The sequence below is a fragment of the Eublepharis macularius genome, chromosome 9 (genome assembly GCF_028583425.1).
Source record: "Eublepharis macularius isolate TG4126 chromosome 9, MPM_Emac_v1.0, whole genome shotgun sequence".
Lineage (NCBI taxonomy): Eukaryota > Metazoa > Chordata > Lepidosauria > Squamata > Eublepharidae > Eublepharis > Eublepharis macularius.
The window spans coordinates 82,789,445-82,933,623 of NC_072798.1; the positions used below are offsets into that span (position 1 = coordinate 82,789,445).

A 144,179-nucleotide genomic window follows, 5' to 3' on the forward strand; every position below is an offset into this window, starting at 1 on the left:
AGGGTTGATCAAATAACACTAATTTGGGGTTATTACAGCAGCTCTCTGTAAAGGCCAGGAAGTCTCATGCTGTGAAATGTCCAATGTAACTTCCTCATGTTCCAGCTCCTAAGCATCATTTTCAATTGAAGCTTCATGTGATAGGGATGCCAGGTCCCCCTACCCTCCCAGGGAGACTGCAGGGGACCCGGCGGTTACCTTTTCGTGCCCCTGTGTGATGACATCACTTTGTAGAGGTGATGTCATCATGCTAGGGCAGCATTCACCCACCTTTCCTTCCCCGCTGGCTAGGCGAATAGAGGCAGGGGAGTGGAGGGTGAGAGCGGGGGATCCCCCGCCCCAAGCAGAGGAGTGGCATCCTTAGAGATATATCATCTTGTTAAGCACACTCCGGTGCTTTGAGTGTCCCTCTAGCCAATCACAATGAGAAAGACACGCCAGGAGTCCTGTTGATGAAGCAAGATAGATTGTTTAATTAAACAATGGAGGAGCAATTACACAGGAGTAGAAGGCCTCCTTGTGTCCAAAGCTCATCAGAGCTACAATAGCCGTGCAACACAATTAATACTTTTTGGCTAATTATAATATTTGTTATCTTATTGGCTCGCAGAATACAAGGGTTCCCTATTGGCATAGAAAGGGAACCTCCTATCTTGATATAAATGTCTAGGGGTACTTTGATTGGAAGAAGCAACTTAGGTCAGCCGCATAATTGGAGAAATTGCAAGATTGCAATTTCCTATCTGTCCTTGGCATTATCTCCAGGATGAACATCTTCCTCCTTTCTCTCACTCCTCTTATGGGCCTACTCCTGCCCCCTCCTTTTTGCCAATGTTACTTTTAACAGCGGCACCCTGAAGTCACTTCTTTGCAACCGGGGGGCTTTCAAGGAGCTGGGTTCTGTGGGTGGAAAGGAATGTGCCCCCAGTTCTGCAGTTTCTCTCTTTCCCAGCCTTGAGAGAGATGTTGCTAATTCTGGCTGACCTAATTTGCAACATTTTGCATTAACAGAGCTTTTTGTATTAGAATCATACAGAATCATACAGCAGATGTTTGACAGGTGCATCTCTATCATATAGCAAGCATTGTACTGTTAATTCTCAGTTCTCACAGTGATTAACATGTTTAACATACATTTTTATTTGGTCCTTTGTTTCAAGTGTCATTTTCTTGCAAGTTGCGTTACAAATACTACAATAGCTCCTGGGCATAGCAAAAGTGCATATAATACTGAAAGGCACAGAAATGGTATATAAAATCTCTTTCATTAAATCCATATTCCAAAATCTTGCTATCATACTAGTGACTCACAATTTCAGTAAAACCACAAGTCTATTTTAATTCTACAAAATTGTCTCAGACAAACAGGTTTATTAGCATATTTGGGGTTAACTGTAAAGGCAACAGTATTATTAGTAGTAAACATTTCAGGCCATTTCTCCACAAAAGGGCAAAATATATTGGTTTGTAGACATGCTTTTAAAACAATGCTTTGTGAAGGAGCATTGCAACGGGGGAAAAATTTGTTATACAAAACTTGTCATAAAATCCAAAGAACGGCAACAACACTTGCAGAAAAACACCATGTCATGAATTGAGAACGTAAATATTATTTTACAGTGGGAAATGCTAAGCATGAATCTGTTCCAGGCGGTTATAACACACTTTTATCAGTCGCTAAAGGCTTTAAATTGTAAAGCTATATAAAAGTTATTTGTATGTAGATAATAAATAGTATTTGCTTGTGGATAACACTTGGCACCCAGGGAAAAGCAGAAAGAGAGGCTTGCTTCCAGCTTAGAAACCCTTTTAGTGCTAATATGTTTCTGATGTTTTCCTGCAATGTTCAAGATGCTGAACGGAAAAGGTAATTGAGCTTTAAAGAGGGTTTTACAAACAGTTTAGACAGGTGCTCTGACACCGTAGCAGGAAAAATAAATTGCCCTGAAATAAAACATCTATTTACATTTACGGGGCTGTAATGGGAAAGTATCTAACATATTTCACAGGGAGTGTCATTATTCCTATTTCCCCAAGCAACACTGGCCTACAAGAACAGACCGAGTGTCAGACTAGGATCTGGAGGACTCATGCTTGAATCTCCATTCCACTGTGGAAGCTTGCTGGTGACCTTAGGCCAGTCACATATCCTCAGTCTAACCTACCTCACAGGGTTGTTATGGGGATAAAATAGAGAACAATCTAAGCTGCTTTGGGGAGAAAGGCAGCATATAAATGAAATAAATAAAAACTAATGATAAATAGTTCCCTTTAAAAAGTACATTCCTCTCTTCCCTTTGGATCATTCTGATTTATTTGTATGTGCTTAGGGAAGGAAACCAACCCCCCCCCCAAAGCCTTGTAAACCCAAAAAAATTGACCACTTGCTAAAACAAAGGAATATGATTTCAGTATGCAAATTAAGAGAAAAAAATCACACATTTCACAAGGCTACCACAAATCCCAGACACGTCAGGATAAGCCTAGTTCTCTCAGAATAAATCAATCCCATTCAATGTAGTGTTACCTCGGGGCTTAATCAACACTTTCCTTGCATTTGCCCTGGTCTTGGCGGTGTAGAGTTCTGTGCTTGCAACTCAGTTCTCATGCACACGTGTGATGTCTTTGTGTAAGTACCAGTTTTCGCTGGCTGTGCTGTGTTCTTTTCAAAACCTGCTTTACCACAGTCTTTTTGGAAAGATCACAGCAAGCCTTGGTAGTTGCCATGCGATGGAGAGTCCCGTTTTTCGTGGTCTGACACATAGCAGCACAATTTTGCTTGGCTCAGTCTCGGTAGAGTGCATGCCCCTTATGTCAGCAAGGAGGCTTTTCAGGTTTTTTGAAATCAGTAATTGATATAACATTATTTGTTGTATTTCTAATCCACTCTCCCCACGAACGGGCTCAGAGCAAAATACAACATATATAAAATACATAAACATGTTAATTTAAAAACCAGATAAAAACAGTATATTGATATGTCCCCCAGTGGTGCCAGGGGAAGGATGGCTGCCCCCAGGACTGGGATAGGCAAAACATGGGGAAGCACATGAGGTGGAAGTGTCATTGATGCTGCACTGAATTGGCGGTTGCAGCAGCAACAGGGAAAAGCACTGTGAAATGTCTCTGTATGGAAGGCCTCCGTGTTGAAAAATATGCTCCTGTTTGAGTCCTCTGCTGATAAAATAAGACACTGGAGTTCTGCTAACATGAAATTGCAAGATCCTTGCCAGATGCTCCTGCAGTGCAAATGGCAGACACTGAACAGAACCCTGGAAGTAGCATCATCTAAAACAGAAACAAATAGAGCCATATTGGCTGATTCCGCACACGTTGGATAATGCACTTTCAATGCACTTTATCAATTGTTTGAGGTGGATTTTTTGTTCCGCACATGAAAATATCCATTCCAAATGATCTATAAAGAGGATTGGAAGTGCATTATCCAACGTGTGCGGAATCAGCCATTATTCCAAACAGCTGCATGAGCTTCGACCAATCCAGTCTGCAAAGTTGGAGGCCTTCTTAGTTGTTATTTTTAGTACAGAAAATCATTTACCTCTCTGCGCTTTCAAACAATGCTGACAGCTTTACTTACAGGAAGATATCTTCACACCCCAGTGGCTCTTCGTCTCTGTATATGCGGTGCCTCAGTTCCTGAGGATCTCCTACATTACATTTTATTTTGTCCTATGTATGCAGAGACTAGAGCTAAATTTCTTGCTAATTTGTTAGTGGGGCGCAACTTTACCTCTGATATTGACAAACTGTTTTTTTTGTTATCTGATACTGATTCATTTGTCACTAGCAGAGTATCCTTGTTTGCCTTAGCTGCAAAACAAGGCATCTTGTTATAGGCATCTAAGGTGAAGATTGTTTCTTCACCTTAGATGCCTATAATCGTACTGTATTTTAATATTGGTCTGAACAACTGGATCTATTAAGGTTCTATTTTAATTGTATTTTATTTTGCCATTTTAATAACTGTATTTTATGTCTGTATGATAAATTTCTATTTTTACTGTTCTTAACTCTGTATTGTGACGGCCTTTGGCCTCATACAATTAAACTTCTACTACTATTATTTTTAGTATGATAAACTCGATTTTATTTAAAATGCTATATTTAGAAACAAACAACTGTTCGTAAACTGTTATATAAACATATGCCCTATATTTTTATGCAGCATAGCCTCCCAGATTTGCAATGTAGTACACACACAAGACCATTCATGTCATTCCAGTGGAGGGACCACATGCGGAAAAGCTGTCTGCATAGATTGGATCCCTTCCCCGTCATTAACAGGACAGCCCAACTTCCCCTGTCTGGACTACATATCTTTGTGTGTCCTGGAAGGTATTCAAGCCTCTGGAATGGATTTTGTATATATTAGTAATGTTGTATTTACTTGATTTTAGGTGTAATAACTTGCAAATTGTGGAAAGTAGTGATCAATTTTAGACCTTTGTTTGAAAGTTCAGTCTATCACTCATAAGTACACAATTGAAACCACAATAATTCCACAGCTCTCCTCTGAGCTTGTCACAAATTGGGTGTCTGTGCTTTGCTAATGAACTTTTTTCATGGAAGACTCATGTCAGAAATAGAAATTATCTGAAAGTTCTTCAAGATGTGCAATTTAATTGTTCAAAAGGCTTTATTAAAATCCAACGAAGCAGACTTGAATGTATGATCTTTATGAACAAAATATATAGATTATGTCATACAAAAAGAATGTCACAAAAACTAGATGTTATTGGAATAATTGGCTGCGGCACAAAGGGCAATCTAAACTCCCCTCTGTCTGGAGATAAGGGGGCGCGGCCACCGGCCATGTGACCATTTTCTCTGAGGGCTATTTAAACTTTTAAAAACTCCCCCCTTGTTCCAGCTGACCCAAAGTGACATCATTGTGCAGTCCTGAGCTCCACCACTGAGTTCCACCACCGCTTTTCCCAGAAAAAAAGCCCTGAGAATATTTATTATATTAAAGCATCTATACTGATTCTTTCTGCCTTCAAATCAGTTAAAAGGTGCTGATTTTGACTGATGAAGTCTTTAATGGCTTGGGAAGCACATAGAACCCGCCAGAATTCCATTCTCCATAGGGACCTTGTTTTCCTACCCTTTCACATCTTCTCTAATTTCTCTACTTCAGACAAATTTGTTTATAGCTTAGAAACGTGCACCTTGAGATATGCTGGTGATCATAAGTCTTTGACCTTCTCCATGAAGCCTTCCAGTATGTCACCCAAGAACATTTACATTATCCTCAAAAGACCACTTAAGAATTCCATAGCAACTCTACCATTATTGCCTTTGAGGATGAGATCAAGATTATTATTTAGGACCTGCGATCAAGGAGATTATTTTGGTGTTTGCCTGTTTCCTTTCTCAGTAGATGATTAGAGTAGATCTGTAGCTGAGTTATTTCTTGTTCTTATAATTAATTGTATGGGTTTTATAGTGTTACCTGTTTTGGCACTTTGAACATGGGTTGAGAGTAGGATATAAATGTGTTCGCATTAACATGAAAGGAAGCAAGTATTCTTTCTTCTCTAATTGCAGTTGTCTGACTGAGCTGTACCCTTGTGATCCCAACCCTTGTGATGCCAACAGAACTGCAAATTGAATGAGGATCTCTGATGTGCCTATAGGTTTATTATCAAAAACCAGCATTTTATTGCAAAAAAAAGAAATTTAGTACATCAAAATTGGTAATCAGTACTCAGAATCTGCTGAGCACTATTCAGATTAAAAGACTAATAATCAGAAAGTTTTTAAATTAATGGTATTTCAACAGTCAGTTAACTTCAGCTGCTGCTGTATATTCCACTAATGTGTGTAGAAAACCATTAATGCAGTCCAGTTTGTTGTTAATCTAGCCAAGTGCTTAACAACAAATGTCCCCCCCAGCCAAAAATCTTGTAAGAAACAAATGAGAATTCAAAACTGTGCCCAGTTCTCAAAAAAACAAAATCAATCATTTGCCTAAAGGATTTCTTTCCCCAGTGGTTTTTCATCTTTCCTTGAAACCTCTAACTCAGCAAATAAACCTCAGAAACTAGAAAGAACTGCAAGCTATCAGAAAAAAAAGTTAACCATGACTACCCTGGGTATTCATGCTATTTTGACACATCTGTCTGTACCAAGACATACGCTCACTTCATTAAGCAGAAGCAGAGATCCGATTCTTTTTCTTGTACTTTGAGATATGTACTCAGAAATGTGAAAAGAACAAATCAGCTGTAATTTCACTAGCCAAGGAAAGCAGACAAACCCTGACAGTCGTTCTTTCTTATATGATTTATAACCCCTGCTAGACATACCTGGATAGCCCTTCTCTTTGTCAGGTATCAATCCTACCTGCAAAACAAGATTGCTTTCACACACGTTGGATAATGCACTTTCAATGCACGTTAGCAATTGTTTGCAACTGGATTTTCCTGTACAAAACCAGAAATAAGTGCATTATCCAACATGTGTGAAAACAGCCATTGGACAAATGCAAGTTACGAGAGAAAAGTTTTATTCAATGCTCTGGATATCTTATAGAATAAGTGCAGAAATTGCCACCAGTGCACCTTTCTTTGGCTCTGTGATTGCAGGTCAACTTTCTTCTACTTCACCTGGCAAAAAGGCAAGCAGGTTTAGTGGTAATCGCTGCAATGGGAGTCAGTACCTCTTGGATTGTGCTGCCTAGTCAACCTTTATGGTTGGTTGAGGCAACCCTGCAATGTTTGCATGACAACTGACATAGGAACATAAGTTGAGTAATTTTTTTAAAAAATGAGTACCTAGAACAAACCAGGGTAATTTTGCACATATAGCAAAATTCTTTTAGAAAGACAAAGCATCACAGAACAGGGCTACAGGATTTTAGCTTCCCTTTATGACTCACAAACACATTAAGGCCATAATGTCAATAGGGATTTTTTCCTTTTAATTTCTGGAGACTTGATTTATTATTCAGTCTTTTCTTGCACTAGTGCTGAACAAGACAGGTGGATTATTTGTGGAATTAAGGCTAAATGGTAAATTCTCCTGTTGACGAAAACGTCCAAATCCCATTAAAGCCAACTACCTCTAGGTGAAATTATGTGCTGCTATTAAAAGGAAAGAATATGCCCTTTAAGCATTTTCGTAATGCATTTTTTAGGTATCCGGAAGTCCATAAAAATGCCTTGCAGTTTTTCTGGACTTCTCATAAATATCAGATCTGTTTCTGATGCTTAAAGACACCCATTACAGCTCAGCCTCTGAATAACCATTATTGTCCTGGCTTCATTTTAAGAATCGCTCTCTCACTCCTGCTGTTCAGCGTGCCGCTAATACTAGTCTGTCAGATACTTAAGACACCTTGAAACTTGCTACTGCTTTTGCTGGCATGTTGTCGTCTCTGGTTTTGCATTACCACTGAAGAACCAGAACCACAGCAGGGATGAAGCTTCCTGAACAATGGAATATAACCATTTATCATCAGGTGGTGAACTGACTCCGTATTTCCTGGGCCAGATGGGATGCGCCCGAGAGTGCTTGAAGAACTTTCAGAAGAGCATGCAGTCCCTTTGTTGATCATCTTCCAGATCTCTTGGAGGATGCTTATTGTTTTTGCATTCTGTGTGGTTGCTAAAGGATTTTCTGCTATCTGCTTTTGTGCTCTGGACCTGCTCACCTGGATTTGGGGCCAGCCCACTATTTCTGTCTATGGATTTGGAGACTTTGGAACATTGTTTGGACTTTTTGATTTATCCCGAAAGGAAACCTTGAAATGGGAGACTGAGTCTGTTTAAGTGGGTTAGTTATCTAGTGTCGTTTTCCTCTCTGCTTGAATGGCTATATGTCTGTACCTTTCTACACTAATGTTAATCAACTTTTTGAAGTATAACTTGGTGTGTTCTTTGGGAATTTGCAAGCTTCAGTCTAAATCTCATCTAGCTTGGCCTTTACTCACCATAAGCAATCAGGATATTACGAACTTGGGATAAGCAGCAAGAACATAGAAAAGATAGAAATTAAACCCAAGAGTAAAAATAAAAAGTATTTATTTAACAGATATCTTTGTATCATTAAATACTCTATACAGGCTCTACATTGTACCAAACTATCCTGAAAAAATGACAGATCTTGTGTATGAAAATCAGTGCCCTACAAAATTGAACTGAAATTATTGAAATGAGTCTGGTGAACAAAATGTCTAAACTCATTGCCTTATTTACTCTTGATTTCTGAGATTACATAAAGTCATACGCACATATATTTACAATGCAACAAGTGCACAACCAAAAAAGTCTGATTGTTGTGTTAGCATGCTACCTTACATGCTACAGATGTCTGGAAATTAACCTTTCAAAAAAATGCACAAATAGTTAATTGCAGTGCACTAGAACTCTCCTCTGGTGATGCCATTAAATGCGCAACAGCTCAAGCTCCATGCAAACAAGACCTGTCCATTTACTTTGACTTTACTATAACTAAGTAACTCATGGAGATCTCTACACTGGAATAGTTCAATGGTTTTAAAAGAACAAGACACCACTTTGTGGGCATTCGATTGTGTCCCTGGCCAAGCATTAATTGTTTTCATAATTGTTTTTTATCCCATTAAAATAAATAGCATTAAGTTGCAACGGTGTCAAGTGACAGGCATACCAATTTCAAATTTTAATTTTGCACTGATCAGTGTAACACAGCAGGCTGCCTTCAGAATTATTGCCAGTCACATGTGCTTTTGCAAAGCAACAAAGGTCTACTAAATTAGAGAAAGCCATTCTCTTAACTCTGCTGCAGTTGAACTATTTGCAGCTATTTTGCCCTCCGAAAGACATATAGCACTGCAAAGGAAAGCTTCCATTGCTCAGTGCAACTGTTAGGCTACCTAAAATTCAATGATTTTTTAAAGAACAGGCTAGAAGAAGAATTATTCCTATATCCTAGAATCCATATAATCTGCATCAAAACAAATTTTACTGTGAGCACAATGTCAAGTAATTTGGTGAAACTTTATATAGTAGTTTGTTGCAAGTATGAAATGGATTTCATAAAAAGGTTCTTCCTTACTGGATGAAATTTTTTTTGCATTCAAGTCTAGCATGGAATCCAAAAATATTATTGACTTACAGGTTAAAAAACAAAGAAAGCCGAGTAGCTGTTTCATGCTGGGACTCAATCAGTAAAGCAACTTAGTGGCCTTAAAGTCTCAGTCTCAAATTGGCCACCAAATCAGATTACACCAAAGGTAGAGGAGATCAGTAGGAACATAATCCAACCACAAATTTAGTTTCTTAGATCATGTGTAACATGGAATGGTAAGCAAATATGTAACTGGAGTACAACCAGACAGAACACTTGCCTGAAAGGTACTTGAAACTAATTCTATTACTTGGCCACCCCTAATATTAACACTTAAATATTGAGGCCATACAACACATCCACCAAACTGAAATGTCATTGTTCTAGTGTGTACATTTATATGTACGAGGATTATTCTGATAAACAAGGGTCGCAAGCTTAGCTGCTGATACTTTTCCTATCTGTAAGAAAGAAGAGACACAGCAACTCACCATTAGGTCAAGATAAAACATGAGGTGCCAAGGAAAGTAACTGTGCCATTGTATAACCCTGTGGCTGCCTGCATAGATGGCTAATGCACTGCAATAACGGGACCAACGTTCTGTTTCATTATTTAGGGAAAACCTTATTTGGTTAACTTATAAGCTGAACCCAAAGATAGGAATATATAATTCTATCCACTGCACCCCATTTTTGGAACCAGTGTCACTTCTGCAGTCCTCAGTCATAGATACATGGTACATCTGAGAAACTCTATCCCATTCTGCCATCAAAAAAATTCTTGCATGGCAGAGTATCTACCAGGCTCATAATACCAGCATATCAACACACACAATTATCCAAGCCGTTGCATTGTTCTTTGATCCATCAATATCCAAAAGGAATATAATCATTTCTTCAAAGAATTTCTGTTCAACTTTGGAAATGACCACCAGGACGTAATATGTTTACTAGCAAGACTGCGAGTTGTTTGGATACAAAACCTCTGATAATATGCTGCCAAACTACAAAACTTTCAATGAACATACAAGAATCTGCAAGGGGACAAAGTGGACATACCATATTAATTTTGAGACACGTGCAACGTTCCATTTTCACATCTCATATAAAAGCAAACATTGTAATCTAGTGCTCCACAGCACTTACAAATTTAAAGGAAAGCAACAAGCATCACAGGACTTGAATTTTTTAAGTAGTTTGATGTATCAAACATCTTCGGCGATCATGGTGTCAAAAATCTGATAGGAAAGTTGTTCTTCTCTTCCATTCTTGACATAATAAGATTTGATGAAGCATTCCAACCACGGCAAGCCATCTATGGATCAAAATCAATTTTTCAATTTGAATGTGTTTCCATATTATGTAGCTGAAAACTGTAAGCACAAAGACTCACAGAGAACTGTGAACACTAAGCTGAAATCAAATGATCCAACTGGTATGAGGGAAAAAAACCAGGGTTGTACTTGCCTGTAACCATTGTTCATTGAGTTCTTCTGTGTGGGCACACACTGGACTGCGCGCGCACAGGCCAGCCGACTGGAGAAGTTTCTGTAGCTTCTCTAAAGCTCCGTTAGGGGGCTGCTTCTCCCAGTCAAGTAGCAGCTCGTTTTCCTAACTAAAAGGCCATGTGATTTCCCAGGAGAAGCAACCCCAGAGAGCAGCCCCGCTCTCTGTTCCTTGCCCTCAAATAAGGTAGAGAGTGACCAGATATGGCATTTTTCCATGGTGGCATTTTAACAGTGAACCTACCTCTCCATAGAAATTCAGCCAGCTCCTGACTTGCTATCCTTTAGATGCCAGGAGAAAAACATTTTTATTCCTTTCGGCTTCTAAAGCATATTTGAATGACATGTACTGATTTTAAAAACGAAGCATTTTATTGCTGCTGATTTTATTCTACAATGTGCTACTTTGTTTTTGGTTGCCCCTTACTTTAAACTGCTGCTTTTAAAAACTGATGTCCTTTAGTAATTAAGATTTGTCAACTGCTAATCTTCAGCTTAATTTTGTTATTTTATTGTAACTTGCATTAGATATTGCTCATAGAGAAGCGACTGATAAATCATTTGCCTCATTTTTCCCCCCACAGTGAATCTGGCTCTACAGCACCATGAAGGAACACAGAAGTTAACTTTTGCCAGCAAACCCCCAACAGCTTTAATTCAAGGGGAAAAAATTAGACAGTTGCACTTTTGTACAGGCAAAAGCCACTTCAAAGTATTTTGGCAGCAAACTGGACCAATTGCTAATGGTGAAAGCACAGATGTATTCAGGCTTTATAGATCTTTTCATGAGGTTATGGAAAGGTTAGCATTTCTAAGAGATCAGAAAGGACAGCAAGTCATACCATCTGTGACTTTGAAGACAACCTTTTAGAACTCCTAAAATGCCAGGATCTTAGCTAATGCCTCACTCACAGTTCAAAGCAGCTCACTGACGTGATAAAAGTAACTCTCTAAACAAATAATGTTTACAATGCTGATTAATCTACCAGTATGGCTATTTGTATTTGGTAGATTGCACCCCACAGGTCTTAATCTTCCAAGATTAGCTACTGCTTTTAGAAGCTGTTCAGGTACAATAATGAGAATGCAAAAGGGGGCAGTTGTGCACCCCACTTAAGGCACCCCTCAAAGCAGGTACAGTTATTCAAGGCTTCACCTACTATATAGATGCAAGTTTCATGTATAATGGCACTAATCAGCCACTAGTTTTATGGAAAGACCAGGCGGTTGATGAATGATTTCACTGCAAAGAAGACTAACCACTAAGTATTATTGTCACAGTCTTCTACACAGTTCTCTTGCCTCTGGATTAGCACCTAGGAAGGAAGGAGTAATTGATCCTGGGGCCTCCCTTTCTGACTCAAATGCTATACAGGGAAACTGAGTCTTAAGAGGATGCTGGGAGAAGGGGGTAAAGGAAGACAAACTGATAGGCCTCTGAAATAGCTCTTGGAGTTATCGACAAACAGCTGCCCCTTTGTAGACATTTCCACCCCATATATTGTCCCAGACAGATGTCATCTATATGTGGAGGTCTGCTTACCGACCACTCTCTCTTCACCAGTTCTGGAAGACACCTAAAGCTTTACCCTATTTTAACGAATGGGAACAAGTATGGCTGTCATCCTCTCTGGCAAGATCTACACATTAAGCTAAATGAAGAGACAGAATACTGACATGCTAAAATGGATGACAGCACTTTGGAATGCTGGTGACATTTTTGAATGCTTTCCACAACTACCAAATTGGCACAGAGGGCTGGACTATATGCTTTCTTATTAATGTACTGCTTTCTGTTGGCAGTGATTTTTTTTTAACATGGAAGAACATTCAAAAGTTTTATTTCCACCTGTAGACTAATGCAAGATCAATCATCTGTACCAACTCTGCATTCTACGAAATCTTTCTTATAAACCCAGATAGGCTGTTAATGGCCAGAAAATATCTATCAGTGTCAAATTCTCCCATACGCTACAATTAGCTAGTGTAAAAATATGGTCTAAGGATGCATTATCCTTTGTACTAAGTCTTCTTAGATTATTGCTGTGCCCATTAATGTTTTTAAAAACAGAGTTAGAACTCAATGTAAGGTTGAATGGTATAGCTGAGTGTATAAACATTAATTTCCCTTTCCCATCCTTTAGACCTAGGACATGTTATAGTAGTAAAATAGTAAGCATACTGAAAACAGTATCCTATAACATAATTGTGTTAGCGGGTTTCGACAACTCACATGGATTCCACTGAGCAGGCGCAGAAGTGCGCCCCTAGCGGGGATATGGAGGGGAATCGCTCCGTGCTGCAGCAGCCCGATCGGGGTGGCTGCCAGGCGGAGGAGCCTGAAGCTGCCGGCCCCGTGCACCTCCTGCCCACAGCAGCCCAATGGGGTGGCTGCCAGGCAGAGGAGAGTCGCTCCGTGCCGCAACAGCCCGATCGGGGTGGCTGCCGGGCAGAGCACCCTGGAGCCGCCGGCCCCATGCGCCTCCCGCCCACAGCGCCCTGATCTGGGTGGCTGCCGAAGGAAGGAGAGTCGCTCCGTGCCACAGCAGCGATCGGGGTATACCTCACTCACCTCTCCCCCAAGCTACAATGGGGGCGAGGGCAAGGGGCCCGGAGGTGAGCATACCATCCTGCCCTCCTTCCCCTGCCCCAGATCCGGGTGCTGGGGAGGGGGCAATGGTCAGACAGCCCCCCTGCCCTTTCTAGAGCCCGTTGTATTTTTTGCTACAATGGGCTTTGTTTCTAGTAGATATATAAATAATGACATCTATGTATCTGTTTCTAAACTTCTGCACCAAATAAATGCTTCACCTGGATTTCTTCCTGTTGGGCAAAGTTTGTTCATAATCCTCTCCATGTCTTCTTGAAAAATATTACTGGTCAGGACTTCAGATGCAGGAATTTGGAAAAAATTTTCCTGAAGAAAGGAAAAATCAAGGGAATGATTTTTAAATGACCCAACAGGCATCTTCTAAAGATTTTCTTTTTTTTAAAAAACAGAACTTAAAATGCAAAAACTGAGAACTAAGCCATACCTCCCACAAGTTTAATTATTAAAGCAAATTAACTGAGATTTATGGGAGAAACATCTCAGACAAATGGCAGCCAATTTGTAATACAAGCATTAAAGTACGCAAATCTGAATTCTAAGGCAGGTAATTACAATTTGGCACTGTCTTCAAAACTATCTCCACCTTCTCTTTTAGAGAACACAATGTAAATTTAAGCTGCTAGAAAATCAACACCAGCTCAACATTACTAAAATTCGTAGCTCAGATACAAATGCACAACCTTTGCATAGACAAAATCTTGATCAAATTCTGATGCATAACGGGTGTATATACATTACCTCACAAACTGTTTTCTAGCCTAGCATGGCTGCACTATGGGCCGGTCTTAAAATTATCACTTTAGAATTAAAATGTAAGACATTTCTGAGATCAATTAGCACAGTTCATTTTCTGTGTTCTACTGATTTTGTCAAGGAAGGTTTTGATTTTACAGATTTTAGCATTTTATATCACTGTGCACAGTATTAAACAAGAACCAACATGGAGCAAAAAAGTCATTTCTTTGCAAATTTAACTTTAAACAAATGACATCCTAGCTTTCTATAAAATCCTCAAAGTGGCTTATAAAAATAAAGACAAGACCTCCATAAAAACAGAAAACAGTAGAAATAACTAATAACTCAATTTTACTCAAAAGCCTTGAGGAAAAGGTGAGTTTTTATATTTTATATCCTCATTACAGGCCTTCAAATGCCATCAGAGAGGATATCAAATATAATTCTTGAAGAAGGGAGTTTCACCGTTTAGTGGTGGCCACTGAGCAGGCCTCAAATGTACCTCTAAAAGTGGGGGTTCCCCCTGTAGATGACTTCAGAGATTGAGCATGTACATATAGCTGCCATCTTTTAGTAAATTTAAGGCCACAGTTTGTTTTCTATACTAAGTTCTGAACAACAAATGCTGAGAACAAGATAACAGAAATGATAATGTAAGGAAAGCAGCTGATTATGGGTTTCTTATACTTATTTTACTCATCTTTATTACTTAGTTTATAGCCAATAGCCACCCTAAAAATCTGATAGGTGGCTGTTTTAAAGTTTATTCTTCCAACTTCTGCTCAAGTATTACTGCACTGTCTTGTTCTGAGCACTGAACTGAGAAGCAAAAGGAAGGGTAATGTGGTGAGGGAGAGAAGAAGCAAAACAAGAGAGAGAGAGAGAGAGAGAGAAAGAGAGAGAGAGAAAGCCAGTATGGTGTGGGGTTATTTGACAGAATATTCTGTACGTTATGAATGTTAAGCTGCTGCCTCTGGTCCCTTTAGCTTATATACTCTGCCTGGGAGCAACTCTACAAGGTCTTGGGTGCAGAAAGGTCTGAGACTTGAGATTCTTTAACTGGGCATGCCAGAGATTGAACCTGGGAACTTTCTGCATGCAAACATGCTTGACTATTGTGCCGCAGCCTCTACTGACATCCCCTTTAATATATACCTCCTGCAGAAGGATACGTAATGTGTCTTAACTGTTGAGTAAATTAAGTTGGAGTTAGAACATTTTGTTCCAACAGGGAACAATGTTGAAATTCTGGAATTTTCTATCACCCAATTCATACCATACTAGCTTTGCCTTCTGTATTTTTCTTAGAAGTAACAGCCATTTCTACCAGCATCTCCCTGGTAGTTTTGCAAGTCGTTAGTGAATGCATTTTTAATTGACACATAGCACTGATAATTTCTGCATCAATGCAGCTTTCTGTTTGTGGGAAGCAATATCATCATAGTTTGTTCACATTGGAACACAAGCTACACAGTTTTAAGAGTACAACAATTTCATCTCTTACAGCATCAACGAGGTATGCATCTAGTGTTCCTGTTCCATCATCCAGGGTAAACTTCATCACAAAAACATACTGAAGGAGGACAATGCCTAAAGCTAGATGGGAGGAAAACAGACCATGCATTTATAGACTCCTTGATATAAGAGAACAACAAAGCTTCTAAAAAACAAGTCACACATCTCAAGGTATCGCCAATATAAGCACTTTAAACTCAGCCATTTCCTGCAGGTGTAAGAGATTGTCATGTGCTGGTGTGACTCTCCCCTAAAGTGAAAGCAGCAGCCAGCATGTATACAAGCACCATAACCTTTGGAATGCATTCAGTGGACTTTAGACTGGACCACAGGTGTAAAAAAGAAAATAATCTGTATTAATTGAAACACTGTTGGCACACTAAAAATGGAGCTATCAAACTAGAACAATGCTGCTGTGGAAGCTGCTCAAAACCATTTACGTACAGAGCTTATCATTTATTCAAACTATTGACACACTCCCTGACCTACTCAATAAGCTCAACCCAGCTTGCAGCTGTTAGCACACAGGGGCAAGGGCTGAGGCTAGAAGTGGTGGGCCCTCCACTTCAAAGCAGTCCATCCACTTCATTAGGCTTCACCAACTGTAAGCCATCCATGTATCTGGAAACAGACTGGGCTCTGATGGCAGCCTGAAGGAAAATGGGCTAACCATGGAGGTCCAAGTCATGGTGGATGGAATGTTGCCATAAAATGTCTTGCAGTGAGCTTGTGCATTTTGGGGGTTTGGATCCTTGGGGACCTGAGATACAAGCCTCCTTACCATCGGAAAATATGTCTTGACCACCATCACTGATAGAGAGGGCACTCGTATTCATGTTTGGTCATATTCACCCATCTTTCTCTCACAGAACAGAACCCAGCACAGTATTTTTACTTTAGTTCAAGGACTTAAAAGAAACTTCCCAACAGCTAACTTACTAAGCTGTAGAACTCTTACCAGTTTTACTGATAGATGTTTCTGTGCTCAGCTCTAATTCTTACCAAATCACTGGCCAAAACGAAACAAAAAATAGGGTGGTGGCGGCGGAGGTATCCACCTGCAGATTAGCTCTGAGGCACACATCTGAAGCACCTTTTTCAAAAACAATTTATTCTGCACATCTTAAATTCTTTTAAAAAGGCTCAACGCTGATAGAAATGCCTCCAGACAATAGGGATGGATCCAACCAGGTTTTTTTCTTTCTTTTTGGACTGGTGAAAAAGGGGCTACGGCCATCAGAGAAGCCATCCTAGGAACACAGAACCTGCATGAACAGAAGCCATGTGGAATGTAGGATGCAACAAGCAGGGAAATAAGGTGAGACTGAGTAAAAATGCTGGCTGGATTCAAGCAAGTATCGCTTCCTTGTTTAACAGGGCAATCCTAGACAGACTTAGCCCCCTTTAAGACCCACTGATTCAGCATAGGATTGCAATGGAAGGCTCCGCCTTGATTTTGTGAGTTCCAGTGTGAGAAATTCTGAACTGATACCGATACTTTTCCAATTTTCAGGAAATACAAAGGGACATTGTGTGCATGACAGCGTCTCCTGCCTCAGCCCTTCTACAGTGATATCTTAGCTATTGTGCAGGCAACCTTTGGCCAAGATACTTCTGGATCAGGCCTTACCACATCTCCAGAATCAGCCCACCACAACCTTCTGATAATAAAGAAAGGAGACTTTTTCACCAGGATTTCCCAACAGAAGAGATTTCTCCCAAGAAAGCTGTGGCATTACCTATTTGGGTGTGGCTGTTTCTGACTGTGCTCCTAGAAGGGAGGACTGTGCTTCCTCCCTAGAAGGGAGGAAGATGCAAACCACACAGGACACAAAGGGCTATAAAACCAGCACAGGGTGGCAGGGTGTGTATCAGAATCTCCTTCACCACCTGTTGGGATTCTCCAATTCAAATTGTATCAGCTGAATCTAAAGTCTGCCTAGCCATGTATGGAGTAGTGCCTGTGTATGAATGGGATACAATGGGATGCTTTATTTGAATTTCCTTGATGTGAGTTTAACAAACATTACTCCTATATTCAAGAACTTACTAACTTGCTTTCTCTCTGTCTCCCTCCTGCACCTCTGGGGGAAAGTCTTGCTGGGTCAGAGTGGATTTGGCAAAGGTTTGATCACCTTTCTAATTTATTTGCACTGGGACTGTGCTCATTCTTGGCCCTGATTCAAGTTTAGTCCTGATTTCAGTTCTTGCCGTCTGCAGCAAGGACTGGGGTGGGAGACAGAAGAAAAGCGACTGGATCTCTGATTTCCTGAGTCAGGGCAAGACCCATAACAATAAATAAACTCTGTGCATGAACAAAGCAGGACTTTTCTTGCCTTTCAAATGCAGTTCTCTTAAAAGACAGAAACTACTGTAACTAGAATACAGAGATATGCTTCATTCTCTCTTGAAAGTTTCCTTACCTATACACGTACATACACTGAGTACAGAACAAATGTCATACTTCACACACAACCATCGTTCCCATTTAAATGTGTTTGAAGTTTTTGAGGGCAGGAGGAATACTCCTCTATACAACAGCACTATAAAATCTAATTGCTAGATGTTAATATTTCCTAAATGTCTGATGAACCAGAAATATATAAATGATTTATAATTGCATGCTATTTAAACACACACAAAAATTCCCGTTCCTTTCCTTGAAGAAGTAAATGTCTCTGTGCGCAACTGGAAATCACAATCCATATATCTCTGTATGTATGTAAAGTTTCTCCTTACTAACAGAAAGCTTTTGCAGACATGGGGCTTCCAGTACTGGAACAGCACATACTGTGTGTGCCCAACTCCAATTTGATTCTCTGTCAGAAAAGTTGCACGGTATGCTCTGCACAAAACAGCAATGTGTACTGGAGGGCAATAATTAATAAGCCTAGGCCTAGAGCTCGTGGACTGAAAAGAGAAGCTCCAATATTTATACTGCCCTCCAAAATGAAGTTTTGAGTAGCCTCAGCTACACCAGACTTTATTCATACATTTACATGCTACTATGTTTGAGTGTAATTATTGAGTTGGTTAATTTACTACTTGAGACATAGGAGAATAAAACTGCAATGTTACTGCAGGGAAAATTTTATCAGCTGACCTTCTGCTATTGTAGTGGGTTCCCATGATGCATTCTGCTGTACAGCAAGGGCAGACAGACTCGCCACTGCCTTTGGGTCTGAACAACGCTGACACCTGAGGTTTGGAACCAAACAGTACAAAATGAAAGCTGTCAGAGGGAAAGAAGAGAAACCTTTTCCTGCTTTTTTTAAAAAAGACAAGTACTTTTCATTCAGTATGGGAAACAATAACATTTTAGCACCTTTCACGGATTAGTCATCAAGAAAATAAGTCACTGTGGAATTCCAATAGAATAAGAATGGTAGTCCTTTCTGTATTAAAAAATCTGATGTTTGCAAACAGTCCTTTATCATATTAGAAATAATAAGCTGGGGTCCCATGAGACTCGCACAGGAGGGAAATCCTATGCCTCCCATACTGGTTTCCACCTTCTTTTTCTTCCCAGTCTTTTTGCCATTTTATCCCCCCACCCCATCTTCCACTCTCTCCTGCCTTCCTATGCTTTTTTTCTCCGCTTGTTTCCCCACCCTGTTTTTGTCTTCCCATTCCCTCCCCCCCCCCCCTTCTCTCTTTGCATCCAGAGGTTCTCCCAGGTCTGTAGCAAAATCTCCCCTGATTGTACACAGTTTTTTATGTGGATTTTTGTCCCATTTTCAGAATGAATGAATGAATCTGGCACATTACATTAAACCAAAACAAGTTGGCCTGTGACTTCACTGGACCAAGATATACAATGTTGGAGCCAAGAGTGCCTTTCTATGAACAGATGATTCTTCCAGGAATGGAAGAAAATCCATTATCTTAGGAAGAGATTTTAAAAATTATTTTAGTAATGCATCATAGTAACTGTTAAAAATACACCATGGAAAAAATTTCCAAAGCCAGGAAAGCTGTTAACATGAAGTTCTGTTTGTGAATTCTAAAAAAACCCCAAAACCAAACAGAGGTAGTATAGGACTACTCTTATATATGCACATCTAAATGCTAGTATATTATAGTTAAAGACATGAAAAATGATACCTATTTAATTTAAAAATCTAGACTGAGAAAAATGACTCCTTGGGGTTAACTGAGTTTTTTTTCCACACTGCTGAATGTGACTAATATTGGCCTGTATAACTGGTGGTGAAATTGAGACAAACAAGGTTCTGATTCTAGAAACACACTTTCATTAGTTCCATTAATTTACATGATATGCAGTTTAACAGGATCTCACACCTTACCTTAGCAGACTAGATGAAAGCACCACTGGTTTATCTACATAAGCAGAATGCAACACAAAAACAGTGTTGCACTTATCTGTAACTGTTGTTCATCTAGGTCTTCATGCAGGCACACACTGGGACTGCGCATGTGCAGACCAGCTGCAGAGATTTTTCAAGCTCTCAATAAGGGGCGCTCTGCCCTTGCATCATGCAAGCGCGCGGACTTCTTGCCCAAAGCAGGTATTGCTAGGCAGAATGCCCGATTCCTTCAGTTCCCCTAAGCTGCCAGAGGTTAAGTACTCTCACAGCGGGGTAGGAAGGAGGGAATGTGTGCCTGCACGAAGACCTAGATGAACAACAGTTACAGGTATATGCAACACTGTTTTCATGATCATTCTTACGTGCAGTCCCACATTGGGAGTATAACAAGCTACTCACCAATGGAGGAGAGTGTGAGAGTTGAAGAGAGTGGAGTACAGCGTTCCCCACTGATGCATCTCTTCTTGCATGTGTGTCCACAGAGTAATGTTTGATTAAAGTATCTGCTGAGGACCATGTGGCGGCCGGGCAGATGTTGGAGAATGGCATCCCTTGAAGGAAGGTGGCATATGAGGATTGCGCTCTGGTTGATAGCTGTACCTGTTTAAACATTGTTGGTAACCATATGTGCCTTGGTAATGGTACCTGGGTTGCTGGTATTGTTGTTGTCATTGAGGAGCTGTGATGACTCTCTGGCAGTTTGGTGATTTTTCTTCATTTGCTGTAATGCCTTGTTTGTTTTTTCTGAGAATAGTTGGTGATCCTCGCCTGAAGACGATGTAGTCTTCTCTCCAACCGATTCGTCCATAGATGGGTCAGATGCGAAGTCTGATGCTCTATCCAATTAGGATCCATGGTCATCTACTTCATTAGATCTGGAAGAAGATGGTGATCAGTTCCAATGTCTACGATCCAAAGATTCGGTTAGAACTGAATATACTGAAGGTGAAGGATTTTGAGTGGCAAGCGAGGAGGTATTCTGGAGCCATGAGAAAAATTCCTGCCAATTTGGTACCTGTGCAACAGGAGGAGTCTGTTGCCAAGGTGCAGGAGATGATGCAGGCAGACCAGTTGGAATCATAGGCTGGCTCCATGTTGTAGGTTGCCGTTGTGTCTTCTGTGGGATTGAAGGCTGGATGAAAGAGCTCTGGTCCGTTCAGGGGCTGATCGGAACCGATGTTGAGGTCGAGGGCATTGGTTCCTGACTTGTTGGAACCGGTGTGAAGGAAGGTTGAAAAACCTCCGGTGGGCTGAGATCCTTGTCATCCACCTCATGGATGGTCGGTGTGGGTGGTGGAGACAGGGCAGCTGGCATTGTGAGCATCTCTTCTTCTATGACCACAGAAGGAGTGGAAGCAACTGACTGGTGGTGTGGTCGAGATGATGTTGATGCCGGTTTCTTAGGGTGCTTTGATTTAGGTTTTGACTTCTTGGCAGTCGGTTCCAAAAACGTGCGGTCCTCTCTATGCGAGGATTTTTGCTTGCTCAAAGCTCATTTCTGTTTGGGTTGTTTGCTCCTCATGAGAGTGCTTGGGTCGGTCTCCTGAGTCAGAACCGAAGGTCGAGAAGGTGTCTGATCCGGTTTGGAAGTTTTTGGAACCAGTTGGTAGGAAGAGCTCAGAAGCCTGCACAGCTGATAACTTTGCTGCTGGCTTATTAGGGCCTGATAAAACCATCTCCCAGAGTGCTGCTTTTAGACGCGATGTGTGGTCACTATGGGCTTTGGGAGTGAACCGTTGGCAATGCCTACAGGCAGATATGTTGTACGATTCCCCCAGGCATAAGAGGCAGGGGTCATGCTCATCCATATGTGGCATCTTAGTGTTGCATTTTTGGCATTTTTTTAACAGAGCCTTCTGAGATATCTTTAAACTCACGGTGCAAGTCAGTAGATGATCTGAAGTCAATAACGAAGGTGGGGAATGCAGGAAAAGTCCAGAAGACAAGAGAGTAGTCAGTAAAACAAACCTGAGTCAGTACACAATGGAAAGCAAAGCAGATTGGCTAGAACGAGAGGAGAGCAACTAAAGAACCTTCTGCGTAGATGGCGAAAAAGGAACTAAGGGAACCGGGTGTTCTACCTAGCAACACCCATTTTCTACGGGAGGTCCATGTGCATGTGTGTTGCAAGGGCAGGGCACCCCCTTCACTTATTGAGAGCTTGAAAAATCTTTCTCCGTAGCTGGCTTGCGCATGCGCAGTCCCAATGTGGAACTATACGCAAGACCAATGATGAACAATTCTTACAATTTGAATGAGAAAAGACAGCATTAAAAGCAGCAGCGCAGATTAAACACAGCCACTACATTAGTGCATGAGAGTGAATATGTACACACAGAATACACACATGCATAACTGAATGCATCATTTGAAAAGCAAGGAATCACAGGAGAGAGGACAATTTAGAAATCCCATCCCATCATGCACATTTTTCTGCTTCAGAATTCTGAGCTCAGGCTTCAGCCAGCCAATTTCCTCCTCTGAAACTACACCCCCCCCTTACCTGACATTCAGCTGCTCCCAACATCCTGTCCTTTCTGAAGTATATTTGGTCCTCATCAGACCATGTAAAGATTTCCTTTTCTTTTATTAATCTACAGAGCCATATTTTTCTGCATATCTGAGCATATCTCGACTTTCTCTACAGGTGGCCCAGTTTTGTGACTTTTGTCATCTACACAGGGCCAGCCATTGTACTCTTAGATACAGAAACGGAGGGCACACATTGTGTTTTTTATCTTCAAAACAGACTTTCCATTGAAGTTAACGGGTACTCATGAAACATATACCAAGCATTAACAGAGTTCCGGATGGAGACAATATTTCCTTTACGGTAAATCACACTTTCAGCATGCAACTGTTTCAACCAGAACATATTATGTATAGTTTTCATAATACCTGTTCTTTGACTTTTTGTATACAAAAATTGTACAACCATAGAGATGAAAACAATTTAAAGATTTAAAAACCCCTGACATAGAGACACACTATTTCCTTTAGGTGCTATACAGCTAGTTTTTGATTCATATTCAGTCTACAGTCTTATATATACTACTTGCTACACAGGTGGGACATGTACTTCTCATATCAATCAAAGGTTTCAGCATTAGAATATGAGAACCTGAAACATGGTTGCTTAACACATATATATTAATATCCATATATCTTACTTAAAAAAAATTACCCATAGTATTGAATATTCCCTTGCCAAAAAAATGGCACTGAAAGGTCCAGTAAAACAAGGTTATCTTCTACAGATCTTACAGGTATAATTCCTTTAAACTTTTTGGAAAGCCTTAAGATGTCCCTTAGAGTCCCTCCTATTAGAAAAAAAGAAGAAAATGTTATTAGTTTTTTTAATACTTTAATGTCTTAGCTAATACTTTAATGTCTTAGCTCGTCATTCTTACTCATTTTATCCTTTTCCACTGCACTACATGGAAGTAAACAGCCACTGCATATTAGAATATGGGGACAGATATACAAATCTTAAGTGACTTACTTAAGCTTTGTTAAACATCCTTCATGGATGATTTCCAAGAGCAGTAAGTTGCTGATCTAACAGGAGCTTGGCTGCTATTTCTGTTGTGCCTACCTAAAAATACAAGGTATCTGACCCATGAAATACTGGGGCAGATCCAATTGCTCCACTGAGTAAAGTTTGAAACCTTCCTCCAGCCTATGGAAGGACTTAAGAGATTCTTGCTCCAACAGAAGAACTACTTCAGTTGTAGGAAGGCTCCTTGGAAGATCTCTCTTCTTCCTCTGTAACTCAATGCAAAAAACACGTGGCCAAACATTTATGCCAGAGATAAGAGGTTGGAGGACATGCTCTCCGCTTGCCTTGGGCTTTCTGTCCTTTCTTATTTAGACTCCTCGGTTAGCCTAAAGTTATGTAGAACCTTTATGATTCAATTGCCCCTTTTCAATGGTATTGCTGGGTCATCTGTTAAGGATCCCTTTTTCAGATTGGTTATGCCCTTGCCCCCTCCAGACAGTTGACTCTTGTACATATTCTCTTGCAATGTTTTTATGCGTCTCAGTCTAGGTTAAAATGGATTATGCCATGCTTTGATAAATGGACTATGTTTCCTCTAGCAACATTAGAGCAAAAGGTTCAATACCTCTTAGAAGATTCTGATCCTAAAATACTTATTTTGTTGTTCAACTTCTAGAGACTGCAGAGAAGTGTCGAAAGGGTTTTTAGATACTGGTTTTATTTAAGTTTTTCAGTTGCATTGTTCAAGACTTTGGTCTAAGAATAGGGGTATGAAAAGAAATGGAGGATATATTACTATTATTACTATTACTATGTCTAAGAACTGGGGTATGGAAAGAAATGGACAATGTATTACTATTACACCAGTATTACTATTAATGCAGAAGACAATGGACTTTTGCTGGCATGTGGAATGACCCTCCATTGGGGATAACAGTGTCACAGAGGACTGCTAATGAAAGTCTGAATGGTATGGCAGAGGCACAACAATAATTCAATAACATTGGTTGGTGGGGATCTACTGACTTACAGGACATACCTGAACTTTCTTACAGATGGCTGCCAGTGGTTTGTTCAAGGCCTCCAAGGGATCTTTTATGGCTCAGAAGAGTCTGAGAACCTGTTATCTCAGACATTCCAAGCACACTGGTGCAGAATCCAATGAAGTGTAGTGAGCAAAGGATGCATTTTTCGTATATGTTTGTTGTGGTACAAGATACCTTCAACTTCCAATATACCATTCTAATGGACACAAGCCCTTTCAGGCCACTGCTTGGGATCCAGCAACTGAATCTGGTGTTAGCCCAGTGCAGCATTTCCCCCCCATTGAAGTAGCCATAAATTGTCTAAACTTTCAGGGATCAGCAGAGTAAAGCTTGTGACATTTATAGAACTTGGGAGAGCTTTTTTCCAAGCAAAATGAAATACATTTCAAAAATCATGTACTTCACTGCTGCTTCATTGGCCCCAAGGCAATATGTTATTTTCAGGCAATCTTTGTTAGGCAGTCTCTCACATAAGCACTGAGCAGATCCCTACCACGCTTACCTTTAGCAGAGCTGCTCTATCATATGGCCTGTTAACTTTACCCCAGAATGTTCATTTGAACAGAACGGAAACATGGAAGAAACTATTTAAAAAATAACATAACCCAGAAGTAAAGTGACAATGGGTACATCTAGCAGGAGGTTTTCTTTCCTACAAAGTCCTTCAGATAATTGAGAGCTGCACAACTCATTTTCTTGGGAAACTGCTGTTCGATTCAATGAACAAACACGCACATGATATGTGGCTCTAGAGATGAAACGGAGCAAACTGATTCTATCTGTAGCTGGCAAAAAACGTACAACGCATTAATCATTGGTGGTAGACAGTTGAAAGAGCGAGTTTCAAAGTCAGCTATGTTACAAGATCAAATAGACAGAGCCTTATTAATCCTCAGCAGGGAAGGGCTTGTCTACTGCTTTCTTGCAGTGATATTTCTATATATGTGAAAACACTGACATCCAGAGGATGACAAAGTTAAAAGTACATTACCAAGAGTAGAGACACTGTAGGGCTATGTTTAACCCAGCTAAAACTACATTCTTTTTAGAGTATAATATGGACTCCAAATAAAAATCCAATCAAAACTAGATTATACACAGACACAGCTAAAACATAAAATTTCTGACTTAAGACATAGTATTCATTTTTACAACAATTCTTCTCAGATCCTTCCTCCCCCAGCCAATATTTAAATAAAATTATTTCAGAGAATTAATCAAAGATCATCCAAGTCCAAGGAAAGTGTTTTCTAAATCTACCTAATTATTTTGCAGGAGACTGCAAAGCATATGGCCTTACATATATATATACACACAAGGCTTTGAATCATGTCCAAGGGGTCTCTGGGATTTTTCCTTGTTTATATATATATGGCTTTACATGCTTATTATAAAATTCCTTTTTAAAAACAAGGAAAAATCCCAGAGACTCCTTGGACCTGATTCAAAGCCTTGTGTAAGCTTTAGTATGAGTATGCAGCTCCTTGTGTACAATGGCTTCCCAGTTTCTTGCTCTACCATTGTATGCAAGGTGTGTTTCCCCACAATAAAAAAAAAAAAACAGCAGTGGCCTTTGCACTGCACAGTGAACACACATTGGTTACACGGTGAAATAACTTGACACAGCACAATGATTTGAAAATAGGACATTAAGATGCTGCAAGCAATCCCTTTTGTAAACTTGGCTTAATGGAATCAACTGAAGGTAGGTTACTGGCCAACAATGACTTTGGAACTATTAAATATATTATGTATAATTTAATTGGCTAACCTTCTATCATAATCAAACTGTCTTCGGGCTCTTGAAGTAGTTCATAACGTGTTACAAAATGAACAGCTACATATCGACTTCCCTGGCTTTCAATATCCCACACAACAGATTCACAAAAGGGTATATTTTGTGAATCTGGATTTGGACGTGTAGCTGAAGCTTGTAAAAGTGTATCAAACTCGGTCACATCTGGAACTTCTTGCCTGAAAACAATTATAGCATAAAGTAAAAACTATTGGCCAGTTCAAAAATATACAATAGATTTAAATGAACACCTTTATAAATGAGACGACACAATATTTCAGATATAGAAGCTTGCACATATGTAGAGTTACCCATGTGCAAGTTTAACCTTGAGTAACTAGCAAATGCATGCCTCAGCAATTTTAGACCTTCGTGATATAAAATGCCAGAGTATATGGGACACATTACCTCTGAACAATTTACTAGTGATAATCCTAGATTCATTTATATTTGCTAAAAATGATAGAAAAATGCTGCGAAAATTAGTCTTCTTTGCTAGGATTTAATGACACCAATATAGTAATAGTTATTCTGAATCCACCTCCCCTCCCTGAGCTGGCATATGATAGTTGGAGCTAACCTGACAGTAGTTTTTAGCAAATGTTATATTTTGACATGTTTCTAAGCATACTGATGATAAAATACTGTTTCTGCCTCCTGCTCCACACTTGATCCTGACTGGGTGAAGGAGGGGCAGGCATTTTCACCTGCTCCCAGGTTACTGTGGAACTTAAAATACGGCTCATCCGCAATGTCTCCAAAACAGAATGAACACTTATAATGAGATGTATTCTGGCACTTACAACAAGTTGCACTGCGGACAAAGAAGTTTAATAGATTGATGGAGCTTCTTTGGTTCAAATCTTCTCAGCTTAGCTCTGATGCGATACTGTTGAGGAATTCTGCTATTCAAAATAGTATTCACTGCTGTCACATCAAAATGCTGGTGATCAGTTAGCACTGGAAAACACAATGAAATACCAAACAACTGGTACAATATAAACAAGGTAAGGAAAGTGGGTAGGAAAGACCACCACTGTCAATTTAAGAATGATCATTTCTCCAACATTAAAATCTTGGAACAAATAAAGGAGGTAATGTTTTAAATACGTATTTAACGTATATTTTTTCTCCCCCCCTTCTTTTCCCAGCCCCCTGTGTTATGCAAAAAGCTGCTTCTGAAGGCTGAGGGCTCCGTGAGGATGCTCCATAATAAGAAGTAGAAACTGTTCCTCACTCTTACATGGATGAAAAGTATGGATGAATGGAGAGAAGGTAATTTCCACTAATTTACATCACGCTGCACTTTCAGGCGTGGCTTCAGGGAAGGGGGAGAAGACACATAGAAGGCTGGAAGAAGAACAGTAGCAGCTAAGATTCCTTCTTCGAGCTCAGTTTGTTGAGGTCTGGATGTATCTGTGTCTTGCTCCCTGTCGAAAAGGTATATTCACAAGGGATAGGCTACTTCACCTGCCCCATCCCATATTTCTACTGTAGTTGACAGGCAGTGAAGTTAGCAACAAGGAAAATGCCAGCACATATGTTTCAAAGATAGAATTTTTTAAAAAATCGTACAAAAGTAAATCTTTTTATTTAGGATACTTCCATGCCTCCTCTTTAGAGCCATGCTAGAGGTGGCTTACAATTAAAAACATGCTACATATCATTAAAAAGCTGATAAGATAAAACCTTTTAAAAAAATGTAGTTTGGCTTGGCGCCTAAAAGAAAGTAAAGGAACTGCTGGGAGAACTTCAATGGGAAGTCTTTCTGAAGGTGAGGTGCCACGACAGAAAATGTCCTGTTTCTAGATGCCTCCTGCTTCACCTCTGAAGGTAGGAGAACAGAGAGCAGGGCTTGGAGGGCAGAGTACGGGTGGAGACAGTTCTTCAGACAGACATGCTTTTTATGCACACATATCTAGGCAACTCAACACCAAATCTGAGGATCTTACCTGTAACAGATAGCTCCTGGTAAGCCTCTAAACAGGATCCTACTTAGAAGAAAAGAAAAAGGAAATTAATTTCCATCTCATTGGTAAATTTCTATACAAGCAGAAATCCATACAACAAAAAACCAAACCAAACGTAGCATCTTGAGTTTTAAATATTTTGACTTAAAATGAAAAACTGAAATGGATAAACTTGAACAAACCCTGAAAGAAATCGGATGTTTGAAAAGTGTTATCCACGAGCCTTAATTACTGACTCTTTAGATAAAATGATTGATTTTTATTCTTACATGTAAGATAAGAGTCCTCAGGTTCTGCAGAAGGGATTTCTGAACCTGCGTATTTTCTCAAATCCAGAGAGTCCAGGAATCTGATAAGAGAAAAAAAACTTTTTGAAAATAACTTAACACAGAAACTTGAAATAAAGTAGTAAGCTCAGACTTGTGCCCTTGCAGACCATTAAGGAACAGATGTTCTCATTCCCATTTCTGCATCTATGTGATGGGGCAACCTTTACTAGAGACAAATTCTGATCAAGTTGCAGTGCCAATCCCACCCATCAAATTCTATACTATCATAATTTAAAGGTTATCAGGTTTGTATTTCACGCACAGACTTTGGATATCTGGCAATCTGAGACTATATTCTGGATTGCAGCAATGGATGATAATGGCTCACTTTATATCAAGGTTGTATTTTGGAATATTGAGAAAGGACAGTGGATATCAACACAAAATAGCTGCCAATCACAAACTGGTGGAAGTTTCTAAGGCAAGTGTCCTCCTACGATAGAGGCAGCTGGTTCTGAATGGGTGTTCTCTGCCAATGCAAAGGCAATAACTCCTAGATCTTTTGAAGTACTTCCTACTACTAGAAGATAGAGGAAACCTAGGGCCAGCTCTTTACAACAGAAGACACGATTCCCACCAAGAGCTTCCAAAATCACAATTCAGCTTTTCAGTCCCTATGATGCACCAACTGGAACCTTAGCCAATGTCATTCATCTGCGGGAAACGTCATACTTTTTTTTAATAGTGGGGGAACAGGAAGGAGAGGGCTATATTGTAGAGATGGGATCTCAGATGCTTCGCTAATGTTACGGACCATAGACTTCACCACTATGTTGCCTTACATATTATTTGCTGCTTTAAATATGTACTCTTATGTACTACCTGTGCTTTATGTTGTCTAATATCAATCCTAGAAGTGATTATGTTCTGTTCCAGTATTTTCTTCTACTTTGTATTGGATTCTTGCTAACGCTATGTCTTTTAAAACTTGTATCTATTTACTCTATGTCCTTGACACTGTATGGAAATGTACTTGAGATACTGTATAGAAATGTACTTGATACTGATTATACTAAGCTCGTACTATGTAACCACCAATCAATAGGTTTATTTACAGTTAATAACCAATACAGACTACTGTGTAACCCGCCTTGAGTTTCAGTGAGAAAGGCAGATTAAAATGACACAAATAAAATAAAATAAAAAACAGAGACTCCTGGATCAGACCTGGGAATCCCGATCAAGATAGCCAGATTAAACCAGGTTTATTCGGTTTAATCTGGCAAATGCAGTTTAAGCCTGTTGGCCGGCTATTTCCTAGGCTTCCTGGGCTTCTAAGAGTGGAGGATGAATGAGGTGGCGGGGGAGTGAGTGGGCAATCTGTGCAGGAGGCTTCTTTGTCTGACCTTTGGGGATTCTTGGACAGGAGAGCATTTTTTTTAAACTGCTTGCAAGGAGTTAAAAAAACAGGGTTGGCTCAGAGCAGACTCCATTTTGTGCTGCTGTTACCTGCTCTCTGGCTTCTTTTCTTTGCCTTTGGGATTATCCAGTCCACTAGTGGATTTGCCGCTTGCTGCCATTACCGCCACACCTGCCTGGAGAAAGATCTGTGCTGCCTGCCTGGACAACTTCTACATGGTTTGAAACTCATATGGAATTGCTGTTTTGTCTTGCATTTTGGGGGTGGGGGTGGCCTGGTGTTTGGGAGGGATAGAGTGAGGTGGGGGAATGACAAGTTTTGTTCTTACCTTTCAAAAACGGCTTTTGCTCATGTGTCTGGGAGTGCTTTGACTTTTGCTAAATTGTTTGTTTGCAGTTCGTTGCTGTTCATTTATTTGCTGATTGCTCTGGGTTTTTTCTCTCATGTTGTTGTGGCTTGCATGCTGCTTTAATGGCTAGAGACTCGCTGCTGCTGGCCATGTTTTACTGAGAAGCTCGCTGCTCGCGCGTGTGGGGGGGAACACGGCATTTCTTTTCTGGCTTAACTTGCTTTGCCTTCTTCTTCTGGTTTAAAGGCAAGAGCTGCTGTTGGCCATTTGGTGGTGAGATTTCCTGGTTTGTATGGGGAAATTGCATTTCACCAAGAGGTGCGCTGTTCTCCACTGCAGTTCTCATTGTTCTTATTTTTTTTTGCCACTAGTGGACTTTAGGGGTGCTCTCTGGGTTATTCAAACAACTATCTGAACTTTTCAAAAGGTTTTTAAACGTAGGCTAGGTATAGGCCTTGTTAACAAACACAAATTAAATTTTAGCTTATAGAGACCAATAGAGTTTTCCCCTTAAGAGTCTGGTGTTGGAATTAAGAGCAGTTCAAGTGTTCTGTTCTAGTCAAATAGATAAACATTCCCCCCCTACCCCTGGCCTTCGTAAAAACATTAATCAGGCTGCTGCTGCCTTGCTCTGGGGCTCCTGGCTTCAGTGAAGCCAGGCCAGGTGCTTTAGGAAAGAACTGCCTTAGACTGACATGTAGCCTGGGTTTCAGGGAGTTGCACGATTCCTGAAGTGGAAGTAAGCCTCTTGCTAGTGTAGTTAGCTAACAGTACCTACCTAAATAAGTCTTTTTTTTTTAAGTGTTTTTATCATCTCCAGGTTAGAGCCAAAACAGAACAGTAAGCTTTGAGAGTAGGTACTAGTCAGAGTAGCTGTTAAAAAAACGTTGTGAAGCAACAAGCATCAGGCAGGATGAGGCAGAGGGCTGCCGGGTTTACTGCAAGGCCTAGCTCTATGCTGCAGTTCTCAATGAGGTACACATGGCGGCCACATTGCTGCTGCTATCAAGAGGCAATTACTGGAGTGGTTAGACAGGGACATAACCACTGGATATATGGTGACTGATGGCAGCTCAAACATCCAGGCAGCAGCAGAGCAAGGGGGCCTCAATCACATTTACTGCACGGCCCACAAACTTCACCTCATGGTGAGAGATGCTATGGGTCTGGGCTCTTCTGAGGAATTTGGAACAAGCGCTGCAACTCGTGTCTTATCTTGAGATGATGGGTGCATCGTGGGTCACTTTTTGAGCAGCATGAAAGCAGCCCACCAACTGTGCCAGAAGCAGGTCCTGATAGGCATGCCAGAGCACCATCTGACTGGCAATGTTAGCACTTGCTGGAACACCATCAATGCCACACTCAAGCGATTGGTGGAGTAGCAGCCTGCTCCCCATGATGTGGCTCTCTTAAGAGGCACTGGAAAGAGGGAGAGTCAACTCAGCCAAGAGGAGTGGCTGACTGTCTCCCAGATGCCCTTTAAAGACTTCACTGTCACGGTCTCATCTGACATGGTGACCCTGGGTCTGGTCACTCCTCTGATCCAGACACTTCAGACAAGGATGGCCTCCTTCCTGGACCCAAACGCAAGACATACAGACCTTATTCCAGCAGTGCGCGCTTGTGAGAAGGCTGCAATAGGGTAACGTGTCCTGGCTGCATGCAACCTCCCACCAAGAACAAGGTATACATGTTCAGCGACGATGTGCAACCTGTACATCAAGGGCTGCACTGCTAAGTAGGCTGGGAAGCTCACCAGCCTGAAAGACAAGCTTTCTCGGCGGGTGCAGTGTACACAGGCCAGGAAGGGCACCCTGTCAGCTGAGGGGTTGGAGGGGGAGACCAGCTCTCCTGTCTCCTGCACCGCCCCTTCTGGGAAGGGTCCCACCACAACCACTCCTGAGATGTGCCTGGAAACAGTGGCCACCAGGAAGGCCCTCAACCCCTCAGTGAATGTGAGATGCATGAGCAAAGGCAGTAGTCAGGAACTACCTTGCAGAGCACTGTGAGTTGCCTTCCACTTGTCCTCTGAGCTGCTGGGCCAAGAAAGAAGCAGTCTGGCTGGACCTCTCTGTGGAGGCTCAGAGGCTCCTCTCATGTCCTCCGATGAGCACGGAAGTGTGTCTTTTCCCATGCAGGCAACGTTATCAGCCCTCATCACACTCGGCTGATCCTCTGGAGAGTTGAGCAGTTGGCTTTCTTGAAGGTCAACTTGCTGCTCTTCAATTTCTCAGGTCTGGACTTTCAGAGTGAGTAAAGTGAACATACTTGTGCCTGCATCCTCTGCCAGTCTGTGCTGGGGAGTTAGGGGAAAGTGCTCTGCCCAAAATCAAGTAGAAAACCAGCAGGAGGGACACTTGATCCAGCTGGCACACCATAAAATGCACATTCCAAGCTGGAATCCTACGCCTTCCAAAAACCAGACTGGCCAGCACATTCTTGGACTTTGGCACAAATCTGTACAGAAAATTAAGAAAAGCGTGCCAGAAATGTTGTTCTCTTGCCACTGGAACCAGAAGATTCAGAGAGAGAAGCTACGGAAAGTAGAGAAATTGACACACCATATTAAGTGCCACAAACAAGCAGAGGAAAACCCACACAGAAACACTTAAAATGAAGCTAGAGAATGCTGTTGTGTGGTGTGTAATGTTAACTTTCTTCTTTTACAGGATGGCCAGTGATGAAGGGCTGCTGCAGCCTGCAGCTCTGTCTTGAGGTTCCTCTGAGCCAGTGAGAGTAGCAGTGTAGGCTGCGGAGCAGACAGCAGAGACTACAGAGAGGAGAACTTGGGTTTCCCACAATTACCCCTTCCTCTCACTTTCTGAGGCCTTCCTTGGGAGTGGGATTCATCTTATACTGAGTTACAATAATTGCGTTTGCTTGCCGTTGCCTTGTGCTTGGTGATTCTGCTGCTGTAGGACTGATGATGTGGTGGGCACTTGGGTTCTGTTGTGGTGTTCTTCCATTGAGCCTGGGCTCTGCCTGGCTGCTGTTAAGGACATTGGTTCTGTTGTACTTGCAACAGTGTTCCTTGCTTCAGTTTGGTTTGGGTGGAGTTCACTGGTTTGACACGATTCTCTTGCTTGATGTTGGTCCCCTTGCTTCTCTTTGGTTTAATCCCTTGCTTCAGGGTGGTTCTGTTGGGCATTCTCTTGGTTCAACTTGCATTCGGGACAGCGCCTTTAGTCCGTGGCTGCATTGCCACTGTGTTTTTGCCTGAAACAGTGGAGAGTGGCTGGGGGCACCCTGTTCAGGGGACCACAGAATTGGACCCTGGTGTCCAATCTTTTTGAAACTTGGGGAGGGATCTTTATTGGACAGCCAAGAGTACATTTCCTAAAAATTTGAAAAATACTCCTCCAGACCCTCAGATATTTTCCCTATAAAGTATAATAGCCGGATAAATTTGGGATTCTCCAATCTTGCTGAACCAGACTAGAGAATCTGACCTAGATTTCCGGGATAGCAAATTTTTGTGCTATCCCTGATGTCCATATCCAGACTGACCCCACTACCCACACATTCTCTCTTATCAAATGACCACTGTTTTAATTATTTACTCACGCCTTTAGTTTTTTGACATCTGTGTGGTTTTCTGGCAGGACTGTAATCCCACGGCCATAACCAGTGCCCCCATGAAGATGAAACTGTACATATGAAACATCAGGCTTGCCTTCAGGGCTTTGAGTTTTTGCATGCAAACTGTACATTCTGATGAAGTTTCCAACCTTTAAAAAAATTCAGAACAATTAACAAGGAGTTGCATTTTTGTCTAGAAAAATCCCACTCACTCTCGAAAGGCAAATAGTATTAACAGATTTTACACTGGGGAAGTACCTAAACCATGTCACATCATAAGACTATGTTTCAAGCTGCGTAATGACAATTTTAACTTGCCCTTCTAGTTATGGCTACTTACTCTGCTTTAAAACAAAGGGATTACAAAACAAAGTGTATCCTACTGTTTAAAAAAGCATGCTTAGAAATGCAGCCAAAAGGACTGTACCATTTCATTTTAGTATGCAGCCTATATTCATCTGTAAATTAAATGTGCTCCTGGCATATCTAATGTTGTTCTCTGAATACTGGCCTATGTAAATACTCCAGCCAGGATCCAAAGGACTAAGTCAGCAGGTAGAGAATTTCCAGTGCATTTTTAAAATTTTCCCCTTTTAAATGGCAGAATCTTATGTTGTACCATAAACTGCTTTTTGAAACTCCACTCGGTTTCAAAAGAGGGTTGTCATTCAGCATGGGGAGTCCAAAGCTCCCTTGGGGATGTGAAACTAGTTGCATAGTACTCTGGGTCTAGGCCATTCTAAGTTGGCATTGCTTACTTGAACTCATGTTAACTGATTATGCAAATACAGCATGTTCTTTACCTTGGCTTTCTACAGAGCATCAATCCTAAGCATGCTTATTAGGGAGTAAGTTCTACTGAGCTGTCAGAACTGCCGGATTGTACAGTGTGATCACAATCCTTCCCATCATTAGGCTTTTTAAATTGAATTGGAGACCACAGGCTTTAAGCAGACTCTGGGCAGCACTACAGCTAAAATTTAAATGGAGTCACTGCTTAGATTTTCTTACTGTTTGCTTTCTTGTGTCTTATTTCTTCCAATGGCATTTGACACTGATATTTGATACTGCTGTTTTCCTGTCAAATTGATTACTTAGGTTTTTTGCTTTTGTGTTGACTTTAAATTCTTGGTTTGGTGATTTTGGCACTCTTTAGTTAATGAAAAGCCAAGTTACAAGCATTCTAAATCAATTTATGTGAAAAATACACATTAATCTTAAAAGACCCAACTAAATACAGGAAATCTGCAATCTTCAAAATGAAGTTTCATAAAATCAAGGCTGCAATCCTACTGGAGTATGTATCACTAAACTAGTGGGACTTGCTTTTGAGAAACAAGCATAAGTTATAGAAGAATAAGGAAGATTAGAAGGAAACTATTATTGCTATATAGGAAAAAGTTACATTTTTCTTTCTCTGGCCCATGTTGCACAAGTAGTTTTTCCAAGTAGTTTTCTTTTATATCTAAGCAGGTGCAGTAAGATTAAAAAATAGTATTTCCAACAACAACAATATCACAACATAATCAAAATGAGGAGTGCAGTATTAATATTCTCCTTGGGATGGCAGCATTGTACATTGTTTCTGTGCTGTATTATGTCATGAAAATTCTAATCCATTGGTGAAAATGTATATATTTTAAGTGATACTTACAAAGCCATAAAAATTGTAGGTTGGAACTAAGAGAATGAAAATGTAACATATCTCTTACATCAAAGCGTGTGGAAGTGCTGGTAGGCAAGTTCATACTGTGCTTTTACATGTAAAATTGTACAGATGTCATTGACCTGCTTGAAGTTTTTTCTCAAGCAGAATGTATTTTGATTTAGTTTCCATTTTCTTGTGCAACACTGTAGCATAAAGTATCATTTCGGGAATGGGAGTCATGCAGAACGTATTTTCTGGATTCAACATAAATATTCTTCTGGCGTTTTACATCAGTAATAATACAGCATATTTGGGGGGGGGGGGACTCCAGTAAATGCTAGAGATAATATAGTGAATATAGAATATATTTATATACATGGTGATTATGCCCTATAACTCATACACTTAGGTAACATTCCCAGACAAGTAGTGTCTCAGGTAAACATAAAAAGGAACCTCAACTACAGTCCTTCAAATGACGCTGTAAGGCATTTCATGCTAGTAAACAGAGGCACTCGAGGGGCAGAAGAAATTATGCTTCAAAGAATGGCTTGTTCTATACACACAGCAGAATAAAATGGCATATACCCACTTTGGGATACCGATGGGTATCACATTTTTAATGCCCTGTACTTGTAAGATGCTGGGCAAGCAGAAAACTAGCACAGTTGGCTGTGGTTTGGGCTAGAACTCTTACATCATTTTTTTTTTACTTCTTACATGGGAATATGCACAAACTTGACATCCCTAATGTGCTATCTGAAGTGGTGCAGAGTATGTCACAACTAAGCTATTACCTCAGATCAGGTCTCTGATCATCTTCCATCTATCTTCCCCCTTCCCAGAATACTCCAAAGAGTGTAGTGTACTCAGATATCTATGGCCAGAATGTCTCTTATCTCATACTATATAGGGAAAATTATGCCTTGGATAACAGAGTTGTACATACCTGTAACTATTGTTCATTTTGTACAGACACACATTGGGACTGCGCACGCGCAGGTGTGCTGACAAACTTTTTTAGCTTCTCTAGAGCTCCATTAGGGGCCACTCCTCCTAGGTCATGTAGAGCAACGATTTTTCCCGCCTAAATGGTCCCGTGACCACCGGAGGAGCGACCTCCTCTCCCTCAGTTCTCTTGAGCCGCCACAAACTACTACAAGTTACCATTAGAGAGTTCACAGCGGGGCAGGAGGGAGGGATGTGTGTCTGCACAGAAGAACTCAATGAACCACAGTTACAGCTATATACAACTCTGTTTTCATTTTCGTTCTTCTGTGCATCCCCACATTGGGAGATTACCAAGCTATACAGAATAAGGAGGCGGGGCGAATCTCTCCAACTCAATTTTATTAAGTCAACACAATAGCAACATCTCTCAACAAGAGGTGCAGTATCAAAAACATAACCCTGTCAACTATATACAGTAAAGAGTAATGTCATATGTTTTTTTATGACATACCGTCAATAAAGTTGGATGTAATGTACAATACGTCAAAGTATGGGAGTATGTCCATTATGTCTCCAAATAAAGTACCATTATTACCATACACCTTGTGTCTTGTGTTTTTTTTTTACCTTCTCACACAAACAAAGAGTGTAAAACTGCTTTGGCAACTCCTACATCCTGAGATGTATTAACATCCGCTGCATAATGTTTAATAAAGGTATCGGAAGATGATGTTGCAGCCTTGCATATGTGTGCAACAGGAACTCTCTTCCAAAAGGCAGACAAAGAGTCTTGAGACCTCGTTGAATGTGCTTTAACCTGCAAAGGACAAGGCACTTTGGCTTGCTTATATGCTGTCTCAATTGCAGACACAATCCATCTGGCTATCGTTTGAGTGGATGCTCTTTTACCCTTATTGTGCCCTCCAAAGTATATAAATGTCTGTCTTCCCTGAATCCTTTTGTTCTGTCTTTTTACTTAGACAGAAGAGCAAAGCGGACGGCTCTAAGTTCAAGTACATTAATGTGCAGTGATTGTTCTATCTGAGACCACCTATCTTGTCTGGATATAGAACCACAGTAAGCACCCCAACCATAAGTGGAAACATCAGTTGTGACAGTTATGTCCCAATGTTTCGTTCCAAAGGGAATGCTTTTTAACAAATTAGAATCTCCCCCCCCCCCGCCCCGTAAGGATCTAATTACTTGTCTGGGAATGGAAAAGCTCTGATTGGGAGAACATATAATTGGGTTAAAGCGCCTCACAAACCACTTCTGTAAGATACTCATATTCATGCATGCAAAAGGTACCACTGCCATGGTAGCAGCCATATGGCCCAGCAATTTTTGAATCTTTCCCACAGACTGAAATCTGTTTCTGGAAAATAGAGACACCAGCGATTGAATTGATCTTGCTCTGTCAAGTGGCAAAGTGGCCCTGCCTATCGTGGAGTCCAAAACCGCACTAATGTAGTTTAGTCTCTTACAGGGGTCAAGTTTGGATTTTGCCATGTTAATTACCAAAGCCAGGCGTAAGCATACATTAATTACTAAGGAAATATCCCTCAATTTTTCCTCTGATGAAGCCGATATTAGCCAATCATCCAAATACGGGAAAATGGAACAACCCTGAGTTCTTAAGTATGCAACCACTGGTTCTATGCATTTGGTAAATACCCTAGGTACAGTTGATAAACCAAAAAGTAACACAGTGTATTGGTACACTTTGTCATGATACATAAAACAGATATTTCCTGTGGTCCCTTCTAATTCCCACATGGAAATACACATCTTTCAAGTCCAAGACCGCAAACCAGTCCTCTTTAGAAAGGAAGGATAAGACTTCTGAAAGTGTCACCATCTTAAACTTAGATGTTCTGAGGTAATAGTTCAACCCCCTAATCTAAGATGGGTCTTAAGACTTCCATCCTTTTTGGGAACCAGGAAGAACCTTGAAAAGAATCCACAAAAATCAGTAACGTTCAATACTTCGTGAATGGCCCCTTTACTCAGTAGAGATTGAAGTTCAAGTTCAAGTTCTGGCATCACATTCACTGTGGCATCTGAAGAGAAGATGCAATCAGGTATGGTCACAAACTCTAACCCGTAGCCACACTGTACAATAGCTAAGACCCAAGAGTCAGATGTAATTGACTCCCACTGAGAGTAATAAGTGGACGATCTCTCAGTGTAACACGGTTTTGGGTCAGGTGTGTTTGTCAGTGGGGACTATGCCCAAAGATTTTGCTGTCTGACAGTTCTTCCTCTTTGGGGATAGGGTGTCATCGGTTGCAGCAGCAAATAAAGTAGAGCCCTCAAAGTGCATCTCTTTAACTTTGGTTCTAGTTTCTGGTGGTAAGGTGGTCAAACAAAGCCAGGCACGGTGTCTTATTAGGATGGAACTTGCCATTCCCTTTGCCGATGCCTCGACTGTGTGTCTACCAGCATTCATTTGTTGCTTTGCCACAAAAATGGCCTCATTCTACGGAAGGGTGAACATTGCCCTTTTCTCTTCAGGAAGCCCCATGATATAATCAGAAAGCTTTTTCCATAGGTATAATTGATATCCACCCATGATGATCTGGTGGTTGCCAATTCTTAAATTACGTGCTGAGATGCAATATTTGGGCCTCCCATAACCATCCAGCTTTCTGCCCTTTTTGTCAGCTGGGGTAGAGTGTGAACCACAGCGTTACTTTTGGAATTCTTCTGTCACTAAGGATGGCGGAACTAGGTGTTTGAAAAGTAATGGCCAAGTATCTTGCTTCACTTTGTACATCGCTTCTACTCTTTTTGAAGTTGGAAGCATCTCTTCTGGCTTTTCCTAGGCTTTTAAGATTACCTCATCTAGACCTTCCACAATAGGCAAACCTTTAACTGCTGGAGCATCACTATAGAGTCTGTTCAAGAGTTTCCCACCAGCTTTGGGAGCAGAAGAAGAAACATCTAGTTCAAGAGCTTGTGCCATCCTGGACATCTGCTCTGCATAAAAACGCAGGTCTTTGTATGGGGAAATTGAAGAGGGGCAAACGTTTTTGTCGGGTGATGGTTCTGATGTCTCGGATCTGGTCTCATGGGAGTTTGGTGGTAGGTCCTCCTCTTCCTCCTCAGAATTGGGTTGCTGTTGCAGTTATACCAATGACAGAGGAGGCAGCCACGCTCTTCCAGATAATGTTGTTGGCCTCAGTTCCAAAGTCTGGGGAGCACCGGGCGGTAGCAGTGGTATGGGGGCAGAACACAGCAAACCATACGATGTTGGTGTTGAGATGGCTCCCTTGGACCTGACAAATATTGGGATTTGGATCCATAATCGCTGTGTCCGCTTGGAGTTGGGGAACGGTTCCAAGGATTCTGTTTGCGCGTCTTAGGTTTAGGATCCTCTGTTGGTCCGGTCTGCTTGGGTGCAGATTCAAACTCATGCTCTGCTGTCCATACTGCCGGTTCCACTCTAACAGGAGGCTCTATCTCCTGCAACTCTCCCTTGGTGAAGGATCGCTCGGAGGAGTTAAGGTGTGGTGACGGGATCCTCGCTACTGGGAAGGATGCCTTCTCTTTAGGTTGGTCATGTTTTGTTCGACTCTGATCCATCCTGAAACTAGAACGAGAAGAGTACTTGGATTTCTTTGTCTTCTTTGCTGGTGGTTCAGAAGTGGACCTCATTTCAGAGGCAGTATGTGGAGTCAGGGCTTTTACAATAAATGGATCCGATCTTGGAATGGATTGCACTGACATCATGGGTCCGGCTCTGGATCTCCGATTCACAGTGGCTGCGGCCTTCGCAGATTTCAGATTCGACAGTTGCTGACACTTCTTAGAGGCAGAGTTTTTCAATGCCAAGGAGTCAGAGCCCGAGGAAACTTTCTCCTACATGGCGGCCTTCAGTCTTTAGGCTCTCTCATTCCTCACTTAAGGGGTAAACGGTTGACTGATCGAACATGCGTCAACCTTATGCCCCTCATCCAAGCACAGTAGACACAATTCATGTTGATTGGAATGCGTCATTTTTGTCCTGCATTGGGAGCACTTTTTAAAGAGTGTCTTTTGTGACATATCGGAGGTCACTCGCTTAACAGGATTGCTCAACCGGTATGGCTCAAAAGTGGAAGGCTAAAGCACCAAGTTAAAGATGCAAAGCAGAAGTATAGTCAGGAATGGTCCAGTAGTCAAGATTTCGAAGCTCACAATTACCAAGTTGAAGACGCAAGACAATAGAATAGTCAGAAAAAAGTCAGAAAGTCAAGATGTTATGTGAAATCCGTCCAAAGAACAATCTAACACTAAGAATGAATGAGCTCAGAAGCACAGTTCCTCTCTTTGTGGTGGCTAAGAGACGACTGAGAGAGAGGGGGGTCACTCCTCCAGTGGTCACAGGACCATTTAGGCAGAAAAACAGTTGCTCTACATGACCTAGGAGGAGCGGCCCCTAACGGAGCTCTAGAGAAGCGAAAAAAGTTTCTCCGTTGGCAGGCCTGTGCATGCGCAGTTCCAATGTGGAGATGAACAGAAGAATGAAAATGAACCTACCATTTCAGTACTCCCTTATCACATGTTGCAGAGGTGGTCGTCTGCTGTAGAGCATTTTCTTTTGCCATGAGGTGCCCTTTGGCTCATGCAAAGATACTGGTGTTGCATGATTCGAAGTTCAGTGTGCCGGAAGAACATGCTCTGCAGCAGAGGACCACTCCTGAAACTCAAATATGTGTTGGGTAAACAGAGGCAAAGCTTTAACACTGGTAAAGCTGGTAACACTCCTTTACTCCCACAAAGATAATACTGTTACCATACAGAAAAGATAACTCCTGATATCTCAGACCTTTAAAAATCAAGTGAGCTCCCATCATGCATTGAGATAGGCAACAGAAAGTAAGCCCATCTTTGCTGCTGGATTTCAAGCATTTCATCCCACTAGCATTAGCCAAGCATTCATACTGTTCTTTGGAGGATCTGAAGCAGCACCAGTGCACATGGCCAAAATAACTGGAATGAAAACTCTATCACAACTTGTGGTAGTGGGTACGTATTGTCTACATGTATTCATGTCCCCTTACTGAATTCTTAATTAGGATACCAAGGGAACTACTACGTGAGTTCACACTTGCTGGAAGAAGCCAGAACTTGGTGCATCACATAGAATGTAAAAGCAACGATGAGGAGGCAGTTTCACTCAATAACCAACCAATCAGAGATAATATGCAACTAGTTAAGACTTCTTTGGGTGAAATGGAACTTTATTAATCTGGCTTCTAACCTAGCTTTGGTACTGAAACTGCCGTGGTCCCCTTAGTTGATATTTTACGCTGAAAGATGGATGGAGCACTGAGCCCTTGCTGTTTCTTCTGGGCCTCTCAGTGGCTTTTCAATACCATCCACCAAGGTATCCCTCTGGATTGTCTGAACCAGTATCTAAAGGCCCTGATGATCTGTGTGCAGGTGACCACATCAAAGCACAATAAAGACAAGCAAGATTATCAGTGTACCTTAGTTTATCCCTTCCCACAACTCCTCAGAGACCCCTAACCTCTTACTATATTCAACAGTAAAGTGCCCCCCCTTGTGTCATGAAAGCAGAAAAAACAGAATGCCCCAAAACAAAGGACTTTGACATAATTGGGGACTTCTAAAGTATGCAGAAAAACATGACTACAAATGAACTGAAAGGGAGAAAAAAATCCCCAGAGACTGGTCTGATGAAGGCTAAAGAAGATACATAATCATGGAATGCTGAAAGTAGAAGATACACAATCATGGAATGCTGAATGCTGAGAGCCAGTTTGGTGTAGTGTTTAAGAGTGCAGGACTCTAATCTGGAGAACCAGGTTTGATTCCCCACTCCTCTGCTTGAAGCCAGCTGGGTGACCTTGGGTCAGTTGCAGCTCTCTCAGAGCTCTCTCAGCCCCACCCACCTCACAGGGTGTTTTGTTGTGGGGATAATAATGACATACTTTGTAAACCGCTCTGAGTGGGTGTTAAGTCATCCTGAAGGGCGGTATATAAATCGAATGTTGTTGTTGTTATTAGTAGTTGGTTAAGTTAAAAAAAAAGAAGCAGTGGAAAGTTATCTGCTTCAGACCCAAGAACTTAGAGAATCTTGAAGGGGGGAATTTTGAGGGGTGGGATAGGACTTCCAAATATTCTTCTTTTCCTGATTTCTCATGAGCCTCCAAACTTTTAAAAAGACACTATTGGTATGCATTCCAACATGATCCATAAATATGTATCATAGACTTTACTTACAGTTGAACAATGTTAAATACAAAATCCAACACATTCCAATCATGGTTTGAAAGTAAATATAATCATCAATAAACTTTAAGTTACATTTTAGGTTAGCTTTACAGGCTTCAGTTATAGCTACAGTTGTTTTATTTCTGTGGTATGTCTTGACAATTAATTTTTACTAACTAGTAAGTATGGTACTAAAAATCATGGTCCTTTTCATAAAATGTAAATTATAGTGGTTAGCATTCAGTGGAGGAAATACTTTGAGAAAGCACAGCTACATAAAGGATCTCTAAAAGACTGTATGTACAATTGCCACATGAATGCTTCATATTTCTCAAATCTTAAGTTCTCTTAATGCTGTTGTAGGATACAATATGGAACCCTGAGGACAACTCTATAGATGAGAATTTTTTTTTCAGTGGTCTGTTTTTTTTACCAGTGGTCTATTATTATAAAGCCCTAACATTCTATTTACCACTGAATCAAAATGATTTGTCCAATTAATATGACATTTGACATAAAGAACGTATTTTGGAAGGAGAATAACTTGGTCAGAAAAATTTAATAACGTAAGGTTACAAGAGCATTCCCCCCCCCCTCCCCAGTAGAGGCTGAAGTTCCCTTTATGACCTTTTTTTTGTTAACATCCCAAATCAACAACTTCTTTGGATGATTTATATTAATGTTAAGAACATTATTTATAGGACTATTAAATAAATAAAAAATAAATCTGTTATGCTCTTTCTCTAGACCCCTGCTTCAGGCAGCTCCCAAAATACAATATGGTAAAACAACACAACCCATACAACAAGCTAAGGTCTAAAACTAAACTATGTAAGCCATAATTCCCAAGAATATCTTCAAAACAACCTGAAGGTAGAAACAGACCATTAAAAACAGCTTTAAAAACATGGAAATTCTTCCTAGGTAAAAAGAAATGTTTTGACCTGGTGCCTAAAAGAGACTAAAGTTGGTAGCAGGCTAGTCTTGAGGGGACAGCATTGCAGAGGAGTGATGGTACCACTAAAAAAAAAAGCCTTGTGTTTGCTCACTGCACAAGCAGATTTTAAACAGCAGGCCGGACAGTACAAGAGGAGGCAATACTTTAAGTACCTTGGCTGCAAGCCGGTTCTTACCTGAAAGGTAAGAACGAGTATTTTGGATGGTGCCCAGAAACAGATGAGCAGTTGGTGCAGGTATTTCAGGACTGTAGTGATGCAATCCCTGTATCTAGCCCCAACAACAGTCTGGCTGCTGTATTTTGAAACAATTGAACTTTCTAGATAGTTTTCATGCAAGGGTCTCCCCCTTGCTGCTTAAGTGAAAATCCAACCCGCATTCCTGAAGCTATGAAGTTTAAAATTTCCCATTTTAAGCAGGGAGTAATTCTATGGTAAGTTATGAACACATGCCTGATTGACATCAAGTGGGTTTTCAAAAGAAATGTGGCTAATGGTGGACTGAGAGGGCTGCTGTAGACGGGAGATCACCACTGTCTGCTGCAATCAAGTGTTTTCTAGATTTATTCACCGTAGTCATGTGTACTTTTTTGATTATATAAACCTATTTTGTGACCTACATTTAAGTATGATTAGACTCATATTTTGATGTAACCATCTCTGTTTTCAGATATCTGTTATGAATTATTTCAATTTGCAGCATGCACGCGGATACCATAAGTGACACTGTCTCAGCTTTAGTTCTACCAGAAGAAAGAGGGGATAGAAAGAGGGAGTTACACTGCTTCAACCATTGGACATAACAGATAACAAGCACACGGACAATATGGCGATTATAATAAAAATAGTGTACCTAGTGGAGGTGCTGTAACAATTACTAATATATGAGAAGTTTTGTTTAAATAAAATGTTACTGCTCAATACATATCTCTATTATAGAGTTGAAGGGAAGTTAAATTTTCTATGGGGAAGCATGAGTACTTTTACTGTATGAGAGAGAACAACATATGAAGCAGCAGAATGTTTGCAGGCAGTTTATCATTGCTTTCTATTTTGGTAATATGGTTTGCTATCATTTAAGAGAATTTTAGATGTAGTAACCAAGCAGACACACTTCCGTGATGAGTACATATACTATGGAAAGCAGAAAACAGAGCTGAAACAGAAAACATATTTGTCTGACCTACTGCTTCTGCCGATACCAACTAAGCATAAATTTTGCCTGTGCCAACTAAGCATAAAATGAAAAGTAATTACATAACTGAAAAGAGATAATCTAAATGAGAGAATGATGTATTATTCTGATGTTCAACATATGCAGGAGCCAGTACAACTGGGCTATCTGGAATGTAGCTCATGGTTGAAAAAACACATGGGAAGACTTAAAGCAAGGGTCTCCAACCTTGAACCTATGGACCCTTTTGAAATGTTTAGACCACATAGCAGACATCTCCATAAAATGGCTGCCACAGATGTAGAGTCAATCTCAAAATAGCTGGCAAGAAGGTGACCAATCACAAAACATCAGGAGGTTCCAAGCCAAACATCCTCCTATGAGAGCTCCTGTTTCTGAATGAGAACTCCTTGCAGATGCAAAGAAGATGCTTTTCTGGAGCATCTCCTGCTCTCCCTAAGTGCAGGAAAGTCAGGATTGACTTAATGGGTCTGAGAAGAAAGAAAGAAGCACCACAAAGCACACTGGCAGGCAGGCACCACACTGGGGAGCACTGGCTTCTAGTGTAAATAAAGTTAATACTGATTGGGAACGAATGTGGGTTTCTAATTCATTTAATACACAAGTGATCAATCTTTATTTACAATCATACAAAATTATTAATTACTGGTACCTCACACCCTATAAGTTGTCAACAATCTATTCAAAAAGTTCCCCCCTATGTTGGAAACAATGCGGGGAACTAGGTAATTATGTACATTGTTGGTGGAACTGCGAGTACGTAAAAGAATTTTGGAAAAAGATTTTACATCAAGTAGAACTTATAACTTCATATAAGATTCCTCTAAAGCCAGAAATCCTTTTTTTGGATAATTGGGAAGATCTAAATATTCCTTCTGTTAGAAGGGATTTAATAACTATATTATTTCATGCAGCTAAATCCTCACTTGCTTCATTTTGGAAGTCGCAATCAGTTCCTACAATTAATGCCTGGTTCAACAAGATATGGGATTTTCTAATAATGGAAAAAATAACAGAAAAGCTGTACCTACAGAAAAACCCTACTGGTACTTCAAATTTTTATGTTAAGTGGGAGCCTTTCCTCGAATTTCTTTCTAAAAATGATCTACTTTTGACAAAGCTACCTTACCAAGATGTTATTGATATGGAAATGTGGGGTTTGTGGTGACCTTTTGTGCATTGTTATATTATTATTAATATGTCTACTGTTAAGATTGTTCTGTTTGTTATATATTTAAAATAAGTGTTACTGGTTTATTGTATAGATACTGAGAAATTTGTATCGATCTTTGGTTTTTATTTGAGTATATTGTTTTGTTTGATGACAGCTGTTAATGTTAATAAAAATATTTTTTAAAAAAACAGAAAAAAGTGTAAATAAAATCATCAACATTACACAATAGAGGGGATAGATGCTTTTATCAGTATCAAATAAAAGGCAGACATAATTTCACATACTGGTGGTGATAATATCAGTAACATATCCCCAATGTGGTGCCCGTGGGTGCCATGGCACCAATACCTATCATGTGTTTTTAGAAAGTGGGTGGGGAACGTGCCCAGCAGGGTTTCTGCTTGGGTACTGGAGATCTGATTGACTAGGGCCTATTAAAATCACATTGTTTCAGCGGTCACCACAATGTTGGTTTTACACTCTCTCACTCATCTTTCCCAATATATTGTTAAAATTATGCCACTTCTCCCCTGCACTTGGGTTTCCTTTTTATTTGGGGCTCAGTCTCCTGCAGCAGCCATATTGTAGCTGCATGCACCAACTTAAATCAGAATTCCAATGGTGCCCACAGGCTGAAAATGGCCGGAGAACCCTGACATAAGTAATTCAGAAAAATAAAAGTTTTACATTACATTCATTACAATATATGAGACAAACTATTGGTAGGCTAAGTACTGCAGTATTTCACATTTTTAAAAACAATTTATATATCCTACCACTACCCAATGTCCCATACTTTATGCTTCCTTTTTCGCTTCCATATTTTCAAATAAATATCGTTTTAAATGTAAAATTAAACATTCAGTTTACCAGAAAAGTTTGCAACCAACTTCTTGGTATCAAGATAGCACAAAAGTACATTTGTACCTTAAGCCATCAATTCCAATCTCTAGCTATTACTGAAAAATGGAACATGATGATATTCAAAAGGATATCGTAGCATTTGATCAGCAATTTACACGGCAACGCAATCCTGAAGAAGTTTTAAAGGCAGAGAAGAGATTTCTGTGAAAAGTGGAGTACTTGATTGCATCTACATGCTTATTGCTAAAATCACCCCCTTCAGCAGCGGCCCTTGTTCAGGAAGGAAAAAAAAATGTGTATTGAAGTTAAAAAATTCTCTGCAACATTCACTGGAATAATGTGTTAAAACGTTAAGGCATGCTTTTACAGCCTGGGAAGCTACTTGCTGACTGTTTATTCCTTTCCCCCTACCAAGGAAACCTAGATGAAGGAGAGATAAACAATAGCTGGAGAAAGGCAGCTAGCTTCTCTTCTACTGTGTGCGATTTCTATGGTTTTTGGCTTTCTGCTGTTGGGGGAGAATATGGAATTCCTAATGCACAGGTAGAGCTTGCATGTGGTCAGAATGCCATATCTGGGTCAAAGTGATCCCTTAAAAGGAACAAACAGCTTACACATTCATGAGGAAAATTTGTACAGAGGAAGCATTTTCACGGAATACTGTAAGACAAAAACTGACATAGGACAGCAGATGCAAGCAGAAGATCAATAAAAACCTCTGCTATCAACCAGATCTTCAAGGGCTATTGGGAGCTTACCCTTCTTCCAAGGCAGAACACTGCAGGAAGAGAAAAATCAGTCGGGCTGCAGCCAAAGAATGAGCAGATACAGGTCGCTTTCATCCCCTGCTCTACTGTTTCAGGTACTGTCATGGTCTTGTGATTCCAATGCCTACTGCTAGCCAGGCTACTGAAGGTCACTACGGCGTTGCATCCATTCCCACCCAGGAAGGGCACCACAGTAAGGGGGGAAACTACTTTAGCCTCAATCATTGACTAGAGAATGAGCAGCTGCTGCAATCCTGCTCCTCCCCTCCCTACCAAAAAGACTTTTGGTCTAACTTCCAACTGCTCTGAGACGGTGGACACTGCATTATTTTAATCTATTGTAAAACTGCCTCAGGGATTGACTGAAAGACAGTCTCAATCTTTAAAACAGATAAATATAACTATAACGCAATAAACCAGAAGGAAGGAGAGAATCCAAGAGACAGCAATTTGGAATGAGTCAAAATTAACCCTGGTGAGGTCAGGCTTGACAACTTGCAAAATATGATGGTAGGTTTGCAAGGATGCATCAAGCTCTTTGTATATAGCAGACACACTCAGTTAATGGCTAGGGAGCCACATGCGGCTCTTTGAAACGCCTCCTGTGGCATCTGCTAAACATTTCACAAAAGTGAGCAAGGCTTTTTGCCAGGTGAGGCTTGTGATTTGTACTGATGGAGGGGCTGCAGGACAGGTAAGCTGTGAGCCTCATTCCAGGACAAAAGTAAAGGGCCTGTCCTCTCCAACAACCCCCAACCTTCTATGCATCCTCTGTGCTCTCATCATAGCACCATGGTGGTTTAACAGAGGGAAGAAACTATTTTTTAACATCCAGCCTAATAGAGTTCTGAAGAAACCTTGCACACTGTTTTATGTTTTAAGTCTGACTTGCAAGCCTTTCCCCTAACTCCAGATACACAAGGGTAGGCTGACAATGGGGGGGGGGGACAACCTACATGCTCAGAGGCACTCTGGTAATATAAAGGATTATAGTTATATATTTAGTAAGTGGAGACCCCTTCAAGGACTTGAGAGGGTCATCTCATTTCCCACTCCCCAATTATTTCCTCTTTCTCTTCTCTGAAAGCCTTCACAGCCTCTCCCCGTTTCCTGCTTCCTTTCCTCCATTCCACACACCAACCAACTGACCTTTATTTGCCCATCAGCAGCTGTATTATTTATTTACTTAATTTATATCCCTCCACAACGGGGACGTAAAGTAGCTTACATCCTTCTTTGTGCCTCCATCTTAATCCCACAACAACAACCCTGAGAGGTAGGTTAGGCAGAGAATTTGTAACTGGCCCAAAGTCTCTTAGTGAGCTTCCACAGCAGAGTGGGGATTGAACCTTCCAGATCCCATTCTGAAACTGTAACCACTACACAATGCTGGCTTTTGTGGGATGGCTGCTGTTGAAAAGTAACAAGCAGCCGGGCCTGTGGAGTTACGCAAGCTATGTGGTATCAGGATGCCTGGTGGTTACTTCTGGGCCTGGCTTCAATGAGTCCTCCCTCAAAGGCTAAACCAGCCCTGGAAAGGGCCCTTCCCCCCTGTCTTTTACTGGCAGGAACCAAGCCTGAAAGGTGACACTGTTGTTGCCTAGCAAAGGCCACTGAAGGCATTTATTACTTAAAGCTACAGGTACTGCTTCTATTATTTGGGGTTTTTTTTAACCCCCAATGCATTTTTTTTCAAGATTTCAGATTTTTTTGAAACCTTTAGGGCTTTTCTCAGGTTTGTAGAAAGACTTCTCTTGTCTTTTCATGGCTCCAGTCTCAGGATTTAAGTATCCACAGATTTTATCACATTGAAAATTGGATATATTGATATTGTTAAATCTTATATTAATGTATGTGTGTATTTTGCAGGGTGGTGCACAGGGCACACAATAGCCATGTGGCTCTTGGTTGACGGTAATGAAGAATATGGCTGTCTAATAATAATAGTTTAATTTATTCTACTGGGGAAGAACAGACTTATCAAACTGTTATCTTTTGATTCACCAATAAATCTGATTTTACAGTGAACCTTAGCTTTAATATGGCTTAGTGTATGCACATTTAAGAGCTACTGGTCCCTTTTTTCTGATAAAAAAAATCTTTCCTATCTTTTTATATGCTTTATTTGAAAGCAAGATGGCACTATATGGTAAGGATCAAACATTTAGTTATACTGTGCTCTCTCTGCCTATTAGAATCACCAACATTGCAGAGAGAAAGGGTATGGCTTGCACAATGCAGCAGTCACAAAGGGCAGATTTCATAGGCAATAGCCTTCTGCAGAATATAAAATTATTGCTTCTAATGGCGATTACAAATTCAACTGCAGTTTATCCCATTTACAAGAAATAATTTACAATCGCAGAAAACATCTTTTGTTTTGCATATGTTCTCAAGTACATGATAGCACAATTTGGGGAATGAAGCTGTTTAATTAGGGGGACACTTATTCATGGCAAATTAAAGCAATTAGTCTTTTTCATTTGTTTTGTGGAAGGTCTGGCTGCTGTGAGATTTGAGTAGGCTAATCATGGGAAAGCAAATGATTTCAATAATCACAGACCTGAGCTTCTAGCTTTAGAGAGATCACAGATAGACAAAGCGGGCGTGCGCACACACAAACCCGGCAACCCTTGTTAGAATTGCTGAGGTTTTCCATTACCTTCAGTGATTTTGCCAGCTGTACATGGTTATCGTACACTACAACATCCACAGTCAGATTTTTCAGTTGATTGATGAGAACACTATCTCCTTCGAGGTCATCTTCTTTAACAAGCACTTTCCAAGATGGGAAGGGACATTTGGTGCCATCCCATACCTACCAGGAAACAAAGTTAATTATATTTCCATAAAATGGCAATTAAAAAAGAGTACAATTTTAATATTCTAGGTTCAGGCTGTGATCTTAAGCATGTTTTCTTAGAAGCAGATTTGACGGAGGTCAATGGGTCTCATTTGCAAGTAAATGTGCTTAGGATCACAGAGAAAGCTACATTGAAAATAATTTTAAGATAAACATTCTTTAATGAAATTCCTCTATTTGTAAAGATTTTTTAGCACAATTCAATGCTACAAGACATACAAAAGTATGCTAACATAAACTGGCCTTTTCATTAAAGTGCTTTTGTTCACTACTTTTCTGAGAATAGCAGTAATTGTTTATTAAACCAAGACAGATCAGGGTTAGACATCAGACGACTGCTGCTATTTAACTAGAGCTATAATCCCAGAATTCTGGTATAAGACTAGTAACGAAAGATGAATCTAGGAATTGACTTTTTTTTTTTTTTTTACAAAAGAGATTACAACAGTTCGTCTAAATATTTTAAAAAGAATCCTGAGCGAGGTAAACAGTGAAAGGAAAGTCAAATACATTACTTCCCCCACCTTGTTTCAGCCCACTCAACTGTGTGGGTCTTTCTAAGGCGAGTCCTGTGACCTTCAGCATCAGTGGTCAAAAGGGCCTGCTGGTGAAAAGGGGCTACAGGGCTCTGTGCTGGCAGTTGGTAGTACACAACCTATAGATCTAAAGAGCTTCAATTTGTATGTATCAAACTTTTTCAGGGATAACTGCAGACTGTTGTGCTACTCCAGAGAGTCTTCTTTAGGGGCTTTAGATGACTTTGTGGAGCTTGGCTCACCCCAGTAAAGAATGGAAGCAAGTGCACACCCCTTCAGATCCCAGCCTGAATGAAGCCCAACGCAGTGGTAATTAGACCATGGGAAATCTGTTTTTTATACTTCTAACATATTTATCTCTCGGTTCACCATTGATAAGGCCTGCTTTAAATAAGTTGTATTTCAAAGTAAAAGGAAGGTTACCTTCGTACCTGAGCTATACAAAATTTCAATTTACAAGTTCAAACAAAATGCGATAGGAATATCTAGCATTGTGACATAACTGGGCCAGAGAAAATAAGGTTTTAATAAGATTGCTTTCAGCAATTAGGCTTTATTCCCCCCTCCCCCCACACATCTTTATTGCCTCCAAGATACATCCACAGAACTTACTGCAGTTGGTTCTTGTAGATTTAATTTTTTTAAAAATGCTAACAGTTACTGAAGACTTGCAAGCTGCTTGCTCCTCTATTGCTTATGCAATCTCTTTAATGGCCATGTATGTATATCTGAACAGAAAACACCTACTAAATACTAATGGTGTAAAATACAACAGTAATTTAACAGACTGTTACCAATATAGTACTTACTAGGGGTTTTTGTTTTACACAGTGTATCTTTTGATTTTAAAGAGGAGAGTTATGCAACTCTTACATTCATGCTTTATTGACATAACCAAATGTTTTCCCAAGATGAGGAGACAGGAAGAAATCACAAGGGAAAGTCAATAATCATGCACATATCTGATAAATGTCTCCCGAAATGGAAAAGGATGCCACTGAAAGTGGCCAGTCACATAAAGATACCATTCAATAGTCTAATGCCAACATTTCACACATGGATCAAGCGTGCAGATTCTTGGCATCCCACTGTGATTATCAAGTGTCTCTGCATTACGAACATTTGTCGTAACACATACAAAACATTTGGTGCTTACAGTTAATAGTGCATGTACAAGTTTTATTCCCTCAACTCCCCCTAGGTAAAGGTAGCCCCCTGTGCAAGCACTGAGTCATTACTCACCCATGGGGGGGATGTTGCATCACAACGTTTTCTTGGCAGACTTTTTGTTACGGGGTAGTTTGCCATTGCCTTCCCCAGTCATCTACACTTTACCCCAAGGAAACTGGTTACTCATTTTACCGACCTCAGAAAGATGGAAGGCTGAGTCAACCTTGAGCCAGCTACCTGACCCAGCTTCTGCAAGGATCGAACTCAGGTCATGAGCAGCGCTTGGGCTGCAGTACTGCCACTTACCACTCTGTGCCACGGGGCTCTGTAACCCCCTAACTGCACATTATCTGAAAAACCATTAAGCAAGTATGAATTTAAATTCCCACGGCCTCTGTAATCTAGCCTAGTTACTAATAGTTCTTAGATCTTCCATACTTTAAACATAACTAAAAAGATACAGTCTCTCTCTTGTCGTTTGTGTGAAATCCATGAGTGAACTGAGTGTTGTGCAAAACTAGCTCTGGCACGTCTCCCTTCTGTTTTAAGGTCATGTGCAGAAAAGAGGTGGATTGTAGCCACGACTGTTTTCTTCTATTTTCCCTTGGAGGGAAAGTTCACATACATAGGATCATCACTTGATAATTCACCATTGGATTCACTGCTGCCAAGCCACACGCTACACAGCTGGATTGCAGCATTACAGAATGCACTCAAGAGTGTTGTATTACTCAAAGCACTTCCAGATTAAAAGAGTCCCTACACACTGAAAGCCAGCAGATAAGAAATATTTTAGGTTAGCTTTGGGCTGACATGCAAGTTTTCCATGTGCAGACACTTTACAAGTGGGGAACATCTGAATGTCTCCCAATTGAAGTCGTCCAATTACTTTGAGATAATTCTACCTGTCAAATATAACTGATCATGTATTACACCTTGACAGGCTTCCCCATTAACTTTAATAAAACATGACATAACATGAATGTGATACGGGAAATTAGGAGGGGTTGTCACTCAGTGGTACGATCACGTTTTGCAAGGGGAAATTCTTTAGTTCAGTCCCTTGTATATCAAATAGCGGGAAAGACCTTTCTCTGCCTGAAAAACTGGAGAGTCACTGGGTGTGCAATTCAGGTTTCAGATTTGGAATAAATACTCAAATTGGACCTGATTTGTAAAGATTTAGGATTTCCGAATCAGGCCCATCATTGCAGGTCTGATTTGGGAATCCCACATCAAAGCTTTCCAAAGCGATTTGGGTCACTTTGGAAAGCTATGGGCATATTTAAAAACTGTATCCTTGCTCTAGCTGACTGGTGAGCTCTATCAGTCAGCTGAAGCAACGAGGTTTTTTAAACTTTAAAGCGTCCCCCACGCTGTGTGCAAGTGGCACAGGGAGCATTTTAAAGTTTGCACCTTTGCTCCAGCTGACTGGTGGGCTCCGCCAGTCAGCTGAAGCAAGGGCGGGGGGTTAAACTTTAAAGCACTCCTGTACCACTTGCAAGTTTGTGTCTGTCTGGGGCCGGTGGCCCATGCGCCAACCCACACAAAGTCCACACAATTATAGATCCTAGCTTGTTTAGCTGGGAATAATGAAAATGATATTAGTATTATATTCAAATTCACATGGTAATTACTGTCTGCCAGTATACAGTCTCAAGCACCTGTAACAAATCTCTCCCCAGCTTCAAACTGTAAATAAATACATGTCTTTCACTAAACAGAAACATTCTGTTTTTTCTCCTTCCTCCCTCTCTTTTCTCTCTCACACACAAACTAGGATGATCACAGAAATCACTATAGTTTCATTTTCTGGCCTAAATGAAAAAAGTATGTGAACTTCATTAGTGTATTCATGACACAATTCACATGTACAATATCCTAATAATTTATATCTCATAAACTTTTCATGCAATGCCTTGTTATCTTTTTGTTTGTTATGAGGTTTTTGTTTGTTTACCCTTTATTTCCATTTTAGCCAGAACCAGTCCCTCTTAAATAGAATTAAAAAAATAACCTAAACAAGAATCATCACTGTGACTTCAATAAAGTAATCAAGCAACATTTGCTATATATCTATTACAATATGGATAATGATAAATGCTGTGATGCAGAAATACAGAGGTGGAAATTGGTTAAATGTCTGCCACTGTTTTAAAACAGTGAACCTTTGCTCACTAGAAATGACTCTGAAAAATTTGTAGACAAAAATAGTGGCTTGTACATATTTGCTAATCCATGAAAGACATATTCTTTTTTTACCAAACTGATGTTATAAATAACTTTCCAGAAACTGCTACTCTACATTACAAGTCTTTGCATTTTGTTTGTTCACTGGAATACACATTTCCCTAGACATGTATCCATAATTCACAAAAAGCAACCAGAAAACAGCACAGAAACTCTTCTATAGAAAATATTCTAGAAAAAGAATGCCTTCTCCAGGAAAGCAATCCAATGTGACATTAAAAGACAGGTATGTGTACAAGCAGCATGTACCAACAATTGTGACACAAATACACAAGATAACATTTTTAAAACTACATGATCTCTCTTGAACTGAGATTTTAAAAAGACGGACATTTGGAGGCATGGGGAACTTGGACTCATGAGTCCCACAAGCAAACAAATATAAGCATAAGATGTGTGTAAACAGCTAACAGAACAGCAGAAACAAGGCTCATGAGCTGCTAAAAAGAGCTTCTAGTAGAGTCAAAGTTCCATCCCACACAGCTTTTTAGATGTCTCACAGATGTTTCCCACTGAGCCACAAACCCACTCTTACCATTCATGTTTGTCACTGTGTTCCATGCCCAAAAAACTATCATGCTTTGAAGACCTGAGCTTGGAAGTAAAATATGCAAAAGGCAACACACGTATGTATCAAATCTGCAAAATCACATACCTCAAATTTTCACATTAAAAATACAAGATGCCCTATCTGCAGAAAGGAGAATTAAGATTTGCGTTTTTCTCTGCAAAACTGAGTAAGCGGGTAGGTAGACAACTAAAAAAGACATCCTGCCTCAGTACCAATGTGTAAAATATTCATAAAAAACAGGCAAACCTTAAGGAGATAGGAAGCTCCATCTACTTTTGCTTTCCCAACTAGCTGGCAAGTGAGGTCAAAAAACATTTGTGGCTGGATGCTTGACAAGTTTGCTGCTGGCACAGAGTTTGAAGAATTACTTGCCACCCAAATGCGCAAGTCTTCTACTGTTTTCTTGTCTTCTTCTGTAAACGTGAATAATTTGCTAGTGGTTCGTGGAACCACTGGTGCTCCTACTGTGCCATCAAAAGTGAGTGCTGCAAATCCATTACTGGTAACTCCTTGCATCTGTCCATTGAATTCTTGGACCTACACAAAAATACAAGGAATAATATAATATAAAGAAAAGTAAGTTTCCATCTAGAAAAGCTAATGTACACTTTTTGAGAATATGACACACGAAGAACCACCCATTAGAATAAATAACAAAAAGTATACGCCAGCATAGGATACTACTGAGTGCTTGACTGGCATTTGGGAGACCCAGCTTTGAATTTCCATCCTGCCACAGAAGCTTACTGAGTGACCTTTAGCCAGTCATTCTCCTCAGCCTAATACACACCAGAACAATGTTGCTGAGGAGGGGAGAGGAGTCTTCTGTTGCCAAGTAGGCCCCCTCTCCTGCTTTAAGGCCTGCCATGGACTGTGTTAGAGTCTCCTGCATTGCTGCTCTACTGCCACACCAAGATTGCACTGCACGTGTGTGCTCTAATACACGTGTCAGTTTCCTGCCTGCTTGTTAATTACCTTGCTGCTGCAATAAACTGTGTTAGTTTCCTGACACCATGCCTGGATAACTGCACAAAGGACTTTCTTCCTGGGCAACCCTGCTCAGACTTATATCTGGACTTCCCAGTGTGTGTTTGGACTTTATTACAAGTGTGCCCCGTGCCTGCACTGCCATCTGCCACGGACCGTGCCTGTTCCCTGCTATGGACTGTGCTTTACGTGCTGTTCCCCCTGCCTCCATGGAAGCCTGCCTCATCTGGGCCCAAGCCGCTGCTAGCAGCCAGGCGCCTGCCGGGGAGACCTCCAGCGAGCCTGGCTAGGCGTTCCCTGGTCAGTTCCTGTCTGGAGCCTCTTCCCGTCAGAAGAGGACTGAGCAATCTCACAGCTCTCCAAATGTAGACTACTGAAGGCATATGAGCATCAGCTGAACTGAAAAAGTGAGTAGAATATCCAGTATCAACTCCATGAGACTTGCACTGTTGGACAAATTTCCCAATTAAGCATCGCTTGATCCCTGTGATCCCCCTCATGGTCCTCCAACTTGTATTCTTGAAAGAAAGATCTAACCTAAGAGCCCACAACCTTTTTTGAGCCTGCAGGGACATTTGGAATTCTAGTACAGTGGTGGATGCAGCAAGAAAATGGCTGACACAAAACAGCTGCTACAGCTTACCTTCAGTCACACAATGATGATCTTTGTGCTGCAGAAGCAGTTTCTGTCAAAGCAATGTTTTTAAAAATCTGTACAGCCAATCAATATTCCAATAGCCAACCAGAAGCCCTGCCTAGCCACATCCACTTTCTAAAAACACTTGACAGGCACAAGGAAAAGTACTGGCAGGCACAACTGTGCTTAGGGGTACCATGTTGGGTACCCCTGTCCAAACCAGTAAATTTAAATGTCTTGCCATTTACTTAAAAAATAAGAATATATTACTTTGGAGAGCAATTTAAAATTATTTCTTTGCAAACTAAACTCTTCCCAAGTACCAGCACCTGATGTAGTAAGCAAGTGTCTTTAATAGATAACATGAAGGTGAGATAAATGGATAGCCTCTGGTTCTTCAGCTGACTTCAGCAATATATTCTATTACTGTTCAAGAGTATAAACAACACAAGGAGTACAAAAGTCTTGTTTCATCACCTTTATGTATTTATTTGTGACAATACTGTTTCAGATATATATTTCCACATTCAAGGTGGAATTTCAAACCCTTCTTTCCAACAAATGTTTCATTTCTCATTTGTCTAGTCAAGTGTTATAATTACCCAGCTCCTCAGTATTTCAACATCTTGTATATGGAGATACTACTGAAAAAAGCCTTCAGGGATACATAGAAGAGCTGATGTATTCTGTACTTTGATAACAGATTCTGTACCATGAAATACCAGATTGTGGGATGAGTTCAACACTTTAAATAATGGTTTGTGACCCAAAGTGGTTTATTCATCCAAAATCAATTTAGTCCTTTTAACCAAACCCTAATAGTTTATTTTGCAACACGTTAGAGAATGAAGGAAGCAAAATAATTGAGTATTGGCATGTTGTAATGCTATGCAAGCATTACATAGCATTAATATATCACTAAGCAAAGAAACAACTACATGCCCCACTTCTCACATTTCAGAGAAAAGAGATCTTTACAAATTTAACTGCTCTGATTTTGTAGTTAGCTGCTTCTCAATTTACTCAAGAAAGAAAGGAAAAAAGAGGTAGAAGAACGTGAAAGATCGTTATAAAACGTTAGTCACCAGGGGAGATTACTATGGATAAGGGTAGACAATTCATGGAGTTTTTTCATCTAAGTGACTACTGTTGGAACAGAATATTGGATTAGAAGCGTCTTAGACCTGACCCAACAAAGCAATTATTTGATTCTTACACAAGAAAGAAGAGGCACATCCAGGCTACTATTAAGGCTCCAATTTACTCGGTATGGGACACTCTTCTTCCTAGACTACAGCTCCCAGCTGCCCCGGGCCAAGAAAGTGCGGGAAAAATAAGGGGCGGAGCAGCCTTCACAGAAATACCCAGCCAATCCTGAGGAAAAAGGAGTCGCCTTCTTGGTTGAAGGAGAGGCTCCTGCTGCTGGGGGAAAACCCAGTTGCCTAGGCCCTAAATGTGGAGGGCCTGGGAGGCAGCAGAAACTAGGAAAGGGGGAAACTTCCCTGAGACCACCACCCCTTAAGATAGAGTAGGGAACAGTGTGGTAGGGAAAGCAGACGGCGGTTCTCTTCAGTTTAATTTTCTGCTCTATGAGTTCTGAAAAGGGGGGGGGGTCTACCCCTATGTGTTGTGCCTTTACCTGCTTTGTATATAGTGCTCTGTATATAGTTATTAAATTACACTCTGTGAATATAAAGAACCTTGTGGTGCTCTGACTACATAACCTCCCCCACTTGGCATGCTACAAGAAGGGAGGGAGCCCGGGAGAAACTGATCAGGCCAGACCTTGGTGGGTTGCAATTCTCCAGGACCCAACCAAAGATTGGGTAATTCATTTCCCAGTAAGGAAATTCAGCCACTGCCCCTCAGTCAGGCAGTGTACAAATCAGTGAGTGGTGGCAGCGACGGAGAGTGTGAGCCATGCCCACCAGGGAGGCGGATAGCGGGACTAGCAGGCCATTGACAGCAGCTCAGTTGCCTGGACTGAGAGCCAGCACCCGTTCCGCCACATACCTCATCACAGTAATACTTAAAAGAATTTATAAAGTTGACCAACGATTATCACCCCCATATTACAGAGGGGAAATCAAGGATCAGACATACTAGCTTACCTTATTTATGGTTATTTTGTGAGGATAAAGTGGTGGAGAGAAGAATGATGTAAGCAGCTTTGGTTTCCCAATTTTTTAAAAAAATGTTCATAGTGGAATTTACTTTCGCATCATGGTCTCCCTGCTCATATTTTTCACCAACATACCACACCACTTCATAATTCCATGGGTTTTATGAATGTGACACGCTTTAAAGTAGAGGTGCATGTCTGAGTTTAAGAAGTCAGTTATGACAGCTGTTCTCGTTCGTCTTTTAGTACACTAAATCGATTTGATCTCGGTTGAGTTCTGGATAGGAAGGTGTTTGCTGCTGAAAGGGACTGTGAAGATTGAAGCAATCAATCACTGAGGTGTTTTTCCACATGCAAAACACAACCTGAATCTGCTCAAATCAGGGTGAAACTACATGTTAAGTGCAGTTCTGTGATTTTTTTTGGTGACACTTTCTTTATAGAATGCAGTCACATGGGACTACGATTTGAAGAAGAGGCTGGCATGTGTGGATAGCATGCCAATAAAGGTTGCTGTGCTGTGCTGGCTGGATAGCAGGTAAGAAGCCTTTTCTCTTAAGCTGTTTTCATGCCAAAAACCTGTCTTCCCCTGTCTTAACAAGAGCTGGTTTTGATTCTTTTGGGGAGTACTTTTAGGTAGTCATAAGTTTTCCACAGCAGGGCCAAAAGCATTTGGGGGAGAGAGAAGGACTGAGACAATTTTATTAACATTGAAACCAATCTGAAAGAAAAGGATTAAAGTGCCCCTCTACTATCACACCACTCTCTTTCTTCCATTCACCGCCCCAGATGGTTATACTTTGCTAAATTAATAAATAAGAATTAATGAACTACATGTTAACATGAGCTCCACCCTCAGTCAGGTCTATTAAAAAGTCCTGTTTTGGTTACCTATCACACTTCGAAACCAACAAAATCGTCTCAGGTCTGTAAAATGTATAATTGGAATAATACATTTTTTTCTCAAAGATTACTTTTAATGTTATGAAATGTATGACCAAAAAGACTATGAAAGACTACACATAGAAAAATGACTGTGCCTGAATCTAACTTATAACAACTTTTGAACTAGATGAGAGATTTAATAACACATTTTAAAACCAGCATATATAAAACTTCAATTTATGCATCTTCTTTTTGCTGAATATTTAACTCTAACAACATAATATTTTAAGTATTGCACCATGATCATAATAAATTTTTTGGCAATATATTTCTCACATTAGGATAAGATACTAGACAAAGAATTTTGCTTGGGAAGTATATGAATTAATTAAAACAATAGGAAGCATATTCCGCACTGATAAGCAGGAAAATTATAATTTACTTAGGCAGTTTAAAACTATAATGTTTAAGTGGCTTAATTAACTTTTACTATTCTAAATTTGCCTGCCAGTTGAACCCTGACCACAGCTAAATTGGATTTCAAGATAGACCTGAGGTAAAAAGCTGGGAGTTGATACACATCTGTAAGCACAGTAAAGAAGACAAATCCATACTTTTTGAAACACGGTGGCGGGTCAGTAAATATTTCTCTTCTCTCCACACTCTCTCTAGGAAACAAATCAGTACCATTGCAAAGAATATGAGGATTGTCTTAATATGGCAAATATTTTGCTTCTAGCCATTTTGGTATAAATAACCCATACAAGTGAACACATGATGTAACACCTTGGTAAACTATGACACCTTGCATAAATTAAGTTTCAAAACTTTACAAACATTTATCAAAATGAGTTGGTACAAAAGCTGTATGAAGCTTAAGCATTTAAGAATCAAAGAACTAGAAGAAAACCACAATGCGGGAAATTCACATTAGCGCACGCACGCACACACCATGCCCAGAGGAAGGCAAAAAACTTCTAGGATTCCTAGCTGACCTGGCCTCTTGGAAAATCCTGACCCCAAAATTGTGATCAGTATTATCCTGAGCATATAAAAAAGGGCCATGAGAGCGGAGCACCTGCTCATCCCTTCCTGGCCTCCCTCTCACAGTCCGCCTAAGGTCCTCCTGAGTCACAGAATCAGCATTGCTAACAAATAGCCATCCAGCCTCTGCTTAAAAATTTCGAAAGAATGAGAGCCCACCACCTCCCAAAGAAGCCTGTTCTGCTGAGGAACTGCTCTTACCATCAGAAAAAAGCAGAAAAGAAGGAAAAAATCGTCCCTCAAGTCTGTCAAAAGGAGGCTCTTACAAGTCTTGAGTTGGAATCACAGCCTAGTACGCCACATATAGGCTGATGGCAGCACCCTCCACGTGACAGCTCCTGAGCAATGTGAACTGATCATGTCAGTAGTTGCCTTAGAAAAACTCTACCAACCGTGGCCTACCAGAAGACAGTCTGGTTTGTATCTTATCAGCTATAAAGATGCAAAAATATCAATCAGCCTTTGTGCATCATGTGCCAAATGTAAGAAAAACCGTTACAATAAAGCTGTGTCCTATTTTTATTCATCTCTGCATTTGTTTTCTGTCTTCCACCTCAGTTTTCCTGCTGGGCCACAAAAAGAAGTCACAGTTTCTAAAACAGGACACCTAAAAGAGAATGCTGCTCAATCGCTACACTTGGTGAACAGTGCAAATTATATATCTGAGACTGGAAAATTCCAATTTCACAGCAGTTCTTTCAAGGAGAAATAGCATATACCAACAATTTGACTACGGTATACAAGTTAACTGTTTATGGAAAGAATAACTGGTTCATCTCAATATTATTCCTTTTGAGGAGCTGCCTAGTTATTTAAAAATATACAGCATTTGCTTTTAATGTAACATTTATAGGCTTTCAACCCATTAATTAAAGGGGAAAAGTCACTTGGAGCCGCTTTGCATCCAATTATGCAAATTCCACACAATTTTGATAAATGGGATAAACAAAAGCTGGTCCTAAGGAAAACAGGAGTCTACATTATAAGGAGATGTCATAGGTGGAGGTGAGATGGAAAGAAGATAGATTTCTGTTAGGTCAGGAATCCCAAAGAGTCTAAATTCCATTTTGTAAAAACTGTAATCCCTCCCTTAAACTGATGATGAATTTGAGTAATACAAATTCTAAACATATGAAGGGGAAAAATGTATCTCATCACTTGAGGTGGCCACAATGAAAGTACAATATTTTTATGAAGACATATATTTTTAATACTCCAAATGTTATTCTTCTCTGTCGGGAGAACACTCTCAGGCGTCTTCCTTCTGTCCTTTTATCCACCCTCACCATCAGAGTTATTTTTAATGTATGGTTACTGTGCAATGAGATTTCTTTTCACTACCTCATCACACTTTAGCAAAAATACACTCCATCATTTGATTAATAAAATACATTAATTAAACTGGTTATTTAAAAAACCAAATCAACCCACTAGATTTTATATGCATCAGTCACTTTCTAATACATATTATTGTTATTCTTTACCATTAAGTTACAAAATGAATTACCCAAAAATACATAGACACAGCCAATTTATTCTTCCTATAAAGGATTTGTAATTCATATTGTACTGCACAAGGTGATAGTGAGCAAATAAAATATTTTTAATTTAAAGCAGTATTAATAGCATACCGTTCTGTAGTTGCTATAAATTCTGAGTAAAGGAATTTGTATCAGAATCAAAACCTGAGACAGATTATACCAGGATGAAATTATTCTAAATGAGGGTAGTTTTAATCAAGTTTGCTATTATTGAATTAAGTTTTGCATTTCAAATTATGAATAAATATGAAGTCTGCATCTCAGAGAACTTTTGCTCCTATGTGAACTCCAGAGAGTCCATACTTTAAGTACCAACCTATTTAGAGGTCACCACCATCTACAACAGGGCCTTCTAATTTGTCACCCTAGAACTCTGAAATGCACTGACATAGGTTTGGTGCTTGGCTTCTTCCCTACAACTATTCAACTGGCTTTCGTTAAATAGGGCCAAACTACATATTATGATTTCTAACCAGCTACATCTCGGATCCAACTTGCTTTCTCTGCAGGGAAAAACATTCCCGGGGGTGCGTGCGTGTACATCTGCCTCATTCTGGAGCTGCTCTAAAACACAGCATATAATTCTGCCCATGGACTCTTTCAGCTCAGGAAAATGGTGCATCCCCCATTGGTTCCCAGTCCAATCAGGCTCCTGCAGACTTAAAATGCCTTTATTTTCTGCTGCTATAACATATAGTTTGGCTCTTAGCCTTTGCTTTTGGCGTTATTTTCCCCAGATTCCTCACAATTTCAATTTGCTGTGTATTTTAAATTTTTATGCTTTATATTTTTACGTGCCATTTTGAAAGTTCCTTTATTTCATGGTTGATGCCTTGAAAAATTCTTGGCAGCAAAATATAATTTTAGTAAATAAATATCCATGTCCTGAACTATGGCCATGTAGCCATAGTGCAGACTTGTATCTACTTCAAGACAAGATTTCTGCCCAACATCTCCTGCAAGTACGTTAAACAAAGCTACTTATTTGAAACCTAATGCTGCGTTTATATGCATGCATAATTGTTCCCCCTTCTTGTACAATCACCAAATAAACATGCACAACTCAAGTTGAAGTGTTCTTTTTAGTAGCATATGCTGGCAGTTGCTGAGCAAAACAGCCTCTCTCCAGGGTATGGAAAATATTTATTTTAGAATATCCCTATCTTGCATTTCTACTGCTTCTGTGGAGCATAAAGTGGTTATCACAAAAACGATAAAGCGATGAATGAGGAAGCTCCTGGTTCAAATCTCTCTTGCACAATGTACTTACCAGGTGGCCTTGGGTAAGCCATTCTCTTCTATTCCTTGTAATATGGGAATAATATTGACCTGCCCAACATGATAACGCACATAAAATGCTTTAAATACCAGAAAGCCATTATACAAGAAAGCCATTATATAAATAAGATTCGTGTTCACATCAGTCTTTAAGCAGCTATTGACTCCTGTGTCACGAGTGTGGTGTGGTAACAACTATAATGTGCTGTCAAGTCACAATCGGCTTATGGTGATTCTCAAGCGGTCTCAAGGCAAGAGATGAGCAGAGATGGTCTGGTATTGCCTTCCTCTGTGAAGCAACCTGGTCTTCCTTGGTGGTCTCCCATACAAGTACTAATTATATCTGACCCTGTTTAGTTCCCACGCTCTAATGATCTTGGGCTAGTTGGAGCTATTCAGGTTGCTGCTGTGGTGTGGTGGCTACACTGCATGTCATGGATATAAGTAGGAGTCTTGTGGCACCTTAACTAATAAAAGTTTATTCCAGCATAATCTTTTGCAGACTAAAGTCCACTTCTTCAAATGCAGTGAGAGAATTCTCCTACATAAAATATCCACGTAGATGCATTCACAACATCTGAAGTGGTCTCTAGTCCACAAAAGATTATGCTGGAATAAACTTAGAATTAGATTGTTTGTTTAAAAATGATGGACAAACCTGATGGACAAACACTTCAGTGTACTTAAAAGGTACTGGATTTGGAACTGCTGTTAAGGAAGATTCAACCGAGAGCAGCTGGTCTACTAGGAAGATTAGATTTTTACTACTGACCATAGGGAGGAAAAACATCCATTTATTTACCCCTTTCTTAGATAATTAACAATAGGAGCCCTCTATATTTGAGGAACTCTAGATCACTAAATGGTGTCAATGGCCTACTTGGTTGGTTGCACCACAGTGCAGCTCAGCGCATACTCCACAAGCACCAATAACTGTACTGAGTTTACCTTTATTCTATGAAATCGAACGATGTCACCATTTTTGTAGATTTTTGGAAGGGCATCTCTGTTTGCATTGAAAAGTGTGCAAACCAGCTTAGTGTCTGACTGGTCCACAATGGTTACCACTGAACAATAATCTATAAAAGAAAAAAAAAGTGAAACCACACAATTATTTTAGGAATATGGATTGGCGTGCAGTTATTTATTTTGCTTTCCCTGAAGTCCTTATACTGAATATACCAAATTAAGTACAAATCCCATATGCCTTCAGTGGACTAACTTTCCTAAGAAATGCAACTGGTCAGACAGTCTCTGTAGTGCAATCGGTTGCTTCCAAATCAGTGGTAGATCTAAGCTGTATCCAGGACAGAACCCACAGCAGGAGCTAATGTCACCAATTCTACTACATATCCCATCAATGGCTTTAAGCCTCAAAGAAAAAGTCAACATTGAGCACCGACAGGTTCTGCTTTTGGCAAATGGCAGGACACATTTGCACAACTGCGCACTCTGGGGACATTCATTCTAAGCATACAGAAAGGTTAAGTGAATCAGCCTTTGGCTGTTTCAACAACATGTGTATGAGGGCAGTATAAATATGCGCTTTAAGAAACTACAAAGGCATTTATTTAAAGAAGGAAGGAGTACACAAATAAGATAAAATGTTCTAATATCTAAAGGTCTACATTGGTAAATCCAGTTTCAGGTGGGCTGCCATATTAGTTTGTAGTACAGCAAAACAGAACAATAAAAAAATTCCAAGGTATAAGCTTTCATGAGTCAAAACTATGACGAAGTAACTAATGAAAGCTTATAACTTGGAAAATTTTACTGGTAAAACAAATGTATTACACGTTTCTGTCTTGTCTGACTGTGAAAGAGATTTGCCATAGTTAAGGCATGCATGTACCTAAATTCCTAATTTCTTCCCCACTATTCTCTGATATGAAAAACACAGGCAGCAAAGGGTCCATAGTGAAATAAATTCACGAATTTAAAGCAAAGCTAGATTAATTGCCTTTTCTCGCAGCAGTTAGGAAGCCACATCACAAATGAATCATACTACAACAAACATTTGAAGGATCTTTTCCATTTATGCCCTCTTGTGCTAGATGTGATCAAGTGCCTATCACATCAAGACTGACTACATTTGTCCAGAGGCTTCTAGACAATTCAGTGTACCTGGTCAGAAAATATTCTGGTCAAAAATTATATTCTGGAATCCTGATCAAATCTGGGATTCTCAGATAGACTAGTATTGGCTTCATGGTTAATTCCTAATACCTGGGTCCCTTATTCCCTATGGGGGAATCTTTCTGGGAGGCTGGGTGATATTTTTGAGCAAACTACGCTAAAATTGCAGCTGGGCTGACTGTCCTCTCAAGACCCCCCAAGTTTAAATAAGACTGGGTTATGGGGTCTATAGCCCCCTGACCAGGTGCCTTCAGCCATTCTCTATTCTCTCCTAGGAGGAAAATGTAATTCCCTAGATTAGCTTATCCACACTGTAAAACATTTTCAGTATTGTTTAATTCAATGTGATAGAAATCTTAAAGGATAACATAAAAAATGAGGTGTTAAAAGCAATCTTGAGCAATTCACATAAGTTCAACTTAGCAGGATTTGCTAAGTCCAATGGCATCTTAGATCCTGAAATCCATGGCATCAAATCCTGAGTCCAATGGCATCTTAGAGCTAAACCACATGAGACGAATTACATGAGGATACTCAAGTGAAGGGAGACACAATGTTAGCCAGGAACTGTAGTGTGAATTTCATCTCTTCTCAGAGGGTTTGTTAATGTCACCTCTCTACAAAGACAGCAAAAAAGTTCACTTAAGTTGCTCTCATATTTTGTGTGTGTGTCTCTCTCTCTCTCTCTCTCTCTCTCTCCAGTCACCCTTTATTAATGGATTTCGCCCATTTTGGAGAAAACTAAACATCAGAAGTCTCCTGGTATTAACATTAGCAGCTCAACTGAATTTGAACCCCGAAAACAGGCTGATAAACAGGCTATTTCTAAGAGATTAAAATAGTTCTTTAAATACACTCTTCTCACAAGAAAAGTCCTGAGAAATTTACCCTGCTACACATGACACTCCAGGTTTAACTTAGAAAAAATTATCAGTTATCTTCTGCAAACAACATTAAAGTACAGTAAACTTGTCAGAAAGCAGGTATAAAGAAGAGATAGGAAAACAAATTATAGCATCAGTATCTTACAGCTGGTTTAAAGCTTATATATTGCCTATCTCCCTTTAATGAAATAAGGTCAAGCAATCACATATTAGCAAGCTACAAATACAAACTGAAAATTAAATGCTTTTCAAAACTAGGCGAAAACAGTGCTTCCTCAAATTTGCAGCTGTGAAATACTACAAGGTTATTTAGTTCAAACGAGCAAAACAGACACCATACTTTCACTACACACTGACTTCACATTGCTTGAGGGGAAAAAAAATGTTGGTTCAACAAACCAAAACTAAAAGATTACTTGAACCTGCTATTTAAAAATACAAAAACTACCAACAATCTATGGTACCTTGTCCTTTATAGTATGTGGATAGTGAATGGCTTGAATCCACCTTTACGTTTTTGTGGGCATGAGGGCTTGCACCCACAGAAATGTGAATGTGAATCCAACCCTGTATCTCCAAAGTATTAGTTTTTAAAAAGCACAAGGCTTGGGCACATTTCCTAACATTTTAAAAAAGTTAAAACTAAGATTATTATAGTTTCTAGCCCATGGTGTTGAGAGCACATGAAAGCAAATAAAAAGTTCCATGAACCAATCTATACTTTTTTGAAGTCTTAACTGCTGCTTTACAGAATTTGCCTCATGGTTTTGAATAATGGGAGTTAACATTACCTTAGAGTTTGATTACATTTGGTTCATTCCAGTGGTGAAAAGGTCTTTCCCCCTAGAACTGTTATTATAATTGACACAGTAAAGGAAGTTATTTTTATGTCCTATGTGCATTTTATTATGTATCTTGGTATATACAAAATTATTGAAAACTAAGGTAAATTATGCAGAAGCTAGGTCCCACCAATATGGGTCTCCATAGTATCATGAAAGTGTACAAATACGCATGCATTTCACTATAAATGTGTTATGCCAACATGATTTGCACAAACTTTCCATCTAAAAAACTTGTCCAGCCCATCCAAGATGTGCACAACCTGACCTAAACAACAGGATGTGATATGGCATATTAATTCAACATAGGCTGACTTCCAGGCTAGATTCAGAAATACTATTCAATGAAGGCAAGTTTTAAATTAAACTAGAATTCAATGACACTGTTAGTGAAAGCATCAAACTGAATCAATCTGTTACCTTTTGGAATCAGACAGTTACCATATTAGTTGCTCAAACGGAATGAATAAATCAATATAGGGGATGAACGTTTAAATTAAATGTAGATAATATCTATGTTACACAGCTCAGAAAACTAATATATTGACTTCTTACAGAAATATACGTATTGAATACCTGAAGGAGAGCTCTATTGTTACTGTATAACCACACAATTTATTGGCTAATTTACTGGTTTTTTATCAGGTGAAACATAAGAAAATAAATGAATCTGGCATACATTTTAATCTAGACGACTGTAAGTAATGAATTAAATACACCGTTTGGACTACTACGTTTTTCTCTCTCATTCAAGAGTGTGCGCACACACATACAGCAGTATTCACTGCAGAAAAATACTAAACTGGATCAATCTGTTCTTAGTACAAAAATAAAAAGCTTTACTGGCAATAGGGAAAAGCTAAGATATACTGCTTTGACTCTGAGAGAGAGAGAGAGAGAGAGAGAGAGAGAGAGAGAGAGAGAGAGAGAACACAACATGCTTAAGAACATAAGAACATAAGAACATAAGCAAAGCCATGTTGGATCAGGCCAGTGGCCCATCCAGTCCAACATTCTGTCACACACAGTGGCTAGAAATCCAGTGCCATCTAAAGGACTGTCAGTCCTTCATGCTTCTGTAATACTGAGCCTACACTTACCACCCAAGATGCTGAACTGCATGCAAATACTGAAAATTAAGCTAACAACTGAAATAATGAAATTTATGAAACTAAAACAAGCCTGAAGATGTATACAGAGGTTGTCTAAATATTCTTTTTAATCTGGATTGCCACTTCAAAAAGCATCACAAACATTAAGAAACTACCATTAGCATCAGGCTAGACTTATGTGTTAATGTTTGTAGACTGTGCATCAGAAGAAAATCATTTGTTTGCATTATCTATGTTTTTGCTCTGATGTTAATTTCTTAACTACTGGAAGGCTACAAACCAACTAAGCAAGTGACAAGCAGCAAGGAAACAAGAAAATGACAAAATGTTTCCCTAGTAATAGCTGTTCACTATAATTCTTTCTCCTATTATTTGTCCCCAGGCAGAAAAAAAAATTCATTTTATCAGCCTAATGCAATGTTAATACTGTAGCATGAATCTTATATAAGAATTATTCTATTCATTAAATAAAGTGCGTTTTTTCTGGCTGGTTGCTCCATCTACACATTGTAAATAATCACACCAATCACAAAACTTTATTAGATCTGCTACAGCAATTTTAAAACATGTATTCAATTATCAGTTTGTGCAAGCCTTTTTTCCCACTACAGACAGTAATCTATATCCCAAGGACATGCCAATCAATATATATATATATATATATATATATATATATATATATATATATATATATATATATATATATATATATATATATATATATATATATATATATATATATATATATATATATATATATATATATATATATATATATATATATATATATATATATATATATATATATATATATATATATATATATATATATATATATATATATATATATATATATATATACATATACATATACATATACATATATATATATATTGTACATATGTGCATTTCTACCAAATTATGGGTGCAAGCTGTGCTTCTACTCGTATTTAACTTTCTATCTTAACTTTCTGGCTGGTTCACGACATCACTGTTATTTTGGGTTTGAATTTGGGATTCTGAAGAGTTTCAGATTTGGATTTAGGGCAATAAGTCTAAATCTCAACAACTTTTTGATATCTATGCAGTATTTTTTCTTTGCCTTCAATGTAATCATTGTACTAATATTTTTATTTTGTATTGTTTTCCTTTACCATATATATTCAATGATCCATAATACACTTAAACTCACAACTTAATATTTCTTAATATAAGAAAGCTTTAACATTTCACTATTAGTATTATGTCAACCTGACTGATAAGCCTGCAAGCTATAACATCCAGCATTAACCAGATTTTTATTTATTTATTTACCACCTTTTTCACTGAAATCCAAGGGCAGGTTACACAGCGAGAGTGAAAACACAATATAATCAACAGCTAGGGCATTCACTGAGCAAAGTGCAGCAATGAACAACAGTTAAGACAAATTCTTCACCTTGCCCATTTTAAGAAAATTACTGATCAACATCATTTCAATGGGACCAAATCAAATCTGAGTGCAGAACTGCATGCCAAATCTTGCAGATTAGGATTCGGTAATTGGAGGTCCAAATCTGTCCTCCTCAGGAGCATCGATAGATTGCTACAATTGCAAAGCAAGAAGCAAAAGAGGAGGATGGCAGGAGGAACAACTGCTGTGATTACGGGGCAAATATCTCACTTTGGAGAACGGCATCCATGTGAGTGCTGGCACATCACCATTTATCCCCATTTCTAATGAGGTTCTCCACAAAAATTGATTGTTGAGTAGTTGTAGATTTTTCAGAGGATTTAGTGTAGAAATATTAAGCACTTTTTTTAAAAAATGTGCAGCGCAGTGGCTAAGACATTGATCAGGAAGCCTGGTTCAAATGTTACCTCTTCCATTAACTCCCTAGGTGGCCTTAAGCAAGCTATTCAGTCTCAGCCTCAAGCCTCCATCTGCAATATGGAGATGACTAATTTTCAGGCTTGTTGTAAGAATTGTAAGAACACAATGCCACTGAAGTGCTTTGAATACTCAAAAGTGTCGTACAAAAGCCAAACATCTCAACGGAACAAAATCAGAAATCGACAGATCAGTAAGAACCCTCCTACTCTTCTCCTTGGTCTTAGGAATGCCGTTTCAAATGAATTCTAGGTCTGAGAGCTAAAGAGAGGTTGGCAAGACAACATAAAGGGTAGCAATAAAAGCCACTCCAATCAAGATTTCTGAACAGATGAATAAAATTCACTGCATTATCCACAGAGGCATCTAAACCAGGGAACATAAAAATACTGGTTGGATATAATGAAGTAAATAAAAAAATGACGACATACATCAAGCCAGTATGTGAAAGCGGGGGGGGGGGGGGAGGCAAAATTTAATATGAGGAATTATTTATGGAGGAACCAAATACAAGTTCTATGGCAGAACCGCACTTACAATCACTATGTTTCTAGTTGCTGCATCTCAAAAGGGTAGTAACAGAGCTGGAAAAGACGCAGAAAAGGACAACTAAAATGACTGAGGAAAAATTCCATTGACTTAAACAGTTGGGGCTTAGGAGAAAAGATGAGTTAAGAAGAATGATAAAATGATTGATGACAAACGGAGTGAAAAACAATCAAGGGCTCACAAATCCTACTTGGTAGCGGCATTACCAGAAAGAATTTGGGAAAAGACTGATAAGAGAAATGACAAGTCTTAACCATGAACAGCTGCCCAATTCTCATTCCAGATTCTCTAGAAGCAGTTAAGAAATCTACAACCATACAAACACTCTGAGTGAAAATAAGGGCTACATGTTGGTGTGGGGAAATATTTATACTTTGTTCCAGTTTTACAGTGTGATGCTTTGCCATCCCCATCTTTCAGTGTGGGGAAATAGTGAGAATGGCATCTTGTGCTTGGAACAGAACTTCGCTATACTTTCTAATAGCAGTTGAAGCCAAGTCTTTGTATATTCACTATGGGTGTGATTCAAAGGAAAGCACAGTGGGCATACACAATGAAGCTTCTCAAGTTCTCCTTATTCTGAAAATTGCTTCCTGAACCACCAATGGAACACAATGGAACTCAACAGCAGCCACTTATAAATGCAATTCATAAATTAAATGTGCTGCTGAAGGAGAGTGAAGCACTTCCTTTACCAGGAGAATTCAGAGAGAAAATAGATACTGGTGATGGCTCTAAGTATATAAAGGGGATTGGGTTAAGGTACGTTAACTGATCATGCAACAATGCTGAGCGTCTATGACCCTATGAAATAACTGAATCGCACTGCCAGAATATTTCAAAAATCATTAAGCAGGCATAAAAGGAGCAGTAAATTGCGATTTCATCACAAAATTGTTTGACTATCGGAAACGCATATTCACACAGGTTGAAAAAGCCTGCCTGGTTTAACATGACAGACAAATAAAGAAGAAGCAGGAACATCAGGACCCACAGCTACTATTGTGCTATTAGAGAGCCCAGTTTGGGTTACATTTGCCATCATCAGCTGTGAAGTCTGTGTATCTTAATAGCCATAAGCTGCCTGCTGTACATTTCAGTTGGATACATCCAGATGACAAAAACTTTTTCTCCAAGCAATTCATTGTTTTCAACTTTTTTTAGCCATCATCATTCAGCTACAAGGAACAAGGAAGAAGATATCTCCCTCACAAGAAAAATCATTTTAAACCTCAGTAATACACCTACAGCAATATACTGAAGGATAGAAAACGATAATCTTCTTAGCTCTGCACAGCTCTTCCAAGAGAACAAAGATCCCTATTAAAATTAAGGGCTTAAAAATGTAGCAGAGAATGCATTTTTCTCAATTCTACAGCCCCTGCACAGCTCAGCATCAAAGGACCCTAAACCGTAAGAATTTAAATACATTCATCTTAACAAGCTGAATACCATATACTGGTATAAAGACTGTAGGACTATCAATCAATTTTAAAGTAATGTTTCACAATTGTATGCTGTTTCAGATGCATTTATTTATACTGTTTTACCTTTTTATCCAAGTATGACATTCTGTAAACTTTAGAATTCTGTGCTTGTAGAATAGCAGGAATATGGAGATAGGATCTGCCATGTCCTCATATGAAGAAGCTATTCTTTTTAGATTTTTCCATTTCCATTCCTTGCATGTTCCTTAAAAGGATCCAGCTGATTATCCCTGATTGGAATGGCCCAATCTTGTTAGATCTTGGAAGCTAAGCAGGGTCAGCTCTGGTTAGTACTTGGATGGAACACAGACAAGAAAGTCCAGGTTTTCTACACAGAGGAAGGTAATGGCAAACCACCTCTGTTTTGTCTCTTGCTTTGAAAACCCTAAAAGGTAACCATATATCAACTGTGACTTGACAGCACTTTCTACCACCAGCTGATTCTCTAGGATACTTTAAAATTTCAGTTGCATAAACGCTTGACAAAAAAGGACATTACAGTCAAAAGTAAAGTGTAGCTTAAAGTAAATGTCAGACTGATGAAACTATAGACCGAAAAGGAGACCAAGTTGTATAAATTATATATCTCTTTTGACCACACTACTAGAAAAAAATTACAGATATCCAACTCAAGTCGCAGGAGTACATCAATCCTTTGAGTATGTCAATAAGGGCTTGATAAATCATCTGGGTTTCTCCTCTGCAGTCCACAAGCTACAATGCACAACTGGTGCTCTGGGTATGGCTTGGTGGATCTTAAATTGTACAGACAGTAAATCTGAACAGAGTATTGCTTAGCTTTAGAAAGATATTATCTACCTTACTGAATAAGGATGTGCATAATGAAAAAAATGAACTGAAAATACACACAGAAATCACTGGTTCAGCTTATTAAAGCAGCTTCTCCGGGAAACGAGGCTGTCACACACCCCCAGCTGAAAAGTCTGTGTTTCGTTTCAGTTCTTACCACACAAAGGCCATGCGGGCAGGCCAAGCAGTGGGGTGGGCTGTCTGGCACCATCTTGTTTTACTTAACAGCAAGTCCATACTCCTCATGAAACCAACTGGATCCAAAGGGGAGAGACCTTTGCCCTTAGAGACCTGAGCCCTTAGAGTTACTTTTGTTGGTGGAAAGGGGATGTCCATGGCGCACATGAGTGCACTTTTTCTTGAGTGCTTTCTGGGCAATGGCATTGGCACTGAGTGGCTTGTAGGGATCCAATTCCAAAAGGTTTGCTTTGCATCAGGAAGGGGAGCAGCAGACAGCAAGGTGCCACTGGCACCAGCATTGCCATCCATCACCATCCTTTCTGTGTGTTTTTACACATGATGCAAGGAAAAGTCGGCAACATCCATGAGGAAACGCACACGTGGGTTTAAGGAGGGAGAGGTCTCCTTCAGCTGCTGAGCCCCCAGCTGCCGCAAAGGTTCATGTTACGCAGATTAGGGTGAAAATTGGTAGAAAAAGCAATTAAGGAAGAGCTGCAATGAGGAGGTCCCTCCCAGACATGGGAAGCTGGCTGATGCCCATTCAGTGGCCTTCTGCTGCTGCTGTCCTTCGCTGAGGTGCCATGCTGCCAGGGCCACTCACTGTGACTTAAGAAGTCATCCAAAAATAGTGGGTTGAGGAGCAGCAGAATGAAATTCATCTTGCCCAGAAAATTTTGCTGATTAAGACTGTTAACACAGCATTAAATAATAGAGAGGCAGCTGTGTGTATTGCACACTTGCACACACATGCACCCCCATGTCTTTCCAGAGCAGCATTCCATGTGGAGGGACCCATCTGGAGGACTTGTTTCATTCTGCCTGCCACTTTGTCTTCTTCATTCAACTCTGGGTTAACAGTTTTAGTCAGAAAGGGAGACCGGCAGCCAGCAATATGTCCGGTCTCCCACTTTTACTTTTGGTGGAAAAGTCTCCCATTTTTACTTTTGGTGGAAAGAGGGCCAACCTCCTTCTACTCCCCTTCCCATGAAGGAAAAAACAACATTCAGCCCTCTCTTTCTGTGCGCTTTTACACATGGTGCAAGGACAGGCCCATGGGTTTAAACAGGGACTCTTGGGCTGCTGCAAAGCAGATAAGAGTGAGGAGGATTCACCCACCCTTCATTGTGAAAATAAAACCACAAGGCACAGGGAAACATGGCATAAGAGCAGGACTCAAAGCAATAATTTATTGACTTTGTCACTAAACTATTATAAAGAAGCAATGTTTTTTTTTAAAAAAAAATTCCTGCATTGTGCTGGTTGACAATGGAGCTCTTTCTTGCTTGTGCGCCATCAGCATGCCATACCAGCATCGCTTTTCCCAATAAGATTCCTGCCATTGTGTTCACCTGCCAATATTCGCCTTCTTTGGGGTCCACTGTTCTGTGAGTTTTTTTGTGTTTGAGAAGATGCTCATTGGATCAATGGGCTTTTGGACAATGCAGTTTTTGGTCAAGACTGAATAGAGCCTCATCTCCCTATCTTCCTCTCTTGAAAAGAACAGTGTGTGAGTGCGTACACGCTAAGCAGCTACTCAACACTCGCCTTAATATGTGCCTTCCCCAAGAATTCCCCTTCAGGGTCCATAATTTTATTTTATTTTTATTTATTTATTCAATTTATATACCGCCCATCCCCAGGGGCTCCATAATCATGGAACCTCTCTGTTGCATACTCTTAAATTTGGTAGGTCGATGGTTTAGAGGGTGGATTCTGTTCTGTGTGATTTTGGTGCTGCTGCATGCAAAAACAGTTGTCCCAGAGCCTTGCTGACGCACCCCCTGAAAACAACAGCATATGTTTGTGTGGCCAACGCGCCTACAATAGGCCAAAACTCATGAAAATGGATCCGTTTCAAGCTTGTGCCACCCCAGCTGGAACAAACAGTAATGCAACAAAATTATTCCAGAAGCCCCCAGAACAAGAACCAGAACGGAAATTTTCTCAGTGCACACTGAGAAATATTTTAAAATATATTTGCCAATTGTATTATATTTTATTATTTCCTATTTAAATAAGATTCTCACTGTCTGCTAAAGTATTGCTTGATTACTAAGGTATGAATAAATAAAGTTTGCCATTTTACTAATACACTAAAAAAATTTAGCAACAAACATGCATCCAATGTTACAGGGTAAGCATCAGTTCCAGACATCTTTCAGCTTACAAAGATCCTTCTAGTTATTTCCCTAATCTTCAACATTTAATTGGCTGTTTGTCAAATCCACTGCATTCCCACAATCTGAACTCCATGACATAATCCCTTACCTTACCCCACTCCTTTGGTGCTCTTTGTGGCATACTTGCCACAGAAATTTCTTGGTTCTCTTTTGACACTTTTCCTCCTACCGGGACTTGGAAGTCTAAGTAAAATTATGTTTCTGCTTTCTCCAGAACTGCAAATTAAAATAATCCTCTTTCCCATTACAGTCTGCCTGTCACATTATTAGAATGCTATTTTATAGTGTTATTTAAAAGTTGACGTTTTTAATTTTTTGAAAGCATTCATGGAAAAATCTTATTTTCTAACCTATTACTAGAATAAGCTTCCCATGCATGGTCCACGAGGCCAAATTTATTTCCTGCAAAAAAATCAAATGGCCAACAGAAGACTTGTTCCGTTCCAAAGTTTATGCCTGCAATATAGTTTTAGAGTATCAGTGAAAACAAAATGAAGCTAATATTACTTTTCATTTCATTTGAAAGATCAAAATAGAGAAAGCATAGACAGTTACTAGATCTTCATACTACATTTTCAGCACAATCCTGGGGAGGGGGGGAGATTCTCTGATATACCCTGCCAGCATAACCCCTTGTGTCAGTGGGGGAAAGTGTGGGCCAGGGGCATGGCAGGAATCAGTCAGCTCCATAAGTTGCCCGTGTCCAGGACCCGCCCCTGCCCCCGCCCCCCAGAAACGGTGGAAAGTTAAAAGCAAAAATTACAGCATAACTCATGGTGGCCACTGAAGGCAACCCATTTGGCACCAGCCCCTTGCAGCCGTGAATCCCACAGGATATAGATGAGCGCTGTGCCCAGCAACCACTAGTTCTCATCAAAACACCTCAGAGTCAATGGAAGCACCCAGCAGGCAATATAAAGCCCTGGTTGTGCATGGACAGACTATATGCTAAGTTGCACTGCACATGATTGCATGAGTTAGGCCCCCGCCGTGAGTCTTAGTATCTTGCACTACGGTGACAACTCACTTACACTGGGTTAAGGAGAGCACCATTTGGGAGCATTATTCACTGACAGGGAAGATAGGTGGGGGGAGCAGCCACAGAACACAACTCTGTAGATTTGTCCCCCTCCCCCAGAGGATGGTTATTTGCACTGGGCTAAGCCTAGTTGTGTGGTGCTAGCCAGGACAGGCCCACTGGCACAGTGAGGAACCTGCAAGAAATTTCACAGGGCACCTCACTTTTTTCCTCCATACACTATTTCCTCTTCCCCCTTTCCTGGCAGCAGCTGTATCTTCAACTTCTCTCCTTCTCATTCACCAGTCAACCAATCTTTTATCTACATTTAATTCATTTATACCTCATTTCTCCACAACAGGAACCCAAAGTAGCTCCATTATTCTCTTCACCTCCATTTTACCCACACAACAACCCTGTTAGGTAGGTTAGGCTGAGGGCGCGTGACTGACCCAAAGTCATTCAGTGAGCTTCCACGGCAGAATGGGGATTCAAATCTGGATCTCCCACATAATAATCTGAAACTCTAACCACTATACCACACTGGCTTTCATGGGATGCAGGCGCAGATTGGTTTTAAGGTCACCAGGGAACATCCTGGTAGGCCAATGATCTGGGGAGCCACCTCCCCCTGCCAGGGTCATCCTGGCCCATGCAGGACAAGCAAGCTGCAGCGGCTCACCAACCCTGCATGGAGCCAGGGCATCTGGCTCATAAGCAGCAGCAGCTGAAGAGTTAAACTTACAAGTACCCCTCAGCCAAGATTTGTTTAATTTAGAACTCTTTGAAAGAATCCCACGAGTGGATCACAAGTGGATAGCAACACTTCATCTGCCCACACCTATTCTAGGGAATCTTAGCACTTTTGACTCAATCACCTTTAATTTTTTTATATTCAGCAATACCTACCAGTTCCTTTGCTTACGTATGGAGGTTTGAAGAATTTCACAGCACCGTACAAGTTGACAACAGTACCGCCTTTCAGATGATTCAGAGGAGTATATGTATACTTGGGGGCAACAGACTAGCAAGACAACAGAAATTGATTGCATGAGAAAACTATTTTTTATAGAAGCATGAGATTTTAATATTAATTTTGCCTAAACTTTGCCAACCTTTTAGAACAAGATCTGACATCCCCCCCATACATATTTGTGTAATATGTTGGTAGTGACACAAAATACTCTTTCCTGCTAACCCTTGATTCTTATTACCATGCAAGGGATGGTAATGCATTGCTATTTTATCCACTGGTACAACTATTACAGACAGACTGTTTATTTACTTTTGGAACAGGAAATTCTAAAGTTATAATAAAAGTATAACTTGCCTGCATGGATAGAAAGAAAACACACACACTTCTCCAATATAAACAAGGCAAAAGAAAATCCATGCCAACTGATTTCTCAGATACTGGAATTTCAATCTGGGCCTAGTCAGTAAAAGATGTTGCCAAATGCTTGATACATGTCAAAAATTTAGCACCATTGCCCTCTCCTGATACAGCAAATTCATTTTAATAAGGTTTGGGAAAAGCTGTTGGGATATGAACATCTGTACTCTTCCCAACAACGAGCAGAAGGTGCCATAGGCAATGTAATCATTTCTGTCATTACCTTGTTCTGCTGGTTGGCCTAAAAGAAGTCATCTTACTTCCAAGACCACCTCCAGCAATAAATTGCCAGCATCTCTGACAGTTGGGTTTAATTTGATTTGATGTTGCTGCCTAAAGAGGATTTGTTTATCTATGACATAAAAATTTTAAAGCACACGTTGAGAAAATGTCACCGAAAATTTTGGGGTTTCTACTGAAAAGTAAAAGTACATGTGATGGCTTGGATCACTCTGCCCCAGAATTTCTGTGGGCATGTGAGCTGATTTTTGCCTGCTTTCATGAGCGGCTTCTGCTTTCCCGCTACAAGCTATCACCAAGAAGCAGCATTTGAGAGGGGGAGGTATTTGGGGCTTATGCAGGAAGAGAGAATCAGCAAAACTGTCATCTACCTTGCACCCATGAATATTCTGTGTGTGACCCAAGCCAATACGTTTCAATTTGTCCATTAATTTGGGGTGCTTGTTTTCTTCCTTCTTTTGGAATAGCCGTTCTGCTGCAGAAGTTATCCAATGGAGGACTCAGGCTTCAGTACAATGCAAACTAAACTGACAGTAAGAGCATTGGGATTTACGTTTGAGGCAGCAAGCACAAGTTGCACAATAACTATTTCATCAACGTATTCTAAAGATGCTGCTTAGCTTATTTCAGGCCTTGATCCTGGTGTCTCACTTATTTTCAAGTTCCCAAAACACAAACTTACTATGGATACTGTTTCTGAAGCAGCTGCAGTACATGGTGACTTAGGACAAATCTAGGGAGAAAAGCAAAACAGGAAACTATATAAATACAGTATGCCAAAGACTCAAACTTCTTATGCCAAGACATCATTCTCCCTTCCTCCATTTTATTCTCACAATAATGGTTTGACTAAGAGATGGAGACTAGCCCATGGTTACCCAGACCGCTTTGATGGCAGAATAAAGATTTCAATCAGAGTCTCCCAGATCCTAATCAGACACTCTAAACTACTACTAAAAGTTCATATGGCTTTATCCAACGATTTCAGATAAGTTCTGTACAAATCTTTTTTAGTGGAAGCAAACAACATGTGTGTTTTCTTTAGACTGTTTATTGGTTGCATAGCTGGATAATTTATAGAAGGGTATTTCAACATTTTCTGGGATAACAAAAAGCTAAAATTCTAGGGAAGCTTCACCAGTTGAAGTTCTGATCATTTACCTGATAAAGGAACAGAAATGGTTTTTTTTTTAGAAATCGGAGTGGAGTTCTCTTGCCTCTGTAGATGTTTGCTCTCTTCTCTGTTCTCCAAAATAAAGCCATCACTATGTAAACAGATACCTTTTTTACTCAGCTAATTCAGAAAGATCTCTCACATCCCAGGCCAATGTCAATCCAATGCTAACACTATTAAAAATCTGGCAATGCCCTTAGTTTCTTAAAAACCAAAAAGTAAGTGTAATAAATGTTGATTACTACAACTGTAACATAGCATAAACAAGCTATGTTTCCAATAGTAGTTGTGCATTCCACATACTTATGATGTATGTTTTATGATTCAATGGATAAACAAATAAAAGAATCTGTTTCCAAAACTGCACCACAAACCCATTTACAGAGATAGACTTCTGGGTGTTCTATATTAAGAACACTGGCTGTGCAACTTTAAATTACCTACAAGCGCATAATAGTATCTGATGGCCAGGATTAAAACACCTCCATCCTGTGAAATCATGGCATTGAACAGTCTGGTATGACACACTCCACTGTGGTTTTGTACATGACATGGGGGCTTACTGTTGGAAAATAAGAAAAATAAATCCAGATGTCCCTTGGATATACCAAACTAGTTCCTTCTTCTAGTATGCTACTATGCTTCTTTGCATACTAGCTGAAGCATACTAGTATGTGCATACTAGCTGAAGATGCCCCTGCTAATACATAGGAGAGTCAAAAACATCTACGGTTTGATTAAGTCTTGTATTTCAGGTACTACTATCTCTAGCATGGGTGGGGAGAACCTTCATCATACATACATAAATAGTTGACCCAGTCTCATCAGACATTTCCAGCTGGCAGCAATGCCTGCCATCTTCACTAGCGGATTTAGTCAAGCTGAATCCAGCTACCACGAGGGTATCCTACAGGAAAGAAAAATGTATTATTAATTGGCATGCTATCAGTTATGCCATTTCTCTGTATCAACAGTTTCCAATAATTAATCTTTCCTAGGGACAGGAAAAAATGTTTAATGAGGAAACTTGTCAAGAAACATGCGGAACAGTGACAAATCCTCACTCAATAGCCTTGCCTTGACTCCTAAAAAAAATGGAAAGAAAGAGCAACCAAAGTTAAATCTTTTGGATTTGAATGGCAAAGATTTACTTGCATGCTTAACTCATCTACTAAAATAAATCCAGCCTTTAAATAAATGAGTGCTAAGCTTTGGCAACCATAAGCTTTCTCAACCATAAATAATTTAAATCAAGAACATTGCCTTAAAATGGTTGGAAATGGCAGTTTTGAGATTATAAACATCTGCTGGTGTTTCCAAATTTAGGATAAACAGATTTTGATACAATTCTTTGTGCATCACCAATACATAGCATGCTGATCACAGACACAAGCAACCACTACAGCCTTGCACTTGGGGACACCTGACAACGTATTTTTCTAACTGATTTGGTAAGGAAGGACACAGCAGGTTGCCCTTCTTTATATAACACTACCATCTTTACATATTACTAATTTTTTATGTGCAACAACTAACATTCTATGATCAAGAATAAAAGTTTCACATAGATAAAACTTACCCTTCCAAAAATACACAGAAACGCTTCTTTCTAATATATGGTGAGCAAAGTATCATTTTTAGTACTGTGGATTTAGGCAAAATCCCCACACCCAATAACTATTCCTAACAAAATGAAATTAATGAGAAGAAGAGACCCTGACATTGGCAAAACAGTGTGATGGGTTACTGAACAAGACAAGTCATTTACACATGATAATGTTTGGAAAGAAAAGCTGAGATGGCTTTGAACGTCAAATCTAAAAGGTCTGTTCATCAATACACATTTATAAATCAAGAAGAAAAAAAGATTCTGTAACCTGTTTCTTCCCTCACAAATAGGATACTTGCTCAACAGCTAAAATTGGCGTAAAGCCAAAATATGTTATTTTATGGAGACTGGTTTTTGTGACGGCACTTTCCATTATAGGAAATTAAAATAGCTTTTTAAATGTCAGTGATTTGAAAATTACATTGAAGCAATAATGGAGTAATACTTGCATGTAATAGTTCTACTTGAGAAGCTCTGATGTACTTACTACTAACTCGACAGAAGAATAAAAAAGAAACAGGCTAAGAAAAAGAAATTCTGTATCTTGTGAGTTTTTGCAAAAAATGACAGCAGATAAGTGATTTTTTATTGTTTTAACTTGTGCTTTTGAAGCTGATGGAGATGGATGTAATATAGAGAAAGTCAGGCATGTACAAAAATTTTGGAAATTAACGGAACACATATGAACAATAACTGAATAGTAGAGATGGGCAGGGAGCAAAAAAAACCCCGAACCATGTGATTCAAGGTTTTTTTTTTTTTATAAAAATTTTTATTGGATTAGACACATATAAAATTTATTACAATCACATTCCCTTAAATTTTCCAATTCTAACCCCCTCCCTTTCCCCCCCCTTTTGTTGACTTCCAACAGTTTTCCAACCCCTTATCTATTCTCCCTCTACTCATTTCGTTTATAGAAGTATTTGAAGTTATGCATAAAGAGGGACAAATTGTTTGTCCCATTTTGAAGTAATTAGAAAGAGTAAGATAGAGTACAGACTATCAAAATGATTATTATTATTATTATTATTGAAGAAGATAAGTTAAGAGTGTTATACTTTTACCCATTTGGGAAGGGAATTAGAGATAGCACTATGTTACTATAGATAAGCTTAGAAGAGTTTGAAAGTATATTACAATGTGATCCAAGGTTTGTAGCATTCCAAGGAACATCAAACCACGAACTTCTGATCTTTTCCCAGTTCGTGGTTCGTTGTTCCATGGCATTTCAATCGCCCTGCACCGGCTGCTGAAGACGCTGTGGGGCATTTGAAACAGATAGCTCCTTTCTTCTGCTGCCTGGCAGCAGAAGAAAGAAGCTGTCATTTCATAGACCCCACGCTGGAACCGGAGTTTCACAGACCCAGTGCCAGTTTCAGCCCATCAGCTGAACCCAGCACGGGTCTGTGAAACTCTAAACCCAGCCACGGAATGGCTGGAAAAATTTATTCGTTCCGTAAACATACGTTCCCACAGAATGTGTGTTTCGGTGCATACAGACCAGCCATTCTGTACAGAATTTTGTTCCATGGTTCGTTTGGTGCCCATCTTTACTGAATACCCACTGATTTTAATAAGCAAATTTAATTTTCCTATACCCCTGTCCTGAATGAAGAATAACAGCAGGCTAACAAATCTTTTTGTCACTAAAAACAGTTCAAATTGCTTTTGTCTTCCTCTTAACACATTATATTTCTACTTATTTAATACCTGAATTGTTTGCAATGCCATGTTTAATACTTATGCCTTATTTCAGATTTCTGCAATTTTAGTCTGACCACATACTACTAATTGTACTAATTTACATTATGTAATTCACCTTGAGTCTCAGTGATTATATAAAATAAATATTATATAAAATAAATATTTCTCTGATTTCCCAAGCACTCCAAAAACGGGGGGAAACACACACACCCAAAAACTGCAAGGGTAGGAAAACCCAAATAATAAAAGCAACCAACAGCAGTTTTAAGAGCCTAATGCCCACTGAGATCTCACAAGACTACATTCTGAAATCTTGGGGGCCATTTTGGGTGTTGCTAGGCGACCACAACAATATTGCCAAGCCTTGGTTTCTGTCAGTCAAAGACAACAGAAGAGACTGAAAAAGATAAGAGGGAAAGAAGCAAGGAAAGGGGAGAGAAATTGAATGGGAGGGGAGAACAGATAAAGGTGGTCAGGTAGTCCCTTAACCACATTTTAGGGATCAGGACTGTTCCCAGATTAGAGAGCAGGATGCTTTAGAGATCAGAAAGGTCATGTGAACTCCAATAGCCCCGATTCTCCTGTTCCAAAATAGCAAGCTATATGAAGTTTCACAGAAAAATGGATTAGAATCTGGCAGAACAGTGGAGCTCTGTCCCTGCTCACACTTGGAAAACCAAGGCAATCCAAATTCTAGATGTTCTATTGTTCACTATCTATTGTATACTTAACTGATAACAAGTAACTTATAAAGAAACAAAAATTCAGTTCATCATGGGGAGTAAACTAAATTAATACAAACAGGCCATTAAATTAAGATCGAAGCAAACTACTAAATGCTGCCTTGGTGAGATGATGCTGGAAGAAAAGGTAGCACAGCTGATTCCTGGGCTGGGATTTTAATGGCAGCCTCAAAGAAAATAGGATGAAAGGAAAGAAGAACATCTCAGTCCGATGCTAGTTCTAGGTTTTGGAGGGGCCCAGTGCTTTCCTTTCTACAAAGCCACCTATTTCTCTTGTATCTGACTGTGCATCTTTCCCTGGCTCACAGCCACTTGCACCATATTTATGACTTTGGTAGTGCTGCTTAGAGATGGGCACGGAACAGGAAAAAAAGAACCCTGAGTTTCGTGGTTTGTTGTGTTCCACGAAACACAAACTTACATGAAATTGTTCTGTTTTGAGAAATGATTTGTTAGGTTCATGATTCGTCAGATCCCGGGGCCCTGCAATGGCCCCCTTCATACCCAGAGATGCCAAACTGACAAGGAGACTTCAGCAGGCTCTCCTCCAGCCACCCTCCAAGTAGTTCTCTTCAGGCTCTCTTTGCTGACTTTTCCCTCCCGTCTTCCTGGTCTCCTGCTTTCTGCCGCTGCTGGAAGAAAAGTCAAATGAAGCAGATCTGCTTGGGTTATCCTCTCATCTGGTTCTCTTTGCTGACTTTTTCTTCCCGTCCTCTTGCTGCTCTGACAGCCTTCCCCCTGCCTCCGCCTCCAAGTTCTTGAAAGAAAAGCTGAGTAGAGCAGATCCGCTCAGGATCCCCTCCAGGGAGCTTGGGGACAGAGGTGGGGTGGGAGTGGGAAGGCATATCAGAGCAGCAGGAGGACAGGAGACAGAGTCAGGGAAGGGTTCCTGAATCTAGCAAGCAGCAAGCAATGGCAGAAGGAGCTGCTGAGGCTGCCGCCACCGCTGCTACTCCACCATCCTGTTCTTAAAAATGGAAAGGGGGGGGAGGGGAAGGAGACTCTGACTACAGTTCCCAGGTAAACGTGGTAGACCCGCATTGCTCAGCTCTCAGGTTGGCAGGGAGAGCTGTCTATCACAGTTATGTGGGCTAAGATTGGGGTTTCCATGGCAACAAAAGGTCTGCAGACATTCCGGGCCTATGTTACCTAAGGAATCAATGAATCGACGCCAGCCTGTCTGGCATCACTAAGCATTCATGAATTGAACGAATCAGCCCCAAAAGTCGTGGATTTCGTGAAAAACGCAGCCCCACAAAACGTATTTTCATGATACATGAATCGGCCCAATTCATCACGAAATTTGATTCGTATTTCGATTCCTGCCCATGTCTAGTGCTGCAATGATCACCAGGAGTGCCACTGCTGCATACCACCCATAAACAGTTCTCCCTCAATGCTCGGAAGCTGGAAGTATTGGTGGTGGAGTACTTGCAAGTAAATGGGATGGGAAGGGCACATGGATTGGTGGCAGGGGAGGTGCACAGGAGGGCATCAGCAATAGCGGGCCTTGCCAGAAGCCCATGTCCTCACAGCTGCCCCACCTCAGGATATGTTGATATACCAGCCCTGCCCCAGCCCCTCACAAACCAAGCTGAACACTGGGCAAGACATTTCAGTATCTTACCTCCAGCACAAGCATCCCAATTTCAAGCAGTACAGAAGATTATCTAGCAACAGCATTCAATTCTTTTTGCCATCAAGCATCATTGATGTCAGCAATTGTCCAGTAGGAGACAGGTCAAAAAGAAATAAAGCATTTTAAACCAAAGAAAACTGCCCAAATTCCCTGGCATCCATCACGTTGCTAGATTGGAAACTCCCAAGGAAATAAGTAAAGACAATAAAAAAATAAATAAATAACTGAGTTGATAGACTATCTTACTGACAGGCAGGAAAACTAAGCGAGATTGCTGAGAAAATGAAACTGCACACAGGGAATTGCAATGGAAGTTAAAGGCTCCTTTACCTAAGTTAATTCTGGCATTGCTTGAATTTTAAAGCACCACCTCAATTTTGATTGTGCCCTCTAAGTACCTTCAGATGGATGTGTGCTCTTATGGAGAAGCCTTTTACCCTCAAAGCCTCCTCCTTTGCTTTCAATCTTGTACCAACAGCACTCCCATTAGCGTTTACCACTTGCCTTTTTGTTCATGTGTTTATTTGATTACAACAAATAAAGGAGCCTTCTTATTAAAGCCGACAGTTTTTAGCAAAACTCTGCACTATGATTGGCCTTTTTGCTGCTTCAGCAGTCTCTGACAATCCTCTTCTAGCTGATTTAAAATCCCAAACCGTAATGTTTTCGGTGGAAACAAGACTGCTAACTTAAGTGATACAGACAGATTCAATTATTACTAAAAAGTGCAAAAACAAATGAAAACAAGACTTAATAGGCAGAGAAATTACTAGAGCATGATGATAAATTATATTTTGTACTATAAAAGGCAAGGAAATATACGTAGTTACTTCTACCACTGTTCCATCTTACTCAATCCAAAATATGATAAAATAATTGAAAATTGGGTAGATTGATTTTTTTGGAATATGAAATTCAAGAAAACACGGGCTTCGGCTATCGATGGAAAGGGTTCCAACAGTTTCTAAAACGGAACCAAACTCAGCCATAATTTCCCAACCTGAGATGTTTTGCAGAGACTACTATGTACTGTCTCTGTATAACATTGTTTCCAGTACCAAGATGAACAGTGAAATCCTAAGCAGACTTACTCCAGTCTAACCCCACTGATTTCTCTGCTTAGGATTTCACTGTAAATTCATGTTATTACTGGAGGAAAAAGTGAAATAAGCCGGAAACCAAAAGAGCTCTGCTCTAGGATATATTGTTCCTGTTTCAGCATTTTATGAGATTACTAGATGCACAAATGATTCTGGAGCTCAGCTGCTGACTAAGGGTTAGGGAATCATACAGCTGACTGGGCTCTCTTACATTCCCAATTTACTGAGCAGAAATTTCAGTCTTGTTCAGACGGAAGAGAGTTAAAAAGGACAGACAAATAAATTTAAGTTCTACTGTGTACAGTAGCTATACAACTGTTTATTCTGCTGACATATTTATTTTACAAAATTGATGTCCCACCTTTCTACCCAATAAGGATCATCAAGGCAGCTAACAAAAATATAAAACAGAAAGACAGCAATTAAAACATAAAGCAGGAAGGAAAGGTCATTGAAGGAACAGCAGGCAAAACAAGAAAGTATTCACTCACAGGCAGAAGACCGTGCGTGGTATAAGGAAACAGACGAGTATCTCTGTACAGGGATAACGCAAGAGATGTGCAACACAAAACTAACAAGCTGACATTTCCTATGTTATATTTGATAAACATATTACAGTGTGAGATTCCTGAAGGGTGCAGTCCACCGCCTGGGTCCTGGGGGCGCCCCTCCTCCTGGCTGCCTGCCAGCCATGCTACCAAGGGCCATCACCCAGGATGAGCGCTTCTCATGTTTCTTGGCCTCAGAAATGGCAGGAAAGGAGCTGGGGTTGTGCCACCCTAAAGAACTTCGTCCCATCTGAGGGGCTGCCCTTGACAAGCAGGGCATTCTTCTGCTCTTCTCCCAGGCCAGGGGGTTCACCTTCTTTATACTCCCTCCCCATAATGGAGGCCCCACTCCACTCCCCAGGTTCCTGCCTCCAAGGTGAAGCCAAACACCTGGGCCAGGGGATGCCACATGCCCCTGTCTCACTCTTTGCTGAGGACCCTCATTCGGGCCAATGCTCTGGCCAAAGTCCACCCTGTGCCAGGAGCCGCCATGACTGGCATGCTGATGGACCTGGCCCCGCCCCAAGGGTGGGCTCCTGGAAGTGCTGCCGACTGGCCGCAAGCCGCAGTTGTGTCTATCCAGCAAGAGTGGCTGCTCATGCTGTTGGGCATTCCGGCTGCATCCTCACCCCAGTCGTGGGCTTCTGGCACAGTGGTGGTATCTGGGCTCGCCGTCCAGTGCTTATGACTGTGCTGCCCCTCCTCACTGCTCCTGCCACAGCTGCCACCACCCACAACCGCCCTGCATTCCCCAGTGCCATCTGGCCCTCCTGCAAGGTACATCTTGAGCAGGGCCAGGGGATAGGATAGACGCTGGTCACAGCCCTCAGTGTCCAGGGTGGGCTCTGGGGCTAACTCCGGCCATACTGTCTTGAAGGAAATGCCTAGAGTATTGTTTCCATATTATAAAATCAAAACTTGTAACATTGTGTTCCTTTTGGTATTACATTATGAATGGCAACAATCACTTCCAAAATATATATAAATACAATTTTATGCATATGCTGTTTGTGTGTTAGTTTGTCTACAGTTACCAAACCCTCGCTCCCTTGTCTGTTACGTGTTGCAAAGTCACTTCTGACTTGCGTCATCCTAGGAATTAATGACCTCCAAAACATTAACAGCTTTGCTCAGGTCTTGCAAATTGTAAACAGTGGCTTGTTTTATTGAGCATTTTTGCTCTAACTGCACTTTAAAATGGCCAAATCACAAAAACCCAGACTTTTTTTCAGACCTAAAACTGGCCGCCCTCCATCTTATTCACTGTGAACTTCTAAAAACATATAAATACATTTTATAAGTATAACAAAGTCACAGAGGAGGATTGAACACTTTGATATGGGCTCACACTAGCCATTTAAGATCTCTGGACTACAGCTCAAGCTCCTTAGTTCTGATCTCTGTGATCTTTTAACCAAAGCATTAGGATTTGTTTTACACTTCTCTTTTTATCACAAAGGGTACGCATTGCTAATTAAGTTTCAGACACTTTAACAGATGTGGTAGACTTGCCAATTTAGAAACTCAAACACACTGGAGATCCATCTAGGCATAACATCAGCATGCAGACCACAACACTTTTTGGCCATCTCCTGCTGTGCTGGAAAAGAAAGCAGGTATGCCCAGATCTGATGTGCCCCCAAGTGGAATGAAACTCGACATAAGTTCTGAGTGATAAAGCATGTCAGGCTGTGGCAATTAGAGGTAACTGTACAAATGTTTAAACGGAGCTCTAAATCTGAAAGAGGTTCCTAAATACGTTTGTTAAGAAAACATCTAGAAGAACAGTTGAAAAGGAACTTCTGGCAAATAATATAGAGACCATTCTGGTGCTGCATGACACATTCTGTTTTTTATACTTTGTAATTCTCCTTGAGTGTCAGTGGGAATGGTGGGCTATGAATGAACTCAATAAAATAAATAAATACTAACTGAAAAGTTTTTCCAAGTCACTTTAAATAATGAGACAATGCAGAAAATCTGGTCTACCTTCAAGATGTCTGCAAAAGTTAAAAATTTAAATTCATTCTGCTAGGTATCTGTCAGGTATCTAGACTAGAATGAAATAACCATCCATTATTACCAAAGTCAGCTTTCTGTTCTGGAAGAACTCATGATGACTTTTAACAGCATGTGATACCATCCGGCCTGAAGTCCCCCAGTTAAGATCTAGATCAGCTAATATGTTAAGAGAATGGAAATCCTAATTCTCATATATGTTTGCTGCATTGTTCAAGAAACACACAAGCCAAGTTGGGCCTTGACCCATTCTGCTGGATGAGAACCATCTGCAACACATTGCTGTTATTCTCAGAACTTGCATCAACAAATCATGCTTATTTTATTAGAGCAGATCATGCTCTAATAAAATCAGCCTGGGTCTATTTTTACTTTTAACACCTACACCTTGTGAAGATTCTCGACATTCAGAAGATTTTGATTATTTGATGCAATAAAGGATCATTTCATTTATTCCATGACTCAACTTATACTTCTAGCAGAACTAACTATATAGTGCTGGGAGCAACTGTATAATTAAAATGCAATCATTAGCTTCCACAGATCAGTTCTGCTGGCAAGAGGTACCACTGTTCATGGAATCAATTCATTGGATCTAACCCACTGTTTTCCAATGTTCTTCCATTATAATACCTGCACATTCTGTCCATTGTAAAATCAAGATGAACCATCATCCATTTGAAGATTTTTTTTAAAAAAATTTAGATACTACATAGGCATTTTCACATTATACTAAGGTAAATGCCTTACTATACTTTTTTTCAATTCAATGTGCATGCCCACTAATATGCTGCAATAGAAACTAGAAAGCAGAATTTTAAAAAAATCAAATAGTGTTCCACTGGCCAGAATTCTCCTTAATTTTTCTCTCAGTGATGCACCTGACATCCCACATAGGGATGGAGCAATCCACATTATCTCTCACATTTGAAAAGAAGAGTCATTCCAATAAACAATGTTACAAAATATCATGTTGTAAGCTGAGTTGATCTGTAATAGAAGGGCAAGATTCAGGTCCAGCAGCATCTTAAAGACCAACTAGATTTACAGGGTATGAGTTTTCAAGAGTTAAAGCTCCTTTCAGCAGATTCATGTATCTGATGAAGGGACCTTTGACTCTTGAAAGCTCATATCTTGGAAATCTAGCTAGTATTTAAAGTGCTACTGTACCCAAACCTTGCTTTTCCAAAGTATCATTTTTCCAGTCACATAACATAATATCTGAGTAGAGCACCTTCCTATAATGACCATTCATTACTTGAGATGGTATAGAGTTTATCCTAGCTAACATAAATGCTCTTGTCTATCAGGGCACAGTCTACTGCTTAATGTACAGTGAGCAACTTCTAGGGTATGGGAGTCACAAAAATAGGAAAGCAAGCTCTGTCTGCTCTAACAGGAGAGCTTGGAAAGTCCAAATCATGTAGCCGGTCCAAAATTAATGTTCTAGCTTTCTCTAATCTTATCCACTCCAAATTCAAAGTTTGAATTACCAACACAGATAGCCTGGTTTCTATCAGTTGTTCCAAGAACTTAAATAAGAATCCTTTCTTAGCAATAAACGGCAACCATTATTCTCAGAAGTGAATACAGTCTTCAATGACGGTCTAAGGGCAGCCATGCAAGCTCGGGCTTCAAGAGAATGAACATCCATTTCTGATCTCATGGCAACAGATCTAAGGCTTCTAATAAATTCACACAAAAGAATTTATCAGCAGATAATCTGATGTTTCTTGACAAGCTCCTATTCAGAGTGGGGCATAATCGAGTTACTACCTTGGAATTAAATACTGTCACTGCATCAGGAAGATATTGCCTGCTCTTAGTATTAAAAAAACCAAGTAATAGCACTGGAGGTTATCAAGGCCTTTTTCTGGGCATTCCTAAAATGGGTCTTCTATTGCAGGCTCAACTAGAAGCAAATCTCCAAAAAAGCAACACTGATTGGCTTGTTCTAACATTTGCTCACTAGTTCTCCAGATATATTTCTGAGATCACGACCTAAGAATACTTTAGATTTATCATAATTAACCTTGAGGCCTTTTTTATCCAGTGTTCAACAAAAGCCTTTATCAATCAATGTAAACCTAATGGTGTCCTAGCACACAACGCTGTGTCCTCAGCATAAAGTAGAATTAGTACTGTAGATTCAGCCAAGATTGAAGCATGAGACTTTACCTTATTTTAAAAGGCCATAACATCATTTATATATAAATTAAATAACATAGGAACCAAAAGGCATCCTTGTCTAACCCTCTTTTGAAACGGGGAAAAGGAGAAGGATATGTATCTTTCAGAACTACATCTCATTTGTGCTGTTGTGAGTTCTTATAGTTGTCTAATCAACCAGAGCTGCTTAGGGCCCATGGCTAATTTATACCACAGGCGATTACATGGAGTTGAATCAAAAGCCACCTGCAAGTCCGTAAAAACAATGAACAAACCACCCTTAGGAACAGACTATATTTCTTAGCTAGGTAATAAAGAATTACACAATAGTCTATCATACATAGGGTTGCCAGGTCCAGGTTGGGAAATTCCTGGAGATTTGGGGGGCAGAGCCTGAAGAGGGTGAGGTTTGCGGAGGGGAGGGGCCTCAGTGGGGTATAACTCCATAGAGTTCACCCTTCAAAGCAGCCATTTTCTCCAGGGGAGCTGATATCTGTTGCCTGGAGATCAGTTGTAATTCCAGGAGATCTCCAGCTATCACCTGGAGGCTGGCAAGTCTAATCATAGACCTCTCGGTCATGAATCCAGCTTGCTCTGGTCCAATTATTCTATTTCCACAAACCCACTCTTTGAATCTCTAGAGTAGCCAGGATGCATATAATTTGCCTGATGTAGATAAGAGGCTAATAGGTGATGGGTCCATTCTGTTCCTCTTTCTTGTATACTGGAAAAATTATCTCTCTTTTCCAAATTTCAGACATTATGCCTATCTGATTTACAGCAGAAAACACTGACACAAGCAATTTACTCCAGAAACGTGTATCAAAGTGGAAAACCTCAGAAGAGATCATATCAGGTCCCAAGGCCTTACCCAATTTCATTTTTCTTATTAAGCTCTCAACTTCTTCATGCATAACTGCTGACCAAGGTGCAGAATTATCAGAAGCAGTCAAAAGGACCCCATTTGGAGTTGAGGCATCAACACTGTAGTGCAATACCGATCCCAAAGTTGAGGAGAAATACAAAAAGGTAATACTTCCCTGAGAGGTCATTAATTTATAAGGTTGCCATAAGTTGGAAGTGACTTAATGGCACATAACACATACATATGCAATAGTAGCAAAGTTATAATTACATTTTTTTCAGCTGCCTGTTTATAGTAAACACACACACATCTAAAGATACTGATATAGACACTGAATCTATTTTCACCTCACCCATCTTTACTCTCAAACCATATTCAGCATATTTCTTGATTTTTTCTCATGATCAACTGCTTCAGGTCAGCTACTTCTAGCTACTGGAAAAATGTCTGAAATATTTTTGTAGCAGGCAAAACTAACACAGTGCACTTTTAAATTTTTCTTTCCTGTCTGCAAGACAAGCAAAAACTATGCTAAATCAGATCCCAATCCATTTAGGTTAGAGGAAGCTTCCAGAAAACATTCTGATTCAGGATTTTCCAGAAACCCACATCATTACTCTTTCTGCAATAATTCTGGGACAAGTCATCAGTACGATGAGGTCGATATGTCACACACTCTTCCAGTCTGCAACCAAATCACCTGCATCTCATTCTGTCTCAAAAGACAGAAAAATACATAAACAATAACTTTATACTGATGGTCATGTCACAAGCTAAAAGTTACCAGATATACTATCCGTATCTCATAATGCAAGAAATATATATCCTTCTTGACCGAACTTACAAGTTTTACAGCGCAATTCTAAGCAAAGTTACTCCAGTCTAAGCCTGTTGATTTCAATGGGCTTAGACTGGAGTAACTCTGCTTAGGATTGTGCTGTTAGGGAGCTACGACTGCCCCACGTCTCCACAGCATGTATTTACTGACAGTAAAAAAAACGCAGCATTTTCCCTCTCATGTTATAGATACACAGCTGGCAGAAGGTATGTCAACCTAATGATCTATCAAACCCAGAATGTTACACTCCAACTGACAGCAGATAATGATCTCCAAGAAGAGAGGTACAACTAGCAGGAAACAGAACAAAACCAGATTCTAACAACAGTTATACATCTTGTTCCTAAATTCACACGTCTATACACTGAAAAAGTTGAATGATGAGCATGAGGCAATAAATGAGCTTTTCTATTTAAAACATGAAATTTGAAAAGAAAAGAAATCCTATTTCTTGCCTCATGTATAGTTTTCCTCTGTCCAAAATAATACAGCCTTACATAGAATATATATTTAGTACATTAGCTACCTAGCTAACATTTAGTCTTAATAGGCTGACTAGTTGCACACTGATTTGACATGACGACATATATCACACTGACAAGTGCAAACTGATCACATAGATCTTTTGGACCATGAAATCAGCGTTCAGCCAACAGAGGAAGTAAAATGTATATGTTCAATTTCAATTTATTGTATTGTTACCCGTATGAAACAAAATAATTATGGCCTTGTTCAAAACATATTTCGTTTGACAGTTTACATCAATCTAATAAGGACTCAGACATCCACGTTAAAATCAACATATAGTTAAAATTCATCCTCGGCCTCTTGCTAAATATTCATAGCAAAACAACAATGCAGTTGTGCTAAAAGAAGCACAAATATTATATAAATCATAATTTCTTCTATCACCCATGCTCTTCTGGGTGAGAACATGTTTGTCTTCTTCATTAGGCACACAGTGAAAGAGACCACTCCTCGTTTTTATTCCACCCTTCCCTCCAAGGAGCTCAGAGCAGTGTAAACAGTCCTTACGCCCATTTACCCTTACAAGAGCCCTGTGAGGTAGGTTAGGCATACAGACAGTAACTGGCCTCCTTTGGAGGCTTACGGCAATGTGAGGATTTTCAGCATTACTAGTCCAAAGTGTTAACCATTACACCAAACTCAACTACTAAAGTTAAATAGATGGCTACCACCAGTGACCTAAAAACCATTTTTGTGGACCCTGCTCCCACCACACTCTCAAGCACGGCTCTTTTGGATATATCAGACAACTGATGTGTCCTATTCATATGCCCTCCAGTTACTGTTTGTATAAATTCATGGCAATCTAGTACCATGGAGGGAAAAAGTGTATTTATAATATACTTGGAGGGGTGCATAATACCCCTTTCTATACTTCACTCTTGCCCATCCTAGATTATTACATCATACTGTAGTGGGTCGACTGGTTAATTATTAGGGGTAATTAATGATTCTTTGAAGGAGGAAGCAGTTCCAAGAACATTGAAGATACTACGAGGCCCCTCCTGAGGAAACGTTCCCTGAACTCAAATCATGTTAACTGCTGTTGACTGGTTGCTAGTATTACATTGCTGGGTAAGGTGCTTATACAATTGAAGACCAAGCAATCACAGACCATTTGGAACCAAAACAGTCTTGATGGAAACCTTGGCTGGTATGAACAGGTGGAATACAATCCAGTTTCCTCTCCTTTGACCCCACAATCACTTCTGTTATCACTGAAGATAACACTCTTTTTGAACGATAGTCTGAGAAAGAGATCTGGGACACCGCATTAGAGCATCTCCACTCCTATCTAGTGGGCTGGAAGGTGACTCTGGAGGACTACTGCTCCATTCCTTGGTATCTGCGCTACCTGATCAGAGAGGGTTTTGTCTGGTCTTCCATGACACTTAATATCACCATGAAAACGCCGGGAACATCAAGCTGAAGATTTGGACGACAGTGTTTTCAATACACTAATGATGCACAACCCCGTTTTCCCCTTTCATCAGATCAGAGGAGGTAGAAGCCTGAGAGGCTGTAATGGGCTGGATGAAAGCCAACAAACTGAAGACTCGGGTACTACTGATTGATAGTGCAGACATTCAGAAATTGAGGAGTCAGCCTTTTATGACTCCCTCTGAAGAAGCAGACTTGCAGCCAGAGGGTACTATTAGATCCCTGTCTACAGATGGATGCTCGGATACTGCCTGGCAACAGAGTTCTTGAATATTCTAACATTAAGCAAATACATTTTTATTTTCCTATGCATCTAATGAAGGATAGTTTCTAGAAGCAGTGGACTACGACGAACTTGCAGGGGATGAACCCCGCCCCCAGCTGGCCCCTGCTTCCTCCTCCTTTCTCCCCCTCCTGACACCTCTTCTCTGCTACCCCTATCTGCTCACTACCTACTTCCCCCTCTGTCCTTCCCTACTCGCCTTTTATATAAGCTACTATGCTATCTTATGGTGCTTTTACTGTACTTATTACTCAACTAATCTGCTTTGCTTTTCTATTCTTAATTATTACCGAGAAATTACTGTTGATTTTATGATTCTGGTTTAATTTTTAGGCCTTGTATTATTCTTTTATTATATTTGTTGATGGTCATCTTCAGAATGCTGGACTTACGAAAAAAGAAAATGTAAAATAAATAAGAGGTTTCTGCTTGCCTCATACACATAGTAAAATAAACAGCAGGATCTGAGTCCAGTGGCACCTCAGAGACAAGATTTTCAGGATATGATACCTGGCTATCTGAAGAAGGGAACTCTGACTCGCAAAAGTTTATACCCTGAAAATCTTGTTGATCTCTAAGGTACCACTGGACTCAAATTGTGCTGTTAATTTGCTTTTCTTTATAATTTACAATTAATGTATTGCTACTGTTGAAAAAAGCCTTGGTAGTCATTCTATAGTAATACCTTGTGAAGGGAAAGAATCACTGTAACACAGCTTTAAACGAAAGAGGGGAGAAGCGCTCATACATTGTGCTGCATAGAGAAACAGGACTTAACATCCTACCCCAGGACCAAACAACATGGGACACTGGGGGTTCTGTGATCAAGTCTGATCTGCAAAGAGCATCTGATGAAGGCAAGGTGCTGTGGAACTAGGGAAAAGAGGGGCTTAACTTAACAGCTTGAGTATTAACAGGAGCTAGGCGGAGCATGCGCATTACTCCCATTCTGCACTCATTCCACTGTATAACCATCAGTCACCATGTTCGACTCAAGGTGTTAGCTATCACATACAAAGCTCTTCATGGCCTTGGTCCCTCACTTCTACAGGACCACCTCTCTCCCTATGTTCCGCCATGGCAGCTTTGTTCATCTGAACAGGGCCTTCTGCAGGTACCGCCCTGCAAATGGGCAAAATCATCAACTGCCATACACACACATTTTCTGTGTTGTCCCCACACCTTATGGAATGTCCTGCCTGTACAGGTCAGGAAAGCTCCTCCTATTTTCCTGGCTTTCTGCAAACTATGCAGAATTGAAATATCTGGGAGGGCTCTTTTTATACAGGTAACAGGGCTGTGCTGCAAGGAAATAGTTACAGAGATACTTTGGTTAAAGGGATAGTGACTGCAAGATATACTACTGTGTACTGACTACTGCTATAAGTTTGCTCCTCCTGGATAGTTCCATGTTATTTAATATGTCACATCAAATTGCTTAAGTTTTGTTTCAGCTCTGTATCAGAATTCTGCTTGTTTTTAAATTTCTGCAACTCGTTCTCTATTGTATTGTTTACTAAATGTCTTCAGCTTTTTCACATATGGACTTACCCTGTGTAACTCTGCCTTGAGCCTCAGTGAGAAAGGCAGATTATAAATAATGTAAATGAATAAATAAATAAACTTTTCTCCATGCTGTTCTCTGGATCAAAAATGCTTCTTATTTTCAGGCTGTTTTAACCACAGAAGGAGAAAAGCAGTCACAATATAGGTAGATCTCCTTCTCTTACTGGTACTTAATGTAGCCTGGGGAAGAGGGATTGTAAACAAATTTTGACATGGTTTTACCCTGGGAAAAGTGGGAACCTCCCACTTCCAAGAATTAAAGCCCAATTCTGTATCATTCCATCTCTAACAGCTACTCTAACTTACATTCTGGGGAATTCAACCCTATCACATATAATTCAGTGTCCCCTCCCCCCATCAAAAAGCAACAAAATACATTGGTTGATTAGACTGGTAGAACAGATTTCCTTGGCATCATAAAACCCCAGCAAGAACAGGGTAATAATAAAAAATAATTACCCCTTGATGAACCACTTTTTCAGAGTCCTCTGCCAACTTCCCAAACAGTAACATATTGATAGTGTCAGTCCTAGAACTTGAGTTTTCAGATTCTAGAAAAACAAACAAAATCAACTCAGTGTTCCTGTAACAGTTATCTAAGTGCAAGGCAATATTAATTCTAACTCATGGATTTGGGAGTAAGTTCCCGTAAGAAACCTCTTCACATCAGCAAAGAGTGAAACCAACAAACTCTTCATGGGAGGTATATGGATCAAACCACAACACATGCTCCACTTCTTGAGTAGATATAGCAATAATAAGGGGTGCGCACTGAGAAAGTTTCCATTTCAGTTCCAGGGGTTCTGGAATAACCCCGTTTCATTACTGGTTTGTTCCGCCTGGGGCGGTGCCAGCTCGGAACTATTCCATTTGTTTTTTTTCATTTTTACAAGTGTTGGCCCCTTGCAAGATCATTGGCCGTGCATGCACAAACATACACTGTTCAAAAGGGTGTGTGTGGAAAAACAAGGCTCTGGGACAGCTATTTTTGCATGCAAAAGCACTAAAATCGCACAGAACACCATCCTCCCTCTAAACCATCAACCCACTGAATACGAGAGCACTCAACAATGGGGTTCTGTGTCTTTGGAGCCCAAGGAATGTTTGGGCAAGGTGCACATGTGTGCGCACAGTTCTTTTCAAGAGGGGAGGGGAAATAAGGCTCTATCGTGCCATCTGCTGCTTCCCTCCCCAGTGCACAGTAAACATTTTGCAATTTGATCCCTACAATCCTCAGTGCCAATGGTATACCAGTACCCAGGAAGTGCTGAAGAAAAAAATGCACATATGCAAGGTACACAGAATCCCCTTCCCACCAATGGAATTAAGGGCTCAGTTTAGGGATCCACTCCTGTGCAGACAGATTTCTTGCGGTTAAGGGCAAAAAAGATGATGCTGGATGGCCCACTCACTACCTGGCTTGCCTACGCAACTTCTGCACAGTACGTACCGAAATGAAACAAACTTTTCGGGGCAGGGGGGACTTGGTACAGCCCCATTTCCTGGATTTGGTTCAGCATTCTGGAAACTGCTTTAATGAGCTGTATGTAATTTTGGCTCGTTTTCCCCATTATGCACACCCTCAGTAATAACTACAGCTACAGGCAGAGATATTGTGCTGTAAGGCATAAAGGAAGCTTGAAGCAGACAAATGTAGTCTGCTTTTCCAATTCTTTGTCTTGCAGGAGAAAACAATGCATGTACCTGATTTTATTTTGAACATGTTAAATTTGACTGTACAATTATCCGGGTTCAAATTTTCATGTAGTATCTTCAAATATAACTTTTCTGGCATTTCTAGAACAGTGCCATTTCTAGTGCCATAATATTCTTCTATCTTTGCACCAGTTCTTTATTTCCTGTCTTTTACCCATTAATTCTATGCAAAAGGTCTTGCTTCCTCACCTCCATCTTTATGCCTTGAATGAATGACAAGTATAATGAGCAAAACTGAGAACGATATACTTAAATACCTTGAAGTACAATTTTGAAGAATGCTTTTCCATTTTCAAGTCTAGTTAATGGATAGGAAATAACAACCGCTCCCTGAAATGAAAAAAATAAATAAATCTAATTAATGAGTCAGAAACCACTATAATAGAAATCGCCATGAACACAGCTTGACATATTTTCCAGAACATCCATCTGCACTGCGTTGCAATGTACCTGCAACACCAGCATGACATTACTGTTTCGGACAATCTGGTGGCTGAGCAATAATTAAAGGTTTTTCTAAACATACATGTTTGTGATAAAAGCCTAAAATTGCACACTGTCTCTGTTTCTGAAGATAATCTAACATTAAGCCAATTTTGCTCAAGTCTGAGGGAAGCAAAAGTAGAAACAAGTGGCTCATCTATTTTCAGCTTATAACTGTGAAAAGGGAGGAATGTAAGTCAAAAAGAAAACATGTATGTGGTCCTACCAGGTTGTTTGTACACTTGTACATGAAAAATAATATACATGTATGCACTTCAAAAAGGATATGCAGCTAAGTGCATACATGCATGTCTGTATAAGGGAAAAAAACACGCACATTCTCACACATACATATACTTTTACCTTTGAGTCAAATTTCATATATAAAAAAGTAATTCATTTTTTTTTTGATCTAGTACTTAGAATATTCTTTTACCTTTCTCACATTGAGATGAACTGCTTAAATACACAGGAAAATATAAACGTTATGCATGGCAAGAGACCAGTTGGGTGTAGTAATAGCATTGTGTATCAAACAGCCTCAAGTTACAATTCTTCCAGCATTTCTACTGGTACTCCAACGACCCATTTCCCAGTTTTTAATTTAGCCGGTACAGTAACCACCCTTGGACAACAGTGAACATGCAGTGCAATCACTATGAGGATCATAAGATATTGCAAATCTGCTTCCAGATGAAATGGCAGATGTGGATTCTCCAGAGCAGTGCCTGGCACATTAGCAGATGCCCTAAACGTTTCTGTCAAATTAACAAGAGAGAGTATCCTTGTTAGCTATGTTTTTCTGCCAGTTTTTACAGTCAACTGTTATTCTTTTCCTTCCAGGCAGCAGGTTTCAGCTGCGTTAAGTTCTTTCCACACTACACGCAAGTTTCCTCTAAGGAAATCACCTATCACAATCAAATAGAAGATTGAACATGTATTTTACATTGACAAAATAAGACATTAAATGCTCTATTTTTAAATACAGATTATTATAGCAGTAACTTGTACTAGCTTCAACAGCTTTTCTTCCCCCTCTGCCTCCATATTTATTTCATGAGCAGGAATCAGTAGCTGATTAGATTCCTGTATCAAAATGGCTTCAGTAACAGTGAAAGTACCGAGAGCAGTGTAAATCTTTAAAGGAAAGATTGGACCGTGGAAGGGGGGAGGGATATAAACTTCTTTACACTTCCTCTCACTTTCTACAAATATTTTGTCTACTTCGGGGACTATAATTATGCGCCTGGAAGACAGTTATTATTAGACTAACAGAGAAAAGAAAACATGCACATGCTTGTTTCAGCTGCACGCACTGGAAATTGAGAAAATAAAGCCACACAACCTTGGTGAATTTATTCGTCTAGTCATGGGTTACTTTTGCAAACTTCATCCACTAGCCTATCCCAACAAGGGGGGGGGGGAGGTGAATCAAAGACATCTGATTTTGCCAAATCTTTTCTGTATTTAAGATACGCCACCTAAACAATTCACAGATAGAAGCAAGTTCAGAATTGCTTCTCTAGCATATGTGATTCTTGCCCCAAACATGGCTGTCTTCATTATGCCATTTCAAAGCCTGCATGGGGTAGTGGACAGAGAGTCCTCCCTTCTGCTATGGAAGTTACCTGGGAGATCTAGGGTCAGTTATATTCTCTCAGCCTAACCTACTTCACAGGGTTGTTGCTGTGAAAAAATGGAAGAGGGGAGAATGATCTAATAGCTTTGGGTCCCCATTGGAGAGAAATGCAATTGTAATCTACCAAAAACCCTTCAAACCTGGCCAATAAAGTGAGATCTATTACAGCCAGCTTTTAAAAAATGGGCCCAATTAAGTGTTTTTGGTAAGGTTGGATAAAACATCTCTCTCTCTCTCTCTCTCTCTCTCTCACACACACACACACACACACACACACTTTCCCTTTGTTGTTGTTAGTGCACTAATCATCAAGAACACTTACTGAAGCTTAGATGTCCACTCTAATCCAAGATTCATTTCGACATCATATTTGGTTTTATGGTACGCATGCATATTTGAATCATAAGCTCTCCCTACACAGCATGTCTTCACAGAAAAAAAACCCCAATGTAATTCTTAGCTTATATCCTCAAGTGCTGATGATTAAAAAGTTTTAAAATTAAGTTCGTTGACATCAAATAAAAGCAAACATGATGAGAAGATTGGTCTCTTACGTTGAAAGTTTGCACACTGGGGCTAATGTACCACTGGCACTATGTTCATACCTCAAGCAGAGTACACACTTCTTCCTAATCACACATCTGAACCATATGTTTCCACTGTTGTAGCAGATAACAAAAAACTACTGGTAGAAAGGAAATCAATTTTATGTTGAAGAAATAAGAAGAAAAATCTCATTGTGATGTGATGCTTCCTCTTTAAAAATAATAATTTGTTCATAAATCTGGGAAGAGTACTGATTTTTTAAAAAATTCTATGAAGTCATCAGACTGGAAATTTTTATCACAATACTGTTTAAGTTTATAGCTTAAATGAAAGCCTCAACATCCATTAAAAATCTTTCAAATCTTCTGTAGGAGTAAATAATAAAAATAGATGTTAAAAAAATCCTTCAGATATAGTACTAGAGAAGTAAAAGAAGACTGATAAAACTGACTTTACAGTATATTTTTTATTAAGGCTGAACTCTGTCAGATTTGCTTCCAAGTAAGCATATTTAGATTCAAGTGGCAAGTGTGGGAGTATCATCTCTCCATAGAGAAAACCATGACTTTATTTGCAAATAACTTAATCTTATTTAAATTGTAATGACAATCAAGATAATGTGGTTAAAGTCCTCCAAAGCAGCAGCCTCTTTTTAAGGAAAAGGTTTTCTAAGATGTTTAAGTATTTTTCCTCAAATGGAACCACTACTAAAAACAAAGGCAACTGATATGTGTTAGCACTCTCACATTCCTTGGACAACAGATAAAGATGCTACAGTGTAACAGGTTAGAATATCAGACTAGAATCTGTAAAACTTGCATTTAAACCCTCATTCTACCACAGAGTTCACTGTGTGACCTTGGGTCATCATTCTCGCAATTGAGCCTACCTTATAGGGGTTGGTTGTGAGGATGTGATGGAGGATTATAGAACCACCATAGGCCCCTTGGAGGAAGGATGGGATAAACTTATACATAAATGGTAAAAATTACCATGCCTCAGCCCTTCTTGGTGTAGTGGCCTAAGCTTTCCAAAACCAAAAGCCACCTTTTCTTAAGACCAGCTAAAACACAATGTAACATCAAAGCCTTCGACAATATAACATCAACACGTTAAGCATTTGTGTTCTCATGATTTGTTTTAATATTTATATATTATTTTACTGATACAAAATGTCATTTATAGTCCACCTTTCTCACTGAGACTCAAGGTGGATTACACAGTGTGAGATTACTAGTCAATATCAAGGGCATTTCCATAAACAATGCCATAAGGTAAATAAATGCAAGTTTACAAAGAAACAGCATTAGCAAGAATCCAATATAGAGTTGAAGAAATGCTGAAAGAGAGCACAAGCAGTTCTAGGGCTGACAATATGAAGCACAGGTAGCTCATATTTAAAACAACAAATAATACATACGGCAACATAAGGGGTTGCACGCTTTTGGGGATTTTGTGACTGTTTGGGGATTTTGTCCTCTAATCAAATACGGCGATTTGCTTTATTGTTGTCGTTTGCAAGCTTTCCAGTTACACAAAACTGCCTCAAGCAAACATAAGAGACTTGCTAGTCAACTTGCGACTAAAAGAAACCTCAATTTTCCTTTCAGTTTGCAGAAGGGCTCCGTGTACCACGAAATGCCAGTCCTATTACTAAGGCACCCCAACTCTGCTGCAACGGGACCGCCGCTCACTTTGACCGTTTTGTGGTTCCGACCGTCATGTCTGCCCTTTTTAAAAACTCACGGGAATGAGCGCCTTTTAAAGGGGAAAGGACGACGGAAGTAAGTTTACCTGAAAATATTTGTTGGCACAGTTACACCCCAGCCGCAAATGCTTCAAATCGACTTTCTGGAGACGATTTGGCAGCGAAGTTTTGAACCCCTGCAGGGTCCCTTTCAGCACCTCAACAGGCATAACGCCTCTTCCACGGGACGAACTTGCCTAACCGAAGCGACAAACCGTTGACTTTACGGGCGTCTCAAGCGCGCAGGCGCCATTCACTCAGCCTTTCCGTTCTCTCTCCCTAACTCTATGGTTCGCGGCGGCTCCACAACCCGGAAGATGCCGAACCAGGCGCATGCGCGGGGCGTTTAATGCGTCTGTTCGTAGTGTGAGGCGCTGTAAAGATTTGGCGGGAAAATATGAACTGCTTGAAAATGGCGTCCCCGCCGCCAGCTCCCCGCTGTCTTTGCCATCGAACAAGCGGCTCATGTCACCTTAGTTGATCCCAGTAACTGGCGAGAAGTTGCACGAAATAACAAAAGTCCTGCACTCTGGTCCTATGCCCTCATACAAAACCCGTTTTCTTCAGCCGGGCTTAAGGGGGCAATCCTAAACGGGTCTACTCAGAAGTTACTCCCATTATATTCAACAGGGCTTATTCTAAGGAAAATATCCTTAGGACTGCAGCCTGAGAGTGCATGGAAGCATTTCTTTACTATGCACCAAGTCGAGGTTGAGAAATTCCTGGAGATTTTGGGGGTGGAGCCTGGAGACAGCTGGGTTTGAGGAGGGGAAGGGCCTCAGAATGGAATAATGCCATAGAGTCCACCCTCCAAAGCAGCCAGGGGAACTGATCTCTGTCACCTGGAGATCAGTTGTAATTCCGGGAGATCTCCAACCACTGCCTGGAGGCTGGCAACCCTGCTATGCACGCCCATGCCTGAGTGCAAGATTTATTGAACATCGTGGAACTTAATTTTGAGCAGAGTTGCCAGCTCTCTGATAAGAGAAATTCCCGGAGATTTAGGATTAGAGTTTATGGAGAAGGAATCTTTGTTATAGAGCCTGCCTTCTGAAGATGCCATTTTTTCCAGGGAAACTGATTTCTGTAGTTTGGAGATTAGTTGTAATTTTGGGAGATCTCCAGGTCTCACCTGGAAGTTGACATGTGTGTTGAGGGAACGTACATGCTGCTCATTCTCAGTGTTTTTCAGGCCTGCAAGCAAAGCTTTCCAATACTAACATGTTCTCTTCTATTTACACAAACGTGGAGATACTTAGTCTTAATCACCTCTTCTTTTAAAATGCTTATTACACAATATATACAATGCCGTCTACTTGGATTACTTTTCAGTGTGTCTCAAAGTTTTTTGTGTTTTTTAAATTGTCTTTCCTATCCCAGAATGATAGTGTAAAAAATAGAAACAGAAAAGTTACTTTTCTTTGAAGAGCTGAAGATCCGAACATGGCAATCAAGCCATAGCACGCAATTACTTCAAATCACTTATACATGTATCTTTGTTGTAAAATTGGTCAAGTAGGAAGTTAAGTACTGATACAAAATTTTATAATAGGCAGCCTTGGATGAAATCTGACTCTTCCAACTCTGTAAGACTAAAATTCCATGAATAGGATGAAATATAGAAGAATTAAAACAGCATGACATTTACAGTGAAATCCTAAGCAGAGTTACTCCACTCTAAGCCCTTTGAAATCAATGGACTTAGACCAGAGTAACTCTACTTAGGATTTCACTGTAAATTTCATTCTATCATTTTTATTCTGATGTACCCCCCCCAAAAAAAACCCTTCTCCAGTGTAACTATAGTAGCAGTGAAAGCTGCTTTCCTTAAGAAGTATACAGTTATTATGTAAAATCTCTAGTCTTACTGAAATAGACTTGATTATCTCCTATCCAGTAACAACATTCAATTTATATACTGCCCTTCAGGACAACTTAACACCCACTCAGAGCAGTTTATAAAGTATGTTATTATCCCCACAACAATCACCCTGTGAAGTAGGTGGGGTTGAGAGAGCTCTGAGACAGCTGTGAGTGACCCAAGTCACCCAGCTGGCTTCAAGTGGAGGAGTGAGGAATCAAACCTAGCTCTCCAGATTAGAGTCCTGGCACGCTTAACCACTACACCAAATTTGCCCAGCGCTCTTAGCCACTATATCAAATAAGAATGCCAAGACTACCTACGTAGTAGCCAGATACTACTTTGTGATATACAGGTCTTGGAAATTATATGATATTGTAACTAGATTTTAATTCTAAACTGTTTTATTTGTTTTACAGTATGCCTTGAATTTTTCTTTTAGTGTAACTGTATTATAAGATTGGTCAAATGACTGTAAATAAAGAAATGAATGAATGAATGAATGAATGAATGAATGAATATAGAGTTATACTGATTCAGTTTTGTCCCCCCAAAGTAGCATCAGATGTTCTCCAGAGGTGAATGCATGCATACCCACAAGCACAAATAAAAACCACCACTTATCTCTAAAACTCATTTTTAAAAAATATATTAGTTTGCTTCTGGAACTATAAGCTTTAGAGTTCAACTGTGGCTGGAAGTAAAGTGTTAATTACAGCTGAGAAACCCAATAATACTTTGGAAGGAAAATACTTTTGAGATTCTGAAAAAGACAGAGTTAACAGTTATAAAACATAGTTATTTCTGTTACCCTGATCACAGATATTTGAGACAGAGCAGAGAGTTCCTTTTTAAAGAAAGCTCCTTCCTTGCAATCAAAGGATAACAACTACCACTCTTCTCAGCATGAGAGCAATACTAAGGGAAACAGCAATGCTTTAATGGCAACGTATGAACTATCCAATCCATTCTCACTTATTGAAATGGTGACTTTGACAAGACATCAATAGGCCTAACATAGCTGGTCGTATTGATCACGAATACGAAGCATATTGAATATTCAAAAAAGTGCTACGTAAGTATTAAGCATTATTAATAAGAGAGAAAGTGACTGCTGATTGAAAAATTCCTGGTTAAATATTTAGATAATTGTTATTCCTCCTTGTTTTTTATTTATTAATATTTTCACTTTATCTACTATTTGCACTTAGAATTATAATGGCTCCTTTTCCGTACATGAGTGAAGCTGGAGTCTATACAGATTTACTCAGAAGTAACTCCTTGTGAGTTTCAATAGGACTTATTCTCAAGGGACAACTGTGTAGTTTTACAGGTGATTCTTCTGTGGGCAAGAACTAAATCAACCAAACTGTTCTCCACCTACACCTCCTATCTACAGTTGCTACTAGAAAAAAAATTGAGAAAAATCAGCTGGATCCATGTGAATCTTTTCCTAGGTCATTTTTATCAAATTTCTAAGTAGGACATAATTATTAGCAAAAAAAAACCCCTGTACTGACTCTTCCAATTAGCACTTGCATTATGTTTAAGTATTGCATCCTTATTAATCATTACACTTCAAATAATGCTGCTGCTTCCCACCTGTGCTCTTGGGATCCTTTTGTAGCTTATACAACAAAATGCAGAGGCGCTCTGCATGTGCGCGCATTGTTTTATAGCCAATAGACTACAGTATTTGTGAGGCTAGCCAGTAGAGAGCCAAGGGTCAAGGTTAGCAGGCAGATAATGCAACAATTTTCCAAATGGAAAGATACCTTTTCCATCCCCCTCCCCCAAAACAATATCTTACCAAGCTTATTGTGGTACATATTTTTTAACCCAAGCCAAACTTCAGTATATTTTGGGGTTAAAGATGTCCCACAAAGAAAGTTTTTGGGGGAGAGGGTGTTAGTAGTGGCAACAGTCATTCACGGTATCCGAACACCCAGAGCCTAAAAACACACTTGAACACATTTGCCCCTTCCTATTGCATAATGAATAACTCATACCAGTTCTGTTCTTTTATAAATCTTTTTATTTTTCATTAAACAAAAACCTTTGTTTCAAACCTAAGATAACAGAAAACTAATAAACTTTCATCAATTTGAAAGGAAAACATCTAAAATGAATAATTTCTAATGTTTGTATCTGGGGTATTTTTATACTCCAAGAATGTATCTCTTTGTGGAGAGATAGATGGTCTCAAGGTTGTCAGGAGGGGTTATATCGAGCACATAAAAATGCTTTCTTTGATCAGTATTTTCTGTTAAAAAAACTCATGGGGTATTTTTGTACCGGAATAGATTATATGGATTGTAGTATAAAAGCACTCCAAAAGTAAAAACAGTACGTGGAGGAGGTGGGGTTACAGAAGGAAAACTGTAAGTGGATAAGCTTTCGAGAATCAAGTTCTCTTTGTCAGATGCATGATACAGAGACTGGTCAAATATAGAAGAGGAGGGAGGAGAAGGGGAGAAGAGAGAAGAGGCAATTAGGGGGGGAGGGGGAGGGTGCAACCAAAACATTCCTTTGCTAGTATATGTAAACATCTCCTTTTGGTGTGTGGATCAGTTGGCTTCAAAGGAGTTTGCCCTGTTAGTTTGTAGCAGCCAAACAGCTAGACCATCCAATTCCAATGCAGTATGAGCCTTCGATAACCACAGCTCTCCTTGCCAGATGCATCTGACAAAGAGATCTGTGGTCCCCGAAAGCCCACGCCAGGTGCTACAATAAAATTGGTTAGTCTTAAAGGTGCTACTGGACTCTTTTTGATTTTGCTACCACAGACTAACACGGCTAACTCCTCTGCATCCTCTGTAAGTGGATAATGTCCTATGAATGTCAAATGAATAAAAATTGATTCATTTGAATAAGCTTAGATTGCAAACTGGCCTTGCTATGCTCACTGGACTATTAATTTTTTTTTTTTTTATTTACTTAGACCATGAGGTTCTGGAGGAGAGTTTCGCAGATATCATGGACTGTCAAAAAGACAAATAAGTGGGTTCTAGATCAAATCAAGCTTGAATCCTCCCTAGAAGTAAAATGACAAAACTGAGGCTATCGTTCTTTGGCCACATCATGAGAAGACAAGATTCTCTGGAAAAGTCAATAATACTAGGAAAAGTGGAAGGCAGTAGGAAAAGAGGAAGACCTAAAATGAGATGGCTTGACTCAATAAAAGAAGCCACGTCCTCCAATTTGCAGGATCTGAGCAAGTCTGTTAATGATAGGATGTTTTGGAGGTCTTTCCTTTATAGTATCGCCATAAGTTGGAGGCAACTTGACGGCACATAAGACACACACAATGCCCTACAAGGTAGAAGTTGCAGAGTCACTTCTCTATGCATTCAACCACCACCAATGCAAATGGATTGGAAATTTGCCTTCAAAAGTGATAGCAAGTCTATAAGAATGTGGACAATCTGCCAAGTTTTTGCTACTGTTCAGAACTGAGAGTTGCTGGCAAAAATCCTGAAAATTCAAGTGCTATTCCTTGTGCTATTCTGAAATAACAGTAGATGGTGCTGTTCATAAAGAAAGGGAACCTTTTATTGTGAGTTAGGCGGAGGACAGATAAAGAATCGGAGAATATTCCCATTACAGGTAACTCAAATCTTTGTTGTGACTTATTTATCCACTGAGGCTCAAGGTGGCTTACAAAAGCAAGTGTCAACAAATCCTGCAAACATTGTTTATCCTGTAGAATATGAAATATAATTTTATATGTGGCTTTATAATCTAATCGCTTTGATGACTTGCATCCTGGGTTGCTGTCCAAATCAGACAGTCTGTTGACATACCTAAGTCTGCAGTAATTTCCCTGTGGTGAAACAGGCAATGGAGGAAAATCAAATGCTTAGAAAATATGCAATGCATATTCCCCATCCCCTTTATAATTGGTTGTCTAAGCCTCAGTGATTGGTATTGCCATAAAGGTTATGCATGATGTAAATGTTATGCATGTTTACTCTGAAGAAAGTTCCTCTTTGTTCAATGGGACTTCCATTCAGATAAACATTCACAGAACTGTAACCTTGGATCAAATCAAGCCTGAATTCTTCTTAGAAGTTAAAGTGACTAAAATGAGGCTATCTTACTTTGGTCACATCATAAGAAGACAAGACTCACTGGAAAAGACAAGAATGCTAGGAAAAGCTGAAGGCAGTAGGAAAAGAGGAAGACCCAGCATGAGATGGCTTGACTCAGTAAGGAAGTCCACAGCCTCCAGTTTGCAAGACCTGAACAAGGCTTTCAATGATAGGACTTTTTGGAGGTTGTTAATTCATAGGGTTGCCATAAGTTAGAAGCAATTTGATGGCACATAGCACACACACATCCTTAGATTGCAACCCTAAGGACACTTTCCTGGGAGTAGGCCCATTAGATAACATAGGGGTTACTCTGAGTAGGACTGATAAGGAGTGCTCCCTCTTGCTCTGATAATTGTCCAAAAGAGGATTGCCCAGAAGTTCGTAGAGGAAACTGAAGAGCAGATCTTTTATGACCCTTTATTTTTGCAATGTTATTTTCATTTAGTTGAACTTACCATTGAGTCATGAGGGTTGTTTTTGTACAGCGTTACTTTTCTGCCTACGTTGATTGAGTTTTGACAGTGTGATAGGTTTTTACCCTGAGTGACAGTTCCAGGGTTGGACTAGGAACCAAAGAGAAGTTGGTTCAAATCTCATCTCTGCCGTGATATTGACCAGAGGACCTTGGGCCAATCCCACTCTCTCATCTAATCTACTTTACAAGGTCATTGTGATGATAAACTAACAGAACAGGAGTGCCATGTTTGCAGCCCCAACAACAGGAGTAAAAAACATGATAATAATAACAGGTAGATTTCTTGAGAGGAAATCTGAGTTATTTCAGTAGTGCTTACTTGCCCGTAAAAACTACAATGTGATAACATCATTGGGTTCTTTGAAATTTGCAGGGCTGAGAAAGAAAGCTTAGCTTTGACAGACTACAGAGACCAGCATGTATCCAACCGTCTGTAGATTTCCCACCTCCCCTTCTTGCTGTGGTTAAGGTTGCCAACTGGACAGGATGGGGCTGGGAACGTCCTGTAATTTTAATAACAACAACATTCGATTTATATGTTGCCCTTCAGGACAACTTAACACCCACTCAAAGTATGTTATTATTATCCCCACACAACAAAGTATGTTATTATTATCCCCTGTGAAGTGGGTGGGGCAGAGAGAGCTCTGAGAGAGCTGTGACTGACCCAAGGTCACCCAGCTGGCTTCAAGCAGAGGAGTGGGGAATCACGCTCAGTTCTCCAGTTAGAGTACTATTGTTCTTAACCACTACACCAAACCTAACAGAAGTTAGACAACGGAAAGGTACAGTTACTAACTTTTTGTGGCATGAAGTGAAATGACATCATCTGATAATTGTTTGCGGATCAAGCCACTCTTAAGGGGTCTTCTAGAGGGACCAGTTTAAGAGGTAGCAATCTTGGCTGTGCCCCCCCCCACGAGGTCCTCAAAATTTTGTTCTGGAGGAGGTGTCAGTAGACCTTCAGGATCAGAATAGGGGTCAACATAGTAGACTGCAGAGAGAGCAGGGAATCCTCGTCGCCCGAGAGCGCTCTTATTTGGCAATGTGTCCTTTTGCAGGGCAGGGTCTAGGGAGCTCATCTTCCCACAATTTGGCAAAGGAAATAACATGCGCAAGATACACCATGGAGGCACCTGGGTTTTGCTTCTAGCTTTCCACTATTGAATTGCCACAGGGCTTTGAAAATCACTGTCTTTTTAAAAAATGGTCCTTCGTATGGGGGAATTACTTTGCTTATAAAGAATAAAATAAATAAGATGTTGCAGTTTTATAAAGTAGAATAAGATCACATACTGACTTATTGCATATAGCTTATAAGAGCTTATAGCCTAACAAGGGGAGAAAGGTATGAATATATAATCAAATATTTAATTGCTGAAATAGTTGGTAGATTTGGAAACATTGATAAAGTTAGAGACAAGTAGAGAGGATTGCTATATTAATCAGTTATATAAAGAGTTAAGATGAAATAGTGCAGCAATAATGGAATGAGGATTATATATTTATATATTGTTAAATATTGAATATAAAGCTACGATAAGATGGAAATGGGCAAATATTAATAACGAGGTAGATTGCATGATGTATTTCGTTTGGGAAGGTAAATGTGAAAATATGCAGTAGCTGGGATAGTATATGTATTCTTTATTTTAATATTGATTAACTCTGAATAAGATATGTTTTGAGTACTCTGTATTTTAATAACTCTTGTAGTGCAAAATCCTACCCCTCCTTTGACCCTGTTATCTCCCCCTCTTCTTTCTGTACCCCTTTTATTTGGAATTTTTTTTTTTAAAAAAATGGTCCTTCGTGCAGGTGTTTATTGTGAAACAGCCAGAGTCAAAAAGGCAGCCGGACAATGCATCTGATGTGCATTCTCTACTGACGGATTGCAGCCATCGTTTCTATGGGGGCTGGATTCCCCTGAATTCCTATTTCCCGTTTTTGAGCACATACCTTTAGCTATTACATTCTGGTGTAATGGTGCATCAAAACATTGAAGGAGTACAGTAAACATTATAGAAAATGTCACGCACGCCAAGAGAGGGATTTAAAAGGCTGCTTACCCCTCCTCCACGTCCACTCATGTTTTCACATAAATACTTCAATGAAATGAAATAAGCTATTTAGGGAGGCAATGTAGCTTATATATAGTTTAAAATGATTCAGGGCAGAAGCTTAATTAGTTCAGTAAGCAGGTAACCATTTTATCTACAATTTTATCTATAAAGAGAGAGACAGTAAAACTGATTTGAGAGCCAGTGTATAACAAGAGAGAGAGCAGTGGACTCTGAACTGGAAAGACTTGGTTCATGTCTCTTATTACGGAGGCTGCAAATTTCTCCGCAGCCATGTTGGATGGTTAAATTTGCCATGTACAAATGTGGCAGTTAGATGTGAGCTGATCAACCAGACGGTTCCATTTGTGCTGAGCAGCTGTGAATGCCTTCTGAATTGATTTGCATAAGTTTTTCTCAAAACTGTGCATGCACAAACACACTGCTAATTCAAATAGATGGGCAGTCATTACTAGCATGACAAAGGACTAGAGATGGGCACAAACCAAAATACGACCCAAAAAAACCCACGAAACAGGCTGGTTCGGGGTTCCCGAACTAGGGTCCGTGGAAGCTCCTTTTCCGGAACTTCCACGAACTTTATACTGGTTCGTTGGGTCATATTTACAGGGGTAGTTTAAATGGACATTTCCCCAGGAAAATGGCCATTTAAACTGCCTCTTTAAGGGACTTGCAAAGGCAGGTCCCTTTAAACTATTAGCTGGCAGGCAGCAGGGGGGGATACCTTTAAATTGCCCAAACCCAAACTAATTCAAATAGATAAGTATGACTAAGGACTACAAGCCAAACACCAATGGACAGGATTTTAGTGAAACACAACATTTATTGATGACTGATTTCTGGGATTCAAGAGTGTTCTAATTGTCTATTTAAAGAATTGCCTGCTGAGCAGTGCCGTTATGCAGCCAGGATTCAGGAGGGGTAGCAGAACTCAATTGGACTGTGTATGTGAATGTGCATGCATGAAAAGCCACTTGCATTGGATTACATGGTTAATAAGGAATGCAGTGAAACAACCTGTCAAACATCCATGAACACCTCAATGAATTTATCAAACCAATCATCAGAAAATTAGGTCTTTGCTCGCAACTGCTGAACTGGGTGCAAGCCATACTAGCAAATATTCATGCCTTCCCAGTCCTTCTTAGTGGTGAAGCAAACAGGAAATGTCTTTAAAATGTGACTATCTCTAACTTAAAGGCTTGATAAAATAACCAAGTGGATGAACCCCATTTATACAATACTCTGCATTACTGTAGAAAAGAGTAGGATATAATGGAAAGTCTCAAACACAATAATGGTTTGGTCCTAAGTTACTGAATATAATAACAACAACAATACAACAACAACAACAACAACATTTGTTTTATATACCACCCTTCAGGACTATTTATTTATTTATTTTGTATAAAGAATTTTATTTAAAAGAAAGTATAGCAAATAAGTAAAACACTTATTAAGTAAGTGCTTAATAAGAAAATTATACGGGTTCTAGATTAGACATTAAACTGAAACTTGGGGTGAGGTAGGGGGGTCTATCTTCCAAGTTTGCAGAAAGCATTTTTTGCAGCTGCCTTAAGTTGCTTTTCTAGCAGAAGTGCTGGATCCGGTATAACCCCTAGGCTCTTAACTGAATCTGCAAGGGTCAGACAAACTCCACTGAAAGTGGGGAGTACAATGTCCTTCACAATCTCTGCCTTCTCAACCAGTGTCACTTCGGTCTTGTCTGGATTCAGTTTCAGTTTGTTCTCTTTCAGCCATCTGACCACAGTTGTTAAGCAGTGACCCATCTCTACCGCATCCCACTGTGATTTGGATACTGAGATATATAGAGCGGGGGGTCATCTGCATATTGATGGCATCTATTTACATAGCTACGAATGAGTTCTCCTAAAGGCTTTACAGAGAAGTTTTTTGACATGGGGGATAAGACTGGGTCCGCGGAACCTCATAAAATAATTCCCACTCTGGAGATAGCTGGTCTCCAACATTCCATGAAAAATTATTTAAACCAGTCGAAGGCACATCCGTTGAAACCCACATCTGCCTCTAAACATCTCAACAAAATGGCATAGTCTACAGCACCAAAGCTGCTGATGAATCCAGGAGCAATAAAGAAGTATGGCCTTTGTCTACATTTAGATGAAGAGCATCAACTAAAGCCCCCAGAGCCATCTCTGTCCCATAGCCTGGCCTGAATACAGACTGAAAAGTGTCCAAAGTATCAAAGTAATCTGAAAAGACCCGGAGTTGGTCCACTACTGTTATCTCAGTCACTTTGCCTAGAAAGGGCAGATTAGAGACTGAGTGATAATTGGCCATGCCCTTTTTGTCTAGGGGTGTTTTTAAAAAAAATTAGCAGGCTAGTAATTGCCTGTTTGAGATGCTAAGAGAGTATGTCGTGAGTTAGTGACTGATTTATGATGGATCTCAAAGGCTCATTATGCGGTCCTCCTTACATGATTTTATCAGCCAAGATGGGCAAGGATCCAGATGGCAATTAGTGGTCTTCATGGATGCCAGGTTCCTACCAATATTCATCATTTGACTTGGTCTAAATAGTACCTCCAGGTGGTGGCTGGAGATCTCCCAGAATTATAACTGATCTCCAGGCCACAGAGATCAGTTCCCCTGGAGAAAATGACAGCTTTGGAGGGTGGACTCCATGGCTGAGGTCCCTCCCCTCCCCAAACTTCACCCTCTCCAGGTTTCACCCTCAAAATCTCCAGGAATTTCCTAACCTGGAGCTGGCAACCCTACCCCCCAATAATGACGTTCTTTGATCAAATCACATAGAACCTCCAAAAGGGACTATAAAGGCCTTCTATAATGGACTATAATGGCCATCAAATGGCCTTTTGATCTTTGTACGTAGCAACACTGATCAGGAATAAAATATCAGTGCTTGATCTTTCAGTAGCTCTTGCACAGATTTGTCTTTCGCAAACAGAACTGCGTTAAGAAAACTTTCTTTTCTGCTTTTTTGTGGTAGGATCCAACCCATAAGTTACAAGTATGCCAGAGTACCTAATGTAGTTTGGGAGCTGTTGTTATAAAGGGTATTAAATGGTTGCAACTTCTGTTGAATCTAATGGATGGTATATAATCAAATCTGATTGATTTACAGCCAAATTCTAACCATATTTACATCTGTTCTACTGCACTCATTGCGATTTTCTCCTGAGTAAACAGGCTTGTGGCTGGGCTGCTAAAGATCAAATAAAAGTCATTTGCTTGTACAGCATAATTTGGATAAATTATTCTGTTTATGGAAGCATACATTATTAGGCTGTTCTGATGATTTTGGTTTGTTGACTGCTCAAAATGCCCTTTAGAACTTGAAGCTTACATTTTTAGAATTTTTAAACAGATATTCCCAAATTCCAAATCTTGTATTAGTCACCAAAATGGCAATTAAGCACAGTTTGAATATAACTTACCTAATAAAGTTAGAAACATAGACGACACCAAAACCTAATAGTATCACATTAGATAGAGCTGTGCATAATATTTAACATTTTATAGTGCTATTCACTGCACAGTGCATCAAAATATGACATTTAACATTCAAATTAGAATTAATAAAATATACATTGGCTATGCTGGAAAACTGCAGTTGAGATACCCAAAGGCAGCAGGGAAAATCCATGCTATAAGTATGAAACTTTGGTGGTCAGCTCAGCATCGGACCCTAAAACTGGATTTATTTTTTTCGAAGTTGGTGTTCTCATGACTGACTTTGGTAGTTGGAGAGATGATATAGCATAGAGCCTTTGGGGACCTGAACTCTACTTTTCCCCAGAACTGACGACTAAATATTTAATGCAACTAGTCCTCCCTTTCTACCAGTTAAGAATTAAATCAGCTCATTTCTACACTTAGTTTCCAGGGTGCCACTGCAATGGCTAGAGGGAGGCAAGTCTAAGGTAAAGGGAGGCAAGTCTAAAGTCTCTCCTTTATTTCTGACTCATTCCATTCACAAGAATGTGTGGTTTGTCAAAGAAAGCTGGCAGAGGAAATGCCCTTTCAAGTTTTAAAACTGATGAGTTTGTTTAAAAACTCCACTGTTGTAAACAGGCTACTTTTCACTTAAAAAAAATTTCCTGATCACTAATGCTGCCAAATCCCTCTCAAACACTCAAAGAGTACTATCCTTGGTATATTGGTCCATGAAAATAGTCCAGGAGCTTTTTAATAGGAGCAAGGTCCTTCATATCGCAACACGGGATGATGCCCAACAAAGGGGATCCAGCCAGAGAATCCACGTCCCCGAAATGCTCCAGTTATTTGCACAGACCAGACCGTGAATTCCCTGAATTCAGCAGCAACTGTGCTCAGTAGGAGTAAAGGGGAGATCTCTCTCTCTCTCTTTGTTTTTTTCTTAAATAGAATTTTATTTTAAAAGAAAAATACAAATAGCAATAGAAAGCACATAGAAACTTATACAAAATATAGAATACTAAATTTGAACTACAACAGAAAAGTATATTCAGAATATGTGGCAACACAGGTAACTTATGGAATGTTTCTCCTCTCCCTCTCCTTAATTACTTATACCTAAAATTTCATATCAATAATTTTAAATCAGTCATCTATTTCATATTTTACACTCAATGTTTTTAAGACCTCTATTTTAAAATTAGGAGCCCCGTGACGCAGAGTGGTAAGCTGCAGTACTGCTGCCCAAGCTCTGCTTACGACTAGAGATGACTACGAACAGCAATACGAACAAAAAAAAAGTCACGAACAGCCCAATCTGCTGTTCGCGAACAAGCTGTTCATGAGGCCCCATTCTAAACGAACAGGTGGGCGTTGCAAGCCTCGTTCATTGCTGTTCGTTGCTGTTCGTCAAGCCAGACAGTCTGGCACCTGCAATCAATTCCCTTGGCAACCGGAGACAGGGACTGCCTGAAGGCTGTCTGAACTCCTGCTGTTGCCCTGGAAACACCAATCTAAGCCCAATTTAGCTTGATAGGCAGGTCTTCCTTTCAAGTGTGGAGCTCCAAATTTGTTACAAGAAAGAAAAGACCATGGGGGAGGGGGGCTCCCAGCTCTGGCTAGTCTTTGCAGACAATGGAGAGGGAGAGAGACAGCTGCTGTTGGCATTTTGATAGAGAGACAGGGAGAGTGCATTGGAGCTTGTATTTTCTTTGTGTGTGGTGGGATATGGATCTAGCTTTGCCAGGCTCTGGGGCAAAGCTATTATTTACTATTGGTACCTTTCCTGCTGCCTGCTCAGGTAAGGTTTCTGGGAGTCGTGCATTAGGTATCTTGACCAAACTTGGATGATGGCTGGAGGAGAGCCTGCTGGCCCCCATGAACAGCCAACTACGAACATGTTCGTGAACAGGGCCATGTTCATGGTTGTTCGTGAGTCCCTGTTCGTGGATGACAACGAACAACGAACATCATGTTCGGGTTTTTTTCTGTTTGTGCCCATCTCTATTCACGACCTGAGTTCAATCCTGGTGGAAGCTGGGTTCAGGTAGCCAACTCAATGTTGACTCAGCCTTCCATCCTTCCAAGGTTGGTAAAATGAGTACCCAGTTTCCTGGGGATAAAGTGTAAATGACTGGAGAAGGCAATGGCAAACCACCCTGTGCCAAGAAAATGGGTCAGTAATGACTCAGTGCTTGCACAGGGGACTACCTTTACCTTTATTTTATAATTAATCTATTTCCATATTAACTGTTCTTAATTTTATTTAATTTTGGGATATGTAATCAAAGAAATCTTTCAATTTTTTCTGGAATTCTAATATTTATCTGTTATGGACATAAGAAGTTAATTTAGCCATCGATGCATGTAGGGTATAGAAAGAAAAGAGGAAAGGGGAACAGAAATGAAGAAAAAGAAAACTGAAAAAGAAATGGCCGCTCAGTTTTTTTGATCTGTGCTATAGAACCACGTTCAGAATTAGATACAAAGATTACTGTTGTCATTAATGGTGCCTTTTATATCTGCCTATGGCACATGCAGAGATAGGCAAACAGAATGCAATTCCTATAATCTTCAATTGGAGCCTCCTTAACAGGCCTTGATGACTTTGACTCCCAGATCTGTCCTATGACTGAGAATATTTAGCTAGCCATGCCACCATGGCACGGAATCAGCTAAGGGGTAAACTGCACTGCACTGATTTGGTCTCTGCTAGATATAATTCTCCTCTCTTTAACTAGCCAGCAGATGGGTTGAGCTCTACCATGGCTCCAGTCCTGGTGTCCTAGTTGCCAAATTCTTTAATAACGCAGTATCCTGTTTACATCACAACATTGTGTATTTGTGCTCTGTAAACTTGATACTATTATAATAACATAATAACGACATTTGATTTATATACCACCTTTCAGGATAACTTAATGCCCACTCAGAGCGGTTTACAAAGTATGTTATTTTTATCCTCACAACAATCACCCTGTGAGGTGAGTGGGTCTGAGAGAGCTTTGAGAGAGCTGTGACTGACCCAAGGTCACCCAGCTGGCTTCAAGCGGAGGAGTGGGGAATCAAACCTGGTTCTCCAGATTAGAGTCCTGCACCCTTAATCACTATACCAAGCTGGCTCTCATATTGATATGGATTCTTTCTTTTTTCCTTTTTTTTCCAGCACAAGTATGTGTTCATGATCTTTTCAGTACTCTTGAAAAACTGGTGAGTTTGAAAAGATTCAGAAGTATTATTTCCAGAAGATGAAAACTCCATTTCTGCTTTGATCCTGATGTTGATTCGCTCTATAATTTTGAGTGACGGATAACAGAAAGTCTGGTGCGTAAATCCTTATGCAGACACATTTTTTTCCCTTCAGGGAAAATGCATTATTAACCCAGCAGCATCATTCAAAGGCAGATTTTTAGTGGTATACCATCAGTAACACAGTACAGATTTAGGAGTTTAATTCCGGAGAAGATTTTGAGATATAGGGCTTATGACAAACTATTGCCTGTAAGGTGAGAACGCTACAGAATACACATAATTTCTTCACAAAAACAATAGGATAGCCCTGGATTTATTATGGGACGACAAATATTCAGTGTGAACAGAATTAGAGCAGCCTGGGGAAAGCTTCCAAAGTCTCTGTTCCATCCAAAAAGGCATCTATTTATCTTAGTTTTAACATTGACCCTTCCAGCTAATCAAATCCTTATCACGTTGCTGGACTTACAGAAATTACATTAATTTAGTGGTTTAGATATGTATAACAAAGTATTTGAGCCTGAGTGGATGGACTATAAAATGGAGTCTAGAATGAGAGTTGGAAGAATGAGTAGATGAGAGAAATTTCTATTTCCTAGGGATGGGCTGCTTGCATAATAATTAACAGCCATATCAAGGAAGTAGAGATACTGGACTTTTTGACAAATTGTTGCACCAAAACTATCTTCATTTGAGCTTGGAATTTGGTCAAGGAACCTGTTGGTAGTATATCGACTTCCTATAACTGTGTATGTTTTACTATTAAATGTTTCCAACTATGCTTGTAAGTCTAAAGTAGCTTTCTTTTAAATAAATTGACCTGGTTGTAATACAGAACTGGCTGGGTAGCCAGTTTATTTTTCTTCTTTTGAGGAGGAAGTTTGCTCTTTGGCATTTACTGTCCTGTTTGGAAAGAATTTTCCTAGACAATTTGGACACAATTATCAAAGCTAATAAATGAGTATTGGCACAAAATTACAGAATGGCCGACTGTGAAGAATATTTGCAAGGTAAATAGTAAAGAGAAATCATGGAGACAGACTCTAGTTTGTGGACATAGAAGAGGCCTCACTGAATCTACATGCAAAGTCTGTGGTCAGGTGTATTAAGCTACTGGATGGTAAACTGATTCATCCTACCTCTTATTTATTTAGCAAATTTATATGCTACCGCTCCAGATATGCTTTATCAATTTAACCTTGGAAATTATCAGCCAATGAGTATGTGACATGAAGGGCCAAATTAAACATTAATTTGGCCCTTCATTAATTAATTAAAACAGTACAGTATGCCAAACTATCCCAGGAATCACGAAACAGCCTCATTCAGTACCACCTTAGATCTTATCTTTTTGGCTGTGAGTGCAAACTGAGAGACTCTATAGGACACATGATTATCAGTGTCAGATAACAAAAACATAATCTTCTTGAGATTTTATAGTCAAAGAAAGATCACTGTGGAAGGGGAGAAAGCGCTTAACCATTCCCCCTACCCCAGTCGGAATGAAGAGGCAGACACAAGAGTTGGGAACTAAAAAGGCCACTTTATTGAACAACAACATAACTGTCAACACGGCAAGGGCCTAACTAGTGGTACAGATCAGGCCCTGGGGTCAATCTTGGACCTCCACCCCGACCTGTCTGGGTGAGGTGAAGCTGCCTTATAAGACCTCTGTCTCTGCCTCCCCCCAGCATTCCCAGATGCCCAGGGAAAACCCAGCTGCCTCCCTCTCCTTCGGGGAGGCAAACCGTGGCCCCCAGCCAAGCTGCTGTTGCTGCAGCTGAGGAGTCCCGCAATCTTCACATTCATCTAACAAGATTTAAAATACTTTCCCAAAGATGTAATTGGCTGTTCCAGGAAAATACACAGACTCAAATACCGAATCTGTATATTTCCCCTCAAGTACTAACTGCAGCTTTGAGAAAGCATTTGAAATCATGGAAGAGGATGGGATAAAATGTAAAAGAACATTTTCTCCAATGATCTTTCTGCCATCTTCAAAGCAGCCGTCTGGGCCTGCAAATAAAAAAAAGTGTAAGTTTCAATAAGTCTTCTTATGTTCCATTAACTTTTGCATCAAAGTTGGTTTACACATAAAACATGTCTTGGATGGCTATTTTATGGAAGGCTTTTAGAGTGCTCAGTGTATAGTTTACAATTTATGGTTTTTTTATGCCCCAGCTTGCTTTTCATCTTTTCTTTATATTTATATAGATAACATGGCCATTTTCACATGCCCCCGTAACCATCTGGAAAATCGCACAAAACTCACAGCACAAAGCGTCCTCCTAGCACGAATTCCTGTCACGATCCCATTTAATGGTGCGATGATGTCATAAATCACGCCATTAAACGGGATCATGACAGGAAATCGCACTAGGAAGATGCTTCGTGCCGTGAGTTTTGCCTGATTTTCTGGAGGTTGCGGGCGTGTGAAAGCCAGCCATGTTTATAATTTTATATTATAAGTTTAGGATATTGTTTTTACTTGTAAGCTACCTCAAGCAGCACTCTGGTGAGGCAGTGTATAAATTCCCTAGACAAACAATTAATAAACAAATAAAGCATGATTAGGCTGCAAGTTACTGTACTCTTTCCTGGAAGTAAATCTAATTTAACATAATGGGACTTATTCCTGAGTATGGAGCTGCAAGTGCTCATTTAAACAATCAGTCTGAAACAGCCACTGGGTGACAATCAAGAAAAAGTGCTGGATGGATTAAAGACAGGTTTCTGATGATGTTGCTGCAAGGGACATAGCTGGCAGGAAGTTGTCCCTTGGTCCAGAATTGAGAGAGGTGGCAAAGGAAAATCCCCATTGCCAGAAACACCTGTCTAGGGTTGCCAACCTCCAGGTCCCCCAGAATTACAACTGGTCTTCAGGTCTCAGAGATCAGCACCTCGAGATAAGATGGCTGATTAGAGGGTAGACTATACCCCGCTGAGGTCCCTTCCGTCCACAAACCCTATCTTGGTTGTTGTGGGGTTTCCGGGCTGTATTGCTGTGGCAAGACCACGGCAATACAGCCCGGAAAACCCACAACAACCATCGTTCTCCGGCCGTGAAAGCCCTCGACAGTACATCAAACCCTATCTTCTCTAGAATCCATCCCCCAAATCACCAGTAATTTCCCAACTTGGAGATAGCACCCCTGCAACTAATCAAGGAATTTACTGGGATTTGAGTAGCTGTGGATATCTCCAAAGGACAGTAGAGACTCACTCAGACCTGTGATGAGGTAAGTCCATGCCTCCAGAGGGGAAATGCAACTGGGGCAGTTATCAGGTCTAAAGTCTATGGCCAAACTTGTGTCTCTTGAAGTTCAATGGATAGGACTGAATTCACACCATAAAATATTTTCCCAAGAAGTTGCAAATCATAGACCCCATTTTAAAATACAACTTTTCTGCATGGAATTGATTCTGTGCAACATAGAATTCTTTTTTCAAGACAAATCATTCTGGCAGAGTTGATCAAAATTCTACTAAGTTAAAACAATGCCTAATAAATGCCACAGATATCACTATATTTTAAACAGCAGTTGTATTTTAATCAAGAGCCGAGTGAATATAACAAAAGCACAGAACAATTTGATCTTTCAAATATCCATACCAGTTAGAGCTATGCCTTGTTGTCTACCCAACACCTGTTATCAAGGGCAGCAGTTTATGTACACAATCCAATGTTCTTCCATTAATAAGAGAAAGCAGAGATCAATTCCCCAAAATTTGATATATTCTGTTGCCTGTTTGATTCAATACACTTTGCAGAATCCAAAAACAAATTTATAAGAATGAGGAAAATGATTGCTGAGCTAGGTTTTAATCATTTCCAGACATTTTCCATATATGTAGTCCAACTAAATTGTCCCTGCAAATATATTGTATGCATAATTAATAAATAAGAATTTAGGAGATTAAATTACGTTTATAAACAATCAGATTCAGTATTCCATAGCCTACTCATTGTAAATAGAAATGAGGGGGAAAACGAGGACTTATAGTTAGAGATGGGCAGGAACAGCAATACGAACAAAAAAAAGCCACGAACAGCCCAATCTCCTGTTCGCAAACAAGCTGTTTGTGAGGCCCCATTCTAAATGAACAAGTGGTCGTTGCAAACCTCCTTCGTTGCGTTCATCAGCTGTTCATCAAGCCAGACAGTCTGGTGCCTTTCAATCAATTCCCCTGGCAACATAGGCATGGACTGTCTGAACTCTGAACTCCTTCTGACTTTCCTTCTGACTTGTAAGTTAACCCCTCAAAGTAGCTTTCAGCAGACAGTCCAGATTTTTCCACTGTGAAAAGAAAATGACAGGAAAGGGAGGGATCTGTGGATCCCATGGAGATTCTCCCCGCCCCTCTCACACCTGGCCAGAGCAGCCCAGTGCCGCCAGCTCCCTGGTGCAACAGGGATGGGGAGAATCTCATCGCCTGTCTCGCACCGGGCAGCAGCAGCCCGGCGGCGCCTGCTCTCCTGATGCGAGAGGGATAGAGAGAATCTCCCTGCCCCTCTCGCACTGGGCAGCAGCAGCCCGGCAGCACTGGCTTTCCTGGTGTGAGAGGGACAGAGAGAACCTCTCTGTCCCTCTCACATGGGCTGCAGCAGCCCAGCGGCACTGGGGTGGGGCAGGGGGTGGGTACTAGCGGTTGTGGGGTGTTTAAAGGGCCCTGCTACTTGCAAGTGGCAGGACAGGGCCCTTTAAACTATCCGTTGGCAGGCAGCAGGGGGGAATCCCCCCCCGCCGCTTGCCAGCGGATAGTTTAAAGGGATCTTTAAAGGGCCATGATCAACGAACAACCAATATGTTCAGTAACAGGTCAGGTTCATCAATGTTCATTGTTCGTTGTTCGTGGATGGCAATTAACAATGAATAGTGTGTTCATTTTTTTTCCCCCATTCGTGCCCATGTCTACTTACAGTGTACTATATTTGGAAAGATCTTGTTGTATTTATCTTGCATTTATCTTCAGAGTAGGTCAATTTTCATTCCTGTAATTTGCAAACTTTTCCATTGTGACAGCAACTATATAAATATATATTACAGCTTGGTGTTTGAAACTCAAAAGAGTGCTTCAGGAGGTTGGCACATTTCTACACAATGAATTTTCACCACAGAAGTGAAAAACACACTGGCGAGAACTGGGGTAGAAAGACCAAGGAAAATATGGATGCACAAAATGTGGAAGTCAGAAGAGCCCCCACTCTCCTGGCTTTTTGTAAATGATGCAAAACCGAACTATTCAAAAAGGCTTTTTACTCAAATGGGACAGCTGTATTGTAGAGATGGGGTCTCAGATGCTTCGCTAATGAGTTAGGGACCATAGACTAAACTTCATCACTATATTGCCTTACATATTATCTGCTACTTTAAATATGTACTCCTATGTACTACCAGTGCTCCATGTTGTCTAATATTAGTCCTAGAATTAATTATGTTCTGCTTCATTATTTTTTCTACTCTGGCAATATTTATGGAAATGTCCTTGATACTGTATTGAAATGTACTTGATACTGGTTGTATTAATCTCATACTGTGTAATCCACCTTGAGTCTCAGTGAGAAAGGTGTACTATAAATGACATAAACAAAAAAACAAACAGAGCATGTGAGAGTTATGTAGCCATAGGAGTTGAAGCACAGAGCCTTAGCTTAAAATTTCTGTACTTTTGGGACTCAGCTGGATTTATGCACAAACTAAATAGACAGTTTAACGTCTAAGATTATGAGGGGCCTCTAAATACAACCCCTCCCCCCACGTTACTATTTTTTTTTTTGGAGGGGGGTAATGCTATGATGGCTCTTTGATGTAGTTTAAGGTCCCAGCATGTAATATTTTGACTGCTTTTTGGAAGTGAATTTGTAACAGCCTTTTCATTTTTGGTTTATTTTTAGTTTTTTTTTTGTTTGACTATTTTGTTTTTTAAAAGTATGTTTCTGGACCTCATAGTGGGGATTCAGGGGGAAGCGAGGTGCCCTCTGCAAGCTCTTGCAGGATATCCACCATGTAACTGGTCCCAGCTTACCTGGCACCATGCAATTTGGCCCAACCCGGTAGCTGCCACTTTGCAGCTTGTTCAGTTTTCTTAGGAAGATACTGCTCAGGGAAAAGCAGGAAAGCTGTCAACAGGATAGCGGATAAAGGTTGGTTGGCCAGTGGAAGAGAAGGAAAGAAGGACACCAAAAAAGGGGAGAGGCTATGAGGTCTCTCAGGAAACAGAAAGAGGAAGTGGGGAGAGAGGGGTACTGAGGAAAAAAAGATGCACCCTGTTAAGAAGTGGGTTCAGACTCTGAAGTGATTTCAACAAGCTCTTTATTCAGCAGGAACATCTCTGAAACACAGGAGGCAAGCTGCAAATATTTATACACAACTTCAACCCCCAAACCACGCCCCCCAGCTTTGTTAACACCCAATAAGAATCACCTAACTAGAAGCCCTTGTTTGCATCAACTATACACATTGTAACTTATTTACAGGATAGTGATTGGTCTTTATTGTGTTGTTATGATTGGCTGCTGCCGGCATTAACAACCAATGAGAGTGCAGACTTCAGGAGCCTTGTTTGTGATAGAAGCTCGACCAATACATAACACACCCTGTAAGTCCTTGTGGTTCCTCTACATCAAAAGACTAGCACCTCGATTCGTTTTCGTTTTCGCGGCCATGTCGGACGCTCCTCTCGGCAGGTCCGAGAAGAAGCGGCCGAGCAGCCTGATCGGGCGGCTGATCTGCAAAGGTTAGCCCCCAGGGCTCCCAGGGAGGGAGTCTGGGTCCGGGACGCGACGGGAAGAGCCCTCTGGCAGATCGAGGCAGGGGGTAAATTGCCCATTTGTCCCTATGGAGGCCGGCAGATGTGCGCGGCACCTTGTGTGCTGCCGGGCAATGGAAAACGGCAAAGAACAGGAGTGGGCGGAAGCCTGTAAGTAAGCGAATCCCTTCTGTTACTACAAGCGCATGTGAAGGAGTGGTGGGATCTGAAGTTTAGAAGATTCGGATTTCCCCCCCCCCTCGCAGAGTCTCGGAAGATTGGCGGTTCCCCCCCTAAAATGGCAGCAAAAAAGCAGAGTCCTGCTTTGGGCAAGTCAGTTTCGGCTGCCCTGCAGGGAAGAGGCGAGTCACTTGTGGAACTGGTGAAAAGATCGGTTATCGAAGCCATAAAACCCTTTGTTGACAAGCTGAATGAAACAGATCAAAGGGTGGGCTTAATTGAGAGCGATGTGAAAGCCATCAAGGAAGTAGCGGGGGGGGGCAGAGAAGTCTGCTCGGGAAAATGCATCACTTATGAGAGCAACGAACAAGGAGCTAAAGTTGGTGGAAAACCAGCTGATTGGGCTGCAAGTGGAGCGAACACAGACCATTTTGCGTCTCCAGAATGTTAAAGAGGAGGAAAACGAGGATTTATGGGATCTTGCCTCAGAACTTTTAGCGACACCCGCAAGGGCAACTAAAGAAGAAGTAAAAAGCGCCATTTTGGGAGTCCGTTGGGCATCTTCAAAATATGCAATGAAGCGGCAGCTGCCTCGCGAGATTGTTATTGAGTTCTCATCCAGGAGGGTCCGGGACAATATCCTATATAACTCATATAATGCGGAGTTGGACTTTCTGGGAAATAAAGTCAAGATACTGAAAGACGTTCCATTTTTAGTCCGGAAGAGAAGGTTTAAGTATAAAAAGCTGGCAGCTCTTTTGAGGGAACGTGACATAAAGTACAAATGGCTACTTCCGGAAGGAATCGGGTTTAGTTATAAAGATCAAGCTTACAAGATTAATTCGGAAGATCAGCTAAGGGATTTTGTGGACAAAAATCCAGAATTTGGGCCAGACACCAAGCAAAAAGAAGAAGATTTGAAGCCTGAAGGGAGGGGGGAGGCAACGAGCGCTGCGGCTGTAGCTGCTCAGAGAGAACTGCGTCCGAGGCCCAGGGGGGGGGAGATTTAATTTAAACTGTAATTTGTATTTTGTAAGATCAACCATTCCATCATTACTTTATTAAGCTATTTTCTTTAATTATGGCAGTATGAAGGGAAAGCATTGAAGTGTAGTGTTTAGTGTTTGTGAGTTGCCTTCCCCATTTTTCCACCCCCCCTTCCCCCTCTTTTTTTTCCTCTCCCTTCTTTCCCTCCCCTTGTACTATTGTAGTTTTTTGTAGTTTATTGTTCTAGATGTTAAAATAAAAAAATATTAAAAAAAAAGACTAGCACCTCAATACTAGCCATGTTTACCCGGAAATAAGTCTTATATATTTATTGAAATGGGATGTACAGGTTCTTTGTATTGCCATCAGGGACATATTTTTCACATACCTTGGTACCAGGCCTGGAACAGGAATACTGTAGAATAAATTAATCTTATGTGCTATAAGCTTGGCATCTGCTTGAGCAAGAAAAACAGTTTTCACAGCACAAAAGCAGTGATTGTACCTATATGCAAGCATCTCTAACCAACTGGCTCACCATTGGCACAACTTAACCAAATTAAGCACTGTCAAGTCCTATTTAATGGAACAAGAAAGTTAAGCATATGCTTAAAATCTCTCCCATTGAAATCAATGAGCCTTGGAAGAGCTTCGCTTTGACTGGATCGCACCCAGTGTGTTTGGGATTATGAAATTATCCAGGCTTCTTTCTACTGAGTTTACCTGACTTGGGATCAAGTCCTTCACAGAGCATTAGGAAATATCCATTCCGAATGCTTCTCTTGTTTTTCACTGGCAGTTATCAATGCCTTTGTTTCAACTGAGATATCTCCTTTGCTAAATTAATACAGTTGCTAATTATCCTCTAGTTGCTGTTCTGTGCTTGGCTAATTAGTTTAGCTGTGTCATCCTATTGTCAAACTTGCAAATGATTCAATTTATCTTATCTTGTCCTCCCAATAGCCCTCCGCTAAAATGAACAATGGCCTGGTGTTTGTTTGCATCTATCTTTGGATATAACTGTTCAGTATTCTGTTGTAATATTCTGTTGCTGTGAAGATAGTTCCGTATAGCTCTTTATACTAAAACTTCAGTTGTCACACTTATGACAGTACGGTTTCCCCCCACTTCCTTCACTGATGAAGCAGCCGGTGTCCTTAAACTGGTTACTGAAGCTACAGTAAAGGAAAAAAAAACAATTTTGGATTATTTTTTCCATTGAGGAAACATCTCAGCATGACACATATCCTGGGATTACCACAATGGAGAGAAGAAAACAGTTTAAAAATAACGAATTCTTTACTTCCTTGCAAACGCAGAAATAAACGCAACAGTAGTATGTACAAGCTAATTAAAAGCAAAATGGTATTACAGAATATGTTTAATCTTGAAAATGCCTGTGTAGAACAAAGGAGCATTCATTATTATGATAGATGCTTATGGCATGAGATATTTAGTAAGAACATCCAAGGCAGGAGAGCTCAGTAAATTAAAGCCCCAGAATATAATGAGTAAATTTATTAACGTGCCATTGTTGATACATCTGAGCAACTTTTTTCTTCAACAAGGACTATTTAAAGGTTTCTTTTTCCCTGCCCAAACTGATTTTTTTCACCTATTTTGTTCTGACTTTCAACACTGGAAGGCTAAAATGGCCTCCTTACATAGTATGGAGTATATGGGTTGGAATGCTTGGCTCTGTCTGGAGGGAGAGAGCACTTAGGGGTGATTGTGTCAATAGCCTGGGCTGTTTACCATTCCAGAGAGTGATCAGGACATAGACAGAATTGATAACAACAACAACAACAACATTTGATTTATATGGCACCCTTCAGGACAACTTAATGCCCACTCAGAGCAGTTTACAAAGTATGTGATTATTATCCCTACAACAAACACCCTGTGAGGTGGGTGAGAGAGCTCCTAGAAACTGTGACTAACCCAAGGTCACCCAGCTGGCTTAAAGTGGAGGAGTGGGGAATCAAACCTGGGCCGTTTCCACACAGCTTATCTTGTTCCGGAAAACAGCAAAATCTTGCACGAAATTGCACGAGAAGACGTTGTTATCATGCGAGAAGATGCTCTTATTGCACAAGATGCGATAACAGCGTCTTCTCGTGCAATTTCGCACGAGATTTCACTGTTTTCCGAAACAAAGTAAGCCATGTGGAAACGGCCCTGGTTCTCTAGATTAGAGACCCACACTCTTAACCACTACACCAAACTGGCTCTCCAGTTTGGTACTTATGTATTTAATGGTATAATGTATATTACATTTTAAAGGTATAAAATGTATTTAAAAGCAGCTTTAATCATCCCGCCCCCCCCCCCCGGGGACCTAAGTTGGATGAAAAGCAACATGAAAATATTCTGTGTGTGTTATGTGCCATCCAGTCACCTCCTACCTATGGCAACCCTATGAAGGAAAGACCTCCAAAATGTCCTATCATTAATAGACTTGCTCAGATCTTGCAAACTAGAGGACGTCATTTCTTTTATTGAGTCAAACCATTGCGTTTTAGGTCTTCCTCTTTTCCTACCGCCTTCTACTTTCCCTAGCATTATTGACTTTTCCAGAGAATCTTGTCTTCTCATAATGTGACCAAAGTATAATAGCCTCAGTTTTCTCATTTTGGCTTCTAGGGAGAATTCAGGCTTGATTTGATCTAGTACCCACTTATTTGTCTTTCTGGCTGTCTAAGGTATCTGCAAAACTCTCCTCCAACATTATATGTTCTAAGTAAATAAAAAATAAATTAATAGTCCTGCAAGGCAGGGAAAGTAGAAACAATTGAGCACATTATGCTTGCTTGTAAGTTCTACCACAAAATACATATAAAACATATCCAACCTGCATTGAAGAAGTTTTCGAGCCTCCCTGACACAGAACTAACTAATAAGCTCCTGTGTGCAAGGCCTGCCTGTTTCGTTAAACCTGATTTGGTTTTAACTGAATCAGAAAACCGTTTTGATATTCAGGGAATACCGAAACGGCAAGCCGATTCGGTATTCACGTTTCGGCTTGATTCGGCTATTGTTTTCAATGAGAAAACCTTCTCCGGGCTTTCTGGGAGCCTGGGGGGGCATTTTCTGTCCGAATCACACCAAACTTGGTGGAGACCTTCTCCTAACTCTCTTCTAACTACCCCCCAAGTTTCAGAAATATTGAACTTTGAGGGGCCATGTTATGCCCCCCCAAACAAGGTGCCTCCATCCTCCTACACTCTCCATGGTTCTCTATGGGGAAAAAACAAGTAATCTTTCTAGGTGGCTTGGGGTGGCATTTTGCAAGCAAAATGCACCCAATATTCCACTTTGGGGGGCCATTTTATGGTCTCCCAAAGAAGGTCCCCCTATCCACCTCCACTCCACTATTCCCTATGGGGGAAATAAAAGAGGCTTGTCCGGCTAGAGGTGGCATTTTGCATGCAAAATGCCCCCAAACTTCAGGGGACCTCCTTCTACCTGTTCTCCCTCCCTCCACCAAGGCTCAAGCAGATCCCACTTGGGGGGGGCATTTTATTGCCTCCCAAAGATGCTGCTCTTAACCCCCCCTTTCTCAATTATTTCTTATGGGGGAAATAAGAGAGGCTTGTCTGGCTAGGGGTGGCACACCAAAGGGTGTGCCAGCAGCATCTTACACAAAAATAACACAACTCACTTCACATTAAAGAATCACCCAAAACACAATTGCTGTGAAAAACACTTTATTTCTTTAACTGCTTTAGGTTACACAGTGGGAGGGCACAACAGGGCATGAAAACAGTCTACTATACAAAATAACACAACTCACTTCACTGTTTTCTACAGCAATTGTGTTTTGGGTGATTCTCTGATGTGAAGTGAGTTGTGATATTTTAGTGTAGTAGACTGATATCATGTCCTGTTGTGCCCTGCTGGGGACTGCTGGTGTAATGTGTCACAATGCTTTGCCTACTTGTACTTTGAAAGTGAGAAAATAATTTTTTTAAAACTTTATTCAGTGTGTGTTTGTGTTTTATTCTTTGTTGTGCAGTTGGTTCCCATATAGGGAACGATGGGGCTGGCTGGCCAGCCGTCTCTGTAGGTGGTGGGGGAATTTGGGGGAGGGTGTCTGTGGTTTAGGTGCTCTTTCACAGGGACAAGCTCGCACTCAGGAGTGTGCCCACCATTGTGGCACCCCTGGGCTGTGCATAATTGCCCAGGGAAAGAGAGTTTAAAAGTTCCCATCGCAGGGAACAATGGGGGACGGCTGGCCAGCCTGCTCCTGGGGTAGTGGCTGGTGTGGGAATGTTGGGGAGGGTGTCTTTGGGTCAGTGTGGGGCTACGGGGGGGATTTAAAAGGGGCTGTCCCTGTGGCCATAGATGCCACATTCCGTGGGTTCCTGCTGTGGGAGATTTTCCCATAACAGGAATCAATAGAAAGTGGCTGGCCACAGGACAGGGGAGGTTAGGTTTTGGAGGGGGGTGGTATTTGGCAGTTTGGGTGCAGGTGGACTGTGGCTGTGGCCATTGGCAGCCCCAATCCCATGTGTTTCTGCAGTGTGGAAGTCTTCCCCACAGTAGAAAGACAAAGCGGTGTGGCAGGAGAACCACCTTTTGGGGGGGCATAAAATGCCCCCCCAAAGTGGGATCAGCTTGGGCCTTGGTGGAGGGTGGGAGGACAGGTAGGAAATGGGCCCCTGAAGCCAGACAAACCTCTCTTATTTCCCCCATAGGAAATAATTGAGAAAGGGGGGGCTAAGAGCAGCATCTTTGGGAGGCAATAAAATGCCCCCCCAAAGTGGGATCTGCTTGAGCCTTGGTGGAGGGAGGAAGAACAGGTAGAAGGAGGTCCCCTGAAATTTGGGGGCATTTTGCATGCAAAATGCCACCTCTAGCCAGACATGCCTCTTTTATTTCCCCCATAGGGAATAGTGGAGTGGAGGTGGATAGGGGGACCTTCTTTGGGAGACCATAAAATGGCCCCCCAAAGTGGAATATTGGGTGCATTTTGCTTGCAAAATGCCACCCCAAGCCACCTAGAAAGATTACTTGTTTTTTCCCCATAGAGAACCATGGAGAGTGTACGAGGATGGGGTCACCATGTTTGGGGGGGCATAACATGCCCCACCCAAAATCCTATCTTTCTGAAACTTGGGAGGTAGTTACAGGAGAGTTAGGAGAAGGTCTCCACCAAGTTTGGTGTGATTTGGACAGAAAATGGGTCCCCCAGACTCCCGGAAAGCCCGGAGAAGGTTTTCTCATTGAAAACAATGGCCAAATCGTTTCGGCAATCTCTGTGTCAGTATTACTGAAATTTTTCGGTATTCAGAAAACGTTTCGATAATACTGAAAAAAACCAAAATGGCCCTGATTCGGTATCTTTAACATAATCAGAATACCGAATTGCACACCCCTACGTTAGGTGCCAATCCCCAGATCACATTGGCTAGTGCCAGCTTTTTAGCTGCAGCTTGTAGAATCCGCAGGGAATGTGCAAAGGAGTAACATTTGCTTTTATTTCTAACCCTGAAAGTCCACACTTTTGTATTTATATTGCCAAGTATTTATATAATTATATATTTATATTATTATTTTTACAAAGTGGTGTATTTTGTGTATGATACTCATGTTTTTTACAAGTCTGTACTGGTTATTAACTGTAAATAAATCTGATTGATTGAATTAATAGTCCAGTGAGCATAGCAAGGCCAGTTTGCAATATAAGCTTATTCAGAAATACAGTTTTAAGTAAAATGAGCTGTCTTGTCACAACCAACTCATTGTGACCCCACGAAGTAGCAGCTCCTGGGGTTTTCAAGGCAAGGAAGGAGCAAAGGTGGTTTGCTATTGCCTTCCTTTGCTCAGCAACAACCTTCTTATACTGACCATGGCTGACCCTGCTATGAGGTTGGGTTAGTCAAGGCTATTAAAACTGCTACTTATTCGGTTTTACCCACAAATAAAATACGAGTGAAAGTACGATGCTTTCAGACGGCCTGAGTTTTGCTGCTAATTAGGGAACTCCACACTGCGAGCTGATTTATTTAGGGTTATTTATTGTTCGCCAGGTACCTTCGAAATTTAATTTAACCCTTGCCCCATAGAAGCCTCCCCAAAGGGCTTTTCCATGTGTATACTGTTTCAAAAGCTCTTAGCCTATGGTCCACTCTACACACAACACAACAAGAGCAAAAAACTTGCAAGAAGACTATTGTGTACTGAGCCGGGAGCTCAGAATGATTGCAGCCCAGAGTGATTTCAGCCAAAACAATGCTCTTTATTGTAAGCCAGAACAGACAGACAACAGCAGACACTACTCACTAGACGCTCACTAACAAGCTGAACAGAAGCCCTCATTATATACAGAGAAACCCCGCCCCAATAATAGCCAGCAACCAACAAGAACGTGTGTGTTAGAATGCCATCATTTGCATAAACTACATGCAATGTAGTGTGCAGGCAGACCACTGATTGGTCTTTATTTGAGAGGACCGATTGGCTGCTGCCCCCGGAAAGTAACCAATGAAGATGTATATGAATGTACTCGATGAGGGTTAAGTGCAGGTAATGTAACCAATGAGAATGAAGTGTGTTAGGAACCTTGACATGTTATGGAGCTCAACACAATGCATAACATTTAATATGATACAGTAGAGGCCTTGTCCGGCCTAACTCAGCCCAATACACAACAAAGACCAAGAACACTACCTGGTGTTATACAACATACAATTATATTATTTAAAGTGCAAGTGCTATATTTTGTGAGTAGTTATAAAGAAATTTCATTCCACTTGATCTAACTCAGTCCATTTCACTCTAATTGATCAAGGTAAGTTCGTAATTTCAAACAAAAGTCCATATATGCAATAGTATTATTTGTATTTCCTTTCAGGTGGATGCGGATAAGGTTCTGGTTCCTACTGTGGTAGCCGGAGGCTCCCGTCAGTTGGCTACGAGCCCGCTGGCTTGTGATCCTGCTCATTTTGATGTCTCTTCTTCCCGGCCAATGATTTCTTTAATAATCTTCAACCTTGTCCATTTCACACAGCATAATAGCAATCCAATTTCCTGTCGTGTGTGGCCCACATTAGCTACTCTGTATTTACACACTGAATACACACAATCTACACACAGCCAGGCTATGTAGGCCCTGGGCAATGGCTGTAATCGTATGAAGATGTTGTGTAAATATGAGATGAAGATAAGAAGTATTTAAAATGGCACCAACACAAAGAATTGCTGCTTAGTAGCATCCTAACATTCACATCCAAAGAAAAATAGAGAGACCATGTTGCCATTTCCCATAATCATACCAGGAGTGGAAACCCACCGTTCAGGAAAATACAGAAAGGACTATATACAATGTATACTGAATACATTTTTATGAATAAAGAATAAAATGCAAAGTGTTCAAGCGCTAAATTTCTTAATAAATACAGTCCAATATATAATCCTAACAGTTATCCACATCTAGCAATAAATATATGCTTATAACAATAAATAGCTCAAGGAAAAGGTAATACCCCTATACAAAAATATCAATATATAAAAATATTTATTGTGATTCAAGCAATGGCCAGTAAGTCCATATAGATCAAAGGACAAAAGTCCAGCTGTACATTTCAGAGTAATGCTTCTCTCTGTCCTCTTCCAGGTACATGAAAAAAGGTGCTTCCGAAAGGTACGTGCAAATCCAAGAGGTAGATACAGAAAGACGTTATGCTGTCCTGTCCTTTTCTCTTTACAGGTGGACCCAGATGTTACAGGAACAAATCCCTTTACGAACATTGTATATAGTCCTTTCTGTATTTTCCCGAACTGTAGGTTTCCACTCCTGGTATAGCTCTTTGTTTGGGGAGGCTTCCTTGTTGTTATTTCCCATAATCAAGCTTAATTTAGGCAGGTTTTTGATTTTCCTTTGGCGCTGAAGGGGATCCAGGCCCTCTATCTGCAAGGAAAGAATATTTACCCAAGTATTAACTTGGGAGAGAATATTTTGTCTCTGCCTCTTATAGATTTTCTGTCTCCAAAGTATCAAACATGTTGTTTTCCTGTTAAGCTTGTACACTGAAGAAGGTTAACAAAGGCTACTCAGAAGGGGCTGCCTGTTAACTGGCATGAGCTATCTCTCTGCTAATAAGAATGGCCATAGTCAATCAAACCAACAGGCAATTCACTTAGCTTTCTGAACAGTCTAACTTTGACATGTCCTTCAAAGCAGCCAGCTGGGACTCTGATGAAATTGCGAGGTTGTGGATCTCTTCCCATCAGAATGCACTTGGAAGGTGTGCTGGCCAGTGAATGAATGGTCAACAGGCCAATCCTGATGCTTTGACGGTCTTCTCATCTGTAGGAGCTCTGCGTGCTTCTCTGTGTGCTGTGTGGTTTAGAGGTGATTAGATGTGATTAGACTTGACACCTTTTTACGGCTATGCTTTTTTGACAGCAGGGATAGAAATGCATTTATGGGGAGATCTATGTCTTTGCCAGCTACATAACACACAAAAATCAAGACACGATACTTTCCTTATAAATGTATTCCACTCCTGTTGTTGAAAAAAGCATATATACTCTATTCAATAAAAAATGTGCCACTCAATAAAAAATGTGCCATTGTGAGATTTGTACAATTAACTCATATCTTGTATAAGATACAGCTTGAATCATAGTGAACTTGTGTTAAAAAAAGAGGTAGGAGAGGCAATTTCACCCCTTTCCCCTCTTCACAGAAGCTTCCAGCCCATGTGGCTATTCATCTATGTGGGTCCCATGATGACCCAACAACAATTTTTCTGGAAATTGTAAGGGTTGGGGGTTGGAGAAAAAGCTGAAGGACAAAAATCAGTGTTCCAATGGAACTTTGTAGGATACAAGCCATCTTATATACTAATAAACAAGTGGCCCTGATCTTTGGATACTTAAACCTGGTGATTGGAGCCATGAGAAGACAAGACAGATCTTCCTACACACCTGAAAAATGACCCATATTTGAAGAAAAATCTGAAATCTTAAAAACAAAAATATTGGGGTGGGGCAGGGCGGGGGGTTAAACCCCCAATATGATAAAAGGAGCACCTGTAACTTAAAGTATCAGATGCTCTCAGTGGCTGTTATGAGGCAACCATAACCTTTTAGCCAGTATTCCAGGCTTGGTTTCTGTCAGTTAAAGACATAGAGAGGGGTTAGGGCACTTTCCAGGGTTGTTTTGGTCTTTGAGGGAGGACTCATTGGGACTAGGCACAGAACTAACTACCACTTGACTTGATACCACCTGAATTGTATGACTTATCCAGGCCTGGCTGCTTGGTACTGTTCAACAGCAGCCCCCACCCCCTCCCCAAGCCAGTGTACTGTAGTGGTTAGAGTTTCAGAGATTTAGAGACTGGTAACTTGATTCAGACATACACTCTCAGCCTAACCTGCCTCTCAGGGGAGTTGTAATATGGATAATATGGAGGCAATGAGAATGATGTAAGCTGCTTTGGCTTTCCATTGTGGAGAAAAAAAATATAGAAATGAAGTAAATGAATAAATACAGATTTAGATGGGAGGCAGAAAAAAAAGTAAGTTGTTTTGTGGGTTTGAAGGAAAGAAAGGTGAGCATGTGGAGGCTGCTAGGAAGAGGGAAAGATGAAATAGTGTGGGGAAGGGGATACAGGGAAAATGAAGTATCTCATGCAAGTCCTTGCAGGTTTCCCACCATGCAACTGGCCCTGGCTCAGCTGGCACAATGCAATTGAACCATAGGGGAGAAGGTGTGGGGGAAGGAGAGAAGGAAGCAGGAAAAGGGAGAGAGGCTACGAGGAGAGCAGGGAACGGAAAGGATGACATGGTAAGGGAGGGGGAAATGAGATGTTCCCTGTAAGTCCTTGTGGGTCCCCCACTTGTACTCACTCTTCTCTGTCAAATGAACTGTAATACAAGTAATAGAAGCATAGAATCAGAAAGCTGGAAGACTCTGGAAGACCCTGATGGTCATCTAGTTTCAATCCTCTGCACAATCAGGGCTCATTCGGAGGGGGATCGCGCCAGAATGGCATTCCTGTACAGCTTAAAAGAGGTCATGTGGGTTTTGTCCCCACCCACGTGATTCCTTTTCCTCCCCTCTGCCTCCCCACCAAAGGAGGGTAAGCTGCTTCAATTCATTCTGCTGCTTTATTTTCATTTGTGACTCATGAGTGAGTGACTGAGTGCAAGCCGGGCTACTGCAGCTGGCTCTCCAAAGGAGGATAAGCTGCTTTGAATTTATTCTGCTTTATTTTCCTGAGTGAGTGAGTACGTGCGTGCAAGTAGGGCTGCTGGGGCTGGCTCCCCAAAGGAGGGTAAGCTGCTTTAAATTCATTCCGCTTTATTTTCGTGAGTGTGTCCATGCAAGCAGGGCTGCTGGGGCTGGCTCCCCAAAGGAGGATAAGCTGCTTTGAGTTCATTCTGCTTTATTTTCAGGAAACACCTGGAGATTTTGGGGGAAAGGGGTCTGAGGGGTGTGTGTTGCCTTCTCCAAGATTTTGGGCCTGAGGGGTGGGTGTTGCCTTCTGACACACTTCCGGTGATGTCAGGGGGTGTGGCAAATGCTAATGAGTTAGGTTAATGAGTCCCTGCAGATCTTTTTCTACGAAATGACCCCTGTGCACAATGCAGTAAATCCGCAGCTACTCCCCCCTCCTTCAGTGACCTCTGCTCAATGCCCCAAGGAAGGTAAAAGACCTTCAGGATCTCTGGCCAATCTGGCTTGGAGGAAAATTCCTTCAAGACTCCAAAGTGGATTGGTATTACCTTGGCCATGACCACAAAACACTGATTCCTCCCTTCCTGCCCTCCCTCTCATATTCTCATATCTGCCTAAGTTCATAGATAGAAGACTAAATAGAAGGGCAGAAAGTCTCCTACGACTGTTGTATCACTCAGTTCCCCATTTCTATTGCCCATTCTTGGTTGCCCGGTGGAAAACACGCCAAGTAACGGCATCAAGATGTACACCTTTTACTAGATACTTTCTAAGGGGAGATGGGAAACCATCATATGGCTTTTATTTTCAATTCTTTTTTGTAACATTTAATTCTGCCATAAGTAATAGTGCATGTATAGCATATTTGCTTCCCACTGTGGAAATTCTTGAGCAGAAGACTTTCCAATGCTGGGGTTTGAGTATCTTCTGGAAGCACTGTATGGCTTTGTAAAATGTTGAGCTGTTTTTTGGTAGCTATGAGTTGGGTATTCTGAGACCGGGGTTTTATAATTCTATTTCAGATTGTCTGTTGTATATTTCACACATGCCTATAACGAGAGAAGTAAGCAATAAATTATTAAGAGGGCGGGGAAAACCATAGAGCACAAATATAAAGGCATAAATTAGGATGATTAAATTTGTCAAGGAAAGGTAGTTTAACAATAAGGAGTTAGAAGTATTGATCATTTAAGAAGTAAATTCCCCATTGTGGGCTTTAATATTTTATAAGGCTGGCATGAAAGTTAAAAGATGTTAACAGCTGGTGGGCCTTGTGAGACATTAGAGCTGGGCTTAAAAGTCTGACTGAGATAATACCTTTCCTTTAAATCAATGGAAAAGTAATTATATTCTCTTTAATTACATTTGAAAAAACCTGCTCCAAGATTTAGAGAAGATCACAACTGCCTCTGCCATGAAGCCGGCATCTGCAGTGAAGTAGACACTACCCTTGTTTATGTGGTTCAGTTTTCTGATGACAAGCAGGGGATGAAGAAGTTTATTGTTGTGGAATTGCTAGTTCTGTGAACTTTACACTCTAAAAATTGCTTGTTGGTAGGTGGTATATAACCCTGCACGCTTCTCCACAATTACCACAGTTTGTTGGATTGGGATCTTTTAATGCTTACATAGTGGTAGGCAAGATCATTACTGCAAGGTCACCTCACACATTAAAAAAAATATTGAAGTGAAGTCATTAATACATGAAGCCACCTTTACTGAGAGCCAAGCTACAAGTGACGAATTACACTTGCCTGGCAAGTGAACAGACTCACGTGTATTCCTCCCTGTTCACTTGCCATTCCCTTTGGCTCCAAGTGAATGGCGCTCCACTTGATCAAGTGGAGCGCAAGTGAATGGCAAGTGAACAGGGAGGAATACACGGGAGTCCGTTCACTTGCCAAGCAAGTGTAATTCGTCACTTGTAGCTTACCTTTGAGTCAAACCATTGGTCTAGCAAAGTCAGTATTGTCTACTCTGATTGGTAGGATCTCTCCAGAGTCTAGTTCTTAGGTAGAGATCTTCCACATCACTTACTACCTGAGCCATTTGACTGTAAATAATATTGCACTTTTAATGTTTCACAGAGCTACTTTGGTGTAGTGGGTAAGAGAGGTAGGACTGTAATCTGGAGAGCCGGGTTTGATTCCCTGCTCCTCCGCTTGAAGCCAGCTGGGTGACCTTGGGTCAGTCACAGCTTCTTGGAGCTCTCTCAGCCCCACCCACCTCATGGGGTGATTATTGCTGTGGGGATAATAATAACGTACTTTGTAAACTGCTCTGAGTGGGTGTTAAGTTGTCCTGAAGAGCAGTATATATATCGAATGTTGTGTTGTTGTATATGCTGGGGATTGAACCTTAGACCTGTATGCAAAGTAGATGCTCTATCACTGAGCAATTCTGTGGAGGAGTTTATAATGTGTGTTGATCACACATGCATGAACATGAACATATGGACAGCCATCTGATTCACATACCTTATCCTCATGTAGGATTTACACATAGCTTTCATACCATTGTCTGCATTGGAGTGACTTTTACACAGGAACTGTATGATGTATGAAGAAACCTCAATCACCAATGCCCATTCATAAAGCTAGAATAATTTTGATTTGTTCACTGTGCAATTGGGAGGAGAAAAATATGTGAAACATGAAAAGTGCAAAATTATTTACAGTAACACAGAGTATCTGCAGGAGGCTGAGCGGGTTGGCTGCCACTTCGAGGTATGCGCCAAGAAAAAATGTGTTATAATTCAAGGAGGACACCTTTAACATTTACTCATGATTTTCAGGTAGGACCAGTGTGACATTCAAATCTGTGGGTGGGTTTTGGCAGGGGTGTGAGGGTTGGTCCTGGAATTTCAGCACCATTATTTTCAGCGGTGGAACCAATTTGAGTGCCTGGTGCAGCAGTTTTAAAAAATAATGGCAAAAATGTGCACATAATAGAAAAAGAACCCCTAAGTTTCAAGCAGAATGGACAAAGGGGGGTCGATTTTACAGATTCCTGAATTAGGTACCCCTCAGTGCACTTCTCTCCAGTGTTGCCTATGAAGGGTAACGGTTTATTCCCGGACTTGTTGTTTCTAGCCATTACTATCCGGGTTTCTCCCTGCTGTTTTTGCCTATGGAGGAAAAATGGCAGCAGCCCAGTAGGAGAGTTCTAGTTGCTGGTGTTTAAAAAACCACTTACCTGGCTGCATCATTTATTTACATAATCTTACAGTGACTGACTGACAATAACTTTCCACTGAAAACTCCGCATTTGCCACCTGGTGATCTGTTATCTCCTTTCACAAAGTAAAGAAGGCTTCCTTTGCAGAAAACCACACACCTCCCTTCACGACATTCTTCGAAAATAGTTCAGTTTTTTTAAAAAAATGGAGCATACGTGTATGTGACTGCATGTGATGACCGATCATCCAATATTGTGAGCCATTTCTCCACAGCGGGTATGGAGGTCCACCTTACTTACTACAACTATTTAAAGAGTTCCTAGTAGGTGGAGTCTCTCATTCCTCTGAAAATGTTGCTTGGCTCATAGCAGCTACTGCAGGCCTTAAAAATTCTTTCTCCGGGGCTTTGTTTCCAGTGGTGAATGGTTGGGAGTGCACCCCTGATCCCTTGCAAGGATCCAGTTGGAATGGAGAAATGCTGTTACCTAGGAAATTAGAAGAATCAAAGACAAATTGTGCCTGTCACTTCCAACAATGGTAAGCGCTTGAACATGAAAAACAACATGGATTTTTTTTAGGGATTTTTTTTTTGGTAAGGTCTAAAGACCCCAGATTTGTGCTTGCCATTCTGGAAACCACAGTACTGACTAGAGATGGGCACGATCTGCATTACGATCAACCCCCCCCCCCACGATAATGGCATTTGCACAATCGGGACCTGGCGGATCGTTGTCTTCCACGGCAAATGATCCAGCGGTCGGGAGAGGGCTGGACCAGGGCTGGATGGGGGGATCATGATAGGATCAGGAAGCTAGACATTCAGGCACCAACAATCTATTCCCCTGGCAACAGAGGCAGGAGAGGAAGGGGTTAAGAGAGAGAGAAAACTTTGAGTGCGGCTGTCAGCAGAATCTGTTTTGCGCTCCTCCTGAGTTCATTCAGTGCATTGAAAGAGTTAACACTGAAAAGAGATATCTCTCTCCTCCTGGCTTCTCAGCCCAGTGCCTGCTTTTTGCAAGAAGTTGATATGTGATTTGATGTTTCATTTGTGTTTTTCCTATTTAATAAACCATAGGATCTGCGAGGGTCCGTGTGGATCCTGGTTTTACTTTCTTCCTGTTTAAAATATGCTTTTGGAAGACTGGCTGCTTGCTTTTAAAATTGGGTGGGGAGGAATGGATTCTATCCCTGCTTTTTAAAAAAAGCTGGCTGAAACTTGTTGATGGGGTCTCTCTCTCTCTCTCTATTTGGAGAGGCAGGGACGGGTTAAAAACTTTCCCCCCTCTGCTCTAAGTGCGTGTGTGCGTGCGTGCATGTGTGCATGTGTGCGTGCGTGTGTGTGTGTGTGTGAGAGAAAACGTCCCCTCCCTGAGGGGAGGCGGCTCGTCGCCGGGTTAAAAACTCTCCCCCCTGCTCTAAGTGTGTGTGTGTGTGAGAGAGAAAACGTCCCCTCCCTGAGGGGAGGCGGCTCATCGCCGGGTTAAAAACTCCCCCCCTGCTCTAAGTGTGTGTGTGTGTGAGAGAGAAAACTTCCCCTCCCTGAGGGGAGGCAGCTCATCACCAGGTTAAAAATCCCCCCCCATCTGCTCTAAGTGTGTGGGGGGGGGGCGCCCCTCCGATCCCAGATCCCAGATCGGAAACAGGACTTGATCGGAGTGAATCAGTGATCTGGGGTTGTCACCAGCGCAGATCCACGAACAGCTTGATCGGTATTTTTTTTGGATCGTGCCCATGTCTAGTACTGACTCCAAACAGTGATTTCCATGTATATTTTTTGTTCAGGTATTTCAGAATGTGCACCCCTACTGCTACTTTTCAAGGGAAAAATTGCTGAAGGCTTCATACACAGCTTTTTCTTTAAGCATATAGCAATTTCATTTCAGCTTTGGCTTCTGTGTGGATTCATCTGGTAAAAAGATTACAGGAAAATCGGAATTAGCCTTTGATACTCTGGTTTCTTGGCCAACGTGTGTATCTCTGTGTGGGGCCTTTCCCTTGAAAGGCTTCTGCAAAACTGTGTCCTCCTTACCTCCAATATTTCTTGGAGCTACACAAGCCAATAACAGCAAAAAAATCCTCCATCTCCTGTAGCTTTTCTCAAGGACGTCTTTCTGTTCTTTCCTATGGTTATCACTGACCTATATAAGGTCAGCCAGAAGGCATTACAGTTCAGTGTTGCCTGACAGAATAACAACTTGAGAATGCTGTAAAAACAGTTTCCACCTTTTTTTAAAGTGTGATGGTATCCTACATCTCTGCTTTGCTTCAATCTTCACTGCTATCTGAGAAGGGTATATGTTTTGTAATAATTATTAATGACTAACTGAAATGTTTACCAAAGAATGCAGAGTCTCTTGCTTCACTGCTATCAGGCTTGTCTGTCCCTGATATACCAGCTCTTCTGAGTGGCTGTGGATGCTGTCTATAGAGTTGAGGGTGGGGCATAATTCTGTCAAGATCAGTGGTACTGTGATGCCTTGCATCAATTGAGTGTCAAGTCCTTTATGCTAATTGAGCTGACCTATTCCATGGTGCACCTAAGGCTTAGAATGCCCTGTGTAATATGTCAAGTTAATGTGTACCATTTCTTATAAAACCAACATGACAGCCAGGAATGGGTGGGGAGGAGTCTTGATTCTGCTGGATTTATCCAATAAGTAGAATCACACACAACAATTGTAGAAACAACATTTAAAGAACAGCCCCACCACACATTTTCTCAGCACAGCCTCCATTTTATCCTTGAACAACGTCGTCCAGTACATCTCCAAAGAAAACTCTATCAGCTTGCCAAACATTTCCTTGAAAATGGCTTTCACATGACTCCTTTTGTCAAACAATCTGTCTTTATGTGCCAGTTCAAGCTTGATAAATTTGGCATTTACTCCATTGTTTTCATAGTCCATCAAATCAATGGCATTCTGCTACTGACTCTCTCATGAAGCCCCTTAGGAAAACTCTGCTGGTGGCAGAGCATGAAGATGTTCTGTTAGTACAATTACAACGCAACCCTTCCTAAGCAGACTTTTACCCTTCTAAGCCAATTGATTTCAGTAGACTTAGAAGGGAGTAACTATCTAGGACTAAGATGTTAATGTCTTTTTCCTAGAGGAAAGATAAAAACATCAGAGAATTAGCATTGAAGAAATTGGTTGATGGCCCAAGTGAACTAATATTAAATCATGCTCTGATATGCTGCTAGGATGGACCCCACCCCTTCACTCCCCTCCTATGAGGCAGATTTTCCTGCTGAAATTCAGTTTGCCTGTTTTTGCTGAGCAGCCCCAAGTAGCATGTTAATCTTTGTAGTATGAAAGTCTATTTGTCCCTTCCTGACAGTCAGATATAATTTTGGCTTTTTAGCCCAGCTCAGGAACTTGATGGGGAGAAACAGGAGCCGTCTTCCTTTTTGTTGGAAATGGCACTGGAGACTGTATAATGTTCCAAAGGAAATAACAACTTAATTAATGGGCAGGGAATGAATACGTGTAGTCAGGGAATGAAAGAGCTGAGGTAAAATTTTGTTGATAATACAGAATACACTTTGAGTAACAGGTAAAATAGTTTCCTTGAAGCTTAGTTTCTTATATTTTTGATTCTTAACAGTGAGAAGTGTTTTACTGAATACTTTAGTTATAGCAGTAATGTTTCTTTACAGGAAACCACTGTTCTGATGCTGTTTCTGTGTTTATAACCACACATGATATGAATCAATAGTACTATCAGCTGGTTAAAGGTTCCCCCCCCATTGATTAACTCTCTAGAATTAAAATGATTACTTAATGGATTGATAAAATGCAGCAAATTTTACTTATTATGAAATCTTAATGAAAATATCTTAAGTGTCCTGAAGGAAAGGCGCAAATACTATAAATTACCTATTTGTGCAAATAAGACTGGAATCTTTGTTCAATTTACAAAGGTTTATCACTGCATAAGAAAACATTAGGAAGAGTTCTGTGAAGATCAGAGTGACTCGCTTCAAACATATCAAGCTGTTTTTTCTATGATGACTGTTGGGGTTGTACTTATGAAAGCTTTCAGTCTCCCCGTTTACATTTTCTTTATATTATATGCACAAAGTTATGTGCAAAATTTGTTTTCCGTTTTTGGCTTGATACTGGTGTGTGTGTGATTAGGTATTCCTAAGCCAAATATATACCCGAAAATACCTATTTGGTGTTATTGGGGTATATCAGGATGTATCTAGCTTATTTGGATATATTTGGATAAAGTGGTATTTACATTATCATATTATCTGATTATATTTGGGAATATCTGAGAATCTCATTTTAAATATTGCAGCAGTTTGCTTTCCCCCCTTTTCAGCCTTCCCAGGCAACAGGATAGGGGCAGCATTACTCTATGTGAGTATGTTTTCTTCTTGCTGCTGCCTTGGTATTATTGGCTTGCTAGGTTGGATGCTGGTATTCTCTGGTTTGATGTTGATTCTGTTAGGCTTGAATTTGCCCTGTGTTATTCCTGACATCTTTGAGTGACACTGATTCAGCTGGGCTTGTAACAGTGTCTCTTGCTTCAGTTTGGTTCTCTTGCTGGCTCTGGCTTGACATTGGTTCTGGTGGTTTTCTCTGGTTTGAAACAATGGAGAGTGGGTTGGTCAGCTTGTTCAGTGGCCTGTAGAAATGCACCCTTTAAAAATTGTACTCATTTAAAACTTGGGGGGCGGGGGTGTCTTTGTTGGACAGGCAGGACTATATTCCCTGCAATTTTGGTGTAGTTTGCTTGAAAAATGGCCCCTCCAGCCTTCAGGAAATATTTCCCTGTATGGAATAATGGAGCCAAATACATTTGAAATTCCAAATAAAACTCAAGTCTGAGTCCTATACTGGTATTTTTGGATCCAAACATTGGAAATACTGGATATATATGGGCTGTTTTCACATGCCCTGACCCTCCGGAAAATCGCACAAAACTCACAGCATGAAGCATCTTCCTAGCACGATTTTCCAGCACAATCCCGTTTAATGGCATGTTTTCTGACGTCATCACGCCATTAAAGGGGATTGTGCCGGGAAATCGCACTAGGAAGACCCTTCATGCCGTGAGGTCACACGCGTGTGTGAAAATGGCCATAGTATTCTCTGGATACCTAAATCTAAATAATGACATTTTTTTTTTAGTTCACATCTCTACTTAATACTCTTGCTGGAGTACCTTTAAATGACACTTATCCTAACATTTGTGTTTGTTGTTTTTGTGTCCTAAAGCTATCCTAAAGTTTGCGTTTCAATCCTCTTTGCAAAACTATCTTTTTTAACC

The 144,179-nt window shown here is 40.4% G+C and overlaps 1 protein-coding gene across 1 annotated transcript; it reads right to left on the reverse strand.

Annotated features, from left to right (window-relative positions):
* Positions 1-8,028: 8,028 nt before the first annotated feature.
* POT1 (protection of telomeres 1) lies at positions 8,029-102,618 on the reverse strand. Its single transcript, XM_054989400.1, has 19 exons — positions 102,462-102,618; positions 98,257-98,329; positions 96,743-96,834; positions 80,032-80,136; positions 78,738-78,788; positions 77,332-77,446; positions 64,303-64,433; positions 55,107-55,397; positions 50,133-50,288; positions 33,679-33,842; positions 28,346-28,425; positions 28,059-28,100; positions 26,910-27,066; positions 26,083-26,285; positions 22,951-23,086; positions 18,542-18,636; positions 15,428-15,519; positions 13,389-13,494; positions 8,029-10,387 (listed from the first exon to the last, which is right to left on the reverse strand). Exons 1-19 carry the CDS (start codon positions 102,582-102,584, stop codon positions 10,278-10,280), a joined length of 2,322 nt encoding a protein of 773 aa, XP_054845375.1. The 5' UTR covers positions 102,585-102,618; the 3' UTR covers positions 8,029-10,277.
* Between the last annotated feature and the right edge of the window lie 41,561 nt (positions 102,619-144,179).

Bases quoted from the DNA above. Each gene is read 5' to 3' on its own strand.
- POT1 (XM_054989400.1), bottom strand. From the start codon at position 102,584: ATGCCTGTTGAGGTGCTGAAAGGGACCCTGCAGGGGTTCAAAACTTCG. The intron at 80,137-96,742 runs GTAATTATTTTT...TCTTTCCTGTAG, and splicing joins AAAAAGTGGTTCATCAAGGG to GATACCCTCGTGGTAGCTGG. The intron at 23,087-26,082 runs GTTAGCCAATTA...TTTTTCTAATAG, and splicing joins CAGTTTGATTATGATAGAAG to GAGGGACTCTAAGGGACATC.